Source organism: Capricornis sumatraensis, chromosome 16 (genome assembly GCF_032405125.1).
Source record: "Capricornis sumatraensis isolate serow.1 chromosome 16, serow.2, whole genome shotgun sequence".
In the NCBI taxonomy this organism is placed as follows: Eukaryota; Metazoa; Chordata; class Mammalia; order Artiodactyla; family Bovidae; genus Capricornis; species Capricornis sumatraensis.
Window position 1 is genome coordinate 34,972,655 of NC_091084.1, and position 144,179 is coordinate 35,116,833.

Below are 144,179 nucleotides of genomic sequence, written 5' to 3' on the forward strand. Positions count from 1 at the left end.
CATGGGGTTGCAAAACGTTGGACACAAATGAGCATGCATGCATGCCATGATGGTGGATTTCCATTTCTCTATCCGGAGAATACTCAATGAGAAAGCAGTGGCTGGGGCAGAAACAAGCCCTTGAGTTCTCTAGGGGGATCTTGATAACACAATGCCAAGGGTAATCCCAGGAGCTTCAGGGTCCAGATAATCCATCAGTGTAAACAGCCACGTTGGTGCTGTTCAGAAGGGCCAAGAAAAACAAATTCATGACAATTCTATGGCTTGCCTGTATGTGTGCGTTCCCTCATTTGTCTATACCTACCAGACCCATGGTCTGAGAATAACTCAAACTATCCACTCTTCCCTTCATAGAAGATTCCTCCCATGCTAGGAGCCTGCACTTGAAGGCCCTCAGAGATAACTAGTTGTTACCCAACAGCACTGGTCCTCTTAGACAATGACCTCCCTCCAGCCTGTCCCTGAACAGAGACCAAGGAGATCCCTGCTCTTATCTCAGTTATCTCCTTGGGCCATTCAGCACAGTTTGAGTTTTCAGTCAACATGCCTAGCTCATCTGATGATGCTAACTCACCATCACAACCATCCTGAAGATCTAGAAGTTGAGCTAAGAGCTGATTGAAAGCAAAAGTGTTAGTTGTTCAGTCCTATCTGACTCTTTGCAACCCCGTGGACTGTAGCCCACAAGACTCCTCTACCCGTGGAATTTCCCAAGTGAGAATACTGGAGTGGGTTGCCATTTCCTTCTCCTGGGGATCTTTCCAACCCAGGAATCGAACCCTGGTCTCCTGCACTGCAGGCTGATATTTTACCTTCTGAGCCACCAGGGATTGGGAATCCCAATCAGAAGAGCTGACATTTAGCTTGGGTAAAACAGAACACAGACAACAATGAGAGCATGCATCGTTCAAAACACTGGAAGGTTTACTCTGCATGAAGCATCATCTCATATAATTCTGATGGCCAACCCTGTGCTAGATACCCCCAATCTACATACAAGGAAACAGAGACACAAAGAAACTCAGAAAAGTCTGTGCACGCTAAGGCCATGTGACACAAACTCAGCCCATGTACCGCAACTTCTGAGCCCTAGAGTCTGTGCTCCACAAGGTGCCACCGCAACGAGAAGCCTGTGAACCGCAACTAGAGAAAGCCCCACACAGCAACAAAAACCCAGCACAGACAAAAATAAACAAATAGGATAATTTTGGAAGGCCATGTGCTTTGTCATTACTCCACACGGCATATACCTAGAGGTCCCACAGTCAGGATTCAAAGCTAGCTCCCCAATGTCCTGAGTGTGACTGTGGGTGATGTACATAACTTTTCCAGCCTGAATTTTCTCCTTCACCACGGGACTAACAATAAAGTTCCTGGCACTACCACTCATCTTGCATCCATGAATCATGGAACTCCTCCTATTGTATTATCCCTACACCTCAGGAAGCCTAGAGGGTCCCATCTATATTCAGGATGGTCTAGAACTTCAGATCCTGAGTTGGGCAACCTGAACTCCCATCCTCTTCCTGACCTCAGGTAGCAAGTCATTCAATCTTTTGATGTTCATCATTTGTTAAAGGAAAATGTCAACACTGGCCTGATCTCTTGTAATGAGTAGTGCTGAAGGTAAGATAAAAGGAAAGAGGCAAAAGATCCCTGAAAGATTTGCAAGCACTTCTCCAAGTTAAGAAACCATCCTAGTAAGGGATTCAGTTAGAGAAATTGTTGCACAAAATAACTACCATCATCTAAAATGTCAGAGAGTGAGTGGGGAAACTGACTCCAAGATACAGAAACTCAGCCCAGACTGCTCTTGATTATTGCATAGGTAGAGTTCTTAAACCGGAGCTTGAGAGCTCTGGCTGCTGGTTCTAACTCGGCCACTGCTCTGGATGAGCCACTAGGCTTCACTGTGAAATAAGGATATGATGCTTGCCTTCCCCAAGCCCAGAAGGTAGGGTGTGGGCAGGATACAGAAACACTCATAGCATTTGAGACAAGAAAACCTCTAGAAAGTCAATTATATGCATTTTTTTCAATGTGATGTCACACTTTTTCTTTTTTCCTCCCACTCACTCTCCCTTGTCACAGTCTAAATTTTATCCAGATGTGAACATGAAGAGGCCTGTCTTTGTTTGTTCTCTGCCTCTATGCATACCCTTTCATTTTCCTTTGTGCCTCAATAGGTTTCCATACTATTCTTTAGAACACAGGCCATGCTGAAAAGGAGAACAAAGTTGCAGAGGGATGCAGGGGAGTCAGGAAAAAAAAGAGGTATAGAATGCTCCAGAGCGTGTGTTTCCTCTCTCTTAACACAGACAGAGGCAAGACAGTGAGAGGGTCCTTGAGTCCAGACAAATGCCATCAGCCATGCAAAGCCTCACAGGTGGTGTGCACGCGTACACACACACACACTTTCATGGAAAACTGTGCTCTCCCATCCCAGAAAGGATTTGTTGTTTCAATTAAACCCATCAAGCGCTACACCACATGTTAGGAAAGAAAGGAAAAACCAAATCAAGCCTGAATTACTTTGGCCATCTCCTTGGGGATCGATCTATATCAAATAAACCACCATCTATGCGTTGGAGAGGCTTTTACTTATGAAAAACAGAGGCAGGTGCAGAATGGCAGCAATGGTACTAAATCAAAACCCCGAGAGCAGAAGAAAGTGGATTGAGATGCATCCACTTAGCTCCTCTACTTGTGTCGAAATCGCAGGATGGGGAGCGAGCAGATCACGGCCCTGGTGGGGTCTGGCTTCTTCGTCCTTGTCTCCCTGAGGTCCCTTCCCTCTGAGTTTGCTCACTGCCTTCAGCTGCCCAGTGTGAACAGATGGACAGAAGTTAAAAGAACAGGTCAGCCCACCAACTAAAGTCTTATTTCACATGCTGCCCCACCTCTATCATCCCTTCTTGGGACATAAAGATGGAGAATGAAGGGCAGAGGTGCGAATGCATTTGATTTCCTATGAAACTGTGCTCTTTTCATTTACATCCCCTGAATAGCTGGCTAGTCTGATTTACACATTGATAATATGTGATGCTTTGTATTCCAGCAAATATTTAATCCCTGACTGATCAATAATCCCTGTCTGGCTGTTCTTTTTTTGAAAAGAAATAAATCCCCTTTTTACTCTTAAAATTCTTGAATAAAATTAAGCTGCTTTAGCCCAGGATGCACTGTTCCTACGTGAAGCCATGTGGTTTCATAACCTCAGTCCTCGGATGTTTTAAAGGGGCTGCCTTTGCCAACTTGCTATTTTTGAGATCCCAGCAGCTCTCTAATCAGAGTTTTCTGTGTCATCCATTGATATTCAAGTCTGATCTGCCCTTTTTTAATTAAGAAAGTAAAATTATTAACCAAAATCAGTGAGTATATAGCAGGCAATATTTTTGCATTTGCTTCTTATTTTCACCGAGAAGGTCTTGATTTTAATTCCTTCATTACAAACCTGTTTCTGCCTTTCTAAATACTCTTTCCCTCCAAAACTACATTAAAAAAAAAAAAGTTCCACTCCTACACTAATTCTAAAATAAAATCTGTACTCCTTTCCCCTTTTCTCAGCGTTATAGTTGAACATTACAAAAAAATGCACATTAAACATAGAAAGAGGTGGCTCTCCTCTCTCTAAGGGGCTCCCAGTGCAGCCTCAAAGCCCACCAAAAGTTCCAAAAACAACAGCAACGGAAAACAAACTCTCTTTCATCTTTGGCAGCAACAAAAGCAATAACTTTCACCAAACCAACCCATGCCAAGAATTAATATAATACAGAACACATCCACACTCAAGACCATTATGGCTACATCAGCTTACCACAATATTTGTTTGAAAAACACCTAATTTGCGGTAGAGAGAGAGAACCTCTAATACAAAAAAGAGGTTCTTTCAAATGCAAATGAACCAAAAGATATATCTTCCCTGTGTTTGGAAAATCGCTCCAACATATGAAAAACATACTTTTTGTGTGGAAAAAAAATTTTTTTGATGTACACCCACTTAGTTGAAAAGGCAATTAAATTTGCTGTAGATTACCTTAACAGTTGAGAAAAGTTTAACTTCTGGCTCCAGAAGTCCTAAGGACTTTATTAGCAGACCTAAGTAGTCTTCTGTTCCCAGGTAGCAAAGTTTCTTTTCTTCTCCACTGAAATGCTCGTGTGAACACTGAAGGACATTGTATTACTGAACTGATCGGAAAAAGATATTGTTTCCAATCTTCTGGCAGGAAGAAAAGAGAGAGAGACAAGAAAGAGAAAGAAAGAAAGGGAAGAGAGAGAGAGAAAAGCAGGGCAAAATGCAGTCTAATCGAGCATTCTTCCTCGTGGAAAAAAAAAAAAAAAGTAAATCCAGGATTCTGGACCGGGTTCAAACATAGCTTGACAGCCTACAGGAGAATTTACACTGAGCATGCTTAGCCCCGCACGGCTTGCATGAGACACACTTAATGAATATTACTTCCTTCCCACTGGCTATTCCTGCTGGAAGTCCACACCCACTCCGCTTTCAGAAGTCAGGAATTTAGCTCCAGCCAAAGTCCAGAAAACACGCTTATGCAGAGACAAGGCCTCACCGATCCATAAACTTTCAGGTTATGACCTGCAGGTCAGTTTGACAAATAGAACATGAAGGTGAATTTTTTTTTCTGCCCTTGGTTGTGTTCCCAGCTCTGTGCCTGTCCTAAACTGCAGTTCCCCTGGAGAAAAGAGAAATTGCTTTTTTTCTAAAGAACACCACATCTTAAACGCCAGTGTAAAGGCCTTTCCAGATGAAGCTTCCAAACCCAGATTAGAATAAAGGTCATCTGTATATCAGAACACACTGTGACAATGCTTGGACTTTCAGGAATTGTTTTTTTTTTTTTAATTTCTACCCCAAATGTATTCTTTCTGATAACTTATACATCACGTCTTTCCAAAATGCTATACACCAGTAGACAGTGTTAAAATATGTTCAAAATTCAGATTTAATCTGTCCTGCTGCCCAGGTCATACTTAAAAAAAAAAAAAAAGGTTTTAATTTTCAAACAATGCTTTGTCTCTCTCTAAATCTCTTTGTCATGTTTAATGATGGGAGGCCTGAGATTCTGAAAAAATGTAAAAATGGACTATTTCTCTGACAGTCCAAGAAGGCAGGATTTTTACCCTGCAAATGAAAAAGGTTGAAGAGAGAAAACTTAATATAGACAGCATAGTAATGAAAGAGTATTTTATATTTAAAGTAATCATAATAATAAAATACCTTTTGTTTTTCTTCTGATATTTTCAGGGTACCATTCATGGGTTTCTGTGCTTTATCAAATTACAAATTATAAATATGATTAAATACTCATTTGGAATTAAAGTACTTATTTGCCCACACACACACACACACCAATTTGTGTTTGAAAAGAAATGACGTCACAGAGGATGAAAAGCAATAGAAATTTCCTAAGTGTACAGGGAAATATGATGCACTCAGCCTCTAATACAAAGCCTGCCTAACTAGTATTGATTTCATGGATTAACACAAGGGGGTTCTGTATACCTTACGAGTAAACCCATTGCTTCTTCATACCTGTAACATTTTTAGCAGCCACTGAACTGCTAGGACGTATTTCCTTACATAAGAGCCTTGCAGCATAAACTATCTCCTTGTCTGCTGTTGAATGAATAAAATTTCCTCAGACACATTTTCCTTCCTGTAATTATGAAGTCTGGAGTGAGTACAGACTCACTGTGAGAGATGATGGGGGTGTTTTATTTGTTTTAGGCTTTGCCTAAGGGAAAAATAAGATTTAGCCCCCTGTTCCAAGTGTGTTTATTTGTCCCCTGTTACAGAGCAAACTAAGTTTCCAGCATGGACTTCCCTGCTGGCTCGGTGGTAAAGAATCTGCTTGCAAGGCAGGAGACGTGGGTTCGATCGCTGCGTCAGGATGATCCCCCTGGAAAAAGAAACGGCAACCCACTCCAGTATTCTTGCCTGGGAAATCACATGGACAGAGGAGCCTGGCGGGCTACGGTCCATGTGGTTGCAAAGAGGCAGGCATGACTTAGCGACCGAACAGCAAAGTTCCCAGCAGTTAGATGAAGCCCAGGAGAAATGGAATTTCAAAATATGTAACAGGGCTTCCCTGCTGGCTCAGTGGTAAAGAATCTGCCTGCCAATGCAGGAGACATGGGTTTGATCCCTCATCCAGGAAGACTCCACACGCGGTGGAGCAACTAAGCCTGTGAGCCACAACTGTGGAGGCTTTGCCCAAGGGAAAAAATAAGGTTTATCCCCCTGCTCCAAGTGTGTTTATTTGTCCTGGTACAGAGAAAACGAAGTTTCCAGCACAGGCTGCCATGTTGAGCCTGCGCTCTAGAGCCTACGAGCCACAGTGTGCCACAATACTGAAGCCTGCATTCCCCAGAGTCTGCGCTCTGCAATAAGAGAAGCCACCGCAATGAGAAGCCCGCACGCTGCAACTAGACAGCAGCCCCTGCTCTTCTAACTAGAGAAGAGCTGGTGTAGCAACAAAGACTCAGCGCAGTTAAAACTAAATAATTTTTTTAATAGAAAAGATGAAATAATCTCATCGCCTGCCATACAGTAAAATAGGAAGGACGCTTGTTCATTTGACCGAAAGAGATGGACTAGTGATCAGAGCGGCCCCACAACACAGAGACGAGGGGCCCTCGATCAAGGTTGGGCTCTGACCTTAGACAGCCAGGCCTCCCTGCCATCATGGGATAGTGGATTTGTTTATTTGTTTGTCTTCTCCCATGAGAATGAGCACTCATCTTGAATTTAAGGGTGCTGTCGACGGAAACAGTCATGCCTTTTTCAGCTCGAATTTTAAAGACAATTTTATGCAAAGCTATGATGGTTTTTACAATGACAGCACACTCATCCGTTTAATTGAAAGAACATTCACTGAGCCCCTACTCTGACACTCATCTGGGCCCTAGAAATTGGGTAGTGGTTGAGATGGTCATGGTTCCTCCCCTGGGGGAGCTTATGATGAAAGTATAAATAAATAACCATGTAAACAAATATGAACGTAAGCAAAGGGAAAGAATCAAAGGGAAATGACGAGAAAGAATAAGCTATGAAAACCATGGTGGGTGGGTGGGTGGGTGTGGGTATGTCAGGGCTTGAAGCCACAAAACCAGGAAAATGTGAGGCATATTTGGAAAACTAATTATTTGCCAATCTAATGTGGGTTAAAAAAGAAGGGTGGTACCTTTAGCAGAAATCAGGAAATCTGGAGAAAGAAAATCATGTCTAATATATGGTTAGCTCAAATATTTACTGGATTGAGTATGTTGAGTTTAAGGGTTATAAGGATATCCAGCCTACACTATTATTTTATTCAGAAACTATGTGTAACTATTAGTAGGAACCTGATTACAGTTTCTTAAGTACCCATAGGTTTGTTTTTCTCTCATTTAAAATAAATTCAGAGGTTGACAGTCCAAAACTTGGCCATTCAAGCCTTTGTAATTTTTTGGTCTATCATCCTTAATGTACTCTGTTTCTGCTTTGGTTTGCTTTATACTCCAACATGGCTGCTGGAACTCCAACCATCACATCTGCATTCCAGAATTTAGAAAGAAGCACGGGTCAAGTAAACAGTAAAAATGACTGCTGTAACAAACTACCTCAAATTTAGTGACTTAAAAAATATAAACACATTGCCTCAAGTTTTATAAGCTAGAAATCTGACTTGGTCTCTTTCGGGTATCACTAAAGTGTGACGGGCAGCATTTCCTGCTAGCCTATAGGAGGGAACCTATTTCCTTGTCTTTCCCATCTTCTGGAGGCCATGGCATTCCTTGGTTTGGGACCCCCTTCCTCTACTGGGGTTGAGTCCTTCTTATGTTGCATTACTCTGAACTCTTCCCTCTTTTTTACTTTTTGGGATCCATGAAATTACATTAGGTGTACCTGGATAATCTAGGATGGAGCTGATAAGCAACACTGTATCTGCAACTTTAATCCTTCGTTTCCATGTAAGGTAATATATTCAAAGGCCCAGGGATTAGGACCTGGACATCTTTAGGGAACATAAGCCTGCTTTCTACACTTGCCTTCAGCTGATTTACCTATCTTCAGCTGATTTACCTATCCCAATATAGATTTCTCAAAAGCTTTATCCAGTGTCTCTCTCTTACATCAGTGGCCCCTTCTTTGATAATATTGCAGCCTTTCCTAATATCGGCAGCTTTGGACACAAATATCTAGCATTTGAAGCCAGAACCAAGCCTGGATTATTGCAAAAGCATCTTAATCAGTTGGCCTTGTTCTAGACTGTACGGTATGTGAGCCACTGCAAGTTAAATCTTTCTAAATCACATATGATTAAGACAATTCGTGTTTTTAAATCTCCATCACTTACCTATTTTCTATGAGACAAGCCAAATGCCTTAGCTAGATGCATAGGGCTTTTCATATGCTAACCCTTAAATTATCTTTTCATATTAATTACTACCACTTGCTCTAACTCCAACAACCCTTTAGCTCCTCAGGAACCTACAATCTGTTGGTCCTGCCACTTTTTAACTATCCTTACCCCAACTTTTCTCTTGACCAAGGCATGGGCAACCATCAGAGTTCCCCCTCTGTGCACACCCTCAGTTCTCCTGACCCTCTCTCAAGTCATCACGCTCACAGAACAGAGGGGATGCTGTGGTGGCCTGGAGGAGTCAGCTCTGAAGGCCCCCAGTACAATACCAATGCCAGGGGGTGTGGCGGGGATTTGCTGCTGAGGGCTCACAGATGAGTCTCTCCCTGAGCACTGTCCTCAGCCAATCGGAGCCACCTCACCAACGCTAGACCCCATCCCTTGAGACAGCCCACATCCTGATCAGTCCCTGAGCAGGTACAAAAGCCAGGGCCCCTGGGCTTCATTTGGAACAATACTGCCAGTTCTCTGACAACAGCACCGCGCTTCTAACCTCCCTCTGCCCCATCCTGCCACCCTCACTCCTCTACAGCTACTTCTCCCAGGAGCATCCCCAAAGCTCCCTACATGCAGATATCTACCTCCAAGTGTGTCTCAAGAAACTAAACCTAGAGCTACCAGATGATCCAGCAATCCCAGTCCTGGGCATATATCAGGAGAAAAACATGCTTCGGAAGGATACGTGTACCCCAATGTTTATTGCAGCACCGTTTATAATACCCCAGACATGGAAGCAACCTAAATGTCCATTGACAAAGCAATGAATAAAGAAGATGCTCTGTGTGTGTATGTACATATACATACATACACATATGGCATTCCTCGTGGCCCAGTCAGTAAAGAATCCGCCTGTAATACAAGAGACCCATGAAAGACATGGGTTCAGTCCCTGGGTCAGGAAGATCCCCTGGAGAAGGAAATGGCAACCCCACTCCAGCACTCTTGCCTGGAGAATCCCATGGACAGAGGAGCCTGGCAGGCTACAGTCCATGGGGTCGCAAAGAGTTGGACACAACTGAGTGACCAACACATACACATAAAACATTTATATTATACACATACACACACACACACACACACACACACACACACAATGGAATATTATTATTCAGCTATAAAAAAGAATGAAATAATGCCCTATGCAGCAAATGGATGGATTGGAGATTATGCTACTAAGTCAGACAGAGAAAGACAAATATCATGATATTGCTTATATACAGAATCTAAAAAAAGGTGATACAAATGAACTTATTTACAAAACAGAAACAGACTCACAGAGAATGAATATATGGTTATTGAAGGAAGGGTTGGGGGAGGGATAGATTGGGAGTGTGAGACTGACATACACACACTGCTATATTTAAAATAACCAGCAAGGACCTACTGCATAGCACAGGCAACTCTTCTCAGTATTCTGCGATAACTCAAATGGGAAAAGAATTTGAAGAATACATGTTTATGTGTAACTGTATTACTTTGCTGTACACCTGAACCTAACACAACACTGTTAATCAACTATATTCTAATAAAAAATTTTTTTAAAAATTTTAAGAAATTCTGACCCAAGACAATTGGTCCCATGAGTTCTTTGAAGCAGACTCTAAAATGAATTTTGGAGCCACATCACCCACCAGCTGGCTGGCAGTAAAGACCCCATCACTGGGGTGAGAGGTATGCGTGGCTCCTGGCACGCTCACATGGTACAACTGTTGTAACTTCCACCAGCGGTAAACTGGATAAGTTGCTGGTGTAATGAAATGCACTAGGAAGGATATCTCAGGAACATGAAAGACACAGACCATGAAGTTGAATAGCTGTTGTTGGGGGTTACTGATGCGAGGAATGACAGTGAAAGGCTGTGGGTGATTAATCATCAATTAAAGGTTAAGTGTGAAAGTCAGTAGGCCTCTTCAGATGTATTTAAAGAGAACTTCTCTTTTGCAGCTAGAGAAACAGAAAGCTGAGGACTAGGGCGACTAAATGATAGCTGTAGCAGAATTCCAGAAGAGGTTGAATTCTCAGCCCCTGGGGAACTGCTACTCCACAATTAGGAAGGAATGGAACCCTGAGTCTGGGGATAGGGACCTGTATGGTGATGAACTTGAAAATCTAGAATCTCCAGATACCCATGAACTTCCTAGACCTGTAACAGTGGCCCACTCTTCCTTGTTAAAAGCTGGCATTTATGCCTATATAAGGACATTTATGCCTTTTTTAGGTCTTGGTTTTACAAAAGAATAGTACCACCTCTTGAAGGACTGCCATGGAGATGATTGATAAAAGATGGTTCTTACTAATCCTTAGGGAAAGATGATGTGCAGCCAACAAGGAAGTTGCTTAATTCACAGAACCAAAAGAAATCAAGTGTGGATCCTAGGAAACTGAAGGTAGTCACTCTGATCAACAGTCAAAATCTTTTGGACAAATCCAGAACCCACTGCTTGAAATATAGGCTGATTTCCCATGAAGAAAATGTATGGAATAAAGCAAGTATTTGTTGTTTTTCAGTAGCTCAGTTATGTCCAACTCTTCGCAACCCCACAACTGCAACACACCAGGCTTTCCTGTCCTTTACCATCTTCCAGAGCTTGCTCAAGGTCATGTCCATTGAGTCAGTGATGACATCCAACCATCTAGTCCTCTGTCGTCCCCTTCTCCTCCTGCCTTCAATCTTTCCCAGCATCAGGGTCTCTTCCAATGAGTAGGCTCTTCAGGTGACCATTGGAGCTTCAGCATCAGTCCTTCCAATGAATATTCAGAGGTTGATTTCTTTTAGGAATGACTGACTTGATCTCCTTGCTGTCAGCAAGTATATGTGAAAATAATTTTCCTGATCCTTCCAGAAAAACCAAAGTGAAAGAAAGTCATTTACTAAGAAGATGGGAGTAATGAGGCATTTTGAGGACACTGAAATCTGATATCTCCAAGGCCACTCTATGAGAGTGGGGGGGTTTGAGGACCAGGTAATACATGGAGTCTTGTCCCAGGTCCAAATTACAATGGGTCCACTTATTCAAAGATCCATCCAGTGGTCATTTCTCTGCTACCTGAATGTGCAATCAGAATGGACATACTAGACAATTGACAGGCTCCACATATGGTTCCTTGGACTGTGGAATAAGATTTATCAACTGAGAAATCCAAGTGGAATCCTCTAAATCTTATCCTCTGGCTAAGATAATAAATCAAAATAGTATTTTATCCCAGGAGGCAATGTTAGAGATAACTTACCCCCAAAGACATGAAGAATGCAAAGGTGATGGTCCCCATCATATCACATTTCATGAACCATTCTGACTCTTACAAAAACCAGACAGATTATGATGTATGGCAATGATATGCAGCAAATCTGACCAAATAGTAACCCTGGTTGCAGCTACTTTTCCAGATGTTGGATCTTTGCTGGTTACACAGCCTTAAGCACATGGTATTTGGATACCCAGGCAAATGTGTTCTTTTCCTTCTCTATCAAAAGTAGGCTCAGAAAGAGTTTGCATATACGTGCAGTGGAGAAAAGAACACAGATACAAGTTTGCCCCAACGTGACCCTTCCCCTTAATACTGTGCAAAAGGACCTGAACACTTTGGACTCTTCACAGAACATCACATTATTCCACTATATTGATGACATCTCGTTAGTCCAACAGGGTGGATAAGAACTAGCAAGTACATTATTAAGACATGTATGACACAAATCCAACTTTCAAAGAATGAGGGGACCACCATTCTTACAAAGAATGTGGGCTGAAACACCCTGTCTATATTAAAGCTCATATTATTGTATCATGTACCTTCCACTACGAGGAAAGGAAAAATGCCTGGTAAACCTCTCCACATTCTAGAGGCAGCATATTCCACTCTTGGGATGCTTCTCTGACCCAATTACTGAGCAATATAAAAGTCTTTAAGCTCCAAGTAAGGCCTAGAACAGGAATCAAGACCACATTGCAGGTAGCCAACCAATTGGGCCATATGATCCAGCAGAGTCATGGACTGTCCATCATAGGAACTTTACACCAAACTTGGATAAAAGAATCAGAACAGAAACTCCTAGGCATCTAGAGCAAGGCTATGCTTTCTCTAACAGATAACTGCAATTTATTTGACACAATGTTCCTTGCATTGCTACTGGACCCTGGTTGAGATGAAGAATTTGACCACTGAACATTAAGAGGCCATGTGGCCAGAACGATCATTATGGGCTAGATCCTGCTAGCCATCTGGATAGATCTATGTTTTGTAAGGTCCATAGGACCCACTGGCAATTTGCTGTAAGATGGAAGTGGTCTACCAGGATCAGGCATGAGCAGGACTGCAGGCAGGTACAAGTTGAATAAGCAGAGAGCCCCGCCCCCTGTGTTATCCCCACAATTGCACCAACACCTGTCTCTAAGCTCATACCTATGAATACATGGGGTGGAGGATCACTCTGGCTGGGGATGAAAAAGTTGAAGTTTGGATCATGGCTGCATCAGTTCAGTATGATGTTACAAGATAAATGAGGGCCACTGATGTATTATAGCCTCACCCAAAGGTGACACCACAGACAGAGGTAAGAGAAAGTCCTCCCAATGTGTAGACTTCAGAGGGAGAAGTTGTTCATCTACTTTGTATGGAGAAAGAAGTGGCCTGAGATGAGAATACACATGACCCGTGGGCAGTGATAATGAATGTGGCTTGTTGGTCAGAACCTAGGAAGTTTGGAAGACTGTGGACGGGAGGCCAGGGGAAGTGGTGTGTGAGTGGAAGTATGCTCCACTGTGCTGATCAGTCATGTCCAACTCTTTGCTATCCCATTGACTATAGCCCACTAGGTTCCTCCGTCCATGGAATTTCCCAGGCAAGAATACTGGAGTGGGTTGCCATTTCCTACCCCAGGCGAATATTCCAGACCTGAGGATTGAACCTCCATCTCTTGTACTTCCTGCACTGGCAGGTGGATTCTTTACCACTGCGCCACCTGGGAAGCCCCAAATGGAAGTATGGAAGGATCACAAAGGAAGGAAGCCTTTATTGCTGGTTATGCCCACAAGAGGGCACTCACCATGGAATAAGCAATAAACAACTAAATGGACCGAATAATTCTCCCAGCCACTGTTAGTAGTCATCCCAGTGCCAGCATAACAGGCTTCTGAATAGAGTAGCTATGGTAATAGAGTTAGAGGCTATTCATGAACCCGCCAGCATGAAACACCAGTCAGCTATGCCAATCTAGCTACCGAGGCTCCCTACTGATGCTGCCAAATGCTCAACTTGCTAGCAACAGAGACTAATGTAACAGACAGCCGCTGATTGTGGCCCTATCACTAGAGGAGACCGATAAGACATTGGTGCTAAGTTTACTGCACTGAGTCTCTTCCATGCTAAAAGGAACAGCAATTCATTTTCACAGGAAATCCAAACCCAATGTGGGTTTGCTTTTCCTGCCCAAAAGACCTTGACCAGCACTACTAACCAAGAGCATTTGGAATGTTTGATCCACTAGCATGAAATGCCATATAACATTAACTGTACCAAGAAACTTTATTTAAAGCAGATGTGGCAGAGAGCACCTGAACTTAAGATCCCATTATATACTGCACCACTCCACCTATAAAACTGGTTAGGTAATAGAAAGACCTTTCAGAAGTGCAGAATTAGCACCAGCTTGGAGATGATACTCTGAAAGGATGAGGTGCTATCCCCTAAAACACACTGCACACCTTAACTCAATGAAGACTTTATGACCCCATGTCCTCCATATGTAAAATGCATGGGTCTGGGAACCAGGTAGCCTGCTTCCTAGCATCCCAGTGATCCACTTGGGAACATGAGCATCCTGTTGTCACATCAGTGCCCCCACAGGTTTAAAGTTCCTCATTCGCAAAATGGAAATCAATAAAGACACGTATTGCACGCATGCGTGCTTAGTTATTAGTCGTGTCCAACTCTTTCCAACCCACGGACTGTAGCCCGCCAGGTTCCTCTGTCCATAGGATTCTCCAGGCAAGAATACTGGAGTAGATAGCCATTCCCTTCTCCAGGGGATCTTCCCACCCCAGGGATTGAACCTGGGTCTCCAGGGTCTCCTGCATTGCAGGTGGATTCTATACAGACTAAGCCAAACTTTAAACTATGTCTGTCACTCTGAGTGCCCTGTATCACAGTACTAGCAGCTGAAGAAAGGTATCATCAGCCTGATAGAAGAACCTAACCCTGACCATCAGAAGAAGATAGGATGGCTCTTCCATAAGGGTGGAGAGGACCCTGGGTTTGGCAACTAGGTAATCCACTGTGGCCTCTCTTGGTACTTCTCTGCCCAATTTTAACGGTAAATGGACAAATGCAGCAGCCAAATCCTGAGACTGGGTTGGTCACCATGGGCTCAGACACCTCAGGTGTAAAAACTAGGTGAGCCATCCAGATACACAGAGGTGCCAGCCAAAGAGAGAGAGAATCCAGAATGGGTACAGAATACAGAGATGATGCATATCGGGCACAGCCTCCAAGCCAGTTATAGCGGTGGGATTAGTCCCACTAACCTTCTTCTTGGAAGCATGCCTGGGAAAAGGAGACCAATCAGAAACCCGGAGGAGCGCTTCCTAGAAGGGGTAACCTTCGTACACCAGCAAGCAGAGCACGGGGTGAACTGCAGTGGACTGTGTGGCCTCGCATGTGTCCCCGCCCCAGAGGACTGAGGCACTGTTGCCTCAGCTCCTAAAGAGTGGTGGCTTTCCTCTCACAGCCAAGTCCCTCTTGCAGAATTCCCTTCACCCGAAGGAAGTCTCCTTGCCCAAGACAGTACCTCTTCCCCAGGGGAATCCCATATCTAAGTATCTACAAAGGGGCGCAAACCACCCCCGTTACCTCAATCTGGGACAGCTCCGAAGGCATTCCAGCCCCGTAACCCCTCACGGAACTGCCTGAGACTCTGCTGCACGTGTGTTGGCCTGTCAACCTCTCCTTCCTCGCGTCAGCTCCTCCTTCCCTCTCTTCACAGATGTTGTCTCCGAGAGCACTCCTCCATAAACTTCCGGCACACAAATCTCCACCTCAGAGGCTGTTTTCTGGAAACCCAATCTCATCTGGCAAAATCAAAACCCAGGCTAAGTGCAACTCTTAACTTACTCCATGCCTGAACCCACGCAACCGAAAATAGCTGAAGGGAAAATACACAAGCAAGCCAATCAGGCTCATCTTACATTCAGGCTCGCTCAACCTCCTATGGGTCAGTCCTTAACTCTGCTCAGAAATCACTCTTCTCTTCCCTAATTCATGCTTTGTTTTACTCTCCAGGACAACTATTTCAGATTTTTTTTTCTCTTAGTTCCAGCACCTCCTTCCCTACCTTCACTCTCAGCTGGTCAATCTTGCTTTCTACTATAATTTTTCAAATGAAGCAATTAGAATAGAATTTTAAATTCCTCCAACTCCATATCTACCTAGCTACCAGAACCAGAGTGAATATACTCCACTTGCTGTTATTATTTTGTATGAGTTCCCCATACTTGCTTCACTGATGCACACTTTATTTTCTCTTACTCCACCAAATCTCTTTCCTGTGTCATCAAAGTTTTTCTTTCCATTAGATCAACTGCAATATCATAAGACATGCTGATAAATTTCTGTGATTTAAAAAAAAATTCCTTCCTTAATCCAGTTTCCCCCTCCAACTTATTTTTCTCCTTTCCTCACAGTACGAATTTTTGAGAGAATTTTACTAGGATATAATTCACATACCTGGAGAAGGAAATGGCAACTCACTCCAGTGTTCTTGCCTGGAAAAACCCAGGGACGGGGGAGCCTGGCGGACTGCCGTCTATGGGGTCTCACAGAGTCGGACACGACTGAAGCGACTTAGCAGCAGCAGCAGCAATTCACATACCATACAGTTCACTCATTTACAAGATACAATTCAATGGTTTTAGTATTCAGAGTTGCAGTTTTTAGCACAATCTAATTTTACAACATTTTTATCAGCCCCAAAGAAACCTTGTATCAATTAGCAGCTCATTCCCCTATCCATCCCTGTCTCCTACCCTCTAGACCCAGGCAACCATTAGTCTTTTTGTCTCTATAGATTTGACTATTCTGGACTTTTCATATACATGGAAATTAATATGTGGTCTGGTGGCTGGATTCTTTCACTTAGCTTAATGTTTTCAAGGTTCATCCATGTTATATCATGTATCAGTGATGCATTCCTTTAAATTGCCAAATAGGATTCTGTTTTATGTATTCATTCATTAGTTGATGGGCGTTTGGGTCATTTCTGCTTTTTTGGTTATTATGAATAAAGCTGCTATGAATATTCATGCATACATTTTTGTGTTGATGTATTATTTTTATTTCTCTTGAGTATACACTAGGAATGGAAGGCTCAGGAAGATCCTCTGGAGAAGGAAATGGCAGCCCACTCCAGTACTCTTGCCTAGAAAATCCCATGGAAGGAGGAGTGTAGTATGCTACAGTCCATGGGGTCGCAAAGAGTCGGACACGACTGAGTGACTTCACTTCACTTCATGGTAACTACGTTTAAATTTTTGAGGAACTGCCAGACTGTTTTCCCAAGTAGTGGCACCATTTCACAGTCCCACCAGCAATGTATGAAGCTTTCAATGTCTCCAAATCCTTTCCATGCCAATTCATGTTATTATTTGCCATGTTTATTACAGCCATCCTAGTGGGTGAAAAGCAGTAGCTCATGGCAGCTTTGATGCATTTTCCTGATGGCTAATGATATTAAGCATCTTTCTTAAACACACTCCAATCAAACTTTTGTCCCCATCACTCCACTGGAACAGAAAGCTACAAATGACCTACACATCGCTATATCCAAAGGCCATTTTTCAAGTCCTCATCTTTGTTTATCCATCAGCTGCTTTTGATGTACGTGAAAACTCTCCTTGAAACACTTCATATTCGTAGCTTTCAGGACAGCACATTATCTTTCTTTTCTTCATTTCTGGCTGCCCCTATTTATTTGTTTCCCTGGTTTGTCCTCATCTCTCTTACTCCTTAATGTATAACTTCTTAGAGCTATCCCTCCATTGCTCATTTCTAGAATGTCTTCTGTTTATACTTACTGACAAAAAATGTCATCTCCGATCTATATTACATAACCTCTTCAAGATTCATGACCTTAAATGCTATCTATATAATTAGGATGACTCTCTATCTGGTGATGATGACTCTCAACATTATTTCTGGAGAAAGCAATGGCAACCCACTCCAGTACTCTTGCCTGGAAAATCCCATGGACGGGGGAGCCTGGTAGGCTGCAGTCCATGGGGTCGCTAAGAGTCAGACACAACTGAGCGACTTCACTTTCACTTGTCACTTTCATGGACTGGAGAAGGAAATGGCAACCCACTCCAGTGTTCTTGCCTGGAGAATCCCAGGGACAGGGGAGCCTGGTGGGCTGCCATCTATGGGGTCGCACAGAGTCGGACATGACTGAAGTGACTTAGCAGCAGCAGCAGCAGCAGCAGCAATATTATCTCTTCAGCCTGGATCTTGGATCTCTCCCAACATACCCAAAACTACCTATTTAATATCACCTCTTGGATATTACAGTTTAACATGCCCTCAAAATGAGCTCCTGTTGTTTTTCCCCAAACCCATTCCTTTCCTTTCTCTGTTTATGGCAACTTACTCAGGCTTTAAAACCTGGAGCTATTCTTGATTCTTCCTTCTCTTGCACCTCATGCCAAAATGTCATGAATTTCTGTGGCTCACTGCCATCATAAATCTAAGATTTGACTCCTCACCATCTCCTCTACCTCTTCTGAAGTTCCAGTCAATATCAGCTCTCGCCTGGACTGTCACAATAGCCTCCTAATCATCCTCCTTGACTCCTTGCTGTCATTTCTTAAATAACAGCCAGAGCGGTGCTGTTAGGACCTAAGAATGCCTTTCTGCTCTGTCCAGACCCCTCTGATGGCCATCCATCTGCTCGCGGTAAAAGCCAAAGTCCTTACTGTGACCCACAAAGCTCCAAATTATTTGCCTCCTCCTTGCCTCTCTAACCTCACTTCCTCCTAGCCCCCACGCCATCTTTTCATTCTTGTCCCTCTCACCTCCTTTGTGACCCTCAAAGACTCCATGCCTTCCCCTAGCAGAGGCCTTTGCTCTTTCGGTTTCCTCTACTCAAAGCATTCCTACCTCTGATAATCTCATATGATTCGTTCCCTTTCTTCCTTCAGACCTTTACCCAGAGGCCACCTTCTCAGGTAGCCTTTCCTGGTCTCCCATCTAAAACGTTAATCTCATTTCCTTTAGTTTATGCTTTCCAATTTCTCCATCTTTTTTTTTGTTGTTGTTCTTTCTCAACCCTTTATCAAGCCTAATACAAAAACTTTTGTTTACACACATATATAAATAGCATGCATAATATATATTTGAAAACTTTTAAATTTTGGCCTAACTAAAAAATTTATGACATTTTGATTTCATTTGTTTGACTTAGTATGGAGAGAATGCTAGATTTCTAATTTACATTCACTCAAAACTTTGATATAGTTCCATAAATTTTGGCATCTGGTATGACTGCTTAAAGTCCAGAAAGTTTAGTATCTTAGTGATTCTTTTTAACTGAATGAGGCTTGAAAATTTTAATCCAATTCTGAGAATATAAATAAATACTATGCAGCAGCAAAAAAAAAAGGAAATTTACATGTGATACATTATTAACTAAAGTTATTGAAATTTCACAAAATTTTATGCCAGTGTTCATTTTTTGTTTTCATACCTAATTCAAGACTCCACACTGTATTCAATTGCATTGAGCAGCTTCAGCTGCATGCAACAAATTCTGGTAAATTCTCTTTTCATTTTTATTCTGTTATAACCACTTTCTAATTTTCCTCATTATGGCTTCTTAGATACAATCACCATTTAAAAGTGGACATTTAGTTTCCAAATACATGGGTTTTTAAAGTATCTTTGATACTAATTTCTCATTTTTATATTAATTTCTCATTTAAAAGCTTTCCTCTCTGCAGTCACTCTCTGTGGTTTGCCATTCTTCTAACTTTACTGAGGTTTTCAAAGACTAAGTCAAAGATCTCTCTTGGTAAATGTCACATTGCACTTGAAAATATGTGGATTATTTTCAAATATCTTTTGATATTGACATCTAACATAATTCCACAGTTATAAGACAACAGACTCTGTATGATTTCAACACTTTTAGACCATGAAGTTTCTGCACCTTGTTTTATGTCTTTGGATATGTTCCAGTGTCTCCAAGTTCATAGTCTATAGGAATTTGAACAGAATTTATATCTTACTACTGTGTGAAAATTGCATAAATCTTAATTATGTTGAATTGGTTCACAGTGCTTTCCAGGTCTACTATGTCCTTTTACTTTTCTGTATATTCATTTCTGAGAGTTTGCTATTGAAACTCCAACTAAAACTCTTAATTTATCAACTTAAAAAATAATTATAATAGACAGAGGTTGTTATTTAGTTGCTTAGTTGTATCCAACTCTTTACCACTCTATGGACTATAGCCCATCTCTGTCCATGGGATGTCCCAGGCAAGAATACTAGAGTAGGTTGCCTTCTCCTCCAGGGGACCTTCTTGACCCAGGGATCTAACCTGTGTCTCTTACATCTCCCATGCTGGCAGGCAGGTTTTTTCACCACTAAGCCACCAAGGAAGCCCTAAAAATATGGGGGAACTATATGTACTTTTCTTCCGTATTTTCCAAGTCTCTTGTAAATGTGTTATCTACTTTCATAATTTAAAAAGTAAAAAACAAAGAGAAAAAATTGTAAAGCAACTATACTCCAATAAATAAAAGGTTACTCTTCCTCCAAATGTTTCACGTCTCATGGCTGCTTTATTCTTGCTGTTTACCACTTATCATATATAACTGACTATATATTTTAATTATTCATCTTATTTGTCTCCCCAACTAGACTGTAAACTCTGTAAGCATGACGACTGTTTGTTCACTGATATACTCCATACAATCAGAAAAGCACCTGATCCATAGTAGGTGCCCAGTAGATATTTGTTCAATGAATACCTTCCCACATTTTCCCTCCCTAAAACATTCTTCCTCTTCTTCTCTACTCAGACAGTTACCCACTCAGATATCAAAGATTACCTTCTCTCTGTAGTTCCCCCAGCTTTGCTGACTTCTTTTCCCCATCAGAGTTCATTGCTCCCTCCTAGTGCTCATTTTAACGAGCATGTTATATTTAACCTCTGCCATAATAATCGAGACACTATTTTGCAACCTTCAGTATCTAATGTTCCCACATAATGAGTTTCTTCCATGCAGGAGTATCACTTTTTAATTTTTTTCCATCACCCTGGAGCCTAGCCCATAGTGAAATTAAATAAAAGTCCTGAATGAATCACCAAACATATCCTCTTTGCTTCTCAGTCCCTCATTCCCCTTTTCACCACTGCTCACCACTGTCCAAATGCCAGCCAGTTCCCCTGCTCTCAAATTACCCATGACCCACACTTTGGACCAGATCCTAGAGACACAGTTGATTCCCAGTTCCCATGTTCCCCCTTCCACCCTCCTACCCCTGGTCAGACCTTTATTCTCTCAGAGCTCTGCTAAATAAGATACCGGGTTGGCCAAAAAGTTCATTTGGGTTTTTCGGTAAGATATTCGGCCAATCCAATACTGTGACAAACTCACCAATGCCAAGATGTTAACAAGATTTAATGGATTGACAACTGAATATTATCAAAGTTGCCACACATGTTTTAATTCAGGAAATGAGGTAACAAGTGCTGAGGAAGGAAATTGGAGAGTGGGAGACATGCAGGTCTTTTGAAGGTGCTGGCTGGTGGTGGCCTGAGCACTATGATTTGACAGGTTTTGAGGCCAGGTGTCCTTTGAGTGCTATTAGTCATTCACCTGTGGGTGAATCAGCTTATCAGATTATTTCCTAAGAACAGAGAGGTTACTCTTGAGAAGAGAGGAGAAGAGTGGAAACACACTGGACATCTGAAGGGGAGAGAGGGCAGCTATACCCAAGCGATGACATAGGAAAGCTGGGTGATGTCACCATCAAAGACAGACCCAGGAGATCTCTGGTCCCCTTCAAGCCACTCCACTCTGCTTTCAATAGGACCAATCCCAGGGAGAAGCCATGACCCAAATGATCCAATGCAGTAACAGCCCCACACAACAGGAACCCCATGGAAATGCTCTGGAAATCAGAGAGCAGTATTAATTCAGAAACAAACATTCCCTGAGCCCAGAAAGGTAGAAGCATCTCATAGTCTAAGTACTGAGAGTTGAAAGTCAGAGTGTCAGTTGCTCAGTCGTGTCCAGCTCTTTGTAACCCCATGGACTGTAGCCCACCAGGCTCCTCTGTCCATGGGATTTCCCAGGCAAGAATACTGGAATGGGTAGCCATTCCCTTCTCCAGGGGATCTTCCCAACCCAAGGATCAGACCCGGGTTTTCTGCATTTCAGGCAGACTCTTTACCATCTGAGCCACCAGAGAAGCCCACTGAGAGTTAGCTCTGTGAAACAATTGGGAGCCAAAGTTACAAAGGCGAGTAAAGAAAATCCCTGTTCTTAACTGTAAGTCTAAGAAGTGAAAAATTACCACAACCTAGTCAGATGAATCAGAGAAGGCAATGGCACCCCACTCCAGTACTCTTGCCTGGAAAATCCCACGGACAGAGGAGCCTGGTAGGCTGTACTCCATGGGGTCGCTAAGAGTCGGGCACAACTGAGCGACTTCCCTTTCACTTTTCACTTTCATGCATTGGAGAAGGAAATGGCAACGCACTCCAGTATTCTTGCCTGGAGAATCCCAGGGACTGAGGAGCCTAGTGGGCTGCTGTCTATGGGGTCGCACAGAGTCGGACACGACTGAAGCAACTTAGCAGCAGCAGTAGTCAGATGAGTGCTGGAGAAAAGATGTATAAACACACAATAGCACAGAGGTAGCCTTCAGCTCTGGTTATATGAGAAAGAGTCTCTTAATAAGTAACACTGCAGACAGGTCTTCAGTGATGAGTAGGAGTTTTCTGGGCAAACAGAAAATGGTAGAAGGAACAGCCTATAGAAGGCATAGATTCATGAATTCATAGATTCATTGCCTGTCTTGGGGGAAAATATGAGTCATATGATACAACTGGATTAAAGGCGCTGAGAATGTGGTGGTAGATAAGATTCAGAGACAGTAAGGGATCAGGTTATAAAGGATCTTGAAGCCATACTAAAAAGTTCAGACTTTGTCTTTTAAATGAGGATAAGCTATTGAGGAATTTTATGCAATGGACTAACATGTTCAGAATTTCATTTCTGGAAGATCACTCTAGCTGTAGTGTGGAGAATGGATTGGAAAGTGAGGAAGATGGGACTTAAAAAGATCACTTTGTGGGAAACTGGAGTAGAGTCTGAGTTAGGTAACAATAGTAGAGATGGACAAGAATGAGAAGATGCAAGATATATAGGAGACGGTCAGAACAATCTCAATACCAAACTGGCTATGATGGGAAGGAGTCATGAATGATATGGTCATTTGTTTTGATTGATCTAATAGATTTGCTGATGTAGGTAAGAAAACACTGAGAAAGTTTTTTTTTTTTTTTTTTTTTGTGGGACAGTTATACACACGTGCTGGGGCATATTGAGTTTGACACTTCTGACGTAAAACATCAAGATAGAGGTCTGGAAGGCAAATGGGATGTGGACGATCAATCTAAAGACAGATCCAGTTTGAAGATGTAAACTTCAAAATCACATCAATACATGATTCTGATGGAAACCCAAGGTACAGTTCAATTGTCCCATGGAAGTTATGTTAAGAGACAACCACAGTATGCCCAAATGTAAAGACTGGTTGAAAAAAGGAGCATGCAGGAGATTAAGATTATCTGGAGATATGCAAACTATTAGATATAAAATTGACAAACAAGATCTTATTGTACAATGCGAGGAACTGTATTTACTATCCTATGATAAATCATAATGGAAAAGATTATAAAGACAAATGTGTGTGTGCGTGTGTATATATATAACTGAATCACCTTGTCGTACAGCACAAATCAACAAAACATTGCAAATCAACTATGTTTTAATAAAATTATTTTTTTAAGATTATCTTGAGATAGAAGAAAATACAGAGAATAGTTTTAATGAAGGAGTGTCAAACACATAGCAAGGTCAAAAAAAAGATCTTATAAGTCTAAAAATGTCCACTGGCTTATAACAACATAGAGGCCACTGGTGTCCTTGGTGGCCATGCTGAAGAGTAAACAAGAGGGAAGCAGGCAGAGTCAGCAAGCTTAAATGTACTGCCCTGACTCGAGTTTTCCATCTCTTTTTCCTCTGAATCACACTGAAAGGGTAGCTTTAAGCTACCATGTTTTGTCTTACATGAACCCCAAAACAGGCCACATTTGACAGACCAGGCATGAACATCTGATCCAAGGGCAGCTAATCCTAAACCCTCAGAACACTTGAGTCAATCCTATTTTCTCTTCTAAGACTTTGAGCAAGAATATATCATAAAAATTTATTAGTGGGCCAAAGAAGAAAAGCTGAAGAAAGGCTATCATTTAGAGGCCAGAAGAGCCACAATGGGTCACACATAGATCAAAGTTATAGAATACAGAAGGTGAGAGGGTTGGATGGCACAGACATGAGTTTGAGCAAACTCTAGGACATAATGAAGGACAAGGAAGTCTGGTGTGCTGCAGTCCATGGGGTTGCAAAGAGTAGGACACAACTTAGAGACTGAACAAACAATAGAATATTGAATGCTAAGCAAGCTAAGGAATTCATTGGTAGAGAGAAAAATGGACTCCAGTAGCAGAGAGAAGTGGGGTCACTCAAGAGAAAGAAGTCACTGGTCTCTACAACTCCTCAACTCCAGAGAGCTTCCTGTTTCCAGCACAGACACATGCGCATTGAGTTCCTTTATTCCTTGAGTAAGTCGAAGTTGAGTGTCTCTCTTCTTTGCACCCAGAAGAGCCTGACAAAAGTTATTTTAAAGGAGATTTGTCTGCGAAGTGAAATAAAACTGTAAGGCAACAGAACAGGAGTTGTATAAAACAAAGACCATTTGAGTTATTTAAAATGGAATGAAGAAAAATAATAATAAATAAAAATGGAATGAAGAGATGTCAGTAAACTACTTTCAGCAACTCAACCAGCGATTGGGCATACTGATTTGTTCCTAAAGTTCTCTGGATTGGGAAGGGGGCTGATGTTTGCCCAACTCATTCAGTTATTTAACAAGTCTCTTGGTTTGGGTCTTCATTTCCTTACCTATGATGCAGTGATGTAAACCTTGACCTACTTATCTCATACCATGGATAATCGTATTTAAAGATTAGGTATCATATTAAAAAGTGAAAATATAAGGTGCTAATAAAAATAATCATGAGTCGTATCAATTACAGGAACAATTGTTTGCATTCTCTTTTTAGTAACAGCAGCTAAAGATAGTATGAGCAGTCCTACATCTACCCCATCCCACCTACAACTTCTTTCTCTTATAGTACTTACTCTGCCATTCAGTTCAGTTCAGTTGCTCAGTCGTGTCCAGCTCTTTGCGACCCCATGAATTGCAGCACGCCAGGCCTCCCTGTCCATCACCAACTCCCAGAGTTCACCCAAACTCACGTCCATCAAGTTGGTGATGCCATCCAGCCATCTCATCCTCTATCATCCCCTTCTCCTCCTGCCCGCAATCCCTCCCAACATCAGGGTCTTTTCCAATGAGTCAACTTTTTGCAGGAGGTGGCCAAAGTAATGCAGTTTCAGCTTCAGCATCATTCCTTCCAATGAACACCCAGGACTGATCTCCTTTAGAATGGACTGGTTGGATCTCCTTGAAGCCCAAGGGATTCTCAAGAGTCTTCTCCAACACCACAGTTCAAAAGCATCAATCCTTCGGCACTCGGCTTTCTTCACAGTCCAACTCTCACATCCATACGTGACTACTGGAAAAACCACAGCCATGACTAGATGGACATTTGTTGGCCAAGTAATGTCTCTGCTTTTGAATATGCTGTCTATGTTGGTCATAACTTTCCTCCCAAGGAGTAAGTGTCTTTTAATTTCATGGCTGCAGTCACCATCTGCAGTGATTTTGGAGCCCAAAAACATAAAGTCTGACACTGTTTCCACTGTTTCCCCATCTATTTGCCATGAAGTCATGGGACCAGATGCCATGATCTTCGTTTTCTGAATGTTGAGCTTTATGCCAACTTTTTCACTCTCCTCTTTCACTTTCATCAAGAGGCTCTTTAGCTCCTCTTAGTTTTCTGCCATAAGGGTGGTGTCATCTGCATATCTGAGGTTATTGATATTTCTCCCAGCAATCTTGATTTCAGCTTGTGCTTCTTCCAGCCCAGCGTTTCTCATGATGTACTCTGCAAAGAAGTTAAATAAGCAGGGTGACAACATACAGCCTTGATGTACTCCTTTTCCTATTTGGAACCAGTTTGTTGTTCCATGTCCAGTTCTAACTGTTGCTTCCTGACCTGCATACAGGTTTCTCAAGAGGCAGGTCAGGTGGTCTGGTATTCCCATCTCTTTCAGAATTTTCCACAGTTTATTGTGATCCACACAGTCAAAGCCTTTGGCATAGCCAATAAAGCAGAAATAGATGTTTTTCTGGAACTCTTTTGCTTTTTCCATGATCCAGTGGATGTTGGCAATTTGATCTCTGGTTCTTCTGTCTTTTCTAAAACCAGCTTGAACATCTGGAAGTTCATGGTTCACATATTGCTGAAGCCTGGCTTGGAGACTTTTGAGCATTACTTTACTAGCATGTGAGATGAGTGCAATTGTGCAGTAGTTTGAGCATTCTTTGGCATTGCCTTTCTTTTACTGTCTTTTATTTCTGGCATAGTGTTACTAATATCCAGTAACTGAATAATCAACACATCTCACCTTGAAACACTCTAACATGTTTGTTTGACTGAAAAAAAAAAAAGTTATTCCAGCTATGATAGGCAAGAGAGTCCTTTAGAAATGGTAAACATTGGGTGGTAAATGGCCACGGTAGTGACAGCAGTAAGCACTGGTGGTAGTGGCTGTCATGTCTACACTATAGACAATTACATTTGGCAATGTGAAATTGAACTCAACTCTTACATCTTTATACCTCACACAGAACTCTAGGTTGACTCTTTTATTTTTTAAACCAGGGTTTTTTCATGCCGCAATACCATTTTTAATATAACTGGGGAGTATCATAAGCCTAATTCATTAGCAGACAGACAAGAACAACCTCGTTATAACACAGTCTCCTAGACTGCACTGTCCTCTACTCCCTGTCCATGAAGGTCAAAGGTTAGTTCAGAAGAAACACCAGTGTACTGCGAAAACCTCTGCAACAGTGCCAGCACTTGGGATTCTATTAGAACAGTGGATCCATCTTGTCACTTAACATGAAGATGAACGACGCTTTTCAAAGGTCGACAACATATTCTTGAACCTTTCTCTTGGTCAACACTGAGGGTCCGTCTGCTGCTTCAGATTACTTGATGATGCAGTATGTAAACAGGGCCTGTATAAACCAAAGAACAGTAGCATGGCTAACAGGGCAAAATGGCTGAGAGGCCAGCCACCTTTGGCCCCTGCTTGGCTGGATACCTGGGTGTTCTGGGCATCCCCGGGTCTTCTGACTGGCTGATGGAGGGGAGAATAAAGCAGAACATTTAACACATAACCCAGTCCTTTAAAGGTACCCTGACAGTGCCCAGTACTTCCTCTTCTTTGAGGGTCTTGAAGGAATCTTACCCTGGCTTGTTGAGTAACCCTCTCTTGCCAAGGAGGAGGTAAAAGAGATGGATATAAAGGCTTCTTTCTGCTCTGCATTGACCTGTCAATTGAGGAGAAGGTTGTAAAGAAGGCTCCTGGGACCACAGGTACCCAGAATCCCGTGACACTATTCTCCCCACTTCTGTCAGTGTTTAAAATCATCTATAATAAAAAATTACACTCGAAAGAAAAGGCAGTTTATATACTATTTAACTTTAGAGTTTGGGGAAAAGGGATCTTTCTCCCCCAAATGTTTTCCACCCCCTCCTAGTCAATGCTTTTCACTTCACAGTTGGAGATAAGATTGGAAACACAAATACGGATGAACAGTGACTAGAATTCACATTCAGATGGAAACTATTGAAAACAGATCCTTTCCCAGGAGGGAGCAGCAGGGTATGGGGTACCTGAAGGGAGAGTGAGGGGGAGAACAGGACACGGAGATGAGAAACTGGGCGTTTCACAGTCATATTTTATTGACTTCACAGTATGGCCATCTCTCAGCCTCAAAAGATTCTTTGCGGGGGCAGCCGGTACTGACTGAGAACCCCTCTTCTCCCATGAGCTTGCAATCCTGCCCCATCCCCGCCACAGTTGTCCTGGGCTTCAGAGACAAAGTCCTTCGCTGGCTTTTGACCCCTGCCCCCTTAATAATATTAGATCATAAAGTTGCTTAGCAGAGAGCAGTTGCCATGACGACGACATCCTCATCTCTGTAGCAGTGCCAGCTCCGAGACCCAGGGGCTCGGGCACATGGCAAAAGGACAGCTTGCGAGGAACAATGGAGGGAGCCGATGGCAGATCCTTTTCATGCCTAATTACCCATGAGCACATGGCACAATGGCTTATTTAACTCCGCCTTGGCTCGGAATGGAGACAGGTTCTTGTTCCAGTTGGAAAGGATTCCGGCCCTGGCCCTTGCCTCCATGTCAGGGAGGGGCAGGGAGACAAGATGAGTGAGTTATTGAAATGCACAGACCTTGTCTTCTTAATTATTTTGGATTTGGCTATCTTTCCTTGTCCCAGAAGCTAATTATTCCCAGTCAGGAAAATCGTTCCACCGAAGGTTAAGCTGCAAGCTGAACGGTGACGACTGGTGTCGGGAGCCACTGTTCCCTAGGCCTTGTGAGGCAGTAGACTACCATTCTTTCTCAGAACTGACCCAGACAGGCAGAGGGGAGAATGACTTATTAAACCCTCAGGATGTATAAGGTAACCTTCCCGGCTTCTACCTCACTGTTCCAGGAATCCTAGAATAGAATTCCGGCCTCGCCCCGTGGAATGTTGCAGACTGTGGAGAAGCAGGCCTGCCAGGACCAGGCTGTAAGGGGAGCCCAGGAAGAGGAGATGGGATGGAGTGAGGGGCAAAGCGTCTCCATGCTATGCAGGCTCAAGACTGCCGTTTCCTCTACATGGAAAGTTCACAACGAACTCCCCAGTGCATTAAAGATGATGGGTGAGCAAAGGAGGCCATTGTCACAGAAATTAGGAGGATGAATGGTTTTCAGAGATTCATGCCACTGGTTCTCTTCTGGGTTTTCTGCCATAAAACCCAAATACATGAGATAATCAATTACCAAAAGTACACCTGTCAACTCAGACAACTGCTTTAAACATCAGTTTGGATCTCTGCTCCAGCTCTGTTCCTTATCACTTTTCTTTCAACCTCAAAAGGTTCTTTGCAGAGGGTGAGGGTGGGGCAACCGGTGCTTACTGAGGTCCCTTCTTGTCCCATGAACTTGCATGTTATTCCTTACCTCAAATAATCACAGGTAGAGAGACAAAGGCTTTCCGGGTCTCCTACCTGGATCAGGGAAACCCAGTGGGCTCCGCTGTCCTCCTCCTGCGTATTTTCACCTCAGCACTGAACGCACTAGAATATAAGAGTTTAGAAACCATTATTTTGCGAAAACCCAGAGCACACTCTCCTCCTTCAGATTATAAGAAATGCACTGGTGATGGGGTCACCACCATCTGTGAGAAGCTCAGAGGTGGCTATCCCCCACAGAACAGAACTGACAGGAGATACGGTCATGAAATTGAACATCGTGATATTAAGTGAAGTTTCAAGTGAGGTTCAGGGTAAGATAAGGCTTCACTGCAGGTCCAGCCTCTAGTTCAAATTCTGGACTAGATTCAATTGCCACTCAGGAATAGACTCAACGGTATTGATACTAGAGATCCTAGACATGGGTAAAGATGTTGTGTAGAATTGTGGGCTACGCTAGAATACTGAGCATAGGCTGTGAATGTGGAGGGAAACCACGTCTCCTGCAGCCGAAGTGACGGCTGACTGCCGCTTGAAAAGAAGTGCACGAGTAAACGAAAGACAACAGGACACCAAGTAGCTGCCCATCAGAAGCTGGGTATTACCTGATCACTGACAGAGAAATTCCTGTGCAATGGAAATTGTGCACCAGGCCCAAGGGATTCAGAAGGCACCAATGAATGATATGAGTAAGTGGCCAGACTTCCATGCCCCTTCCCATTTCTCCTTCAATTCACACCCGTGAAGAAGGACATATAGCTCAAATATGACCCAGAAATGCCACCACTGGGCTTATATCCTGATAATTCAAGATGACACATGTAGTCTAATGTTCAGTGCAGCACTATTTTAACAACAGCCAGGACACGGAAGAAACCCAGCTATGCATGGACTGATGAGTAGATAAAGAAGCTGCGGTATGAATACTTATATGCAATAGAATATTATTCAGTCATAAAAAGGAATGTAATCGGGCCATTTGTACTGACATGGACAAACCTGGAGTCTGCTATACCGAGTGAAGTAAGTCAGAAAGAGAAAAACAAGTAACATTTATTAATGCATATATATGAAACCTAGAAAAATGGTACTGACGAACCTATCTACAAGGCAGGAAAGAGACAACAGATATAGGGAATGGACCTGCGGACACAGTAGGGGGAGGGGGGGAGTAAGACAAATTGAAAGGCTAGCACTGACACACATACACTGCCAGGTGTAAAATAGATAGCTAGTGGGAAGCTGCTGTCATAACGCAGGGAGCTCAACTCAGTGGTCTGTGATGACCCTACGTCGGGGATGTGGGCAGAGTGAGCATCAGGAGAGAAGGATATATGTACACTTATAGCTGATTCACACTGTTGAATAGCAGAAACTAACGCAACATTGTAAAACAATCATACTCCAATTAAAAATAAATAAATAAAAACCTAGTTTAAAAATGGGGCTATACCATAACGTGGACAGCTGACACTTTCCAGCCTCATTCAGGAGAAACACTAAGGACATTGGTAAAGGATAATTCCCCTAGAAATCAGAACTTCAAAGCAGCAGTCCGGCCCATACACTTCATGCGGAGGATGGTCTGAGGTCTGGATATGTACATGAACTCCTGAGAAGTGGCCAGCTGCTTGGCTGAAAGGGACACCACTAGAATACGTGTGTATTCGGTAACTGTGGCTGCTGTTACAGAGTGCCACAAACGACAGCTTAAAGCCACAGACATTTACTCTCTCACAGTTCTGGAGGCCTGAGGTCTGAGACCACTGTTACTGGATTGACAGAGACGTGTTGGAGGCTTGAAAGGAAAATCCATCCCTCCTCCGTCCAGCTTCTGATGACTACTGGCAGTCCTGGGCTTGTGGCCACATCACTGAAGCCCGGTCTCCATCTTCACACGCCTGCTCCTCAGCTTTTATCAAACTCCTCTGCCTCTTTCTCATAAAGATACATGCATTTTTAAGACCCACACAGATCATCTCTGGATCTCAGGATCCTTTATCTAGTCAGATCTGCAAAAACTGCTTTTCCAAATACGATCATATTTCTAGATTCCAGAAATAAAGGCCAGATCCCTTCAGCGGTTCCTATTAATCCACCACAATTTGGAACGAGCAGGTCCTAGAAAGAGATTTGTGAGTGGACCTATGTGAGTGGGCACAAAAATTACGAGAGAACAGGCTTTTGGACATGACTTGGGCGGGGTGGTTGGTGGAGGCAGGGAAGGGGAGGGTGGGAGGAATTGGGAGAGTAGCATGTATACACTACCGTGTGTAAAACAAAGCTAGTGTGAAGAGCACCAGGAGTTCCACTCAGTGCTCTGTGATAACCTGGAGCGGTAGGATGAGGTGGGTGGTGGGAGGGAGGCTCCAGAGGGAGGGGATACATGTATACATATATGGCTGATTTACATCATTATACAGCAAACATTACAGAATATTGTAAAGCAATTAGACTACAATTATAAAGTAAATTTTAAAATAAATGTGAGAATTCTTCTGTCTCATGTTACCATTAGCCAAACAGAAAAATGTTCTCAGTCCCCAGGAACACAGCATGCCCTGCAATGGATGTCAGTCAGCCTCTCAGTTTGGCTTAGCACCAATTCAGGGGCCCTGAGCCACCCCTGAGTGGCTGTGGTGGCAATGGTGGAGTATCACACAGTCCCAACAGTGTGGGCTCCCTCCCCCCAGCGTTCTTGATCCTGCACAGCCTGCCAGCTGCAGACACCAATTCTAACCACTTGATAGGGTACCATTCCTCTAGGATACTGCTTCTCAATCTATCTACGGTGAGCAACCGGGTCTGCTGATCTTAAACCTCTAAACAAATTATTTTTCTATGGCACAATAAAATTAATTATTAGAAAAATGATTAGATATTTGAATGTGGCACCAACAAATTATTTTTTAATTTCTAAGCCCTTCCTCTCAATTTCTACACTATTCCCAGATTGGTAAAAGACACATCACAGGTTTCATGGACTTCATTTTGAGTAGCATTGCCCTATAAACACCCACTCCAGTGTTCTTGCCTGGAGAATCCCAGGGACGGGGGAGCCAGGCGGGCTGCTGTCTATGGGGTCGCACAGAGTCGGACACGACTGAAGCGACTTAGCAGCAGCAGCAGCCCTATAAACAGGCCAGCACTGATTGTTAGATCAGTTCCATTAGGTCTTTCCCACTCTGAAAGGAGCAGTAGTTCTCTATTCAGGGTTATTTCTATTCAGGAAATGGGTTTTCATTCCCTGCTCCTGTGCATGTTGCTTTCACCAGTACCACAATCCAGATGTCTACTCCACTGATGTGGTACAACACTCAAGACTGCCTCAGACCAACAGAGACATGTCACAGTCAAGGAGGTGCAACCCTGGACATATAATCACGGGACCCACTGTACCGTGCACCCCATCACACACAGCCAGCCAGCCAATTAGCTTGATGGCCCGTGACTCTAAAAGCTGGAAAACATGAATCCGGGAATCCAAGGAGAGTAGTAAGATTGAACCCTCTCAGAATCCCTCCCAGTGGCTGCAAAATGTATGCTTCCCCATTTCTGCATCATCAGACTCTGCCAGGTTAAAGGTCTGGCTCTTTGGAGAGAATGCTTCCACCGGTTTTACTAAGATGAAAGCAAGAGTAGCCAGACAGCCACTTATCTCTTCTCACCTCAATGGAGTCGAGGTCAAAGGAAAGAATTGCGGGACTTCTGGTGGCAATTAAACCTGATTACTATGAGAAATGAGGATTGCTGCTCCAGAGTTGAGAGCAGGGAGTCTGTGGGATTGCCTGGAAGCTAGGGAACCTCTGAGGTTTCTCTCTGTTTTCATGGTCAGTGACTAGAGCACATCAGCAACTTCAGTGACCATAACTCAAATGGTCAAGGTAACTTAGTGCGCCAACCCCACAGGAGTGGAAATCCAGATGTCCCCACCAGACAGCTAAAGGAGTGGCTGATAGAAAGAAAGGAAAACCTAAACGGAGTGGAGGAGAGAAGAGATGATGATCAAAAATGGCCTGGGGACCAACTGCTGCTTATTTCCACGATCTTCCTGACGTAAGTCTTACACCAGATTGCTGCCACTGGCCACTATCCTGAGGAGCTCTTTGTGATTAGCTCGGCTTTTACCAGCTCTGTCTGAAGATAAGTGAAAATACTCTGTTCTCACAAAAATGAGGTGCCACACTGTAACTGAGAGCCAGAAGTGAGAGAAGGATCCAACGGGACACTTCAATGGTGCAAGCGTAATACTGTCACTGACTTACTTTGCACCACCCTCTCAACTGTATCAGTTTTGGGGAGCCCTTTACCACCTGTCCCACCCCAGTTGCCACTGTAACAACAGACTTTCTGTGAACATCAGTTTACTAAATTCCAAGCAGCAGACACCTGGCTAACATAGCCTCATATTGGCGCATCTTCTGCCTCACTCTTCCTTTTCTTCGCGCCTCCTTCCTGTGATTATATTCCTTAATGAAGTGGTAGCTCGTAAGCTTTTGTCTCACCCTATGTTTTCTGCAAAGACCCAGGCTAAGGTATTAGCCAGAGGTCCTGTGACTTGGGGAATCTGTGCTGTCACTACCTTTCTGCCTAGGGTGGGTCACCAATTATTGATACTATAAATAATAAGGTATATCCCTCCTGCTAAAATGGGACACCTTTCTTTACTTTATCTTATCCAACAGTTAAAAGAATTTCTAGACAGACTAAAATATGAAAGTCAGGTAAAAAGAGTTGAAGGAGGCAGAGAGCAGTCACAAAGATCAAGAGCTTGGTGTAGAAGAGAGGAAAAGGAAAAAGTTCTCTATCATCAGAATAATACAAAGACTATAAATCTCAATTTGGTGCCACTGAGCTGCTGAGCAGGCAGGCAATCTCTGTTTCATATGACTTTTCAATAGCGCTAATAAGCACGTGAGCGTGCTCATTGCTCAGACATGTCTGACTCTTTGTGACCTCATGGTCACAAAGCCTGTAGCCCACCAGGCTCCTCTGTCCATAGGTTTCTCCAGGCAAGAATAGTGGAGTAGGTTGTCATTTCCTATTCCAGGTGATCACCCACGTATCTTGCATCTCCTGCATTGACAGGTGGATTTATCTCCCACTGTGTCACCTGGGAAGCCTCTACTTTATTCATTTCTTCAGTGAGAACTGCCATTGTGTCACAATGAGAAAATTATTAATAAATGCTGATTAAGTGTTCTTTATGAGATTGTGAAAGTACACCATTTTTCAAGAAAACAAGCAAAAAAAGTGAAAATAAGCAAAAAGAAAAGAAAAAATCCTATAAAAACTTGAAACTGTATTGTGTATTAGTTGAAAGGACTGACTAAATGTCAGATGAATAAGTTACCTTAAAATTTTTTCTTAACTTATATAACCATGCCCTAGCAATTCTTTAAATTATAAAGAAAAATATTCTCTCCATGTGGGAAAAATAAAATCAATTTAAAAGTCAGTGAATTCTCTCAGATCTCTGCAGTTCTAAACACCAATACAGTATCTATAAAAACTGAAAATATTTTGTCATAAAAATAGTTTTCCATCCAAAATACTTTTCCCATGTAAAGCATAGAAGACAGGAGCTAAGATCTTAGTCCAATTCATATCTTCCATCCTGATCAAAGACCAAATCCGAAGCAAACCATAGTACTCTATCCTTCTGACTACAGTAACTGGACATATATTCAGAGATATATGATTTAAACTCTATCAGCTAGAATCTGCCCTTGGAATTATATTCACTAAAGTTGGAAGGAAGAAAAACAAACTCCTGCTTCTTCAGTCATGAAGCTAAAATGATAAAAACTTAAGAGTTGCTGGGACCAATGTTCCCACCAAATGGGAAAAAAAAAAAAAAGCATTCTTTCTAGATATAGACTGGGACTTCCCTGGTGGCTCAGATGGTAAAGCGTCTGCCTACAATGCAAGAGACCCAGGTTTGATCCCTGGGTTGGGAAGATCCTCTAGAGAAGGAAATGGCAACCTACTCCAGTACTTTTGCCTGGAAAATCCCATGGACAGAGGAGCACGGTAGGCTGCAGTCCATGGGTTCCCAAAGAGTTGGACATGACTGAGCGACTTCACTTTCACTTTTCATTAGAGATAGTTATGTATATACATTACATATATTTGTGTGTAATGTATATGTATATGTTACAGACAGAGATACAAAGAAACCAAGTAGAGAGAAACATAGAAGAGGCAAAAAAAAAATAAATAAATAAAACAGCATCTAGACAGTGGCTAGATCTCTGGTTCCAATTCCCACTTTAGTAAGATGTGCCTGCCCTGAAACCTCTACCTTCTATTATAGAGTTTCAACAATATTTTGTCAACAAATCTCTTCAATTTTTCCTTCTGTTTGTTTTTTCCTAAGTTAAATTGAGTTTTTTTCAATGGCAAGCTTTTTCATAGAGATTTGCTACCAGGTTTAGGGTATTACAAATGGCAAACACTAAAATATGGTATTGCCTATGTCAAAATCAGGCAATGGGCCTTGTTTAATACAAGATGACAAGCTCATTTTATTTTTTCACTTCCCAACTTTACTTCCAAATAATCATCTTGGTTGAAAAGCCATATTTTGCTATAAAATTGTTCATATTATTTATTCCACTGCTACTTTTCTTTCATATTTGCATTTAAGTTTTATAATAACAATCTTTGTTACATAGCAAAGTTGCAGATTTCATGTGTCCTTTCGGTGTCTTGAGGATTAAATAATGCTCCCTCTGAAGCTGCTGTTTTGGGAGCTTTGTCTCTGATGACTATGGAGTTAAAGAGATCAGCATTAGTTCAAGGGAGCTGGATTTGAAATGAGAAGGGAACAGTAAGACAGAGATGACAGCTTTATTAAGAGACCCTCTTTCTGCCTGTGGCCACTGATCCAAGATCATGGCAGGCCAGAGCGCCATGCAACCTGAAGAACTGCAAAAGCTGCCTGCTCCACACTTCAGAGCAAAGAAGAGAACAATATATGAAGCCCCTGAGAAGTAGGCTGAAGGCAGAGAAATATGGGACAGCAGGGAGGGGAGGTAATCGACTTGATTTCTCAGACATCTTTCAAAAATTTCCTCCTTAGACTCCGTAAACAAAATAATAATCCCCTCTCCACCCTCTTTGTAAAATGCAGCCAGATGTCTCTGGTGGTCCAATGGTTACGAATTGCCTGTCAATGCAGGACACACAGGTTCGATCTCTGGTCCAGGAAGATTCCACATGCCTCAGGGCAGCTATTAATAAGCCCGTGCACCACAACCACTGAAGTCCCCCCACCTGGAGCCCGTGCTCCACAACAAGAGAAGTCACCGCAATAAGAAACCTGCACACTTCAACGAAGAGTAGCCTCCGCTCGCAGCAACTGGAAAAAGCCTGTACGCAGCAACTGGAAAAAGCCTGTACAGAGCAACAAAGACCCAGTGCAGACAAAAATTAATTAATTAAATGCGACCAACCGAGGAGTCATGAGAGAACAGAGGTCAAATTTGCTTTGTCCACCAGGCCAGTTTATTATTAATATTTCATGGTGCAGAGGTCTATTACTAAGGAAGAGAAACCACAGAGAAGGGGTCTAAATTCAAAGATTATGATTTGAAAAAAATTTAGTGTTTGTTACTAGCTAACATAGGAACTTAAGAACAAAAATGTTCTTGTTTAAATTTTACGTGTTTTAACAAAGTAAATCCAAATCAGGCAACCAAAAGTTTATTTTCTACTTCTCATATTTCCTACAGGTAAAATCAGTTTTTTAAAAATAGTAATTTTTACTCTTTTTATATAAGATGATTGATTTATTTTGCTGTTAGTTACCCACCTCTCACCTCTACTTCCAAATAATGTCAATATAATCTAGGTTAAAAAGCCATATTCTTGAAAAAAATTGTTTTTACAATATATTTCATTTCTAAATTTTATACTTGATTTTTTATAATGGTATTTATAACAATTGCTGGCAAATCTGGTTTTGGTGTTTACTGTATAGATTTTTAATTCTTTAATGTTTTATTGAGATATAACTTAAAGCATACAAACATTGTGTTCAGTCTCTAAGAACTATCCACCCCGGCATGGCAACTACTACTCTGACTTTTTATCATGAGAGATTAGTTGGTCTGTTTTTTTAATTTCCATAAATATAACCATATAACATATACTCTTCCCCCTCCTCAGATTCTTTCACTTAATGTTATGTCTAAAAGAATCATTCTTATCATATGCAGTCTTAGTCATTTTCATTGCCATGCAATATTCTATTGTGTGACTACACTACAACTTATTTATCCATTCAACTACTGATAGATATCTGAATTGTTTGCAGGTTTTGACTATGGTAAACATTCTCATGAACGGCTATGGATAAGCATAAGCACTCATTTCTTTGGGGTATATATTCACTAGCGTATAACAGAATGGGTGTGTTGGCTTTATTAGATGCTGCCTAACATTTTTCCTGTGCACTTGTAACAATTCACTCACCTTCAAGGGGTTCAGTTCAATTCACTTCAGTTGCTCAGTCATGTCCAACTCTTTGCAACTCCATGAATTGCAGCACACCAGGCCTCCCTATCCATCACCAACTCCCGGAGTTCACTCAAACTCACGTCCATCAAGTCAGTGATGTCAGCCAGCCATCTTATCCTCTGTCGTCCCCTTCTCCTCCTGCCCCCAATCCCTCCCAGCATCAGGGTCTTTTCCAATGAGTCAGCTCTTCACATGAGGTGGCCAAAGTATTGCAGTTTCAGCTTTTACTAGAGTTTCTTCATCATTCCTTCCAAAGAACACCCAGGACTGATCTCCTTTAGAATGGACTGGTTGGATCTCCTTGCAGTCCAAGGGACTCTCAAGAGTCTTCTCCAACACCACAGTTCAAAAGCATCAATTCTTTGGCGCTCAACTTTCTTCACAGTCCAACTCTCACATTCATACATGACTACTGGAAAAACCACAGCCTTGACTAGACGGACAAGGGGTTAGACTTCCATTAACTTCACAGCTTCACCAACACTTCGTATTGTTATTTTTGTGAATTTCAGTATCCTTATTTTAATTAATTTTATGGAGGTTCAGCTCCCCTGTCCCATGTCTCCTCCCAGGTTATACTCCTACCCAGGCATGGTAACTACTATTTTGACCTTTTGTCATGAGAGATTAGTTGGTCTGGTTTGAAGTTCACATATATAGAACCATACAATATATACTCTTTTTCCCCCGCTCTGGATTTTTTCTGCACCTCCTTGTAATTTTTTTTTAAGAAATTAACATCCTGTTGATTCTTCTTTAAGTATTTTTTTTGACTGCATCCGGTCCTAGTTGCCGCACATGGGCTCTTCACTGCAGTATGCTGGCTCAGTTGCCCTGCAGCATGTGGGATCGTAGTTCAGTGATCGGGGATGGAACCCCCAACTCCTGCACTGGAAGCCAGGTTCTTAACCACTGGACCACCAGGAAATCCCTACCTCCTTGTGATTTTGTGTTTCTAAAATGCAGAGTACCTTTTCATATGCTTATAAACCACTTGGGTGTCTTTTCTGGTGAAAGGTTTGCTGGAGGCTTTTCCTAGGAGAGAAAGGTCATCCACGCTGAAGGGGCAGGGATGGCAAATCACTGAGCTGAGATGTATGGTTTTCTCTCTATTTGACTTGGGGTTCATTGACTTTCTTGGCACTTTACAATTTTTAAATCTAACTTGGACTTTTGGGGGCAATTATTACTTCAAATATTTTTTTCTGCCCCCAATTTTCTCTATTGTCAGGTACAGTTATAGGATATATATATATACAGGAGAAAAATTCAAGAAGTGGCAAATTGGCCATTGCAACTAAATGATAATCTATATGACAGCTTGAGGTCAGAGAAAAGGAAGGATATAGAAGTTTGGACCATATGACAGAAGACTCTGCATAGATCTCTCACCCCCATTTTCCTGTGCTAGTCCACTGTTGTTTTTTTTTTCAATACTATTTATTAAGTACTTTCTACATGTAATGCAATATACTAGGATATTTACAGAATCCAAAGAATAAGGAAGGACCTATATCTTTAGAAGGTGATAACCTAGATGAGATGTTAAGTGTATCAGTCAGTTCAGTCATTCAGTTGTGTCCAACTGTTTGCAACCCCACAGACTGCAGCACACCAGGTTTCCCTGTCCATCACCAACTCCTGGAGCTTACTCAAACTCATGTCCATCGACTCAGTGATGCCATCCAACCATCTCATCCTCTGTCATTCCCTTCTCCTCCCGGCTTCAATCTTTCCCAGTATCAGAGTCTTTTCAAATGAGTCAGCTCTTCCCATCAGGTGGCCAAAGTGTTGGAGTTTCAGCTTCAGCATCAGTCCTTCCAATGAATATTCAGGACTGATTTCCTTCAGAAATGATTGGTTGGATCTCCTTGCAGTCCATGGGACAATCAAGAGTCTTCTCCAACATCACAGTTCAAAAGCATCAATTCTTCGGTGCTCAGCCTTCTTTATAGTCCAACTCTCACATCCATACATGATTAATGGAAAAACCATAGCTTTGACTATATGGACAAAACAATGTTGGCAAAACAATGTCTCTGCTTTTTAATATGCTGTCTAAGTTGGTCATAGCTTTTCTTCCAAGGAGCAAGCGTCTTTTAATTTCATAGCTGCAGTCACCATCTGCAGTGATTTTGGAGCCCCCCAAAATAAAGTCTCTCATTGTTTCCATTGTTTCCCCATCTATTTGCTATCAAGTGATGGGACCAGATGCCATGATCTTAGTTTTCTGAATGTTGAGTTTTAAGCCAGCTTTTTCACTCTGCTCTTTCAGTTTCATCAAGAGGTTCTTTAGTTCCTCTTCACTTTCTGCCATAAGGGTGGTATTATCTGCCTATCTGAGGTTATTTTCAGAGGATATTTCACCTAGCAATCTTGATTCCACCTTGTGCTTCATCCAGCCTGGCATTTCACATGATGTACTCTGTGTATAAGTTAAATATATGCAGTGACAATATACAGCCTTGATGTACTCCTTTCCCGATTTGGAACCAGTCTGTTGTTCCATGTCCAGTTCTAACTGTTGCTTCTTGACCTGCATACAGATTTCTCAGGAGGCAGGTCAGGTGGTCTGGTATTCCCATCTCTTGAAGAATTTTCCACAATTTGATGTGATCCACACAGTCAAAGGCTTTGGCGTAGTCAATAAAACAGAAGTAGATGTTTTTCTGAAACTCTCTTGCTTTTTTGATGATCCAACAGATGCTGGCAACTAGATCTCTGATTCCTCTGCCTTTTCTAAATCCAGCTTGAATATCTGGAAGTTCACAGTTCACATACTGTTGAAGCCTGGCTTGAAGAATTTTGAGCATTACTCTGCTGGCATGTGAGATGAGTGCAATTGTGCAGTAGTTTGAGCATTCTTTGGCATTGCCTTTCTTTGGGATTGGAATGAAAACTGACCTTTTCTGGTCCTGTGCCACTGCTGAGTTTTCCAGATTTTCTGGCATATTGAGTCCAGCACTTTCATAGCATCATCTTTTAGGATTTGAAACACAGCAAATGAATGAACCCATAGATAAAGCCCTACTGTGGGACTAGAGTCCTCTGCAAATGAAACCCAATTCCTCATTAGTCCAAAGAGAACAGGCACAAAGGCAAGTAAACATTTCCAAAAATGAGAGAATTTTAAACAATGTTAGGATATTAAAAATCAGAGTCTGCACATAGAAAACACACTTAGGGTTATCAAAAGAGAGGAGGAAGAGGAATAAAATTAAGAGTTTGGGATTAAAATATACAAACTACTACATAGAAAATAGATAACCAACAAGGAACTATATGCAGTATCTTGTAATACCCTATAATGGCAGACAATGTAAAAAAAGAATATATATATGTATGTATACATAACTGAATCACTCTGCTGTACACTTGAAACTAACACACTGTAAATCAACTATATTTCAGTAAATATTTTTTTAAATTAGAGTCTTCATATCTCATGTTCTACTTATCCCTTCACTGCCTCACAATAAAACCCAACTAGTCAAAATTTGTGGAATTTCAAATCTGGCACAATATTTTGATCTAGCAAAGGATGGGGTTACTCCTACCTCAATCTCCAATCTGATGGAGAAATTGTTTACTTAAATCATGGACTCACATCCTCACCAGAATGCAGTGAGAATGAATTAGCAACAAAAAATTCTAAACTGCAGGCTCTCTTCTCTGAAAAGTTTACATAGACCTCTCCCTCATGACGTGACTATGCTGAAGTCTGCGTCATTTAGAGAGTCCCAGGGCACAAGCCATTCAAATGTGACGTCTGTATTTTAGAGGAGAAGGTCTTTCAGCGAAGTGTACCAATCACAGCCTCGGAAAAGTAAACTTGGCAAACCCAGCCCTCCTTGCCATTAAACAGATGTCAGCTTCCCCATGTAAACCGCCCCCATGACTCAGCCTCAAGCCGCTGAGATGAGGACGCGCTAAAGCCGTTAGCATTCACTCCATCCAGCCAGCAGTCCACCTACTCACACAGCTGGCTGGTCACTCTGCTTCTCAGATCAAGACCCACAACCTCCCCCAGCCAACTTCTCCAATCCTTTCTTGTTCCAGAATTATACCTGCTACAACTTTCTGCTTATTCTGTTCTCTGCATCTGGCATATATGTACTCAAGACATCACTGAGAAGGGTGGATTCTACAATTTGAAAGGATTTCCATTCTCTCTGTGTCTAAGAAAGTATCCAAGTTAGACCAGAGTTCTGGATCCATTCTCTCGCGCAGTCAGGCAGGAAGATCAGCCACACCTCTTCACCAGAGCTCTTGATCCTATTCTCCTTCTCTTTAAATCCTAGGTGATACCTAAGTATTTGCTATATATCGCATATATATATATATATGTGTGTGGGTGTGGGTGGGTGTGGGTGTGTGGGGGTGTGTGGGTGTGGGTGTGTGGGTGTGTGTGTGTGTGGGTGTGTGTATAGATTCTTGGCTAGTCCATCTCCAACCCCTTCCCACAAGCCCTCTGGCATGTATATGTCACCATGATCTTCTCCATGTCTAGAGGTTTAATGTAGAGCATAATGACTATAGTTATCATTAATAATAACTATTGAATACTGGGAATTTTCTGAGAGTAGATTTCAGGGGCTCTCAACACACACACATGCACACTAATAATTATGTGAGAAGGAGGGTTAATTCGAGTAATTGTAGCAGTCATTTATATGTATATGTTTGTGTATCAAAATATGTCATATACCATCAACATACACAATTTTAATAAATAAACAAAATTTCCAAATGATAACAATGTGAAGCCAAAGTTGAGAATCACTGCAATAATGGGTCACAATGTGAAGTTTGAAAATCACTACTCTGCTGAAATCCTACTGAAGTCTGTAGGTTACTACATAGTATTGTGTCCATGTTAATTTTTTTGTTTTATTTATCATGTTACGATTGTATAATATTGATATTTGAAGAATCTAGGTGACCATTATATGGGAGCTTTACACCATTTCTGTAAGTTCAAAATTATTTCAAAATAAAAATGTTTCCAAAAAAATCCTTAAATCAATAAAGGTGTAACTTAGATGCTCAATAGGAAGTGAACAAAAATCTAAACAGGTGTTTCTTAAAGAAGGATATCTGAATGGCCAGTGTATCTATGAAGACACACTTAACTTCATATGGCACCAGGAAAATAAACATTAAAACAACAATGAATGGCTACTGCACACCTCACAGGAAAGGTTAAATAAAGAAGATAGAAAATGCCAAATAATGGTGAGGAAGTGAAGTGACTGGGACTCTGAAACCCGCTTACTGGTGGGAATACAAGTTAGCACAACCAACTAGAGAAAACTTCCACATCAGTAAGAGTTACACACACACACAAACCCTAGACACAGAAATTCTAACCCCAGGTATTCACTAACAGAAATGGGCATCTATTCCATAAAAGACACATTCAAGAACATTCACTCACTTGGTATCTTTTGTAATAGCCAAAGCCTGAAAACAAGCCGAATATCCACCTACAGTACGATGGAAAAATCCACTGTTGTGTAATCATACTATGAAACACTCATTAGCAGAAAGTATGAATGAAATACAACATGTGAACAACACGGATGAGTCTCAGACAAATGACACTGAATGAAAGAAGCCAGGCACAAAAAGATGCATTCAGCAAAATTCAATTTACATAAAGTACAAAAACAGACAGAACTAATCTATAATGTGTGGCTTCCCTTATGGGGATACTGACTGGTCAGGACCAGAAGGGGGTCCTTGTAATATCCTGTTTCTTATTCTAGGCACTAGTTACATGATGAAAAGTCATTACATTTTGCATTTGTGTCTTTTTATATATAGATTACACTTTAGTAAAAAGCTTAAACAAAATAAAGCACATGACTGTCTATTATTCAATAATTTGCATTGCCTTTCTGTGATCTACCAAACCAAAGTTCCACTTTCTCATGCACACACAGCACATGCCTTCCTTTTAGCATCTTTACTCGAGCAGGTCACTCTTACTGAAATATCCTTCCATCCTCCACATGCCTGGCCTGATAAAGCATCTCCATTTTAAACAGAGAAAAAAAATGCAGCAATTTACACAGTGCAGTCCTAGGTGAAAGTTTTTGTCCTGGAGTAATTATTTTAAAAATATCTAAGAGCCTTCTAGATATTTAGGATATTTCCTACTTTTTTTTTTTACAATCATCTTAATCACACTTAATTCAAGAACAAGTTTCATATTGACTGTTTTCCCAAGTCTTTCCAAAGGATTCAACTTAGTTTTCATAGAAACATCTCATGTAACATATAATTATATTATATCTATAGGAGAGAACAAGATGGCAGAGGAGTAGGCGGATGTGGAGTATATCTCTCTCCACGGATACATCAGGAATACACCTTCAGACACAGAAGTGCATGCAGAACACCAGCTGAGTGGGGATAGGAATACCCAACCAGTGGAAAAGAAAATACAGAACCACACAAAACTCAGTAGGTCGAAGGAACTAGGGGGAAAAACAAGAGAGTTAGTAGGACTGGACCTGCCCTCCACAGGTGGGGGAACTGAAGCAGGGGTCTGATCCCCACATCAGGGCAACTGAGTCAGAAGAGAAACATTTTAGGCTGAGAATGAAACAGCTGAGCTGTGGCAGCCTAAATGGAATGAGAATCAAACAGTCCTTGCCACAGCCATACATACCCTAGACAGGGACACAGGTCCCTGGCAGGCACAGGAGCTGGAAGCTGGAGTTTAGAGATTGTGGAGCAATCCCAGGGTGAGGGCTGCTCTTGACTGCAGAGACAGATCAAGGGGATGTGAGGAAGGAGAATGTGGTAGGAATGCCTGTGGAAGAAAGTCAGGCAGCCATGGAAGCAAGGTGATACTGCTGAGTCACGCGTAGGCGGTGGAGCCATCACCATAGCCTCTTCCTCCCCACACGCCAGCATCGGCAGCTGAACAACAGAGAGGCTGACACATCAAACGCCTGATCCACTGAACTACAGAGCAGGACCCCACCCAGGGAGATCCTTTACGTGACTTATGCACTGATCTACAGCATAGGATCCTAGCCAGAGTGCCCCTTTAAGTGCCTGACGCACCGATCCACAGAGTAGGACCCCAGCCAGAAGAGCCGCTCTATGTGCCTGACACGCTGAACAACAGAGAAGGACCCCAGACAAGGCTCCCTGAAAGGGCAGAGTTATGAAAACACTGGCCAAAGAGGCCTTCTGACTGCCAGTTACAAGAGGTTCAAAAAAATACTCTGATAGGGCCATAACTTCTGGGGCAGAGGAAGTCTATACCCCTGCACATTTTGGGCTGCCAGGGTCCCCGCAAGCCAAGCAGCTCTGCCACCTTCATGTTCAGCTCTCATGGGGGCACTGCTGCCACAAGGCAAAAAAAAAAAAAAAATATATATATATATATATATATATATATTCCATCTATGTGCACAGGGTTGCTTCAGTCATGTCCAACTCTTTGTGGTCCTGTAGACTGTGGCCTGCCAGGCTTCTCTGTTAGGGGAGGTTATCCAGGCAAGAGTACTGAAGTATATTGGCCAACACTGGTTGCCATACCCTTCTAGAGCACTGTATTTCCTGCTGCCCTAGCCTCCAACTCCCCTGAGTACCTGGTGCAGCCAGAACCCTGAGACCCAAGCAGCTGCACCACCTCCACCCCTGGCCCTCACAGGGGTACACCCAAGTCCTCCAGGGCAGCCTCAGGATCAAACTCATTGGACGACCCACGTGCTGAGGTGGAAATAAAACCACAATCAAAGCCCAGAGGCAGTGTGGCTAAGGAAGAAAACCCAAAACCTTCCCATCAGCTGTACAAGCTGCAGATTGAATCCACATGATCAACTAGGCAGACTCTGTGTCTGTGGAATATATAAAAGGACATTGAGAGCTCCCACAAAAGAAAACACACTAGTTCTGATAGCTGTGGACACTGGAAGCAAGAACACACAGAAGTAGGACCAGACTAGAATCTGAGCTGACCCCACAGCATGTCCACAGATCAGCACCGCCTTGGAGGGCATCCTAGGGAGGTGAGGTGGACTGTGACTCCCAGTGAGGGAAAGCATTCTGACAGCAGTGACTCAAGAAAAGCATTTATTATTCTTATGTTTTCACTTGTTCTGTAGATTCTTTTGGATTGTTTTTTCTGTTTTTTCCCTTTTTTTTCTCCCTCTGTTGTAGTTGTTGATTTTATTGGCACTATGAAATCTAATTAAGCTTTTGAGTTTTTTTTCCTTTTCTCTTTTAATAATTTTAATTTTTTTAACCTATTATTATCTTTCTACATTTATTCCTTTGTTTGCTTTTCCTACTGTTCTTTCCCCCTTGCAGTTAATATTTAATGTATATAAAACTTCTGTACCTACTCCTATTTAACTTTGCATATCTATTCTTTCCATCTTTTCTTTCTTTCCTTTCCTCTCAACATATTTGTTAGTTTCATTCTCATTGCTTTATTCCCTAACTGACACCTTGTGTTAGTTTTGTCTTCCAGTTTGTGCTGTCGTTAAGTTTGGTTCTGGTAGATGTAATTTTTGGTTTCCTCTGTTCACGGGGTCAATCTATTGTACTGCATTTTTGTTGGAGTGTTTTGATTTTGCTTATGGGTGTATATGTACATATGTATATTCAGTCGCACTTTTTGTTATTGTTATAAACCTCTGCATCTATATTGGGCTTTCACAGTTCTGTGAAGTTTTCCATTTTTTCCCTTTTTCCTTTCTTCTTTCATATTTTCTCTCTTCTCTTTTTTCTCTTTTCTCTTTTTTATAATTTTCACTTTTAATTTTTTAAACCTATTATATTTTTTCTACATTTATTCCTTTGTGTGCCTTTCCTACTGATCTTTCTCCCTTGCAGTTAATCTTTACTGTATATAAATCTTCTTCACCTACCTCTATTTAACTTTGCATATCTAGTCTTCCTTTCCTTTCCTCTCAACATATATTAGTTTTGTTTTCGTTGCTTTATTCCCCACTTGGCACCTTGCTTTAGTTTTCTTTTCCAGTTTGTGCTTTAGTTAGTTTTGTTCTTAACTGGTAAATATAATTTTTTATTTCCTTTGTTCACCAGGTCAATCTATTGTACTTTATTTTTGTTGGACTGTTTTGACTTTGCTCATGAGTGTATATGTGTATATTCCATTATTTTAATTATTATTTCCCTGATTTTGTAACTGCCATTTGTCTGGGGTTCATCTTTGGTTTCTTGTTTTTGGATATTTGTTTTAATCTCACTTAATGCCACAACAAATCACTTGTGGAATCTTCGTTCCTGATCGGAGATCAAGCCCTGAGCCTTCAGAGTGGCAGCACTGACTCCAAGATCCTAGACTACCACAGATGAAAAGGCAGAGAAATATTACACAAATGAAGGAACAAATTAGAAAAACAGAAGTCTAAATAAATGAAGAGAAAATAAACTACCTGAAAAAGAATTCAGAATAATGATAGTAAAGATGATCAAAAGCCTTGAAAACAACATGGAGAAAATGCAAGAATCAATTAACAAAGACTTAGATGAGTTCAAGAATAAATATACAAAGACAACACAATTACTGAAATTAAAAATACTCTGGAAGGAATCAATAGCAGAATACCTGACCCAGAAGAATGAATCCATGATCTGGAAGATAAAATGGTAGAAATAACTTCTGAAGAGCAGAATAAAGTAAAAAGAATGAAAACAACTGAGGATATAGTCTCAGAGACCTCTGGAACAATATAAAATGCACCAACATTCAAATTATAGGAGTCCCAAAAGAAGAAGAGAAAAAGAGTATGAGAAAATTTTTGAAGTGATTGTAGTTGAAAATTTCTCCAATGTGGAAAAGAAAATAGTCAATCAACTCCCTGAGGCACAAAGAGTCCCATATAGGATAAACCCAAGGAGAAACAAGCCAAGACACATACTAATCAAAAGAACAAAGACTAAACACAAAGAAAGAATATTAAAAGCAGCAAGAGAGAAGCAACAAGTAACATATAAGGGAAACCCTATACATTTAACTCGTCATCTTTCAGCGAAATTCTTCAGGCCAGAAGGGAATGGCAGGACATATTTAAAGTACTGAAAGGGAAAAATCTATAAGCAAGATTACTGTACCCACCAAGGATCTCATTCAAAATTGATGGAGAAATAAAAAGCTTTTCAGACAGGCAAAAGTTAGGAGAATTCAGTACCACCAAACCAGCTTTACAACAAATGTTAAAGGGACTTATACAATCAAGAAATACAAGAGAAGGGAAAAGATCTAAAAAATCAACCCGAACAATTAAGAAAATGGCAATAGGAACATATATATCAATAATTACTTTAAATGTAAATAGATTAAATGTTCCAACCAAAAGACACAGACTGGCTGAATGGATACAAAAACAAGACCCATATATACGCTGTCTACAAGAAACCCACTTCAGACCTCAAGACACATATAGACTGAAAGTGAGAGGATGGAAAAATATATTCCATGTAAATGGTGAGCAAAAGAAAACTGGAGTAGCAATCCTCATATCAGACAAAATAGACCTTAAAATAAAGATTACAAGAGGTAAGAAAGGACACTACATAATGATCAAAGGATCAATCCAAGAGGAAGACATAGCAACTGTAAATATCTATGCACCCAACATAGGTGCACCTAATACATAAGACGCACACTAACAGACATAAAAGGAGACATTGACAGTAACACAATAATAGTAGGAGACTAACACCCCACTCACACCAATGGACAGATCATCAAAACAGAAAATTAATAAGGAAACACAAGTCTTAGATGATACATTAGATGAGATGGATCTCATTGATATCCTCAGGACATTCCATCCAAATGCAGAAGAATACACCTTCTTCTTAACTGTACATGGAACATTCTCCAGGATAGACCACATCTTGGGTCACAAATCAAACTTCAGTAAATTTAAGAAAGTTGAAATCATATCAAGCATCTTCTCTGACCACAAAGCTATGAGACTACATATCAATTACAAGAAAAAATTGTAAGAAACACAAACACGTGGAGATTAAACAATACATTTCTAAATAACCAGCAGGTTACCAAAGAAATCAAAAGGGAAATAAAAAATTTCTAGAAACAAATGACAATGAAAACACAACTCAAAACCTACGGGATGCAATAAAAGCAGTTCTAAGAGGGAAGTTTATAGCAATACAATCCTACCTCAAGAAACAAGAAAAACATCGAGTAGACAACCTAACTTTACACCCAAAACAACTGGAAAAAGAAGAACCCCCAAATTTAGTAGAAGGAAAGAAATCATAAAGATCTGAGCAGAAATAAATGAAAACAAAATGAAAGAAACCATAGTAAAGATTAATAAAACTAAAAGCTGGTTCTTTGAGAAGATAAATAAAATTGACAAACCTTTGGCCAGACTCATCAAGAAAAAAAGAGAGAAGAATCAAATCAACAAAATTAGCAATGAGAAAGGAGAGGTTACAACAGACAGTGCAGAAACACAAAAGATTATGAGACTATTATGAATCAACCATATGGCAATAAAGTGGATAACCTGGAAGAAACGGACAGATTCTTAGAAAAGTTCAATCTTCCAAGACTGAACCAGGAAGAAATAGAAATTATGAACAATCCAGTTACAAGCACTGAAATTGAAGCTGTGATCAAAAATCTCCCCAAAAAACAAAAGCCCAAGACCAGATGGGCTTCACAGGAGAATTCTATCAAACATTTAGAGAAGAGCTAATGCCTATCCTTCTAAAACTCTTTCAAGATACTGCAGAGGAAGGAACACTTCCAAACACATTCTACAAGGCCACCATCACCTGATACCAAAACCAGATAAAGACAACACAAAAAAAGAAAACTACAGGCCAATATCAGTGCTACTATGTTGATGAACACAGATGCAAAAATCCTCAACAAAAATTTTAGCATACCGAATTCAGCAACACATCAAAAAGCTCATACACCATGATCAAGTTGGGTTTATTCCAGGGATGCAAGGATTCTTCAATATATGCAAATCAATCAATGTGATATACCATATTAACAAAGTGAAAGATAAAAACCATATGATCATCTCAACAGATGCAGTAAAAGCCTTTGACAAAATTCAGCACCCATTTATGATTAAAGCTCTTCAAAAAGTAAGCAGAGAAGGAACCTAGCTCAACTTAGTAAAGGCCATATATGATAAGCCTACAGGAAACATTCTCAATGGTAAAAACCTGAAAGCATTCCCCTTAAGATTAGGAACATGACAAGGGTGCCCACTTTCCCCACTATTATTCAACATAGTTCTGGAAGTCCTAGCTACAACAGTCAGAGAAGAAAAAAAAATAAAAGGAATCCAGATTGGAAAAGAAGTAAAGCTCTCACCTTTTGCAGATAACATGATTTTGTACATAGAAAATCCTAAAGATAGTATCAGAAAATTGCTAGAGCTAATCACGGAATTTAGCAAAGTTACAGGATACAAAATCAATACACAGAAATCACTTGCATTTTTATATACTAACAATGAGAAATCAGATACAGAAATTAAAGAATCAATCCTAATCACATTGCAACAAAAAGAATTAAATATCTAGGAATAAACTTACCTAAGGAGACAAAAGAACTGTACACAGACAATTATAAGACACTGATGAAAGAAATCAAAGACGGCACCAGCAGATGGAGAGATATTCCACGTTCCTGGGTAGGAAGAACCAATATTTTGAAAATGACCACACTACCAAACACAATGTACAGATTCAATGCAATCCCTATCAAATTGCCAATGACATTTTTCAAAGAACTAGAACAAAAAATTTCACAATTTATATGGAAACACAAAAGACACCAAATAGCCAAAGCAGTCTTGAGAAAGAAGAATGGAGCTAGAGGAATCAATCTTCCTGACTTCAGATTATACTACAAAGCTACGGTCATCAAGAGAGTATGGTACTGGCACAAAAACAGATACATAGGCCAATGGAACAAGATGGAAAGCCCAGAAATAAACCCATGCACCTATGGGTACCTTGTTTTTGACAAAGGAGGCAAGAATGTATTATGGGGCAAAAACAGCCTCTTCAATAAATGGTGCTGGGAAAACTGGACAGCTACATGTAAAAGAATGAAATTAGAACATTTCCTAACACCATACACAAAAATAAACTCAAAATGGATTAAAGACCTAAAATGTAAGACCAGAAACTATAAAACTCTTGGAGGAAAACATAGGCAGAACACTCGATGACATAACACAAAGCAAGATCCTCTATGACCCACCTCCTAGAGTAATGGAAATAAAAACAAAAGTAAACAAGTGGGACCTGATTAAATTTAAAAGCTTTTGCACAGCAAAGGAAACTATAGGCAAGGGGAATAGACAACCTTCAGAATGGGAGAAAATAACAGCAAATGAAACAACTGACAAATGATTAATTTCCAAAATATACAAGCAGCTCATACAACTCAATACAAGAAAAACAAACAACCTGATCAAAATGTGGGGAAAAGACCTTAGGCGTTTCTCCAAAGAAGACATACAGATGGCTAACAAACACATGAAAAAATGCTCAACATCGCTCATTATTAGAGAAATGCAAATCAAAACTATAATGGGATATCACCTCACACTAGTCAGAATCAGTTCAGTTCAGCTCAGTCACTCAGTCATGTCTGACTTTTTGTGAGCCCCATGGACTGCAGCACGCCAGGCCTCCCTGTCCGTCACCAACTCCTGGAGTTTATTCAAACTCATGTCCATTGAGTCAGTGATGCCATCCAACCATCTCATCCTCTGTCATCCCCTTCTCCTCCTGCCTTCAATATTTCCCAGCATCAGGGTCTTTTCAAATGAGTCAGTTCTTCACATCAGGTGGCCAAAGTATTGGAGTTGCAGCTTCAGCATCAGTCCTTCCAATGAATATTCAGGACTGATTTCCTTTATGATGGACTGCTTGGATCTCCTTGCAGTCCAAGGGACTGGCCATCATCAAAAGGTTTACAGAAAATAAATGCTGGAGAGGGTGTGGAGAAAAGGGAACACTCTTGTACTGCTGGTGAGAAAGTAAATTGATACAGCCACTATGGAAAGTGGTATGGAGATTTCTTTAAAAACTAGGAATAAAACCACCATATGACCCAGCAATCCCACTCGTAGGCATATACCCCGAGGAAACCAAAATTGAAAAAGACACATGTATCACATCATTCACTGCAGCACTATTTACAATAGCTAGAACATGGAAGCAACCTAGATGTCCACTGATAGATGAATGGATAAAGAAGTTATGGTACACGTACACAACGGAATATTACTCAGCCATAAAAAGGAGTGCCTTTGAGTCAGTTCTGATGAGGTGGATGAACCTAGAACCTATTATACAGAGTGAAGTGAGTCAGAAAGAGAAAGATAAATATCGTGTTCTAACACATATATATGGAATCTAGATAAACAGTACTGAAGAATTTACTTACAGGGCAGCAATGGAGAAACAGACATAGAGAATAGACTTATGGACATGGGGAGAGGGGAGGAGAGGGTGAGATGTATGGAAAGAGTAACATGGAAACTTACATCACCATATGTAAAATAGATAGCCAATGGGAATTTGCTGTGTGGCTAAGAAACTCAAATAGGGGCTTCGTATCAACCTAGAGGGGTGGGATGGGGAGGGAGATGGGACGGAAGTTCAAAAGGGAGGGGATATATGTATACCTATGGCTGATTCAGGTTGAAGTTTGACAGAAAAGAGTAAAATTCTATAAATCAATTATCCTTCAATAAAAAAATAAATTTAAAAAAGTTACACTCAAAAAAACTTATATCTATAGAATAACAAGTAAAATGGGCAGAAGGAGACTTGGTAACAAACACCACTGGCTCTTGGATACTCAGCAAATGGAGAAGTGAGCTGGCTGCACTGTATCAAATGTGCACTGGTGTCATGCAGTATGGATTAGACAGAATGGGAGCCTTAGTTAATCTGTGGTCAGTTAATTGGAGGTTAGATAAGAGAATTTCTATCATGCATATATATATATTTCTATCATCTATACTTTATGTATACATGTGTATGTATATATACACAAATAGCTACCAAACACATCAGGTATAAAATGGTGGCTCAGTGGTAAAGAATCTGCCTGCCAATGAAGTTAACGCAAGAGATGCAAGTTCATTCCCTGGGTTGAGAAGATCCCCCAGAAAAGGAAATGGCAATCCACGGCTGTATTCTTGCCTGGAAAATTCCACGGGGTCGTAAATACTCAGACACAACTGAACATGCACGAACGAATGAACCAAAAACATCAAGTATAAAATTAAATATGCCGTTAACAATGGGAAGAAAAAGCCATTTCTATTGGTTTAGCTTATAGCAAGACTCTTGGCCTCCTTCACACTGAGCACGGATTTAGTCACGAGATGGAAAAGGTTTCAGGTTAAACTACATTGTCTCTTATGTAACCTAAAGTCAGCAATTAACTTCAGAGTCATTTTACTTCCTTACCCAGCCAGATTCTTGGTCCAAAACCAGCAAGTAAAGCCCATCACAAAACAGCACCCACAGTTTTCCGCTCACCCACCACCCTCCATAAGTTCAATGTTGGCACAACTGCAGAAATCTGCCGCTGGATGATCAGCCAGACCCTTGATGGAGATCGGGGGGGAAAGGAAGGAAACCTAATGGAATTAGCAGAGTAATAAAGCAGACTGAAGCCAAAGATGACATCAGGCTTCGTGGTAGGCTAGGAGGTAAAGGGAATGTACTGCAAGAAAGGATGTTCTTAATTCACATCGTCTTGGGAAGATTCATCTAGCTTGATGCTAAAATCCTTGGCAAGGGTTCCACATGAAATTTAGAGAAGCCCTTTCCATTAAATTGCCTCTCCACATGATGCATTTAGAAGGAAGAAGAAATCCCAGAGATGTAATTTTTACCATCTAACTGTCCAATTATCCAACAGAGGAGAGAGTTGCCCTGTTTTCTTGAATGTGGCAATACCCACTGTGGCCCAGTCAAGCCCATTAGGAACAAACTGACCCAAAATGTCTCAAAGAGGAAAATTAGATCAAAGTGATCTTCCATCCTAACTGCCTTTCAATAATGTTATGGAATTAAAAGTCTTACAAAGAATGGAATTCAATTAACTCGTCCTTCTTACTGTTTTCCTAAAGTGACACTGAATGGTTTCATAAGCCCTAGGACAGAGGCATATCACTTAACCCTGGTTGGAATGAAAATTCTTTACATATGATTATTTCACTATAGCAATATCCTTTTTAATTGCTTTTAACTGTTCCGGAAAGTCCCAAAGCCCAGTCAACCTCCTTGCCCATCATGAATGGAGGGAGTGTGGAAGCAACAGAGGGCAGATGTATGGTTGGAAGAGGCTGGAAAGGACAAAAGCAATGTGACAGGGAACAGGTCTCTTTCCTCAAACCTGTTTCTATCAGAATTCACAAAACTCCACCACCCACTACCCACACCCCCCAACACACAGACCCAGGTGAGCTGTAGCTCAGCTGCCTCACCCAGGACCTACCCATCTGCTGGGGACTCTCATTACATCCTTTGGTAAAGGCTTCGCCTACATGAAACATTCCTGTTCTGCATCTCATAACCTTGGAGCTGGGGGTTGTGAATTCCAAACTTATTTCATATCACAATAGTTTTCAAACTTAAAACACAGCCAAACTCCTTTTTCCCCAAATAAAGTTATAAAAAGATAATGGCAAGTTCTAGGTGCCAAGGTGAACTCTCTTTGTAGTAATTTCACTCCTCCTTCCTTTACTTTGCTCTTCTTGGCCCCTCTCCATCCCTACCCTCCACATAGGCCCCACCTAAAGCAGGTAACTGATCTCCTTAGACAATACTTTGTGGGGCTTGCGTAAAGATGAGGACTGACTCAAGAAAAGCATGATGACAACCATCTCTTTATGGGCTTGCTTTCTGGGGTGGCCTTTTTTTTCTTGCATACTTGGCTTACAGTTAGAGTAAGCAACTACAAGTCTCCTGCAATGTGTTACTTTGGTTTTATTGTTAACTTTTTCACACTCTCCCATTGTGATTAAAGACAAGCAGGTTATTTTCTCCCTCGTTCATCCTTTTTAAAAAATGACTATTTTGTTGAAAAATGGAGCAAAAACTAATTTTTATCCCTAATTACAAGAAAACTAGATTAACAACACTTTTAGCTAGGAGGAAATGTACACATTGAAACATACATACACACACTTGCTTACACTGATTCTCAGTTACAGCAAACTTTACTATGTTTCAACTTTTCCCCTTGCTTACACTGATTCTCAGTTACAGCAAACTTTATCCCCTAGTTTGCACAGTAATTCCAAGTGGATTTCTTAAATTTGAAATTGGACCTCCTCAATGGTCTGTTTCTGGAGTTTTTTACAATTTCAGAAGGTATGGAAACCATGGCAATATTTCTTCTGTTTACAGTTTCTTTCCTTAAAAGGAGTCATCTGATAATCAGAGGCTGGCTGGCTCTCCTGCACTCTCTCCTTTCTGTCTCTCTCTCTCTCTGCCAAGGTCCTATATACTACCCGGTTTATACCTTCTTTCTTTGAAAGCATAAAAATTGCTTGTCTTCATCATTTACTTGCAGAAAGAGAGGAAGCATAGACCCATAGTGTGCATCTGTATCAACAAGACAACACAAGCCTATCTTTTGTAACAAAAAGCTTAATTCCCCTTTACAACAGAGACTCCTCTCCTCCCACCTAATGGGTAAATGCTGATGGATCTAAAGGCAATGGCAAGCCTCTTTCACACAACACAGGAAAAAAAAAAAATCTTCCTTCTCTTAAAGCTGTATTATCCATTTGGAGTTTCAAATCCTAGTTCATGCAATCATCTAAAATACATTTAAACAGAACATGACAGAATTTTAGACTTCAACATGAAATAATTTTACCCCAAGTATGTCAAATAGGTCAAAGTCATCTGGGCCTCAGTTTAAAGTGTTCCTATAGTTTCCTGGAATTGACACATTGAATAGTGTAGTAACACTGTGTCAGTTGACCACAGACAGCATTACCTCATCTAAAAACATCCAGCCTTGAAAGAGCAGCCTCCATTAACCCTTTCAAAGCCCCTTCCGTGGAGCACTGCCAAAGTGGCCTATCGTCATTATGTTTGCTTAACTTGCTGGGCATGGGTTATCCTAATTCTGCTGATAAAATGTGTGATACCAAGCAGGCGTTCCTTTCCTTTCTTTGGGGTTCAGTTTTTTGTTTGTTTTTAATGTAAATTAAAGAAACTGAACAAAAGACCTAAAAGTCCTCTTCTGGAAGACAAGAACACAAGGTTTGAATCCTGACTCTGCCATTTGCGACCTCAGTGGCCTGGGCAAGTTACCTGAGCCACCATAATTCAGTTAACTCATCTGTAACATTCTTATCCAAGGTGGTTGCGAACACAGAGGGAGACATCTATAACATGTGTCAACTACAGACTGACCCTTGCCATTGGCATCTGCCATCTACCTCTATACGGATTAAATCATGTGCTGCTGCAGCTGCAGACCTTCAACACCTCCTGAAGGAGTTCAGGGTGGAGAGCAGAAAAGAGGTACTCTGTGCTCAGGGAAAAGCTGGCTGGACAGGTCTTCAGATAGGTATTTTCAGGAGTTGGTTTTATGAGCCCAATTCTTCTATCTCCTCATATCTAGAAACATACTAAAATCCTTCATAGTGACAACTGTTCCTCATGACTAGCAAAAGCTTCATAAGACTAGTAGAAATCTTCTTAAAAAAATATGTACTTGACTGCATGTATTCCCCTGCACCAAAATCACATACATCCTGACCTTCCCCTCTGCCCCTGTGAAGCAGTTTCTCAGAGCTATCTGAGGTGCTGTCTCCCAGGCTGCAGTCCTCATTTTGCCCCAGATAAAACTTGCAACTCTCACATTGTGCTTTTTAATTTTTTTTTTAACTCAACACATGTTAGATGCTGTGTCAGTTCTTTGTCACTACCATTGAAAGCTGGAGACTAATTCCTCCTTCCCTTGAACATGGTCTGGCTATAGTGACTTGTCTGAACAATAGACCAATAGGTCATAAGAAGTTTCTTAGCTTCAACCCAGGCCTCATGAAACAATAGCTTTGGGAATCATGAGCTACTGTATGAGAACTTAAACCACCTTGAGCCCACCATGCTAGAGAGGCCCAGTGGAAAGACCTTAGAGAACATAGAGAGAAAGGGCTTCCTGCTTTGCCTGAGCTGTTTCAGCCCCTTGGTATTTATGTCATACCGGTGGAGGCCCGCAGATGTCTGTATGGAGCAAGGAAGAGGCTCAAGTAACCCCATCCAGCTGCCCAAGTTGCAGAGCAAAGTAATGATCACCACTGTTCTAAGTCACTCAGTTTTGTTATATAGCAAGAGAACACAAAAGCACACACATAGGTTAAAAAAAATTAATTTAAAAATAGAAAAATAAATCTTTAAATTAAAAAATAAATATAAAGTTTTTAACATAAAAAAGAGCACACACAGAAGAGCCTTGAAGGATAGTACCTAACTCAACTTTTTCCCCATGACTGTCAAATACACTTTCATAGGTGCCTCTTCACTCTGGATTGCCAAACAAATACTGTGCTTATTGGGTGCAGCAGATGAAAAATAAAGTCAGTATTTTCCCAAGACAGCACTAAGTCACACGAAACCTCCCTGATGTTCTGATCTGTATCCCATTTGGAATAGCGACCTTGGAGTCTTTAGATGGAATTGTGAAAGCCATCTCTAGAGCTGCAGGGACATGAACAAACTCACTAGAGAAAACCTCATGGAGAACCTGATGAGGTTAAGATACTGGAGATGCCTATGGAGAACGGCCACCTTTATGGGATTTGCCTACATAAGGATGAAGCTTTTGGGCAGAAAAGTGGACCTCAACTTTAATTTCCATGAGAGTCGATGACTTTTGCAACATACATACTCAGTTCAGTTCCGTTGCTCAGTTGTGCCCGACTCTTTGTGACCCCATGAAATGCAGCACGCCAGGCCTCCCTGTCTATCACCAACTCCCGGAGTTTACTCAAACTCACATCCATTGAGTTGGTGATGCCATCCAGCCATCTCATCCTCTGTCGTCCCCTTCTCCTCCTGCCCCCAATCCCTCCCAGCATCAGAGTCTTTTCCAATGAGTCACCTCTTCACATGAGGTGGCCAAAGTATTGGAGTTTCAGCTTTAGCATCAGTCCTTCCAATGAACACCCAGGACTGATCTCCTTTAGGATGGACTGACTGGATCTCCTTGCAGTCCAAGGGACTCTCAAGAGTCTTCTCCAACACCACAGTTCAAAAACATCAATTCTTTGGCGCTCAGCTTTCTTCACAGTCCAACTCTCACATCCATATATGACCACTGGAAAAACCATAGCTTTGACTAGATGGACCTTTGTTGGCAAAGTAATGTCTCTGCTTTTTAATATGCTATCTAGGTTGATCATAACTTTCCTTCCAAGGAGTAAGTGTCTTTTAATTTCATGGCTGCAATCACCATCTGCAGTGATTTTGGAGCCCCCAAAAATAAAGTCTGCCACTGTTTCCCCATCTATTTCCCATGAAGTGATGGGACCAGATGCCATGATCTTAGTTTTCTGAATGTTGATATTTCTTGCTATATCACTAGTAGCCTGATGCATGCAAATTCCATTTAGTTAATAAAACAGATATGCTGGCAGCACCACTGACCTGGGGGCTGCAGGCGGAAGAGTACGGCAGTGAGTCACGTGGACTGGCGAGGAGTGTTTCCATCTCCCAGAAGTTCAGATGGGACACTAGGTACTAAGTAGACATACTCTCTGATTTCCCTTTCACTTGCCTTTTTTTTCTCCAGGGAGCTCAATGGAAATATACTCTGAGGAATGATGAAGGGAAAACTTCCAAAAGAAATGATGCCATCTTTCTCCAAAATGATATTTACCAAAGGAAATCACAGTGAGAGGCTATTTTCTTTGGGTGAACAGGATGTCTTCCATCCAGTATCGTTTCTCAGGCTAAACTGAGGATCCAGAAACATGAATTCACATGCCACCGCAGCCTCCCAGATTTTCACAATGACATGTCAACAGGCTCATCTTAAACTAGAAGAAAAAAATGAAACTCACACTCTTCTCTCCTTCCATGCAATATATGATGTTTTCGGTCCGAGTATAATTGATTTTTAAAATACTTCTGAGGGTAAGCAGTTTCAAACTTGTTTTTCTAGAATGCCTGAGCTAGAAGTAATCTTCAAGACCATTTTATTTTTAAGAACCAGGACCTTTCTTTAAGAAAACTCTGGGGAAGGAGCCCCTCTATGTAAAACAGCAGACGTAAAGAGATACTCTTGTAGGGTAGGAGTCCAGGTAGGGTGGGCTAGGGCACCACTGTTACTCCTGACATGCTTCAACAGAACTTATAGCAGAATGTGAGGTGATTTTCACAGATCTAGGCTGTCTCTGTCTTTTTTTTTTTACAGATTAGGAGACTAAGTCCTAGGGAATGCTAATGTGAGCCAAAGGTTCACAGAGCTAAAGGCATGGCACTACCAAGACCGGAGCCCAGGACTTCTCAAGCCTGTGTTAGGATCCACAGGCTCCCTCTTGTAAGTTCTGAACTGGCCACCTAAGCTTCAGACACTGAACAAGTGACATAATGTGAGGCAGAATATCACATACAGAGCAGAGGTAACCAGCCACCGGGACCTGGAAGTGGGCACCCCACATACACTGCCAGGCACATTTGGCCAGCACGGACTTACAGAATGGACACTCCCAGGCATCCCCAACAAGTCAGCATCAGTCAAAAACAGTGCTCTCCTAATACAAGGCAGAGACAACTGACACTTTTTAGCTTGAAAAGACCCGCTTCAGGGACTTCCCTGGTGATCCAGCGGCCAAGACTCCGCCCTCTTAGTGTAGAGGGTCTAGGTTCAATGCTGGTCAGGGAACTAGATCCCACATGCTGCAGCTACAGATCCCACATGCCACAATGAAGACTGAAGATCCTACATTCGGCAACTGAGACCCAGCACAGCCAAGTAAATAAATACAAATTAAATACTAAAAAAAAAGGACCCACTTCAATCTTCTTTTCAAAATCTAGGCTCTGTATTAGACACTTGATAAGAACACTTTGCTTACTTGATAAGAATACTTTTCCTACTAACTGTTCACTCTTTGGCCTTTTTTTTTTTAAAAAAAATAGCATTTCACTTCTCTTTAACACTACCCTATACAGTGCCACCCACATGCATATCGATATGAAACTATAGGCTGGCTGAACTGAAGCCAGCATTGAAAAGATACTCAGTGGGTTCCACTGGAGAAGATGACTATGCTCAAAATACATGCCTTTTCATTTCCTCACCATAATCTCAATTTTTTTCATTGAGTTATAATTGATTTATAGTATTACATTAGTTTCAGGTATACAACATAGTAATTCGATATTTGTATAGACTATACTCCATTTCAAGTCATATCAGCTATATTCCTTGTGTTACACAAGATATGCTTGTAGCTTATTTTATACATAGTAGTTTGAACTTCTTAATCTCCTAACCCCTGTCTTACCCCCACCCTTCTTTCCCCATTAGTAACCACTAGTTTCTGAATTTGTTATATTCATGTTTCACTATTTAGATTCCACATATAACTGATAAGATACACTATATTTTTTTTTCTTTTTCTGGCTTATCTCACTAAACATAATACCCTCCAGTTCCATCCATGTTACAGAAAACGGAAAATTTTCATTAATTTTTATGGCTGAGTAATATATTCCTGTGTGTGTGTGTGTGTGTGTGTGTGTGTGTGTGTGTAACATCTTTTTTTACTCATTCATCTGTTGATGGACACTTAGGATGCTTCCATATCTTGGCTATTGAAAATAATGTTGCTATGCATTGGGGTACATGTATCTGTTTGATCTCGTGTTTTAATTTTCTTTGGATATATTCCTAGGAATGGGATATCTGGATTATGTGGCAGTTCTATTTTTAGCTTTGAGCAGAATCTCTATACTGTTTTCCATAGTGACTGCACTAACTTGCATTGCAACAGTGTACCAGGATTTCCTTCTGTCCACATCCTTGTCAACATTTATTACTTGTAGTTTTTGATAATGGTCATTCTGACAAGGGTGAGGTGATATCCCACTGTGGTTTTGACTTGCATTTCTCTGGTGATTAACAATGTTAAGTATCATTTCATGTGCCTATTGGTCATTTGTATCTCTTCTTTGGAGAAATGTCCATTCGAGTCTTCTGCCCATTTTTTAATCAGGCTGTTTGGGGGTTTCTGATATTGAGTTGTATGAGCTATTTATATGTTTTGGGCATTACCAATAAGACACTTATTGGTCTGATCATTTGCAATATTCTCTATCCAGTAGATTGTGTTTTTAAAAACTTTCAAATTTACTTAGATCCCACTTGTTTATTTCTGCTTTAGTTCCCTTTGACTGAGGAGACAGATAAAAATACATATATTGCTACAATTTATGCCAAAGAATGTTCTGCCTCTCTTTTCTTTTGAGAAATTTAATGGCTTTTGGTCTTATATTTAGGTCTTTAACCCATTTTGAGTTTATTTCTCTATATGGTACAAGAAAGTGTTCTAACTTCATGATATTATGTGTAGCTGCCCAGTTTCACCAGCACCGTTTATTGAAGAGACTGTCTTACCCCCATTGTATATTCTCGTCTCCTTTGTCATAGAGTAATTGACCTTCATAGGTTGATTTCTGTGCTCTCTATTTTGCACCATCGATCCATGTGTCTGTTTTATGTCAGTACCACATAGTCTTAATTCCTGTAGCTTTGTAGTATAGCCTGGAGTCAGCGAGTGAAACCTCCAGCTTTGTTCTTTTTTCTCAAGATTTCTTTGACTCTTCAAAGTCTTTTATAGTTAAATACAAAAAGTTAACTTAGAAAATTGCCTCTAATCTCACTTTTTGCATAAAGATTTACAAAGTATCTACTCTTAGTCATAATAGGTATTCAGAAATTAAGATGAACTACACACACACACAATGGAATATTATTCAGCCATAAAAATGAGGAATATCCTACCATTTGTGACAACACAGATGGACCCTGAAGGCATTTTGTTAAGTGAGATAAATCAGACAAAGAGGAAAAGGAAAAAGAAAAAAGAAAATGAAGACTCACAGAGTTCTTGAGTCAGAGTCTAAAGAGACTAAACCAAAAATAAAACCGATGGACCCACAGCATCTGAACCTCATCTTCCTCATTCTCCATGGGTTTGATTCATGTCTTCCTGCTGCCAGTTGGCCAAAACACTGAGCCTCACCAGTCCAAACACTTGAGTAATTCTGGAGTTTTCAGCTAAATTTCTCCAAGCAAGCCAAACATCCACCCACCATACCCCAGACATGACTTCAGAAAATATTTCTCCATTTCCAATTTGTGAAACAGAACTAACGCCAATTATACTAACTTCTACCCACTGTTTAAATGACTGGTAGAATTTTAGAAGATATACCAAATCTGCAACACATTTAGTAATTTAAGGCTTGCTTGGAACTATACCTTGGGAAGAAATGTAGAGACTAATGTATTTGGGTACAAATAATTTTATAAATAAAAAGGAAGCTGGTAGCCACAAAGAAGCCACAAAGAAGCTCAGGTTTAACTGAACAGAATGAGCCAGTCTTGACCTTACAATGTCACTATTCAGTATTACAATGTGATTAAGCAGGTAAGCTCTGAAATTGGACCGTCTGAGTTCAAGTTGTAGCTTTATCCCTTACTACTTATGTGGCCTTGGACAAATTAAATTTCTCTGTACCTCATAGGGTGGAGATGAGGATTAAAATGAGTTAATAAGTGTCTGGCTCAGAGTGAGGTCAAAGTAACTATTAGCTATCCACTATTTTCCTTCTGGGTTTGTTGTATCACAGGGTGGTCATAAGAATTAAATGTTAGGATTATGTTAATCATAGTACATGACACAAAAAGTATTTGACAAATATTAATTATTAAATCATAGAAATTTAGAACTGAAAGGAATTTTAAAGATGAACCAGACCAAAATTCTCATTTTAAATATGAGGAAACTAACATTCAAAGAAGGGAAACAAACTGCCCATAATCTCTCAACCAATTCATCATACAACTAGGGCTTCATTCACTCATTATGTGTTCAACAAATATTACTGATATAAACTATGGTGGTCAGACAGTAAAGAATCTGCCTGCAATGCAGGAGACGTGGGTTTGATCCCTGGGTCAGGAAGATCCCCTGGAGAAGGAAATGGCAACCCATTCCAGTATTTTTGCCTGGAGAAATCCATGTACAGAGGAGTCTAGCAGACTACAGTCCATGGGGTCACAAAGAGTTGTAGACAATTGAGTGACTAACACTTTTTCAGATATAATGTCAGACAGAGGTTTCCGGTTTCAGGTATAGGATACAGTGGGGGGAAAATCAGACACAGTTTGTTGGATTTGAATCTTGGCCTTAGTCTCGTATACTTTCCACTATAATACTTATAGTATGTAGTTAAACAAAATCAACAACAGATCAGATATCAATCTAAAAATTCTCTGAACCAGCTTTATCTTCCTGGAAAAACAGCCTCAGTTCTTTGTGCCTCAACTTCTCCCCAGGTAAAATGAGAAGGTTTTTTTAAGGGTTATCCCAGATATATTATATAATTGTTCTTTCAATGCCTTGGTCTCTTAGTTACTTATCTAAATCTTGTTCCATCGTAGCACACCAAAGAGCTCCATCTCCAAGAGAGAATAAAGCAATACTTACTGATAATCTACTGGATACAGGCAAACCAAGTTTCTGTTTCTATCACTGGACAAGTTCAGATGGTAAGAAAATATAATAATCCCTTCTGCTTCTGAAGCAAACGCTACAATTTCCCATATTTTGAGACGTTTCACTGACTGTAAAATGCTTGGTTCATTTCATGAAGCTTTTCCACAGAGAAGTCTGCAAATCCAGTTAATCAACTGGGATGAGGCTGATGACAACACAAGCCTTGTAATTTTCAAGGGAAACAGGAAATACTTACAAAACACTCTAACTTTTCAGACACTCCTGTTTCAAGACTATCTGTCACTTCATCTGAGAAAAAGGCAAGAATACGTCTGGAATCTTAAAAACCAAAGGGTGTATTAACTATCTCCCCTCTTGTAGAACCTCAAGATAATAATTTGAGTTCACTTTTACTTGTGATATTGGGTTGGTCAAACAGTTCATTTGGGTTTTTCCATGGAAAAAAAGCCTGAACAAACTTTTTGGCCAACCTAATATTCTAGCTTTAAGTTTAAATCAAAGAAAACCAATTTCACTATAATTTTCAAGCTTCTATGGCTAATGAGACATATTGTTTAATTTGGGTATGATTATCATCTGTGGAAGCCAGTTTTCAAAGGTTATATTCAAATGACCCTTACCAGTATACATACCCTTGTGTAGTCCCTTCGCTTTGAAGGTGGGATGGACCAAGTGACTTGATTCTTACCAGTGTGAGTTTGATGTATGAAGAAAGGCACCCAAAGCTCATGCTATGGGACACCCTAGAAGGATGGGGGGGAAGGGAAGAGGGAGGGAGGTCAGGATGGTGGGGACACATGTATACCTATGGCAAATTCATGTTGATATATGGCAAAAACCATCATAATATTATAATTATCCTCCAATTAAAATAATTTTTTTAATACACCAAAAGGGATAGAATGTCACTTTCATGATCAGATTACAAGACACTGATTTCTCACTTGTTAGATTCTATCGACTTCTCAGTCCTCATCCTTTGATAAACCAAGCCTCCATGTTGGACAGATCCATGTGGGAAGAAAGAAAGTTGCCTCTAAACAACATCCACTGAGGAACTGAGGCCTTCAGTCAAACAGCTCAGGAGGAACTCTCTCAAGAGCTCAGAAGCAGAACTTTCCAACGTGAAACTCAAGATGACTGCAGCCCAGCCAATACCTTGATTTCAGCCTGTAAGAGATCCTGGAACAGAGGACCAGCTAAGATGTACTGCACACTTAATTCATAAAAACTGTAAGATACTCAAATGTGTATTGCTTTAAGCCACTAGTTTAGGGATAATTTTTTTTTATAAAGTAATAGACATTATTTCAGACACACACACACACCTCTAAAAAATCAATCCTAATTATCATCAAGCACCATGACACTTCACAGTTAGACTGGACACTACTTCTCGCGGGGTTCCCAGGTGGCGCAGAGATAAAGAAGCCAATGTGGGAGACATGGATTCTATCCCTGGGTCAGGAGCATCCTCTGGAGTAGGAAATGACAGCCCGCTCCAGTATTCTGGCCTGAAAAAGTCCACGGACAGGGAGCCTGAGAGGCTACAGTCCATGGGATAACGAAGAGTCTGACATGACTGAGCAAGTGAGCATGCATGCATTCACTATTTCTTGAGTCAAATCAGATCAAGGCATAAGTCCCCTGACATGTTTATACCCTTCCTTCCCAACAGACTTGGTCTAAGACTGGTTTCTCTATAAGCCTGGCCTCCCATATCCAGAGTTAAGCCTCAGACATTAGCTTTTCTGGGCTTTTCCCTTATCCCCTGATCCAGTCTGTCTTACGTCCAAAGACAAGTTTACTGAAACTACTGCAGTAAGAGAGACCAAAGTGTTTCAGCTGGAGAAATCAGGGGAATGTATTTATAAAGTTTAAGGGCCTGAGTTGCATTTTTAAGGCAGGTCTTAGAAGGCATGGAACAAGTTGAGACTCAGCAAAGCTTAGGACATTGGACCCTTGGAGCGGTGGGCACAGGAAGTCAAGGGTCTTGAAGAGGGCCTTCATGAACAATCTCATAGTTTTGCTTTTTAGGTGAAATTCACATGATGTAAAATTAATCATTTTAAAGAAAACAATTCAGTGGCAATAAGCACAGTCATCATGTTGTGCAGTCACCATCTCTATCAAATTCCAAAACGAAACAAAAAACCCCAAACCCACAACACTTGCTTCACATTCCCTAACCCTACCCCCAGGACTTTTAGACTTTATAGATATACCTTTTCTGGATATTTCATTTAAATGGAATCATATAAAACTCCACTCAAAATCCTATAATGGCCTATATGGGAAAAGAATCTAAAAAAGAGTGGATATATGTACAGGTATAATTAATTCACTTTGCTCTCCAACTGAAACTAACACAACATTATAAATCAACTATACTCCAATAAATTTTAAATTCCAGGAGAAATAAAAATGATGTAGACACTTAACTAAAATATAAAAAATAATAAGTTAAGTTTTTAAAAAATAAATGGAATCTTACAATAGATGACCTCTGGTGTCAGACTAAAGAACCAGATACAGGAGAATGAACTAATTAACCTAATGTCAAGATTTCTTTGATCCCTAGATCCTGTTAGTAATGTTAAAGATACTAAGAGGTCTATAGAGACACAGATTTAAAAATCTTCTTCTAGGACACAATTCCCTCTAGGCGGCCTGTGTTATTCAAGCTCATTTTTCTTTAGTGGCTCAGTCCCACCAGTGACTCTAGCCCACCAGGCTCCTCTGTCCATGGGATTTCCCTGGCAAGAATACTGGAGTGGGTTGCAATTTCCTTCTCCAGGGGAACTTCCGGACCCTGGGATCAAACCTGCATCTCCTGCATTGGCAGTTGGATTCTTTACCACTGAGCCACCAGTAATTCTGACTCTCCTGTTCCTTTCCAAACCACAACATGTAAGATCCTCTCATTTTGGAGAATTCTTGTAAAACATGAAATGAAGGGGCTTTCAGACAAAAAAGGAGTCCAGAGTACCCCGTTTGGTTGTTAAAGGCTTTGAACTCTAAATAAGACTTATAATTTTTTCCCCTTTCTTGAGTTAAATTATCCAAAGCTCTCTTCTTCTAAGAAGAAAAATTCACGGACCAAAATAATCATGGATGATACATCACAGACTATCCTGAAAAGCATCAGGTTAACAAGATAAAAGATTTGTGCCCTATTTGCGGGTAGTTGTCAAGAGACTTGTACACTGCAAACTGAATAGCAGATATTAAGGGCCATCCAATGATCTATTTTCCAGGGGAAAAAATACTCCAAGAGCGTTATCAAATAACACAAGAAAGTGTTGAACCACTCATCAAGAGTTATACTACACCAGGAGATGAAACTTGCAAAGTAGCCATCATCAGATATGGCTAAATCAAAATAACTTGGGCTTTATCTTAAGTAATGAGCTTTTCTTGTAAGGTCTGGGAAAAAAAAAAAAAGGAAGAGTCCAAAAACAGAGCATTGTTCCCTAAATTACTCCAAAGCTCTATTTCTTAAAATAAGTTTGATTACAAAGGCAAGCTCAAATGAAAGGTCCAAAATTTTTGTATTACTTTTTCTTTGATAAAGTGAAAGAGTTCAATTTTGTGCTACCTAATGGACATACCAAGAAACCCAAAAATTTTGTTGAAAAGATATCTTAACATTTTAATTCTTCTGATTTGGGGATTTTGCCTTGGAAAGCTAAAATCAAGAAGGGATGTCAAAGGAAACAAAATAGGAATATAAATCATCACATCCAAAGGCAAAAAACAGTTATAGACAATATTTTTAAACTCACAAAAAAAACAATGATTATTAGAAATTTAACCTTTGTCAATAAAAGGGGAAATCTGGGTCAAAATGATTCAAAATTTGCCAAAATTTTAGACATTTAGCAGAATGTTTGGGCAATGAAAAGGAATCTCTGTTATTTGGACACAGAATAATTTGGCCATTTTTTAAAAAAGAAAACCCAAATAATGGGAGGGGAGTTTCAGGGAGAATGGATACCTGTTTATGTAAGGCTGAATCCCTTCACTGCTCACCTGAAACTATCACAACATTGTTAATACCCCAATACAAGATTAAAAGGCTAAAAAAATAAATAAAATGTAAAAATCTAAAAAGAAAGCCCAAATATATTCTAATTTGACATGTCATAGACATGAGTCCTGAATGTTCATTGGAAGGACTGATGCTGAAGCTGAAACTCCAATATTTTGGCCACTGATGCAAAGAACTGACTCACTGGAAAAGACCCTGGTGCTGGGAAAGATGGAAGCCAGGAGAAGGGGATGACAGAGGATGAGATGGTTGGATGGCATCACCGACTCGATGGACATGAGTTTGAGCAAGCTCCGGGAGTTGGTAATGGACAGGGAAGCCTGGGGTGCTGCAGTCCATGGAGTCACAGAGTCGGACACGACTGAGCGACTGAACTGAACTGAGACATGAGATACGTGATCCATGTAACAATTTTCAGTAATAGATGCAAGGACTCTTTTTAAATAAATCCATTAACACTAGGCCAACCCTGTAAATAGCAAGTTTTTTTCCCACAATTCAGCATTTCCTTCAAACTCATGCTAGCATTACAAACCTAGCAAAGAAATTTTACCTTCCTCAGACCCTTAACATTTGACTTTAAAAAATGTAATAAATGATTAATGTTATCTCTAAACTTTTTAGATCTTAATATGCCTTTACATGTATGTATTTAGACATATACAAATATGTAATTATGGAAATAGATTTTATTAGCATAAAATGTGTGTGTATATAATTAAATTTATCATTCTAATAAACTAACAATTTCCTTAAAAGGCAAACCATATTTATTATTTTTATATGTACTTATATTTCTCCAAAATTATTGCTCTTAGTAATATTTCAACAATTTACATGAATTGCTCCCTTACTAAGGTAAGCAGCTTTTGCTTTTCCAGACAGAAAACTGGAAGATCAGAAACAAAAATAGTCTAGCTAATTTTTTCCACATACATATTTTACCACTGTGACAATTTCTAAGGTAGAAAAACAAGCATATTTATTATAACATTTAAAGATACTTGCATATTTTGCTAAGGTGCAGTTGTTGTTGCTCAGTAGCTAAGTCATGTCTGATTCTTTTACGACCCTATGGACGATAGCCCACCAGGCTCCTCTGTCCATGGGATTTCCTAGGCAAGAATACTATAGTAGGTTGCCATTTCTTTCTCCAAGGGATCTTTCTGACCCCAGGGATCAAACCCACATCTCCTGCACTGGCAGGCAAATTCTTTACGTGAGCCACTTGGGAAGCCCAAGGTACAGTAATTAATATATAAACTAAAGGTCAGTTAAAATCATATTTAATACCTAATATTTAAATCTTTTTCTTAAAATTGCCTACAAATCCAAACTTTATGGATAAATTAATATTAATTTAATGTTAGTCTAAAGTTGACTAAAGGTAGAGAAATTACAATTTAAACTAACACATTATGTATGTATGATTTTTAGCATTACAGGAATTCACAGGATCAACTGTTTTTAAAAGATATGTATTGTTACAAGTTCATATAATTAAATATGACTCTACATTCTTATAATTTTAAATAATTTGTAGGAACAATGATAACTTATTGAGTTCATAGAATTTATGTAGGAATTTTTATATTTTTAGAATATGCATGATAAACTAAATCCAAACCTTGTCTTAAAATATTTTGCTAACATTACTTTTAAATGTTGGTCAAAGCAGAAATATAGATCAATGGAACAAAATAGAAAGCCCAGAGATAAATCCACACACATATGGACACCTTATCTTTGACAAAGGAGGCAAGAATATACAATGGAGTAAAGACAATCTCTTTAACAAGTGGTGCTGGGAAAACTGGTCAACCACTTGTAAAAGAATGAAACTAGATCACTTTCTAACACCGCACACAAAAATAAACTCAAAATGGATTAAAGATCTAAATGTAAGACCAGAAACTATAAAACTCCTAGAGGAGAATATAGGCAAAACACTCTCCGACATAAATCACAGCAGGATCCTCTATAATCCACCTCCCAGAATTCTGGAAATAAAAGCAAAAATAAACAAATGGGATCTAATTAAAATTAAAAGCTTCTGCACAACAAAGGAAAATATAAGCAAGGTGAAAAGACAGCCTTCTGAATGGGAGAAAATAATAGCAAATGAAGCAACTGACAAACAACTAATCTCAAAAATATACAAGCAACTTATGCAGCTCAATTCCAGAAAAATAAATGACCCAATCAAAAAATGGGCCAAAGAACTAAATAGACATTTCTCCAAAGACATACGGATGGCTAACAAACACATGAAAAGATGCTCAACATCACTCATTATTAGAGAAATGCAAATCAAAACCTCAATGAGGTACCACTTCACACCAGTCAGAATGGCTGCAATCCAAAAATCTGCAAGCAATAAATGCTGGAGAGGGTGTGGAGAAAAGGGAACCCTCCTACACTGTTGGTGGGAATGCAAACTAGTACAGCCACTTTGGAGAACAGTGTGGAGATTCCTTAAAAAATTGCAAATAGAACTACCTTATGACCCAGCAATCCCACTGCTGGGCATACACACCGAGGAAACCAGAATTGAAAGAGACACATGTACCCCAATGTTCATCGCAGCACTGTTTATAATAGCCAGGACATGGAAACAACCTAGATGTCCATCAGCAGATGAATGGATCAGAAAGCTGTGGTACATATACACAATGGAGTATTACTCAGTCATTAAAAAGAATACATTTGAATCAGTTCTGATGAGATGGATGAAACTAGAGCCGATTATACAGAGTGAAGTAAGCCAGAAAGAAAAACACCAATACTGTATACTAACACATATATATGGAATTTAGAAAGATGGCAATGACGACCCTGTATGCAAGACAGCAAAAAAGACACAGATGTGTATAACGGACTTTTGAACTCAGAGGGAGAGGGAGAGGGTGGGATGATTTGGGAGAATGGCATTGTAACATGTATACTATCATGTAAGAATCGAATCGCCAGTCTATGTCCGAAGCAGGATACAGCATGCTTGGGGCTGGTGCACGGTGATGACCCAGAGAGATGTTATGGGGAGGGAGGTGGGAGGGGGGTTCATGTTTGGGAACGCATGTACACCCGTGGTAGATTCATGTCAATGTATGGCAAAACCAATACAGTATTGTAAAATAAAATAAAGTAAAAATAAAAAAATAAAAAATAAAATAAAAAAATTTAAAAAACAAACAAACAAAAAATATATATATAAAAGACGCTTACTCCTTGGAAGAAAAGTTATGACCAACCTAGATAGCATATCCAAAAAAAAAAAAATGTTGGTCAAAGGAGGGAGCAGAAATACAGTTGTTTTTAAGCTAAAGTTAAATCTCTCTTAATTTGAGGCATCAATTTCAGGAACATCACATAAGTTAATTTTAATACAAAATAATCTCTGTATTCATATATCAAAATATATATAACTAAGCTGTCTCAGAGATGAGAAAAAAAGAAATCTGTTTCCTTCAGTTCAGAACCTTTTATGATGTATGCAATCCATAGAACTGTCTGCCCTGTGTTTCCTGGTGGCTCAGACGGTAAAGAATATGCCTGTTATGCAGGAGACCTGGGTTCGATCCCTGGGTCAGGAACATACTCTGGAGAAGGGAATGGCAACCCACTCCAGTATTCTTGCTTGGAGAATTCCATGGACAGAGGAGACTGGCAGGCTACAGTCCATGGGGTCGCAAAGAGTCAGACACGACTAACCAACTAACACTTTCACTTTTCCTGTGTTTCCAAACTCCTAAGACACTTCTCTCCTGTTTTTATCTCAACCAGCAAGACTAACGTATATGAGCAGAAGAGTACGTCTCTCTCTCATGCACACAGGCATGCACACAGACCTACTTCCCTCAGTGATTCAGATCCTGACAGTGCAGAGTCTCTCAAAGAGCTCTGCTTCTCCATTCAAGAAGCCCCAGTTCACACAGGAATCAGGCAATGATGGCTCACTCTCCCTGAAGATGCTGTACCAGAAATGGCCCTGACATCTTGATCACGCCCTCAGACATCAATGTCATCTTGAGCTGAGTCTTAACCTGATGACAGAGCCTCTGATTCTACAAGCTCCAGTTCCACTTATGTCAAATGATCTATTTTTTCCTTTGCCAAAAATGTCCTAACTCTTTCTCACCAGCCCTCACATCTATCCCCGAAAAGATCAGAAGACTTCTTTTTTAAATTCCAGACATCCTACCCTCCTACTCTCATCTTTCACAACAGCCAAGACTGGCCCCTAGCTGCCCTCACTGGTGAAGGACAGAAGGAAACATAAGCTGAGTGCCTACTAATACTCATCAAACATTTAGAAAATATCCACCCTGTATTTGTCATTGTCCTCTTAATATATATTGTCACATAGAGCATCTATATCATTTAGTTGTATAGTAACATCAGAGTAAGCATGGTCACTTCCACTTTCACGGCTAGGAAAACTGCAGCTGAAACACTAAATCAGAACAGTAGTAAGGGCTGAGAGCCCAAATGTGGTTGAAGCCATGTCTGTCACGATGGCAGATGCTCTTCCCAGATGCTCTGTTTTCCTGAAAATGAAAACACTGAGCTGGCCAACCTGGGTCCCATTGCGCCAGCCATCCTTCCCACAGAGAACCAAGGGGGTAAACTGCCACTGTGTGTGGCCCACACAAGGCACTGCCCCCCTCAAAGATGTATTTTCTGTAAGTTCTTCTAGTGTCACAGTGATTGAAACATATTTAAGTGTAAATCAGGGGTCAGCAAAACAGGGGTCTACTGTCTGCTTTTTTAAAAATAGATTTTTCATTTTTTTTAACCGTTTGGTGTTTTTGGTTGTGCCATGGAGCATGTGGGATGTTAGTTCCCTTACCAAGGGTCGAACTTAATGCCCCCTGTATTGGAAGTGCAGAGCTTTTACCACTAGACTGCCAGGAAATCACACTGCTTGTTTTTAAAAAGCCCAGGAGCTAAGGGTGGTTTTTACATTTCTACATGGTTGAAAAAAATTTTTAGTTGTAATATTTTGTGACAGATGAACCTTTGTGAAATCCAAATTTCAAGTTTCATACATAGTTTTATCAGAACACCCACATTCTCATTTCAACATTGTCTAAGGCATGTGCTTCTGCACTATAAGCCACAGAGTTGAGCCATTACATCAGAGGTCCTATACCCTGCAGAGTGTAAAACTCTATCTGGCTTCTTATTTACAAAAAAAAAAAAAAAAAAGAAAGAAAACTTGCTGATTCCTGGTGTTGTCATACAACCATTTTAGAAGCAAGATATTTTGTGTTGCTTGAGAAGGCTAAGGGAGAAGGAAAGGAGGAGTCCAAGGATAAATGGATGTTTAAAACCAAGAGAAGTGGTGTCATGGTGAGAGGAAGACAAAGTTCAGAAAGAAAAAGATTTATCAGCCTGTAATGTGGCTTACATCCTAGGCCTGGGAAATACAATGCCAACTCTCCATTTAATCAATCAATTGTAATACAAATAAAAGTGATGGTGAAAATTAACATAATAATAGCTGCCATAATAAACAGCACTTCACACGGGCTTGGCACTGTGCACACGGCTGTGCAGGCTTATTCTCAGAGTTACCCTTACCATGATCTTACTTGATAATACTACTGTTACCCTACTTTTCAGATGAAACTAAGGAACAGAGAGTTTGAGTAACTGACAATCTATGCTACTAAGGAGGAAGTTCATAGACAAAGTCTTACAAATTACTATCATCCCTTTAAAAGCACTCATTTTGTCAAACATGCTAGCGCTGATAGCTCTTCTTTAGGAATGATCCTAGACCTTGAGGCTCAGTATTTGATTTTGATGGCAAAAGTTTCCAGCCTTTGAAGAGAGTTCTGGTTTTACAAGACATGTGAGGTCAAGTCTAGTGAGTGATGAAGCTGGATGGTAATGGCTTCAGTTAAAAACAAGGTGTCCCTGTCACGCTGAGCAGTGACTCTCCTGGCGATACTCTCTGCCTAAATCGAAAGATAATGTCAAGGAAGAGAGCTATTAGCAAAAAAATAAAAAAGACTCAATTCTTGTCTTTGTAGAGTTTCCTATCAAACTATTAGCACTTTAAGTCACTGAATTTTAATCCTACCATTCTATTCTTTTTTAATAGCCTAGAGGAGAATTAGAACCAATTCTTTTTAATAGTACAAGCAACTCAAGCCATCTTAAAAGACTGAATTTTGGAGTTGAAAAGGAAAAGTTGTCCTCCCTAGTTCCATCACTGCTGGCTATGTGATCTTGAACAACTTCTTTGAGCCTCAGTTTCCTCATCTGTTAACATGGATACCTTGCAACTTTCTCAAAAGGGACTCTGAGGGAGAATTAAGACTAATGCCTCAGATCATCTATTGCATAAAATTGAAGCAGCATGTAAGACACTGATCGGCTTAAACTGGTTTCACTTCCTTAAAATAGGTTGTTGATTAATCAAAACTAGTTATTTTACAGAGACAGCACTGAACATTTGCAAGACAGGAACCCAATCTGCAGGATGAACCCAGAATCAAGAATCTTCAGTCAACAAACATAAAGAACAGAAACACTGCCACGGAGCCCTTACAAGAAGCCCTTCAGTAAAGAAAATCTGGCTTCCAGCAGCAAAAATAGCCTATATGGACAGATGCAAGACTAGCCAATCAGCTTCCAAGTTTGGAAATTCCCCTAATCCCTTCAATTTGGCCCCAAATCCTGGGTTGGGGAGATAGATTTGAGCCCTGCCTCTTGTCTCCTTGCTCACTAATCACAAAATAATGCTCTCTCTTTTCTCAAAACCTGGTAACTCATCATATTGGCTTCTATGTTCCCCAGGCAGTGAATTCTCACTCTTTACACAACCAACCTATTTCTGTCTGCACATCTAGAATGGAACCAGTTATTTACAATCCTTATGATAATTGAGAAAATTATCAGCTCCAATCTTTTCCTTACTTGTATGGTTCAGTTGAAACCAGGTACCACATGAGGACACTACAGACCTGATAAAGAATCAGCATGATGTATGGCACATGGAAGGCACTCAGGGCTATGAGCTTCTTTCCTTCTCTACAGCAGGTTAGAAAGAAACTGGGCTGAGATTCTCACCCAAGATGATGGTTGTGCCCATCCACACTGGGATTCTCAAGGCCAGCTTCCTGGCATTTGTTCCAGACAGGGCAGTTCTTTTCCTACAAGGCACTTTTGAAGAAGGGCAAGAGAAGGATACTGATTGGCTGAGAGGAGAGGGGATGTATTTCATCAAGCGTTTCACAGGAGTCACTTCCTTTTAATGAAGGAAGTGGTGTGGATCACACCACTGGCTCTAATGGAACTGGCAGGACCACAGTTACTCTTCCCCTGAAATGGTAGCATCCTACAGTTACTTCTTCCCTGAATTTAATCTTGTTTACTTATTTCTACTTCTTGGTTGAAAGCTTCTGGAGGACAAGTGCTAAGACTAGTGGAGGGGGGGGGGGGGGAGGTTGGTAATCTTATAGCTATATTGCCTAGCACAGAGCGAACATTCAAGATGTCCATGATGAATGAATGAATTGATGGTTTCCAACAAAAGCCGGAAAGTATGAAACTAGAAGAGGACTGTGCAGCAATCCCCTTGCCGTTCAGGGAATTTTCGGCTTGTAAGGCATTCTCGGGAAGAGAAAGTCTTTCCAAACCAAGGAAGATGGTCCTCACCTCTCTGAGCATCTCATGTGTAAGTTCTCTTTGTTGGGAGAAGAGAGCGCGACAGGATGGCTGCATAACTATCCCCATCAGCTGTCTGCAACCTGCAGGGTGGCGACACGCCTTTAGACTATGTTCTAGCATTTCACAAGGCTTTGGACAGAGACATTCCCTACCCTCAGCATCCCACGTGACTTAAGTCCACGTTTCTCTTCTCACAGCTCATCTAATCAAGCTTGGCTAAAAATATCCCACCAACCACCTAAGGAAACCTTGTCTTTGTCTTTGCAAACAGTCTCGATGATACCCATGCACGGAAACCTCAAACGGACAGACGGAGTATCGCTAGCAGGGTCTCTTTAAAGAGGAGGTCTTTGGAAGGCAATGAGGACCTTCCGCAGTGCAAGGTTCAGAGCTGTTGCTGTGGCAACTGCTGCAACCTCAGCCAAGTACTACCCAAATAAATAGTCTGTTCTTCCCGCCCCTCCCCAAGTGAGAGAATGAGAGAAAGGATCGATGAGACTTGCCAGGGGCGTTTTTTGGAGTTCTGGAGTTAGTGGGGAAAAAAAAAAATTAAGTTTCCCGAAACAACAAAGAAACACGGCCTCCGGAACAAGCCCACGCCCCTCAAAGACAGCGGATGGGAAATAGGAGGAGCCGCGCGCCGGAACCTTAGCCGCCACCGTGGCTTTGGAGAAATGCTCCCAGCACCAAACACCCCGGCGGGAGAAAGAAAGGAAGCTGCGGGGCAGCCGACCCCGCATTCCAGCGGAGGGCTCGGGCCTCCACCGGGGTGCCCCATCTCCCTCCTCCTCCGCTTCCTCCCCGGCCTCATCCAAACAACCCAAGAGCTCGGGTTAAACAAAGAGAGTGGTATGCCTTAAAAAAAAAAAACCACACACACACACACACAAACTTCTTTGCGTGTAGTAGGCGATAGGTGGAAAATTAATTACAGGAAATGCATGGCCAAAAAAAAAAAAAAGGAGCAGCATTTGTCTTCAAATGGATGCGGTTCCCCCCTCCCCTGCTCCCCGCCGCAGTTCTGAGCAGCCAGCCAGCGCTGTCCCCACCCCGCCCCCAGCCCTTTTATTATCAGTTGAATCACGTCTCGTGCCAAGCAAAAGGTCATTTCAGGTCATCTTGGAGAGGAAAAGACGGAGTAATGCATGCGAAGGTACTGGAATTGGCAAGCAAAAAAGACAGAGTGAGAGATGCGGAGAGGGGCTCTGAAGCCCCGGCATTCCAAAGAGAACACAGTTGTGCCAGAAACACACAGGAAACGTTTCAAAGCGCGACAAGCGCTACTCAATCTGTAGCTAATTCCTTATAAAAATAGGAATGTGGCTTATAGATGCCTGGAGAGTAATTAAAGTTTCTGATTGTTCTCACCCTGAACCTCATTTCTGACCATCAGAGACAGAAGCACTGTCCGTCCACGGTCTGGAAACAAGAGTATGTAAACGTGGACTTGGAGGACCTGTTCACCTGGCACAGAGGCAGAACTTGGTGCCTGAACAGATGGGAAGGGCTGGGGTGGGGTGGAGTGCCATAGGGGTCTGCCTTCCTGAAAGAGGTACACAACCACCAGGGTATGTGGGCAGTGTATTTATTTGCCTTCTTTCAGGAGCGAGCACAAATCTCTTTGTTTGGAGACAGAAGAAAAAAAAAAAACAGGCAAGAAACATTGCACAGTTTTGGGGGGTTTTATCCCTGCAGTGTTTACTGGATAGTGATGGCCTAGCATTTTTTTTTAATCTCTGTATTAAAAAAGATGCCACCGCCTTCTTTGAGTTTTTAATTCAATGCCATTTCAATAAAGACAACTGGCTGTCCCTGAATTCTTGCCAACTGCACTTTCTCGCTTTTTTCCCTCCGCACTGCCACATTTTAAAGTCCTCTGTTTGCCTAATTTTTCAAGAAGCAACGACTTTTTTTCTTGCAGAAACACAAATGCCAACAACAATCTATCAAGGGAGTGGGAGGTTTGGGTTACAAATTGTTTGCTTGTAGATTCCCAGCGTCTCTTACATGAAAATGCCCATCCTTGCCCATCCCCTGTCTTCTTGCTTTGCTCCCTCTCTTCTTCCTTATCAAACTCCATCTACCAGTAAAGTAAGCTGATGAGTGACACAGTCTGTCATAGTCGAGGCAGAGACTAGGTGAGAGTCATGCATTTATCAACCCATCCTGGAAAACAGCTCACTGTAATGGTGTCATCTCAGTGTGTGACACCTGCCTCCATATGCCTGTTCCCCAGCTCAAATCATTATATAAACACACTGAATATGTATCAGTTCCTTCATTAGAGTTTATGTGTCCACAGAAATACAAGTAGCTCTTGCTACTGTTACTTTTGTTGTAGGTATTAGCTGCAGAAAGCTCTGGGTATTTGAAGAGAATGGACTACGGTCACTTTACTTGGGGTGGGCACTGTACACCGTGGAAGAAAGAATACACAGGAGTCCATTATGGTTGGGAAAAAATACCTTGATGTAATGGAAGTCACTCCTGGCCTAATAAATGAACTGCTAATAAGTGGATGAGGAATGGTGGATTCTTACACCAGTCAGAAAATATGGACACCCACAAGTAACCAATGAGAGCGCTCAGGGCATTATTTAGTTCCCATTGGTTAAATGCACCACAGTGAAAGACCCTCAAGGAAAATCTGATAAAGGTACACTGGTGTATACAGCTGGCACAGAGAGAAGATGGCAAGTTTCCTCTGAGACCCATTGCTATTGAGCAGCACTGAATCACAGAAAATAAGCAAAGCCGTAATACTCCTCCATGTCCAAATCTTCCTAGGTCTCCTAACAAGAGACTTAAGGTCAACTAGAAGCTCTAACAGACTCAAAACACATCAGTTAACAGGTATTTCCCAATGCCTTCCTGAGAAGGATGAAACCTGGGAAGGAAGAAAAGAAGTACTCTACTATTTCTTAAATAATCATGTACTTCATGTGACTGTAACTAATTTAGTCCTCATAACTGTGGGTAAGTATTATTTCATTCACTAATAAAGAAAGTGATAACCAAGGTTAGCAGCAGAGAACACCACTCATCTAACAAAAGAAGGGAAGGAATATGCATTTTTGGAGACCCCTGTTTCAGGAACCATGCATAGCTTCTTACACTAACTTTTCAATAACCCTATGTTATGCCTAATACTTTCTCCATTTTATGAAGAAATTGAGATTCAATGAACTTAAGGAACTTAAAATCACAAAGCTAGAAATAAATAAGGAGCCAGAATCCACGCTCACATCAGTCTGCCACCCAAATCTGTTGCTTTTTCATTACAATTGATGCCTCCAATAGAAGCTTGAGAAGGAAGAATGTAAAAATCTGTTCTAAGCCTCAATCCTAACATGATATTACACAAAATATCACCAATCTCTGAAAGGAAGAAAAACATACCTTGGCACATGTCTGTGAGAGGGCTTCACTACAAAGGCCCACAGGCCTAGAGGAAAACATTTCAGAGTTGCAAGGAGTATGACAAATCAATCAGCCTCCAGGTCTGATTTTAAATGGAGACCTCATGAGTGATATAGGTTGATGTTCCAAAGATCCCAAAAGTACAAGATGGGAAATTCCCAGAGCCCACTCTCATTCTAGCTTTTTACTACTGGATTTAACACTGTTTCTAAATGTAGCCATCAAATTTTCATATTCAGCTGATTTGGCCATCTCCATGAAGAGTATTTGTTTTTTCAAGAAATACTGATACCTACTAGATGTTCAGTGTTCAGTTCAGTTGCTCAGTCGTGTCCAACTCTTTGCAACCCCATGAATCGCAGCACGCCAGGCTTCCCTGTCCATCACCACCTCCCGGAGTTAGGTACCATACATCAAATTTGATCAATTGGCTAGATAATGCTGCCATTAACTGTTTACAGACCATCAGAGGAGGAAGAAGAGAAGGAGAGAAGGAGGTCGGCATGGAGTGAGTGGCGAAGTCCGTGAATAAAGATAAGGCAGAAGAAGACTAAAATGCCTGCAGAAACTCCCACTAGAGAAGCCTAGTAAACAGTTGGATTTAGGGGTTTGGCTCTCAGGAGACAGAGCTAGTCTACAAAAATATAGACTTGGGAGTGCCTGACATATGGCAGATGGTAACTGACATTCTAGTGGTAACCAAGAACCTCTAGAGAAACAGGGTAAAGTAGAAGGAGAAAGAGACTGAAATGAACACAGCCCTGAAAACAGGATGTTTTAAGAGACATTTGTGATCATCAGGCAATTTTCTCAATTTCACATACAGCAAAATACACACCCTTACATTCACTTACTCATTCATTCAACAAGCACTTACTGATTACCTACTATGGTTTAAGTGCTTATTATACAAAGTACTTATAATACAAATAAGATATGATCCCTTGTCTTAGGGAGATTTAATAGAGGAATATTATAATTACACACAAAGAGCTAACAACATTCTTTCTGAAAGAGAAGGAAAGAAACTGATGATACAGGAATTCATGGTATAAATTAGATTTAAACTGGATCCTGCATTATGAATATGGTGGAAAATATCATATGAAATGTGATTTCTGCACCTTTTATGCAATATGGATACTTAATAAATGCTAATATTGGGATAGACCAAAGCATGCTGAGAAGGAACAGAATATAATGGAAGAATAAACTCAGGAACAGCATAAAATGCGGTAGGTATGAGGAACGTCAGAGTAATTACACATCAAGGAAATGTGTGAACAAGAGCAAGAGAGTTTAAAAGGAGAAAATCTCTGCCTTCCTAGAGGAAATGATTTCGTTAACTAACGACAGACCTGCAAAGAGCAGTTTGGGGACGTTTCCCTCACCGACCAGGGATGATAAAACATCTAATTTGGGAAACTGAAGAGCACATGTTAGCCACGGTTCTCCAGGTAGCACTAGTGGTAAAGGATGCGTCTGCCAGTGCAGAAGACACGAGAGACGCGGGTTCGATCCCCGGGTGGGGAAGATCCCCTGGAGAAGAGGATGGCAACCCACCCCAGTATTCATGCCTGGAGAATTCCACTGGACAGAGGAGCCTGTTGGGCTACAGTCCATGGGGTCGCAAAAAGCTGGACATGACTGAAGCGACTAAGGATGCATGCAAGGCTCTCCAATCATGACTAACGGAAACAAACTGGAGGAACCTGCAGAAAAAAGGAGGATCAGGGGTTTGTTATACAAATGATATGGTATTAACAGAATTTTTTAAAAAGCTGGGTCTAAGGAAGGAACTGGAAGCATGAACTAGAAAGCTGCAGGAACATGGGTCTGACTCTGCCTTTCTCTCATCTCTGCCTGTTTTCTTCAAATTTTTTCCTTCACTAACCAACTCCTTCTCAGGACACACGCTAGAATGTGGGCGCAGAATCATTTATGTGTTGCAGTTCCTGGCCCACACAGCCTTTAATACATTGTTTTTGAAACCCGATGCCAAATTAGAAGGCAAAAAAAAAAAAGGCAGCAGGCTCAGTGTGAGTCAGCTGTCCGCCTGTGGCAGAATCACAGGCTGGGAGACTGGGCACATGGAAGATAAAAGGGAAACAAGAGAATGGTTTGTTAATTGGGCATATACCCTCCTCAAATGACCAAAATACCCTGAGTTTGGGACTTTGACCTGACAACCACTCATTTCCTTAAAAAAGACTAAGAAACAAGTGAACTACAGGATTAAATCAGGTGAAAGTAGGAAGAGAAAAGAAACACGCACTATGTTTAGTCACTAAGTCATATCCAACTTTTGCAGTCCCATGGACTATAGTCTGCCAGGCTCCTCTGTCCATGGGATATCCCAGGTAAGAGTATTGGAGAGGGATGCCATTTCCTTCTCCAGGGGATCTCGAAGCCATCATAGGTGCCTGGAACAGATCTCCCCTGATTGTTTACAATGGGGACGATGAGTGTACTGCCAGGTTGTCATTTCAGCAGTTCATAAGCATCTTCAGCAGGGGTATATTCCATCTTGAGAAACCACTGTGCTCATCTATAAGAAGCTAACTCCTCATCCTGAAAGTTTTGTCACGAGATGGCAGAAATTCGGTCACTGACTCCAGCTCCACGTCTAATTCTAGTTCTCTGGCTATTTCCACCACATCTGCAATTACTTCCACCACTGAAGTCTTGAAACCCTCAAACTAATTTAAGAGGGTAGGAATACACTTCTTACCTCCTGTTAATGTTGATGCTTTGATCTCACCCTATGAATCATAAATGTATTTCATGGCATCTAGAATGGTGAATCCTTTCCAGAAAGCTTTCAATTTAGTTTTCCCAGATCCAACAGAGAAATCACTATCTTTGGCAGCTATAGTCGTATGAGATGTATTTATTAAACAGTAATACTTGAAAGCCAAAATGACCCCTTATCCATGGACTGCAGAACGGGTATTGTGTTACCAGGCATGAAAATGACATGAATCTTGCAGTACATTTCCGTCAGAGCTCAGGGGTGACCATAGGCATTGTCAATAAGCAAAATATTTTGAAAGAAGTATTTTATTTCTGAGCAGTGTCAATAATGGGCTTAAAATATTAAGTAAACCACGTTGTAAACAGATGCGCTGCCATCCAGGTTTTGTTGTTCCCTGTGTAGAGCATCAGTTCAGTTGAGTCGCTCAGTCGTGTCCAACTCTTTGCAGCCCCATGGACTGCAGCACTCCAGGCCTCCCTGTCCATCACCAGCTCCCAGAGTTTACTCCAACTCATATCCATTGAGTCGGTGATGCAATCCAACCATCTCATCCTTGGTTGTCCTGTTCCCCTCCCGCCTTCAATCTTTCCCAGCATCAGCGTCTTTTCAAATGAGTCAGTTCTTCCCATCAGATGGCCAGAGTATTGGACTTTCAGCTTCAACATCAGTCCTTCCAATGAATATTTAGGACTGATTTCCTTTAGGATGGACTGGTTGGATCTCCTTGCCGTCCAAGGGATTCTCAAGAGTCTTCTCCAACACCACACTTCAAAAGCATCAATTCTTCAGCACTCAGCTTTCTTTATAGTCCAACTCTCATATCCATACATGACTACTGGAAAAACCATAGCTTTGACTAGAGGGACCTTTGTTGCCAAAGTAATGTCTCTGCTTTTGAATATGCTGTCTAGGTTGGTCATAATCCAAGGAGCAAGCATCTTTTAATTTCATGGCTGCAGTCACCATCTGCAGTGATTTTGGAGCCCAAGAAAATAAAGTCTCTCAGTGTTTACATTGTTTCCCCATCTATTTGCCATGAAGTGATGAGACCCGATGCCATGATCTTAGTTTTCTGAATGTTGAGTTTTAAGCCAACTTTTTCACTCTCCTGTCTCCTGTTTCACTTTCATCAATAGGCTCTTTAGTTCTTCTTTACTTTCTGCCATAAGGATGGTGTCATCTGCATATCTGAGGTTATTGATGTTTCTCCCAGCAATCTTGATTCCAATTTGTGCTTCATCCAGTCCAGCATTTCTCATGATGCACTCTGCATATACATTAAATAAGCAGGGTGACAACATACAGCCTTGACCTACTCCTTAGGCGATTTGGAACCAGTCCGTTGTTCCATGTCCAGTTCTAACTGTTGCTTCTTGACCTGCATACAGATTTCTCAGGAGGCAGGTCAGGTGGTCTGGTATTCCCATCTCTTGAAGAATTTTCTACAGTTTGTTGTGATCCACACAGTCAAAAGCTCTGGAATAGTCAATAAAGCAGAAGTAAATGTTTTTCTTGAACTCTCTTGCTTTTTCGATCATCCAGCACATGTTGGCAATTTGATCTCTGGTTCCTCTGCCTTTTCTAAATCCAGCTTGAACATCTGGAAGTTCACAGTTCACATACTATTGAAATCTGGCTTGGAGAATTTTGAGCATTACTTTGCTAGTATGTGAGATAAGTGCAATCGTGCAGTAGTTTGAACATTCTTTGGCATTGCCTTTCTTTGGGATTGGAATGAAAACTAACCTCTTCCAGTCCTGTGGCCACTGCTGACTTTTCCAAATCTGCTGGCATACTGAGTGCAGCACTTGTAAACATAGACAGAGTAAAACTTGCATAAATCTTAAGAGCCCTAAGATTTCAGAATGACAAAGGAGAATTGGCTTCAACTTAAAGTTACCAGCTGCTTTACCCCCTAATGAGTGACAGTGAAAGTGAAGTCATTCAGTCATGTCCGACTCTTTGCGACCCCATGGACTGTAGCCTTCCAGGCTCCTCCATCCATGGGATTTTCCAGGCAAGACTACTGGAGTGAGCTGCCACAAGAGAGTCAGCCAATCCTTTGAAACCAGGCATTGACTTCTCCTCACTAGCTATGAAAATCCTAGATGGCATCTTCTTCCAATAGAAAGCTCTTTTGTCCACACTGTTTCAACAGAGTTGAAAACTGTTTTTTAGTGTAGCCTCCTTCATTAATTATCTTAGCTTAGACCTTCTGCATAAATTGCTCCAGTTTCTATATCAGCACTTGTTTGTGCTTCATCTTGCACCTTTATCTTAAGAAGACAGCTTCTTTGCTTAAACCTCATAAACTAACCTCTGTTAGGTTCAAACATTTATCCTATAGCTTCCTCACCTCTCTCAACCTTCACAGAGTTGAAGAGAGTTAAGGGCCTTGTTCTAGATTAGGCTTTGGCTTAAGGGACTGTTGTGGCTGATTTAAGCTTCTATCCAGACCACTAAGATTTTCTCTTTATCAGCAATAAAGCTGTTTCACTTTCTTATCATTTGTGTGTATGCTGAAGAAGTACTTTTAATATCCTTCAAGAACATTTCCTTTGCATTCACAACTTGGCTGTTTGTGCACAGGCCTAGCTTTCAGCTTAGCTCAACTTTCAACATGCCTTCCTCACGAAGCTTAATCATTTCCAGCTTTTGCAATTCTTCCCTTTACTTGAACACTTAGGGCCCACTGTAGGATTATGAACTGGCCCAGTTTCAATGTAACTATGACTCAGGGAATAGGGAGGCTCAAGAAGAAGGAGATGAGGGAACATCCAGTCAATGGAGCAGTCAGAACACACACAACATTTATTAAGTTCACTGTCATATAGATGTGGTTCATGGAACTCGAAAACAATTATAGTAAGAACAAAGATCATGGATCACCAGAACAAATAATGAAACCTTTGAAATATTACGAAAAATTACCAAGATGTGACAAAGAGACACCAAGTGAGCAGATACTGTTGGAATATATAGCACCGATAGACTTGCTCAATATAGGGTTGCCACAAACTATCAATTTTTAGAAAGCACAATATCTGGGAAGGGCAGTCAAGTGAAGCTCAACAAAAAGAGCTAAGTCTGTATCCATGCAAAGACCTGCAGGCAAATGTTTATAACAAGTTTATTCTTAATTAGCAAATAGTGGAAACGACCCACTGGTCCACAACTTTCATTTAACAGAATACCACTCCGAAATAAAAAGGGAAAAAAACACTAATATATGAAACAGTATGGATATTGTCAAAAGCATTAGGTTAAGTGAAAGAAGCCAGATTTGATTTATGTAACATTCTGGAAAAGAGAAAACTGAAATCATCCTTAACTTAGGATAGAAATAGAAGAATGTGGTTTATTATAAAGGAGAATAAGGGAATTTTTAGGGGCTGTGGGAATGTTCTAGCTCTTGGCTATGACAGTGGTTACATGACTGTGAACATTTGTCAGAACTCATTGAACTGTGTACTTTAAAAGAGTGAATTTTACTTATGTAAACTATACTTCAATAAAACTGACTTGAAAATGAAGAAAACTGACTGAAGTAACCAACCAACGAACTGAATATATATTTGAGACAAACACAAAGTTAAATATTACTAAAGACCTATTTATTTTTACTCTACAGTCACAAAATAGGAGCAAGTATAACAGCAGGTTCAGACATTTTCATACATAGATTTGTTGCAGATTTTTCCTAGATCTGCAAACTGTGTGTATCTGTGCATTAATTAAAATCGTCTCATTTCCTCTCCTAAGCGCTCTGACCTCTTGCTTCTAGGCTATGGTATCCAAGAACACAAGATGCCTATTCACAGCTCACCCATGTGGAGCTATATCCACTCTCCTCTTCCCAGACCTGGGCACCATCCCAAGAATAGTACACAAAGAGTAAAATGTCGTGAAGAAGGCTTGATTCCACTTCCATCAGATCCACTCTCTGATTTCCCCTAGAGAATATGGATCTCACATTCACTGGGCACTTTCTCAACACCATCCACGAAACACTGGCTCATCTCTTGGCAGTCAGTCTCGTAGTTCAGAATAGGCCACCATTTTTCTTTAATGGATCACTGAACCAAATTAAAAATCAGTTCTAGACCAGACACCAAACAGATCTTTCAGTGGAGATGAACTTCAAGCTGGGTTCAGAAGGAAGACTGGAACATGAGTTGGCAGCGAGAAAAGGGAAAGAAATCAGCCAAAACAAGGGACCAAGAAGAGACTAGAGAACAGGGCTGCCTTACTAGTTCTACAGAACTTTCTCTTAGAAAATGCAGGGGTGTCCCACAGAGTCCACCCATCCACACAAAGCACAGACTTTCTATGCCTCCTGCCTCCTCTCTTTTCAAACGTTTCAACATGGAAAAGATGCTTTTCTCCCCAGACATCTGTGAATTTCCCTTCCCTACAAAAAATGAAGAAAGAAATACAGCATTCCCAAAATAAAGAAAACTTTTGAATATTTAAAAGTAGGATTACTTCACTGACTGTATATTTGGTTTATTCACTCAAAGGGAAAGATCTATGACACAGAAGGAAACCAAACAACTCTAGTATCTGTATTCTTTATTCACAGATATTTCAAATAAAATAACTCTTTTGGATTGAATTAAAAAGAAAAACCATTCCCCTGCAGGCTAGAGTTGAACCATTTATCCTGACATATAGTAATGTTTAAACCTGCTCCTGACCTGTCTCTCCACCAAAATCTTTCAATAACTACTACTTTTAACTCACTCTAGCCAAACTTCACAGATCATCATTTTAGGAAGGTGCCAAAAAAAAAAAAAAAAAACATTTCCATGCTTTCGCTTACACATACATTCCTTAGGGAGAAAGTTTCCTTTCTCAACTCTAGTTCTGAAGTCCTGATCTTTCTTGAAGAACTTAAGACTGTCCCCTAGGAAAGTCACTACTCTGGGTGCCCGACATGTGCTCTCTGAGCCAATCTTCACCCCTCGAAGATGTGTAAGAATACAACTAATCTCTGTTTAAGAAACTAAGGCACATAGTTGAATCACTTAAGGAGAAACAGATACAGAACAAGGATTCAATAGCAAATCTTAATTATATTAAATTTATGCTGCCGGCACAGAGTCGGACACAACTGAAGCAACTTAGCAGCAGCAGCAGCATATCTTATTCTGTGTCTCTTTATGGGATCTCAGCATATGTGTGTTACTTTGTGATGATATGTGTGTGTTTAATTTTTCAAATAAGATGGACAGTAACCTTATCTTTTGCAGATGACGCAGGTTTGATCCCTGGGTCAGGAAGATCCCCTGGAGAAGGAAATGGCAACCCACTCCAGTATTCTTGCCCAGGAAATTCCATGGACAGAAGAGACTGGTGGGCTAAAATCCATGGGGTCACAAAAGAGTGGACACAACTTAGTGACTAAACAACAACAAACCTTATCTTTACATTACCTCTGAGATTTAAGGATGGCATTACAGAAGTACACAATTTTTGGTATATTACATATGAATATAGTTGATGAGACGCTTTCCTTCACTCCCACCAGCAATTTATCCTTACATATAAAAAGACATGGGACAATAGATTCATTTCCAGTTCTTTATGAGAATAAAATCTGAACAACTTAGTGACAAGTTGGATTTTATATTTTCAAAGTGTTCGTGGTCCAGATTATTCAGAATCTTAGGTTCAAAAAAAAGAAAAAAGAATCTTAGGTTCACCGTTTCAATCTGTCAGACAAGGGCTTAGTTCCCAGACCAGGGATCATACCCATGTCCCTTGCATTAGCAGATGGATTCTTAACCACTTGACCACCAGGAAAGTTCCTTCAACTAATTGAAAGGGAAAGTTACTCAGTCGTGTCTGACTCTTTGCAACCCCATGGACTATACAGTCCATGCAATTCTTCAGGCCAGAATACTGGAGTGGGTAGCTTTTCCCTTCTCCAGGGGATCTTCCCAACCCAGGGATTGAACCCAGGCTTCCCTTATTGCAGGTGGATTCTTTACCAGCTGAGCCACCAGGGAAGCCCAAGAATGCTTGAGTGGGTAGTCTATCCCTTCTCCAGCGGATCTTCCCGACCCAAAAATCGAACCGGGGTTTCCTGGATTACAGGTGGATTCTTTACCAACTGAGCTACCAGGGAAGCCCCACTTATTCAGGGTACATATTTTTTGTCCACAAATCTGAAAGAAGCTCTTTGAGGATGAGAGCCATAGTTGAAATTTTGAGTGCTTATGAGATAAACAGGACAAAATTTTGCAAGAAAAATGGTGCCCACATGGCAAGTGAACTGTAAAATGGAAAAACGGTTGTGAAGTCATCAGGGCTGACTCAGAAAAGCTTGATTCACAATTGCATCTCCAAACCACATTTCTAAAACTGTTCTGTGTATGTAACTTTAATGCTAGGACATGAATCCGGCATTGTGTCATTATTCAGAAGTACTTGGAAACCAGCATATTTTGATCCAATTGAAAGTTGAGTTTTAAAAAAAGCCTGGGTTCCAGTCCTACTTCTTTCATGAGCTGGCTGTGTAGTTTTTTTAATTGAATATAATTGCTTTACAGAATTTTGTTGTTTTCTGTCAAACATCAATAAGAATCATATCTATGGCTGATTCTCATTGATGTTTGGCTGTGTAATCTTGCATCAGTCCCTCTCAATCTTATCTTCTACATCAGCAAAAAGGGAAACTCCAACGAGATGAGTTCTGTCATCCAACTCTAAAATTATAGTAGCATTTATCTCCTATTTATCTTTTAAAATTCATATTACCTTCACCACAGCAAGAGTTAGAGTTAAGTAAAGAAGTTTACATTTAGTGTTGCTCAGATGGTAAAGAATTCGCCTACAATGCAGAAGACCCAGGTTCAATCCCTGAATTGGAAAGGTCCCCTGGAGAAGGAAATGGCAACCCACTGCAGTATTCTTGCCTCGAGAATCCAATGGACACAGGAGCGTGGTGGGCTATAGTCCATGGGGTCACAAAGAGTCGGACATGACTAAGCATGCATGCACAGGTCATCTTGATTCATTCTTGCTACAGTCCTCTGGAGGAGTTACTGTTATACAGGCTCTGAGAGTATGAGTAATCTGTCCAAGTTCCCACAACTATCAAGAGACAGGCAAGAGCTGATCTTCAAATCTTCCAAATTGATCAACTCCAAGTCTTTTTCTACTACTCAAATGGCTCAACTAAGATCTGGTTTTTTTTTTAATTAATAAATGAATAGATCAGAAACATTGACTGAGGATAAATACTGACTTATTTGCATTGTATTTAAATACAAGTCCTGCTGTATAACGTTCTTTTTAGGATTCATGCCAATCTTTTATGATCTACCTACATTATTTCACGACTATTGTACCCTTCAAGTGAGAACAGCAGACATTATTATCACCATCACATAAGAGAGGAGACCCAGGCTCAGAGCAGTTAAGCAACTCTACCTTAAACACAAGGTGTCTGGGGTAGAGACAGAAGAGTATGTAAAGCTCTGGATTCTGAAGTTCTACAGACCTGAGCTCAAATGCCACCTCACTGGCTTACCTGTGTAACATCAAGTGAGCTACTTAACCTCTTCTTATCTAGGAAATGAAGCTGCAGAATTACCTACCCACAGATTTTTAAGACAAATAACAAAATGTAAGACATTTATTATGTCTAGCATACAGTAACAAAAATTATCAGTGGCAAAACTCTCACATCTAAATCAAAATTGTATGTTCTTTCTACTACATCTCTTGAACTTTTGATACTTTCAACAGTCTCTTCTGGATATGATTTAAGACACAGCTTTATACTCAATTCAGTGCTGCAGTAGGGTATATTAGCAAACAATTAATAACCTACCCTCAATAAAAGGTGTACTTATGAGTTATTTTACAAGATTGCTTGTAGCTGATTTGCTTGAACCATTCATAGACTCTTGCCCAGTACCCAAATGACCCATTACTGCACCTGCAAGATGGCTCTGCCAATTGGAATGTCTTCTTAACTGAGGATCAGACTTTTTCCTCCAGGTAAAGATAACCAGTCCATAAGAGGACAGAACCCAGCAGTCTACCCTCATTAGCACCAAATGCTAAACAACTCATTTAACAATTCCAGATTCATCACTATTCACTCACACATACCACACTGACTTTTCAATTTCTGAACGAAGACCCTCAGTCTCAATAAAGAATGAGTTAGGTTCTATTTTTGTTATGTTCCATAATAGCAGCTGGAAATAAATCTTAGAATGAAAATACTGTTTTTTTCTTTTTTCCCCCCACATCTATTCACTATTAAAATACCTGGAGTTTCCAAATAGGAGTGTTGATATAGTAACTCTCACTGGTTGTGGGCATGCTGGCAGTGGCTCAAAATCTCAGCCAAGTTTTACAGTTGTAATTTTATTTTGATTTTAATTAGTATCAATTAGGACAAAAAAAATAGACAGTTTGGATAAACAATGTGAGTTTGGATTTAACAAGTAAATTAGATATACTGCAGGGAAGGAAAGGGGGAAAAAAATTAAGGGAGATTCCATTTTCTTCCACCACCCTGCTTCTCCCCTGTGGCTGCTGTTGCAGGCAGCTCACACTTTCAGAGTAATATCTATGTAAATGTCTTTAAAGAGAACCCCTATCTGGTTTAGGGGTATCAGAGGTGGGAAATTTGCACATCTCAGATTGCCTCTCCACATACTTATGGGGTCGTATGTTGTCTAGGATTGGATCCCTGCCTATGTATAAATATCCTTCTGAGATTTTTTTCAGGGTTTATAATCTGTAAGCCACTGACAAATTTCCCCTCCTTATTTATTCTGCACCCTTTCCTTTGGACCCAGATTATCTTGTTAACAAGAACTCTATAATGGAAGGCATCCAGTGAGATTATGGTAACTGTTTAACAGCTCTCTTTAAAGAAAAAAATGGTGTATACATATACATGTGTGTATATTAAAATTTTATTAATATGAAGGAAGGATATGTATACCTGACAAATAATAAATATATAATACTCTGTATCATAAATCCAATTGCTTCTCAGTATGCTTTCATTCACTGACTCTTTCTAAACTCTTGTATCCACAGTTGTTCAGAAAGACAGTCTATCCCAGGCACCAAACATCCTGGCATGTCCTTGCGGGGTGTGCCAAACTGCATGACCTAACCATCTTCTGACCCTGAGCCATTTTTGTAGCTAGTTACATAGGCAATTAAGTAGGTGAAAATCACCCTAGTGTGACTATGGGAGAACTAGGTTGTGTAACCTTCATGGGGGCCTGTCATGTTGCCTTATGACCCAGAGTGGTCAATTTCAAGCTACCAAGATGATGTCACTAAATGTAGAGTTAGGAAGAGATGAGCATCATACCAGCATACAGTATTTCAATCATGCAGATACAAAAGACAAACAACCTCATGGGAATAGATAATAGCAAAATGTAGTAAAATAGTTAGGAAGTGACAGGTGATAGTATTTTTTGTTCTTAATGTAATTCTTAATGTGACTTAAGTTTATATATTTTAAGAATATCTATGTTTGCAGAAGAAATAAATTGGGAGATTGGAATTGACATATACACATTCAGTTCAGTTCAGTTCAGTCGCTCAGTCACGTTCAACTCTTTGCGACCCCATGAATCGCAGCCCGCCAGGCCTCCCTGTCCATCACCAACTCCCAGAGTTCACTCAGATTCACGTTCATCGAGTCAGTGATGCCATCCAGCCATCTCATCCTCTGTCGTCCCCTTCTCCTCCAGCCCATTACTATCTATAAAAGAGATAACCCATAAGGACACAGTAAAGAATCTGTGCAATGCAGGAGACCTGAGTTCAATCTCTGGGTTGGGAAGATCCCTTGGAGGAAGGTATGGCCATCCACTTCAGTATTCTTGCCTGGTGAGTCCCCATGGACAGAGAAGCCTGGCGGGCTACAGTCCATGGGGTCGCAAAGAGTCGGACACAACAGACTAAGCAAGGTACTCCATAATGACCTACGTGGGAAAAGAATCTTAAAAAAGAATAGATATATGTATATGCATAACTGACTCACTTTGCTGTACACCTGAAACTAACACAACACTGTAAACCAATTATACACCAATAAAAAAAATTTTTAAGAAAAGAAAATGTATGTTTAAATGAATAACATACTACAAAAAAAGAGAAAGGATATCCAAGTTTAACAACCAACAAGGAAAATTCTTGAAAATGTAATAGTGATCTCTTATGAGCCAGTATGAACCAGCCCAGCACATCACTGTTATATCTCAGTCTGGTGGTCACAGTGACCATCTACTTCTTAATTACACCATAGATCATTAAGGACTCTGAACAAGAGAAAGCAAGATGTCCCAGAAAGTTCAGGCACCAGCCTGCCCCCTTCATAGAGATCATGTGCTTTCTCCAAACAACACCTACTGCCCAAATTTTTGTGGTATGGACCTTATATAGATACGAGCTTCCAGTCTCAGGGACTTTTACATTGTTAAGATGGTTCAGTCTGAAACTGAACAGAGTCCGGATCAAAGCAGAAATACTGGGCAAAGTTTCCAAACTTGGAACGGGGGAAGAAATCTGCCATTGGTTTCTCAGCCTAAGCTGTTCTCTAGGTTTGAGCAAACGTGGGCCCAAACCCATGGTTTCTAGACTTTCTAAGACAAGATCAGTAACTTCCTGTCTCATGTACATCAATTCATAGTTGACCTGCCACTTGCGAAACACAATTCAAGTTTGTCTCTATACAGCCCCATGTCTATTTTGGGTTATTTGGCTTTGAGAAAAAGAAATCACAGGAAACCTGGCCTCCTAATTAGTAATGATTAAATAACATTCACATACATCCTCTTCACCAAAACTGCCTTTTAATCAGATATCTATACTCAGGCCTCCTCCCTCTGGTGTCAAACATAGGGACTGCACAAGGAAAGATCTCAGCCATTGATGTCATATTGGAAAAAAGAAAAGAAAAATAGAAACAAAAATACCTGTAATCTAAACTTACTGGTTTCTGAAATAATCATGTAATCTCTTCACAGGAATACAAAATCAAATAGCAAATATATATACCTATATACATATGGGTGTGTACAGGTATGTAATACAACATAGATGCTTGGTATTTACATATAATTTTTGTTCAAGTAGATCAATATTTATTTTATCTTGAAGTATAGCTGATTTACAATGTTAGCATAGTACACGTTCTTCCAAGGTACATTCATTATCATTCTTTTCTTCTGATTGTGCATTTTGTTTCATTTCATACTTTACTCATGGATAGAGAGTGTACATTTACTACTAGATGTATTGGGCTTTTTTCCTGGGTACATAGCGACACTTCTTTTTCCATTTTTTTTTTAATTGAAGGATAATTGCTTTACAATGTTGTGTTGGTTTCTGCTGTACATCAACGTGAATCAGCTTTATGTGTACATGTATCCCTTCCCTCTTGATATAGTATTTTTTAAGCCAAGCTGCCTTTTCTCTGCTCATGTGACTCAGCCGAGTCATATACATCTTTTGGGTGTGGAAGTGTGACTGAGTTGTGAGTATATGTTTTTCTATTCATAGAAATACTTCTGAGTCACTTCATCCAGGTTAATCCTCTAGAGCCATGGTTCTCAACCTGTTAGATTCACATAAGGAACTTTTTAAAATTCTGATGCCCATGCCAATGAAATTTCTATTTTTTTTAAGTTATCCAGATGACTCCAGTGTGAAGTCTCCATTAAAAGCCCCGCCTTAGATAATCAGTGAACTAGTGTTCTCGTTCAGTGCGTGACCCCTTCCACCCTTTTTCCTATGTTCATACAATCATAGATAAAGACATTCCAATAGACCCAATTTTAATTAAAAATAGTATATTTCTATCCACAGTGCTACGCACCATGCTGTTTTAATCTAAAAACTTACCATAAACATCCCTCCAGGTCATTATATATAGTTCTAACTCATAGAAAAGTCTTGTTAGAGGAGTAACATACTAAAAATACCATTTTGAGATGAATAATCTGATCATATTATACAGGAAGAACTGAAGAGCAAAAGGTCAAGTATCTATTAATGAAAGTCTAACAAAATAGTCCAGGAATGAGAATCAAGGTTTCCAACTAGAGACGTGGCAGTACGGATGGAAAGGGATGGGCCAATGTGAGAAATATCAGGAAGAAAAAGAACCACTGACCTTACTGACTGACTGACATGGGAGACAGGAAACGGGAAGAATCAAGAGCAGCTCCAGGGTTTACACTAGTTAACCTTATAGAAAAATTCAGAGAAGAAGTGATAATGATAGCAAACTAAATGAGGAAAGAATGATTAATTGAGATTTATATGATCCTCCCTGACTGCCCTATAGATTCCAGACTTACCTAACTAGCCCCTAATGTCAATCAATTCCCTGCACTAAATCTATTAATATATACCTCATATCCACCTGCCAACGCAGAAGATCCAAGAGACATGGGTTGGATCCCTGGGTTGGGAAGATCCCCTGAAGTAGGAAATGGCAACCCACTCCAGTGTCCTTGCCTCGGAGCATTCTACAGACAGAGGAGCCTGGCAGGCTACAGTCCATGGAGTCGCAAAGAGTCAGACACGAGTGAGCGGCTGAGCACGCTCATGTACCTCATACAGGTTCTGTCTTCCTGGTTGACGGACACGGTGGCCTCCATCTAGACTATAAAATAAAGGAGAAAGAAAGGAAAGGGAGGAAGGAGAAACAGACAAGAACGGAAGAGAAGGAAGGACTGAGGACTTAACGGGACTGGAATAATTTAGAACAACCACTGGGACAGTCCTCAATAAATAAGTAAGTAGTATGCTAATTCTGTCTCCCCAAATAAATGAATACATCATTAGGGGTTAAGCCAGCATATCCATGTTTTTTTTTAAATCTTTCATTATCCCTGGCACATTGTCCCTGGGCTGATACATATGCATTGCTTTATTGATTCTTCCTTTATAAACCCATGGCTGTATTTTCTTACTTCTGTTCTCCTGACGTATCTTTTGAGCTAGGTAGTAGATGAATGATTTAATGAACGGTTACCTGACTTCACTGTCACAGATCAGGGGGAGCCTACAATTTTCACCAACTGTTTCAGAACTCCGGCTTAAAAAAATGGGGACAGACTATTATTTACTGTGTTCCCCAACTGTCCAACAATAAGATTCATAGGGACCCTGTAAAAATGCCATCTAGACTCTTGACTACCTGGTGTCTACAATCAAGGTATTGCCTAGAACAGACCTATCCAGTTACAATTTCTATATGTCACTGTTTTACAGGAATAATGAGGGAATTCTTGTCTATAATTTAAAAATAATTAAAAGTTACAGTGGACAACTATATGTCTTATTTTCCCACGATCTCACTTATTCCTTCTAGTCATACCAGTTCTCAGGAGTGGACAGAAGACTTCAGCTAAACCAAAAAGTTAATACCTCCTTTCCTCGTCCAAGAGGGCCCAGGACCACAGCCAACCAATCAGAACTCCCTGGAATTGTTCGCTCTGGAGCTACAAGAGAGAAAACTCTCTTCTTTCTACACAGCGGTGAGGCTGTGAGCCCACAGCTACAGGCTGCATGCGACATTCATGCCAGGACATCTGCCAAAGAGGGAAAAGAACTGGCCAACTTATTGAGAAAACTCAGACCAGAGATGGAAGAGAAACACCAGCAGCATGGCATCCTTGTTTTAACTGCCCCCAGTGGACTCTCTTCCTTCCTAGTTATATTGTTCAGTAGAGGCCCGAAACAAAAGTCTAAGCTAGGTCAAGGTGGCCTTGTTTGACTCACACCCAAAAAAGTCCTAACAAACGCAAATCCTCATCAAGGAGAGAATCCCAAAGATCCGAGCAGCATAAATGGGACGAAATATCAAGTGCTAGCGGGGAGGCAGGAGAGTAAACAGGAAACAAATCTGGAAGTCAAGAGCCACGGAGATCAGAAAAAGGTCAGGGATCAGGGCACAAAGCATGTTGTGCTGGTTTTTCAGCTCTTGCCTCTCGGTTCCAAACACACCCTCCCAGACTCTGCTTCACCACACTGAGGCAGGGACTCGGAACACCTCACTTCTCCTCTGTCTGCTGCACTCTGTCCACAGACTGTGAGCCTAGACAAAGGGATTTCTCTTCCCGTTTACTGGCTGTGTCACCCAGCAAGTTCCCCATCTCAGCAGCAGCAGTAAGTTGCAGAAACAATTGGCCCGGGATCCAGGTTTTGCTCACTTATCACAGGGCCCTTCAGAGGCACCATCACCAGCTGAGCAGTACCCTTTCTTCTGATGCCCAAGTCCCAGCTACACGGGGTCCCCAAACCAAGCTCCTGTGGCACCTGCAAGGTCAAACCCCTTCTCTTCTCAGTGCCAGCTTCCTGGGGTTGTTGCTCTAAGCTTTGGGTTCTAATCTTCCCAGCTTGTCTCTTGTCTCTTTCCTCCCCAGGAAACAGCCTAGGAATGGCAGCTGCTTCCTGCAGGAACCATCCCCATGCTGCCTCCATTGTCTCTTTTTGGCCTTTTCATTCTTTCAATGCCTGTTTAACAAACTCCTAACATTAAATTCTCTTTTAAAAAATGCATTTGGTTTTTGTTTGCCAGAATGAAGCCCATTTAGGTTTGGGTCTGTGAATGAAGGCAATTATCAGAGAACATTAGCTCAGGCTCAGGCTCCTAGCTGTACAAGAATCTGGGAGGAAAGGGAGTGGCATGGACTTTCGAGAGTTAGATTTCTGTGAGTACACTCTCTCATTATTTGGAAATGGGGATGTTGTATTTCTCAGTTTCACTGTGTGCAAAGTGTGTTGCATACACTATCTTATCTAATCTCATAAAGCCCCTGTTTTCATCACTTCACAGATTAAGATATTGGAGGCTGAGAGAAGTTTGGTAATTTGCCCAGTATTATCTATCTAGGAATTGGCAGAACTGGGGTCAGAATCCAAATCAATCTTCTATCACCTGTAAGACCCATCTCTATGGCTTGGGCCCCAGGACAATTGAAGTCCACCCTGACGCCCACTTTGACACACCTGTCTTAGACTGTTGTGCTCTCAATGTACTGACTGTGTGTTTACTCAGATGTCCTTTCATGACCCACTCGGGACCTGCAGGAGCCCTCTGCAATAAAGGGATATTTCACACAGGGCGCAGGGATGGAAGGCAGCCAGAAAGGGTAGAGTCTGTCTCACTGAAGCACCCTAGTGGTGTGGGCAGGGATAGAAAGTGGGAATTAGGAACAGTTAGAACCATGTTGGCTGAATCAGTTACAGTGCAACCGAGGGCTCAGTAAGGAAGAAATCCACTTGTTCCCACCACTGGCATATGCGTCACCATTACACACAGTGTCTAGCCCCAACAAGCAAGTAGTCTGTGTTCAAATCCATGCATCCTTTCAGATCTAATTGTGACTTAGAAACTTTCATTTCCTATAACACATTCTGCATCAGCGTGGCCCTTTCTTGGGCCCTTTGACTCTCTGGTCTCCATGGCTCAACCATTTCTATGTGAGCTAGCCAAGGTCAGTGCTGACATAGAACAGATGCTTTGGAGTCAGAGTTCCCAGGAGAGAAACCAACTCTACTGCTTACTGTATGATACTGAACAAGTAACTTCCTTTCTCTGGGCTTCCCCAAAATGAGATGCAATAATAACCATCATGTATTTATTCTATATTATTTTCTAGGTACTTAGCTAATATCTGACGTGCACTGTTTCAATCTAATCCTCATAAAAAGTCTTCTATCCTTGTTCTACATATGACAAACAGATGTTTATGGAAGTTAATGACTAGCCTAAGGTACACATCTAGCGAATGCAGAATCAGAACCAGAAACAAGTCTGTCTGACTCAAATGCACATACTCTTGGCCCATAATATGGCACAAGACTTACTCTCCCACTGTAGACAACTAGAAAGTAAACAAAATACATGAAACAAGTATTTTCAGAGCCTGGAAGGCACAGGCAGCACAGCACTGCAGTCCAGAAACAGCCCTGTGAGCACTACAATGTGCCGTCCTTCTCCTTGGAGACAAGGCTCAAGCTGCTTTGTTAGTGGGTGGGGGGCAACCCAAGCATAGCCCCAGGGTTTTACTGAGCTGAAGAGTCAGAAATGAGATTCACAAAGAATATGAGGCTTCTGGGGAAAAAGATGGAAAAGGAAGGAAGCAGGCAAAGAAAGAAATCCAAAAATCAACATAACAGTTCCTTCAAGTGTTTGGTTAAATACTGATCTGCCCAAGTTTAGAATGAAACTCTATAAGGCAGGATAAAACTGACTCACTTCCAGGGAGTTATAAGCTGAACAATTCCGTAGGCCCATACACACATGGAAAATATTCCAGTAATTATCAACCAGAATGGAGAGACCTTGCTGAACACAGACGCCATTGACGAAAGACCAGAAAAGTCACACCCTGATGGTATGGCTGAATTAGTACCAAAATAAAGTTTCAAAAGGTATCAAGCTGATCCAAAAGTCATTTAACAGGCTGCTAAAATAAACCTCAAGTTTTTTAAAGACAGACAACATGATGCAAACATTCAACGACATTCATTATGCCTAACATCCAATAAAAAATTACCAGACTTGCAAAGAAGCAGCAGAGGAAAATGTTAGTCAATAGAAACAGACCTAGAAATTACAGAGATAACAGAATCAACAAACAAGTACCTTAAAATAGTTATAATTCAAATCAAGGATGTAAAGAAGAGGTCAGCAAAATTTTTCTGTAAAGAGCCAGATATCAAATACTTTAAGTATTATGGACCATACATGGTCTCTGGTGCATATTTTCAACTTTTTAAAATAATTTTACAACTTAAAAAGCCATTCCCAGCTCATAGGCCATATAAAAATAGATCATAAGTTCAATTCGGCCCAGAGGTCATAATTGACTAGACCTTGAATTAAAAGAAACATCAAATACGGGAAAATACTAAAGAAGTAAAAAAAAAAAAAAAAGAAAGAAACAAAATATACCTATGGGTCTTCTGAAGTGAAGTGAAGTGAAGTCGCTCAGTCGTGTCCGACTCTTTGCAACCCCATGGACTGCAGCATACTACACTCCTCCGTCCATGGGATTTTCCAGGCAAGAGTACTGGAGTGGGCTGCCATTTCCTTCTCCAGAGGATCTTCCTGACCCAGGGATCAAACCCAGGTCTCCCTCACTGTAGGCAGACGCTTAACCATCTGAGCCACCTAGGAAGTCTAGAAGACTACAGTATCTGAAGTAAGAAATGTACTGGATTATAGTATATCAGAAGAAATATCAGTAAACTTGAAAACATAGCCAAAAAAAAAAAAAAACTCTTCAGACTAAAGTTTAACAGGGAAAAAGAAATGAAATGAACAGAATCTTGGTGACTTATCAAACAATGTTAAGCAACTACTACACGCATAGTTAAGAGCCCCAGAAGGAGAGAAGGAGGACAGAAAATGTATTTAAAGCAATAATGGCTGAAGTTGTTCCAAATTTGATTCTCAAAAAATGTCAATTCACATCATAATCAAACTGCCAGAATCAGCAACAAAGAGGAATGTTTAGAAGAATGCAGTGAAAAAAAAAATCGCATTATATTACCTTGCGGGGGAAACATGCAATTCCATGAACTTCTTACCAGAAATAATGCAAGTCAGAGGACAATGGAACTATACCTTCAAAGTGAAGAAAATGCTTTTTCTTTACCTCTCTGTTACTCTCCCTCTCAATGAATATAGTAATAGTCCCATCACACCTTCTTACAGAAAGATTCAATGAAATAATGTATAAGAAAACTCTGACTATAAACTCTTATACTTTAATTTTAATAATACATTATCATTAGTATATTACTTTTATTATTATTACTACTTAAAACTCAAACAATCATGCTTTTATGTATATACTACAACAGCCCAAACTTCATGGTAACCTGCCCTCATCTTCCAATTTCGTCTCTACTTTCTCCACAATACTTCTGCCTATTGGATTATTCACTGTTCTTGAACCCACTGTTTTCTCACTTCTGAGTCACTGTGTGTATTTCTAGCTATTCATTTTTCAAAGCCCATCTCAGTGCCAACTTCTCTTGAATTCTCCAACGAGCATCCTTCCACAAGTCATCTCTACTTTTACGTTCCCAGAACACAGTACTTTACACCAGCAGTTCTCAGACTTTAACATGCATGTGGACCACCTGAAGTGGATTCTGAGCTCTGTAGTTTTAAAAGCTCCCGAACACTGTCCATGCTTCTGGTCTGAGAGGACTCCACTGTGTGAGCAGCAAACTCTCATATTTTTATCATCTCATCAACTAGAAAAATACCTATTTAAAGAAGAAAGTGAGTTATCCCCACCTTTGTAATTACCATAGCATGGAATAGAGGGCTATATAGCTCATTAATGCTAGCTAGATGAAGAGATAAGACAGATTCAGAGACCTAAACAGGGTTCACCTTAGTCTTCCACTTCCTGGTGAAACCTTGACTTCTTACTTGCCGACATCTATGGATATGTATCTGATTTTCAACTGTTCAGGGCAAGTAAGATCTAGTGTAGCCTTCAAGCCCTAGTACCAAGATTTAGCCCACTGCTCTAGGATAGATACATTACTCATGTATGATTATGAGAAATGCATTAAGGAGGATACTGATGATGATAATAATCATTTATTCTACTGAATTTTTAAACACAGATAAACTGAAACTTTCCACAAACACTCTAAGTACTGCCTGACTCTGGAGCAGAAAAGCAGCACATGCGTGCTCTGCCATGCTCCAAGGAGGCAAATCATTCTAACTGAAAACAGAAGAGCATTCCTTTCAGACTCTCATAAACTTAATGGAGCCTCTATATTTGAAAAGCTTCAGAGACCTTTTCTTCCCTTCCCCTCCCCCACATCCCATGCTCCAAAGGGTCCTGGGTAGCACTGCCTAACCCCCACTGTATCCTGTCACATGACTGACAGCTCGGCTATCAGCACCTCGGTATTGTTTTGCACTGCAGAACTCCACATGTGTTTCCCCTTTGCAAAAATTACATCATGTCTCAGGAAGTTTCTTTTCTCCAACTGAACCAGCAGATATTCTCCATCAAGGCTTTGCAAGTAAGAAAAAGAGGTAAATGAATCCTGGGGCAGTTGTTTATAGTGTACATGCTGGCTTGCAGCGTCCTCTTCCCACAATCCAGCCCCAGTCAGCTCATCCATGCACTGTGTCCCAAATGTCTTCCTCCCCACAGAGAAAAATAAGACCTGGACGAGGAGTAGGGTTTGTACATGTCTGCTGTGCATTTCTCTACAGAAAATGCAACTGTTTTCTACACTGGCCTTTGCCCAGAACAAGCCAGATGATAGACTGACTTCCCCAGTGACAAATGCTTTAACCTGTTGCCAAAAGAGCTGGGACCTGCACAATTCTGAGAATTTCATTTCTTTCATGATGCCTTTTCCGGTTTCTCAGAGGAAAGCTAACAAAATCCCTTGCATGCCTAGTTTGAGAGTAAAATTACCTGTGACTTTATTTTCTTTCCATCTGAACTATATTTGTGCTTGTTCTTCAATCTGAAATGCATTTCCCCTATCTATACATTATGTAAAAAATTTCCTTTCTAATCCCTTTCTAAAGGACCAGATTTTTGCTTAACCTTTTCTAAGCTCTGTATATTCTAATCATTGCTGTTTGTCAGAGGTGGTAAGCAACCAGATGCCAGGGACACAGATAATGTGGTTCCTTTTTGTCAACCCCTGGCAGAGCATCACAGATGGTTTCAAGCTTATTTGATTATCATGACCATCCTGGTGATCCCTTAAACTTTTAAAACACATGACTAAAAAATAGCTTCCTGCCTATGATATATCATTAGTCTTCATTTACTTAACAAATAGGCATTAATATCTGCTCATGACAGGTGCCACACAAGATGTCACTGGGGTTACAAAGGTAGAGAGGAGAAATACAGTCTCTGCCCTCATTTAATTTACATTCACTGAATACTTACTTAGTTCCCATACAGTTCTGGACACTGTGCTGGTAATATATTTAGTGAAAGTGTTAGTTTCTCAGTCTTGAGCAAAGAGTCTCTTTGTGACCCCATGACCTGCTGGCTCCTCTGTTCATGGAATTCTCCAGGCAATAATACCGGAGTGGGTAGCCATTCCCTTCTCCAGGAGATCTTCCTGACCAAGGGATCTAACCCAGGTCTCCTGCATTGCAGGCAGATTCTTTACTGTCTGAGCCACCAGGGAAGCCCAAATAGAGAAGGTTATAATTTTCTTCATTTTATAGATCAGAAACCTGGGACCCAGAAAGGTTAAGTGACTTTCCCCAGTCCAAAGTTAGCTGTGAGTGCAAGGGATGCAGGAATTATGTCAGAGATAGACCAATGCCCAGATAACCAGAGACAGCCCACATCAATTATAATTAGCTTCCAAACCATGGTCATAAATGAGTCATGATGCCTTACATACTAGAAAGAATATCAGTCAAGCAATCGTGATTTGGATTTGGGTTCCACCTGATTATTTCCTGAATGCACTGAATAAGGTTAGCATTTTTCAAGTGCTACTCAAGAGCCCTGGGGTTCTAAGGAAATGACACATGAGTTCTGAAGAAATGAGAGGAGTCGAGGGAGGGCAAGTTGGCTCCCAACTCTGTTCCAGATTTCAAAGCATCAAAGTTTCAAACTGTTTTATATAGTGAAGTTCTATGTGCAATTTTGCTTTAAAAAAAAAAAAGAATTTAAAAAACAAATTTGGAAACCAATTGACTGGATTATCTCTAAAAGTTCTTTTTCAGTTCTGACCATCTATAACTCAGTAATTTTTTCATCATAATGATGTAAGACTCTGCTTCTTCTCTATTCAAGATGGTTATCATGGGGCTCAATTCTCAATAGACTAATCAGCCCTGTAGATTCTAGTCTTACTACTTCAAATGTGGTTCATAGGTCAGCAGCACTGACATCACCTGGAAGCTTCTAGCAAATCTCAGACTCCACTCCAGAATTCCTGAATCAGAACCTGAATTTTAGCAAGATCTCCAGGTGACTTGATGAACATTAAAGTCTAAAAAAATAATGCCGTTTGCAGCCATGTGGACGGACTTAGAGATTGTCATACTGAGTGAAGTAAGTCAGACAGAGTAGGCCAAATATCATATGATATCGCTTATATGAGGAATCTTAAAAAAAAATGATACAAATGAACTTATTTATAAACAAAACAGAAACAGAGTCATAGGTGTAGAAAACAAACCTACGGTTACCAGGGGGGAAGGGGAGGTAAATTGGGACATTGCGACTGACATATATATACTACTATATATCAAATAACTATTAAAGACCTACTGTATAGCACGGGGAGCTCACTCAATACTCTCTAATGACCTATATGGAAAAGAATCTTGCAAAAGAGGGGATATATATATATACGTACAACTGACTCACTTTGCTGTACATGAAGAACTAACACATTATAAAGCAACTATAGTAATTAAAAATTAATTTTAAAAAGAACCACTGATCTCTAAGATAGTGGAATCTTTCTTCATTGAGTTACATCACTGCACCTCATTCACGCTCTCCTAGCTATGGTTTATAGCAGGAAATTCAGGACGGATGGTCGTTCCTATCCTTCCCCATCTCTCCATAGCTCCAAGGGAAAAGGTAGAGTTAGTGTTTGCCATTTTTGCCCATGTTCTATCTTACAACTTAACAGTCACCATCTGCCAACTTATCCTTATAAATGGTCCCCCAATATCCATAACTATTTAGAATGTCAGGATATTGAAAGCAGTTCTTCTCCAGTAGAGAGCTGGGGCCCCTTTGATGAGATCATCTTTCCAATCCAGTCCAATCCTGAAATTCACTAATTCTATAATACAGACATTCATAACAAAAAAACTCTCAGATCCTTTACAAATTGCCCCAGGCTTGTCCATGTGTTATTAAAGTTGGGCTGAGTAATAAACGCTATAAATGTCCTAGGAGACAGCACTCATGCCCAGTGAGCATGACATCCCATAATAGACCTATTTGGCTTGTTACCCTGGCGCCTCTCTCCACCCTGATCTCTGGAAACCAGAGAAAGGCAAACATCAGAATGTCAGTCCGAAGGCACAGACATCAGTATAAGATGCTTTGCTTGGAGAGTTTTCATAAGATCATATTTCTGGCCAGATTCCTATTACTTCTGAGTTGTAGTCGGGAGGTGATTTTTTTCATTAGCATTTTTCTTCCCAGAAGGAAAACATTATCCGTCAAATAAAATTCAAGTGAACTAAATCACTTCCAACCTCAGCATCATTTCAGGCTTGGTGTCATTTGTGGATTCAAGATCGAGTCCTATTTAATCTGCTCAAGTTCCATTCCTCACAGGAAAAATGCCAAGAAACAAAGAAAAAATGCATCCCATTTTCAGAAGCAATCACCTTCTATGTTTTAGACTGATCATAAAGCAGTTCAATTCATCAACTTCTTACAGAGTCAGCTCTTTCTGGCAAAATCGAATAGGACAACATTCATTCTCTCAACAAAGACTCAGGGAGTATCTCTACCATGTGCCAGGCACTGGCGCTGGCCACTAGGGGTGAAAAAAGACAGTTTGTTTGTTTTTTTAATCAAAAAACTCATACCCTAGCTCTGAAAACAGAAATATAAAGACCAATTAAATCATATAATTGATACGTCACAGGTGATTTGAACAAAATAATATGAGAATATAGATTAGTAAGCAATAAGCATCTAAATACAAGTAAGGAGGAGATGAAAGAGGGGAGATCTCAGAAGTAACTGTTATAAGCAGAGCCCTATGCTTACATTTAACAATTATGAATATGCAGTCCTTGTATGGGGAGGTGGTGTCCAAGAAAGGGAATCCAAGGTAAATGCCATAATTACTTCTGAGGAGTGTTCCTTATACACAGTGAGATTCAAATCCAGGATCCTCAACTAAAGACATCAACTTTAGGTCATTTTCTTCATCTAAGTGGCCCAATCAAACTGATCTCCTATACAATGTCATCCATAGTTCTTCAGGCACTCTATCAGATCTAATCCCTTGTATCTGTCACTTCCACTGTATAATCATAAGAGATTTGATTTAGATCCTACCTGAGTGGTCCAGTGGTTTTCCCTACTTTCATTAAGTTAAGTTTAAATTTTGCAATAAGGAGTTCATGATATCAGTGATCAGTGCAAAGAAATAGAGGAAAACAATAGAATACGAAAGACTAGAGATCTCTTCAAAAAAAATTAGAGATACCAAGGTAACTTTTCATGCAAAGATGGGCACAATAAAGGACAAAAATGGTATGGACTAACAGAAGAGAAGATCTTAAGAAGAGGTGGCAAGAATACACAGAAGAACTACACAAAAAAGATCTTCATGACCCAGATAATCACGATAGTGTGATCACTCACCTAGAGCCAGACATCCTGGAGTGCAAAGTCAAGTGGGCCTTAGAAAGCATCGCTATGAACAAAAAAGCTAGTGGAGGTGATGGAATTCCAGTTGAGCTGTTTCAAATCCTACAAGATGATGCAGTGAAAATGCTGCACTCAATATGCCAGCAAATTTGGAAAACTCAGCAGTGGCCACAGGACCGGAAAAGGTCAGTTTTCATTTCAATCCCAAAGAAAGGCAATGCCAAAGAATGCTCAAACTACCACACAATTGCACTCATCTCACACACTAGCAAAGTAATGCTCAAAATTCTCCAAGCCAGGCTTCAAGAGTACATGAACTATGAACTTCCAGATGTTCAAGCTAGTTTTAGAAAATGGAGAGGAACCAGAGATCAACTTGCCCACATCTGTTGGATCACTGAAAAAGCAAGAGAGTTTCAGAAAAACATCTACTTCTGCTTTATGGACTATGCCAAAGCACTGACTGTGAATCACAACAAACTGTGGAAAATTCTTCAAGAGATGGGAATACCAGACCACCTGACCTGCCTCTTGAGAAATCTGTACGCAGGTCAAGAGGCAACATTTAGAACTAGACATGGAACAACAGACTGATTCCAAATAGGGAAAGGGGTACATCAAGGCTGTATATTTTCACCCTGCTTATTTAATGTATATGCAGAGTGCAACATGAGAAATGCGGGGCTGGATAAAGCACAAGCTGAAATCCAGATTGCTGGAAGAAATACCAATAATCTCAGATATGCATATGACACCACCCTTATGGCAGAAAGCAAAGAAGAACTAAAGAGCCTCTTGATGAAAGTGAAAGAGGAGAGTGAAAAGTTGACTTAAAACTCAACATTCAGAAAACTAAGATCATGGCATCTGGTTCCATAACTTCATGGCAAATAGATGGGGAAACAGTGAGAGACTTGATTTTGGAGGGCTCCAAAGTCATTGCAAATGGTGACTGCAGCCATGAAATTAAAAGACGCTTGCTCCTTGGAAGAAAAGCTATGACCAACCTAGAGAGCATATTTTACTTTGCCAACAAAGGTCTGTCTAGTCAAAGCTATGGTTTCTCTAGTGATCATGTATGGATGTGAGAGTTGGACTGTGAAGAAAGCTGAGCGCCGAAGAATTGATGCTTTTGAACTGTGGTGTTGGAGAAAACTCTTGAGAGTTCCTTGGACTGCAAGGAGATCCAACCAGTCCATCCTAAAGGAGATCAGTCCTGGGTGTTCATTAGAAGGACTGATGCTAAAGCTGAGACTGCAACACTTTGACCACCTGATGCGAAGAATGGACTCATTTGAAAGACCCTGATGCTGGGAAAGATTGCAAGTGGAAAAAGAAGGGGACAACTGAGGATGAGACAGTTGGATGGCATCACCAAGTCGATGGACATGAGTTTGAGTAAGCTCTGGGAGTTGGTGATGGACAGGGAAGCCTGGCATGTTGCAGTCCATGGGGTCACAAAGAGTCAGACACGACCGAGTGACTGAACTGAACTGAATCCAACTGGCAAACCCTGTCACGGGCATTAGAGAAGTACCATCTGGAATCTCAGAACACAATATGAAAGTAGGGACATGTGGTAGTTCTGTTTTTACTGTAAGGAACCTCCACACTGTTCTCCACATTTGCAAAGCAGAAATAGAGACACAGACATAGAGAACAAACCTATGCATGGACACCAAGGGGGGACGGGGGTGGGACGAATTGGGAGATTGGGACTGATATACATACTGTTGATACTATGTATAAAATAGATAACTGATGAGAACCTAGCATGTAGCACAGAGAACTCAATGCTCTGAGGTGGGAAGGATATCAAGAAAAAGAGGGGATATATGCTGATTCACTTGGCTGTGCAGTAGAAACAACACTGTAAAGCAACTACATTCCAATAAAAATTTTTTTGAATAAAAAAGTAGCAGGGAGATTAGAGGCTATTTTGTCCAATGACCTCATTTTCTGGGTGTGGGCAGGGGCCCCAAACAACAATCAAAATTAACCACAGTTAAAATGCAGGTTGAAAGTAAAACTCTCTTAGTCCTGTCTGGCTGTTTGTGACCCCATGGACTGTAGCCCACCAGGCTCCTCTGTCCATGGAGTTCTCCAGGCAAGAATCCTGGAGTGGGTTGCCATTCCTTTCTCCAGGGGATCTTCCCAAACCAGGAATCAAACCTGGGTCTCCTCCAATGCAAGCAGACTCTTTACCATCTGAGCTACCAGGGAAGCCCAAAATGCAGAAACCTAATTCTCAAATCCAATGCACTTTCCATTACATCCACTCTTTCTTAAACAAGAAATAAGCCGCCCCTCAAAGAACTTACACCTGTTTAAAAAAAAAAAAAAAACACCCAAACATTTTTTTCCATGCAAGGAAAGATAAAAGTGCATGCTCATCCTATAGCAAGACAAATGGGCTAATCTTTCTTAATGATTAATAGAAAAACAAGCCTGTACATTATGAGAATAGAATTTTCTCGCCAGCTTCAAGGCCAGGTAGTCAAAAGTCATATTTCTCCTTGAGTTTCAGATTCCTCTGGAAGGCAAAGTTTGCCTGAGGAGATTAAAAGAAAAAGATCTCTTTATGAAAAGAAAGCTATTACTTCATTTGCCTAATGCTGTTGCCTTTTCTAAACACTGCCCCCAGAAAAGCTAACCCAAAGGATTTGCAATCCAGAGTCACAGTATTAAGGGTCCAAGTATTTTAAATAGGTATAGGAATCAATGCAATAGTTCAGATCCCTGAAAGGAATATTCATGAAATCTCAAATAATTAGTCATTATCTCTGTTAAACCCTTTGAGAAACTAAACACAGATATTTGGGGTGTAGAAGGTAACACAATGAAAAGGTAATTCCTCATTAAAGCATCTGGACCCCAGTCTTAAATCCCTTTTTGGACCCACCTTGTTATAGTATGCATAGACATCAGAAAAGAGTCATCAGCAATCATTTTAAAAGATCTCTATTTTTTCCAAAGCTCATTAGAATACATATTTTACTCAGACTGGGTTTTCTACCTGTAGATTTTTATGTCTGTTTCCTCTTTAAAACATTTTCCAAGACCACTGATTATGTCCCATACCCACTTCAGATGATTAAAACACATTTTTATAAAACCATCAAATATGAATCAAAATTAGGGAGTATTACTGTTTATTGGGATGTTACAGGATGTCAAGTCCACCTTCAACAGCGTCTTAAATCCCCACCATTGTACCCTATCAAGTGGCTCTTCCAGTCTCTGCTTGAATACAAGAGGAAACCTGTGGCTCTCCGAAGTCACCTATCAATTTCGTGCATTACCACCCAATGAAAGCCAACTGCTATGATCCTACAGTTTTTTGGTTTTGCCTTCTGAGATACAGAGGCCAAATCTGTCCCATCTCCCATGGGAGAATTCAAGTCAGACACTACCTGAGTGTGCACCAGACATGGTGCTAGGCACTAGACAGCGAATAGATGAATGAATGAGGCGTGGCCCATGCTTTAGGGACAGGTACATTGTAGTGGGCAGAGAGGTGCCTACTAGTATACTCAGAGTGTTCAGATGTATAGAAGAGAGTACTTAATTCAGATTTGAAGGGTTAGAGAAAGTCAAAGTTCCAAGGAAGTAATCCCCTAAAGGAAAAATAAGGAAACAAAGAAATGAGAAATACTATTATCTATTCAGGGAAACTACAAACAGATGATGAGGGGAGTGGTAGGCAATGGGATTAGAGATATAAACAAGAATCAGATAAACAGACTTATATATCAGATCTAAGGGCTTTCTTGGTGAGTCAGTGGTAAAGAGCCTGCCTGCCAATGCAGGAGATACAGGATTGATGCTTGTGTCGGGGAGATCCCCTTGAGAAGGAAATAGCAACCTACTCTAGTATTTTTGCCTGGGAAATCTCATGGACAGAGGAACCTGGTGGGCTATAGTCCACAGGGTCACAAAAGAGTTGGACATGCCTGAGCGACTAAACAAATATCAGATCAAGTCACTTAAAAGTGACCTGAAAAAGAGAATAAAATAAAAGTAGCTTTTTGTTAGGTTATTCTAGAGGCAGTGTAGAGAAACAAGGGTTGAAGAAGTGAAACTATTTGTTATCCAGGTTAAAAAAAATATCAAAAACCTGAGTTCACCCTGTACTAATACATATATACCTTTAAGGAATATTTATGAAATAAAATCAAAAGGCTTGGATAACTCATTTGATGCAAATGATAAAGGCAAGGTGGCAGTTCATAGATGTCTCTGGCTTCTAACATGAGGAATTAGGTGACTGCTGGTACTGCCAATTGTTGGTACACCAAGTACCAATGAGTTGAGACTGGATCTGTTTGATGTAACTTTAAAATGCCAGTGAAGATGAATGGTGAGTAACTGGATACAAGTTAGGAGCTCAGAGGCAAAAATGAGCTTGGAGAAATAAACCCAGCCTCTCAGTGAATAATAAGCTTAAGAATATGTGGGATCATCAGGGTACAGAAAACACAATCTGAGAAAGGAGAAGCATAAAATAGAACCCCAGAGAACTCTAACAGTTAAAAATGATTTCCAATAGCTAGAGATAGCCATCAAGTCCCTCAGGGCCTTCTCTTGTCCAGAATAAACATTCCCAGATTTTTCCATTGTCTCTTCTGTTCCATTGCTTCTGTGTGTGTGTGTGTGTGTGTGTGTGTGTGTGTGTGTGTGTGTGTGTGTGTGTGTGTGTGTGTGTGTGTGTGTGTGTGTGTGTGGAGATATAGATTTTTTGCTAATTTTTCCTCCTAAAATGGAATGCTCAAATACGAAAAGGAATACATCAAGGCTGTATATAGTCACCCTGCTTATTTAACTTATATGCAGAGTACACCATGAGAAATGCTGGGCTGGAAGAAGCACAAGCTGGAATCAAGATTGCCGCGAGAAGTATCAATAACCTCAGATGTGCAGATGACACCACCCTTATGGCAGAAAGTGAAGAGGAACTAAAAAGCCTCTTGATGAAAGTGAAAGTGGAGAGTGAAAAAGTTGGCTTAAAGCTCAACATTCAGAAAACTAAGATCATGGCATCTGGTCCCATCATTTCATGGGAAATAGATGGGGAAACAGTGGCAGACTTTATTTTTTGGGGCTCCAAAATCACTGCAGGTGGTGATTGCAGCCAAGAAATTAAAAGACACTTACTCCTTGGAAGGAAAGTTATGACCAACCTAGATAGCATATTAAAAAGCAGAGACATTACTTGGCCAACAAAGGTCCATCTAGTCAAGGCTATGGCTTTTCCAGTGGTCATGTATGGATGTGAGAGTTGGACTGTGAAGAAAGCCGAGCGCCAAAGAACTGTTGCTTTTGAACTGTGGTGTTGGAGAAGACTCTTGAGAGTCCCTTGGACTGCAAGGAGATCCAACCAGTCCATCCTAAAGGAGATCAGTCCTGGGTGTTCATTGGAAGGACTGATGCTAAAGCTGAAACTCCAGTACTTTGGCTACCTCATGCGAAGAGTTGACTCATTGGAAAAGACTCTGATGCTGGGAGGGATTGGGGGCAGGAGGAGAAGGGGATGACAGAGGATGAGATGGCTGGATGGCATCACCGACTCAATGGACATGTGTTTGAGTAAGCTCTGGGAGTTGGTGATGGACAGGGAGGCTTGGTGTGCTACGATTCATGGGGTTGCAAAGAGTCAGACATGACTGAGCGACTGAACTGAACTGAATTGATACTAACCCACCAACTGGGGATTGGCCGAAGCTGGGGCTATCATCTCCAGCCTGGATGGCCTAAGGGATGAATGGATGGTAAACAAGTCAGCAGCATGGGTCTTCTACTTTCATAACATAGATTTATTTGTTTCTGGAAAGAAGTTTGCCATCCAAGAGCTATTAATATATTTCCTAGCCTCCCTCGATAATGAAATGTGAGAGGACATGGCATGGAATATCTTTGAGCCAAGGTTTGTATGAAATAGAGGTCCTCTCTCCACTCTTTCTTCTCTCTTCCTCATGTTGGATGTAAATAACAGTGAGACCACAACTTAGAGAATTGCTGGGGCCCCACATAGAAGGAGCTCAGGACCTGGGTTTCCATGTAGAAGAAAACACGTAAGACATGTGACATCTGACTTGGGACAGTTAAGTGAGCAAGAATTTAATTTTAATTATGTTAAGCTACTGAGATTTAGGAAACTTTTTAATAGCAGCTATTACTCTATCACACACCTGCTAAAACAGCACACGAAACCATTTATTTTGAAAGAAAGGACCTCAAACCAACGTGTTATCACTGAAAACTCCCCATATAAGCAAACTAAGATTTTCCCCACTCTGTAACTCTGTATTGCTTTTTCGCATCCAATTGTAGAACAGAACTTTACATGCATCCTTACTAAATTTCATCATTTTAGATTTATCCAATCTCTGAATATTTTAGATATCCATTTGGAGTTTGATTCTTTTCAGTCTGTGCATTAACTATTTCTTTCAATTCCCTGGCATCTGCAAATTTAATCAAGGTTTCTATCTTTGAGCCATTAATAAAATGTATTGAAAAACTGGGCTTGGACTAACATTTTCACAAATATTTTCATGACTGCATTTTTGTGAGCTCTCTACAGACCTTTTCTAACTCTGGCATCTAATTGGAACCTCCTCTAGTTAGAGCACACTTGTACCATCCTTGTACTCCTCATTACATGAGGAGTTTTCAGTGACAACACATTGGTTTGAGGTTCCTTCTTTCAAAATAAATGGTTTCACATGCTGTTTTAGCAGGTGTATGATAGTAGGGTAATAGCTGCTGTAAAAAAGAGTTTCCTAAATCTCAGTGGCTTACCATAATTAAAATTTAATTCTTGCTCACTTAACTGTCCCAAGTCAGATGTCACAATAATCATGATGGTATGATCACTCACCTAGAGCCAGACCTCCTGGAATGTGAAGTCAAGTGGGCCTTAGGAAGCATCACTATGAACAAAGCTAGTGGGGTTATGGAATTCCAGCTGAGCTGTTTCAAGTCCTAAAAGGTGATGCTGTGCAAGTGCTGCACTCAATACGCCAGCAAATTTGGAAAACTCCAGCAGTGGCCACAGGACCAGAAAAGGTCAGTTTTCATTCCAATCCCAAAGAAAGGCAATGCCAAAGAATGCCCAAACTACAGCAAAACTGCACTCATCTCACACGCTAGCAAAGTAATGCTCAAAATTCTCCAAGCCAGGCTTCAATAGTACGTGAACCATGAACTTCCAGATATTCAAGCTGGATTTAGAAAAGGCAGAGGAACCAGAGATCAAACTGCCAACATCCACTGGATCATCGAAAAAGCAAGAGAATTCCAGAAAAACATGTATTTCTGCTTTATTGACTATGCCAAAGCCTTTGACTGTGTGAATCACAACAAACTGTGGGAAATTCTTCAAGAGATGGGAATACCAGACCACCTGACCTGCCTCTTAAGAAATTTGTATGCGGGTCAAGTAGCAACAGGGAAAGGGGTACATCAAGGCTGTATACTGTCACCCTACTTATTTAATGTCTATGCAGATTACATCATGAGAAAAGCTGTGCTGTATGAAGCACAAACTGGAATCAAGACTGCCAGGAGAAATATCAATAACCTCAGATATGCAGATGACACCACCCTTATGGCAGAAAGCAAAGAACTAAAGAGCCTCTTGATGAAAGTGAAGGAGGAGAGTCAAAAAGTTGGCTTAAAGCTCAACATTCAGAAAACGAAGATCATGGCATCTGGTCCCATCACTTCATGGCAAATAGATGGGGAAATAGTGGAAACAGTGAAAGACTTCATTTTGGGGGTTCCAAAGTCACTGGAAATGGTGACTGCAGCCATGAAATTAAAAGACGCTTGCTCCCTGGAAGAAAAGTTATGACCAACCTAGACATCATATTCAAAAGCAGAGACATTACTTTGCCAACAAAGGTCCATCTGTCAAAGCTATGGTTTTTCCAGTAGTCATGCATGGATGTGAGAGTTGGACTATAAAGAAAGCTGAGTGCTGAAGAATTGATGCTTTTGAACTGTGGTGTTGGAGAAGACTCTAGTGAGTCCTTGGACTGCAAGGAGATCCAACCAGTCCATCCTAAAGGAAATCAGTCCTGAATATTCATTGGAAGGACTGATGCTGAAGCTGAAACTCCAACAGTTTAGCTGCCTGATGCTAAGAACTGACTCAACTGAAAAGACCCTGATGCTGGGAAAGATTGGAGGCAGGAAGAGAAGGGGACAACAGAGGATGAGATGGTTGGATGGCATCACCGACTCAATGGACATGAGTTTGAGTAAACTCTGGGAGTTGGTGATGGACAGGGAGGCCTGGCATGCTGCAATCCATGGGGTCACAAAGAGTCGGACACGACTGAGTGACTGAACTGTACCATCCAACTTAATTACTATTGATACTTTGAGTTTTGTAGGACTTGCAGAAGAGAAAAAAAATAAAAAAGGAATACATAACATATATATTTTTGAGATCTAGAAAATGGTACTAATGAACCTATTAGCGGGGCAGAAATAGAGGTGCAGATGCAGAGAATGGACTTGTGCACAGAGAGGGAAGGGGAGGGCAGATGAACTGAGAGAATCGTACTGATATATGCACATTGTGCGAATGTGTTCAGTCGTGTCTGACCTGCGACCCCATGGACTGTAGCCCACCAGACTCCTCTGTCCAGGCATTTCCCAGGCAAGAACACTGAAACAGGTTGCCATTTCCTACTCCAGGGGATGGATCTTCCTGACATAGGGCTTGAACCTGTGTCTCTTTCATCTCCTGCATTGGCAGGCAGATTCTTTACCACTGTGCCACCTGGGAAGCCCATAGGTACACTACCATGTGTGAAATAGATAACTAGTGGGAAGCTGCTGTATAGCACAGGGAACTCAGCTTAGTGCTCTGTGATGACATAGAGGGTTGGTGAATGATGCTCAAGAGGGAGAGGATATATATACACACACACACACACACACATAGCTGATTCAAGCTGTTGTAGAGCAGAAACTAACACAACATTGTAAAGCAATTATATTCCAATAAAAAATCAAATTTTTAAAAGGAATACAACCAGAGGGAGTCTGGTCTTCTTTACCCCTCTTCCTCCCCCATCAAACTCAAGCTTTACATCAGACCCTTATCACCCTTTTAGATAACAGTGGCATCCTAAGTGGCCCCCTTTACTGAGTTCCCTCACCCCACCTTCATTTATCCTAGACTCCCCTCTCTCAGCTCCTCTCCTCTAAAACCTGCTTATGTCACTCTCCTGCTAAAGATTTCCAATGACTTCCCATTAAATCCAAATCCCTTTGTTTCATGCACAAAGACCTTTTTGTCATGAATCTCAACCATCTACCCAGTCTCTTCTTCCTTCCCTCCATCATAAGCTGGTCATTCACTAAATATGTTACATCCTTGCACAAGCGTCTGCCTTGTAAATACTGTTCTCTGGCTTGCACGGAGGTCTCTGCTCCTTTCTACCCCAGGAAGAATTAATGCCTGCTCCTCTGTGCTTTCACATCTCATCTGCTCAACTTCACTGTTTATAGGTCCTTCCCCTCCTCCAGCCTGGGAACACATTGAGGATAGCACTGTGGCTTTCGTCTGCTTCCCTAGCTCCTCGCACCAAGTGTGCTCATAGATGGTACCCAATAAGTATCTGTGGAAATAATGAGTGATGAGAGGGAAGCACAAAGTGTGAGTGAATGGAAAAGATGGTGAAAGGTGGAAGATTCTGATGCAGAAACAAAGAAATTAAACTTGCCAATGTTTATGCTGCATTAGGTGAAACATACACGCATTATTGTCCACCTTATCACCATGAGGCTTTAAAAACCAATAATTTTTCTCTTTCCAGGATGACAGTCACCATATAGGCACACAGCTTTATTATTACAAGTCCTAGACCCACAATGATACACAAAATAAATCAAAAAGTCTCTTTATAGTTAAATATAAATATATTTAAGAAGCACAAAACTCCCTTAATATTTTAGTCTTTAATATTAGCTCTAAAATCACTCTCACACCAGGTCAGGTCAGATCATTACTATTTATATATTATTCTTGAGTAAAATAAAGAATATTAATGAAAAGTATACAAATACCTAGCAATAAATTGAGTAAGAAGAATAAATCCAATAATTAGTCTGGGAGTACAAAGCAGGGTTGATTTCATTACATAAAACTTTCCAAAGGGAACTGGCTGTCTTCCTTTTGAATCTTGATTAAAGGTGTACATCGGAAGGGTATTCTAACCGATGCTCCTTGGGGATTTCTTTCCATGATTTGGTTTCCCTTGAGTAGTTGGTATGATTAACTGGGCTGGTTTCTTTCATAATTGTCCTGCAGCCCTTTGTATTTTCAAACTGCTTTGCAATTGTTTTTTCTAAGGATGCTCTTTAGCATGAACCCATTAGGCGATGTCATGGGGCAGGCCCGGCTCAAGGAGGCTGGGGTTAGCAAAGCCAGGACAAAGCCACAGAAAGTCACTCTAATTTTTTAGGGTGCTCTTTTCAAAGCATTTTTATTTCCAAAATTAAAAGAGATCCAAAGGAACAACAACGCGCTCATTGGACTCGGGACAGGGTTGCCAGATAAAACACAGGAGATCCAGTTAAATTTAAATTTCAGATAAACAGAGAATAATTTAGGATAAGTATGTCCCTGGTGGCTCAGATGGTAAAGAATCTGCCTGCAATGTGAGAAGACCCAGATTCAATCCTTGGGTCAGAAGATCCCCTGGAGAAGGGAATGGCTACCCACCCCAGTATTCTTACCTGGATGCCATACTAGGCATCCTCTATTTTTATTGACTAAATCTGGGAACCCGAACTTCGGAAGACAAGATTTTTCTCTCCAGAGCTTAACCTTTCTGGGTTGAAATTCCCTCATCTCTGAAAATATTATGCTGCATGACCTGTGACTTCTGTTGCTACCCAGGCTATCATGCAACATCTTTCCATCATCTGAGACCTCCCCAGGTATGTAACTCCAGTGTCATATAAGGAATACTGCAAAGGGGATTAAAAAAGACTGGAATGTGAACCCCACCTCACTAACGAACTACAGTTTCTCCAGCAGATCCTTAGATGCTCAGATTCTTCACTTTAAAAAAATAGGAATAATGTTATTCTAAGAATCAGATTAGTTCAGTGATTCTGTCTACATCGAGTTATAAACAAAGGATGGCTTATTAGAAAGTTCCTCAGCTTCTACCAGAAGTTACTCTCAAACAATGCTGAAGTGAGCTACTGCCAAACTCTACAGCCAGTCTCTGTTTTCCTGTAGGACACAACTAAATTTTCAAGCTTGGATAAATTTTTAGAAGATGCCTATGAATAATCATCTTACCAACGGTGCTCTTTGTTTGTCAAGAGACACAGGTTTGAATGTCGGCTCAAACCCCATGCTTCAAATAATAAATGGGCAGAATAATATCCGCTGCACACACTTCTGATGAGAACTGAGGAAACAGATACAAAGACCTGGCACAGAGTTTCTCACGAGAAATAGCAGTTCCTTCCCTTCTCTGTGGTTCTGTTGGATGCCTCAGTTGACACCTGGCCCTGAGGCCAGTGGGTATGTTTAAGGGGTGGGTCTCAGTGTCCACTTCCCCCTGTACCCGGCAGCTCTGTTGTCACAGCCAAGCAGGACAAGGAAGGACCTCCTTCAGTCCCCAGACGACCCCCAGGATGGAGTCTGAGATGCCAACTCACGTGGTGCCCCCTGACCTCTATGGATCCCCAGGACAATAACAACCTTCCCTAACTTCAACCAGATTCAAACCAGAAAGCGGCAGGAGAAAAGTCGCCTTGACCCAAAGGGGTATCCAGCCTCTCCCACACCAGACGCAGGATAATGAAGTCCAGACCGCACCAAATTCCCCGTCTCTGATGATTGCATGTGCCCTCCTCACACTAGGTCGTCCAGACTCTCTCTCCTTCTTGCCTCAGACACAGCTCTTCCTCACCCACATTTTTCAGGTCACCAGGCCAGTCACCAGTGGAGAGAGAAAGATGTCTGCCCTAGGGAATTTCCAACCTGCCCAGAGCATGTCGGATTCACCCTCTGCAGAAGCCAAAGGGCAGCTCGGCATCGTGCATGCACATCTGTGGTGCAACAGTGACCTCCAGCGGCAGGTGTGCCTCTGGAAAAGGACAAAATGCCTGCACTCGGCTCTCTCAGGGCAACCTGATCCCTGCCAGGTGACCAGCATGCAGGAAGACAGGACTGCTTTCCAGAAAACCTATGCATGGCATCTTTAAAAATATATCAAAAGAGACTTCCCTGGTGGTCCAGTGACTAAGACTCCATACTTTCAATGCAAGGGGGCCTGGGTTCAATTCCTGGCCAGAGAACTAGATCCCATATGCTGCAACCAAAGACCCTGCATACTGCAACTACGACCCAGCACAGCCAAATAAATAAATAGAAAATATATATCAAAAGAAGCATCAAAGTTATGGACCACTTGAATGCAACCACATCATTCCATCACTTACAGACCTTAAATGGCCAATGGTTTCCCCCTGACTACAGAGTAAGGTCTGAACTCCTTACTAAAGCAGACAGGGCTCTTTAGAAACCAGACATGACCACCTTCATGTCTTACAATCTCTCTGTTCTCCAATACACACTAAACTCCTCCCAAATCCCTAAATAGCCTGTGCTGTTTCCTCTAGTCTAAATGACCTCCTTCACTTCTCTGCCTGGTAAGCTATGACAGACAGTATATTAAAAAGCAGAGAATTCACTCTGCCAACAAAGGTCCATACAGTCAAAGCTATGCTTTTTCCAGCAGTCATGTACAGATGTGAGAGCTGGACCATACATAAAGAAGGCTGAATGCTGAAGAATTGATGTTTTCGAATTGTGGTGCTGGAGAGGACTCTTGAGTCCCTTGGACTGCAAGGAGATCAAACCAGTCAATCCTAAAGGAAATCAACCCTGAATATTCATTGGAAGTCTGATGCTGACGCTCCAATACTTTGGCCACCTGACACAAAGAGCTGACTCATTGGAAAAGACCCTGATGCTGGGAAAGACTGAAGGCAAAAGGAGAAGGGGGTGGCAGAGGATGAGATGATTGGATGGCATCACTGACTCTAATGAACATGACTCTGAGCAAACTCTGGGAGACAGTGGAGGACAGAAGAGACTGGCATGCTGTAGTCCTTGAGGTCACAGAGTCGAACATGACTTAGTGACTAAACAACAAGATCCTTTTTAAGAGCTGGTGGCTCAGGCAGTGAAGCATCTGCCTACAATGCGGGAGACCCAGGTTCGATCCCTGGGACAGGAAGATCCCCTGGAGAAGGAAATGGCAATCCACTCCAGTACTCTCGCCTGGAAAATTCCATGGACGGAGGATCCTGGTAGGCTACAGTCCATGGGGTCGCAAAGAGTCGGACACCACTGAGCAACTTCACTTTCACTTTCTTTCCACCAGAAAATGATGTCTTGGTGACACCTTCAGTGTTGTCTCACAGCCACTGTGGAATGCTTTCAAAACATACAGCAAGTAGAGCAAACAGTAATCTGTTTACCTATTCAAGAAACAATAATAGGACATCTATTATAATGCCAGTCATTGTGCTTAGGTGTTTGGAATAAACAGATGAAAGAGGCGAGATTTCTGACTTCACAACACTCACAAACCAGTGGTAAATATGTCAAGAAATAATTGCCATTCGGTGTTAGTAAGGTGCTACATGCAAGTTCCATACTTCTTACAAAAATGGGGGTTATTATTTCAGCCTCTGCAAAGGGCAAGGAACCCAAAAATGAAAGGTTTTGACTAGGTCTTAAAACATGAGTAGGAGCTAGCCAGGCAAATGAAAGAGTCTGAAAAAGAAAACTAAATGAAGCATATCTGGGGTGTAAAGTAGCTTACACAGAAACAAGAGCGCATTGAGGGCAGAGAGCAGTCCAGATTGGCCCGAACGCTGTATGATGGTGCTATACAAGAGAGAGGTTTAGGGATAAGATAAGGGCTTCCCTGGGTTGCTCAATGGTACAGAATCCGTCTGCTGATGCAGAAGAAGGAGATGAGAGCATGATACCTGGGTTGGGAAGATTCCCTGGAGGAGGAAATGGCAATCCACTCCAGTATTCTTAGCTGGAAAACCCCAAGTACAAATGAGCCTGGAGAGCTACAGTCCTTGGGGTTGCAAAGAGTGGGACACGACTGAGCACATATGCACATATGACAGGGCTAAGATGCAGGCTGGGATCAGAAGACAGGTCCAGGTGTTTAAAATACTTGCTATGGCACTGAGAAGAAAGTCAGCAACATTTAGGAAGAGCGAACTGACACAAGACCCAGCCACAGCAACGAAGGACAAGCAAAAGGAGATCAAAATCAAGTTATCTACCTATTACTGATCTACAGACACTGTGGGTGTCAATCAAATCCAGTCTGAGAGGCAACACTGAGGGTACACAGATGGGGGTGGGGTGCACAGAACACGGAAGGAGAAGACTTTACAACACCAGGGCCGTCAGTGTAGTTGTGCGTAGGAGCAAAGGTCAAGGTCTCAGGGAACAGGAAGTCCACGTGGAAACATGGAGAAGTCCAGCCTCATTCCGCTGAACAGCATCTTGCTGCCCTCTCGTTACTGCAAAGGGGAGGTAGGCCTTGATGGCAAAGAAGTCAGGCTGCCCTGAAAGGTGCTCAAGTCTTGAGCATCTGGGAAATGACAGAGCCTTAGACCCCTTCCTCAGCCTCTGGATAATAAATAGTGGTGGTTGTAGGGTCTGTGACCCTCATTTTTATTTTATCATGAATGTAGGAAGACAGACAGGGAAGGGAAATAATGGTGGCTAAGACGGGAAATCGTGTAGACCAGGAGACTGCACCTAGGCAGTTTTGCATTTGTGTTTTAAGACTGCATGCATGCAGCTGAAGGCCCCAGTCAATATAGAACAGGGAAAGACAGATGGCACAATCAAAAGAATATTACAGTTCTTCATCAAGTCCCCATAGCAAGCTGCTTTCTTGTGTCCTGAGAGAATATATCTCGTTCATTTATCCCATGAGAAAATGAGCTCCTTGAAGGTAACAGACACATCTTCCTCAAGTAGCACAGTGCCTGGCATGGTGAACACTCGATAATAAATGCTAGTTTGAAATAAAGAATACATATGCAATCCTAGGATGGCAGAATTAATGGTGAAGTTCCCACAGATACCACGGCTCAGGCTGAAGCTCCAGAAAGTCTTGTACAGTCCCAGCTTTGTCCTTCATTATCAACACAGCAAACGTGGACAAGAGAAACACTGTTAATTTTGGAAGCAGATGAAAATGATTTTTAAATTAGAGCTGTGCCATTTTATTTGCTTGGGCAATTTATTCAAATTGCCTAAGATTCCATTTCTTCAACTAATATGCTAAGTTGCTTCAGTCATGTCTGACTCTTTGCAACACTATGGACTGTAGATCTCCAGATTCTTCTGTCCATGGGATTTTCCAGACAAGAATACTAGAGTGGGTTGCCATATCCTCCTCAAGGGGCTCACCAGTCCCACCTGGGAAGCCCTAATATATTAAGAAAAAAGTATATGAAGATAAAAATAACAATACTCTTCCCACTAAACTGTGGTGAGTATAAGAAATCATACATGTAAAGCACCATAGCACAGGATGAAGCAAATGGCAGATCCCCAAGAAATGGTAGTGGTTGTGACTATAACATGGTGTGTCTTCTTATGACAAGTTCTGAACCACCAGAAAATCGTGAAGCCTTAGTGGATATTTTTATCCACCAAGTAGTTCTTTTGTAGGACTTAGGACATGGAGAAGGCCTAGGCCCAACTAGAGTGCTTGTGTCCAATTGAGCTTGGTTGGAACACACAGATTTGCACTTGTACACTGACCTGGCAGTAACAGGGCCTTTTTCTGAACTTGAAATAACGTCAGTGTGGAGGTCTGTGTTCCTGTGTCATTCTGTTATTGCTGGAGTTCGACACAGTAAGCTAGGAAATCCTCACAGCAGAATCAATTATGGCAGTTACACAAGTATTCTGACATCTAAGACACAGCACAATATTACAGATCCAGCTTGGAGGATTATAAGTAGTAACAGAAAGAAGCAGGGCAAAAATCAGTCTACCTCATGGCTGAGGTTGCTAGTAGTTGAAAGGCATGCTCGATCCCTTAAAAGTCAGGCAGAGCAATCACTTAGCATCAGTTCCCTTCCGTTTGTTGTTATTGTTCAGTCAGTAAGTTGTATCTGACTCTTCGTGACCCCATGGACTGCAGCATACCAGGCTCCTCTGTCCACTATCTCCCAGAGTTTGCTCAAATTCACGTCCATTGAGTTGGTGATACTATCTAACCATCTCATCCTCTGCCACTCCCTTCTCCTTTTGTCTTCAGTCTTTCCCAACATGAGGGTCTTTTCCAATGAGTGGTGGCCAAAGTATTGGAGCTTCAGCATTAATCCTTCCAATGAATATTCAGGGCTGATTTCCTTTAGGACTGACTGGTTTGATTTCCTTGCAGTCCAAGGGTCTCTCAAGAGTCTTCTCCAGCGCTACAGTTCAAAAGCATCAATATTTCGGCACTCAGCGTTCTTTATGGTCCAACTCTCACATCCATATGTGACTACTGGAAAAACTATAGCTTTGACTACATGGATCTTTGTCAGCAAAGTGATGTCTCTGCTTTTTAATACACTATCTAGGTTTGTCATAGCTTTCTTTCCAAGGAGCAAGCATCTTTTAATTTCATGGCTACTTTTCACATGTGAAATAATCCCTTAGAGTTGGATTCTGTTGCTTCAAGAAAGGGGAGTAACATTCAATTTCAATATTCCCCTGGGTTAACAGCCACATTTAAGACACTGATTTCAGCCCAAAAATGGTTGACCAAGACACAGATACGCCCTTGTGCCCCCGGGCAATCCTGAGTATAAGGCCCAAGAAGTCAATTTGAAGAACCAGGGACCTGCAAAGTCATCCTTTTTTCCCAGCTTTCCACTGAGTGTGATGGAGTGAAACAAGCTTGTTCTCTTTGTGATGATAACTCTAAAATATGTATCTGTAGCCCAGACCTAAGGTCCAGAGCCTATATCTTAACCACCGGGTAAACTTGTCCACGTGAATCTCTCAATTCCCCAAATTCAGCTTTTCCAAATTAAACCATCGCAATAGCATGAATTCCCAAGCACTTTTCTTTTGAAGTTACTTAGATTACTGGATTTTCCTAACTGGTCTCTCTTCCTCTGCTTTTATAATCTTTCTGTCCTTCTCCAGCAGCACTCTTTATATATAAAGAACACATCCAATAATGCCACCACCAATAACCCCCATTACTTTTGGGATAAAGCCCAGACTCTTAGACATGGGGTCTAAGGATCATAAGACAAAGCCTCTGTTTAACTGCATCTTCACCCATCATTCTCTGTGGCCCCCTCCCCCCACAATCCCAATGTTGAAAGCAACATAGCACAATTATACTATCAGTTTCCCAAAGTTCTCATACCTTCTCTTGGGTATGACCATCATATTATGTTTTGCACATACTAATCCTTCATAGGGTTGCTGGACAGATTAAGAAACAGATACAAAGTGCTTATAACTGTACCTTTTTTGTTGTTTTTAGTAGAAAGACAAATGTAATTCATCTGTTGAAAAACAACAAAAAAAGACAGTATATTTTATGTATACTTAAAACTATGCCTAGATGTATTCAAAGTGATACTCACATGGCTTTTTTTAAAAACCTCATTTTAATTAAAAAAAAAACTGTCTATCCAGATATGTGAGCATATACTCAGATCTATAAATGGATAAAGCTATATTCAAGTCTAGAACAATATATTCCAAACTCTCCCATATGCCCTAACCACCAATTCTTGACAGTTTGTGGAGTTTTCTCTTCCATATGTTTTCTACAGTATTTTTTAGCTAATTTTTATTGGAGTATGGTTACTTTACAATGCTGTGTTTCTACTGTAAAGAGTCAACTATACATGTATTTCATGTATATACATATATTTCATGTATTTATATATCCATTTCAAGATGTATACATATATTTCCTATTCTGGATTTTTCTCCCATTCAGGTCACCACAGAGCACGGAGTACAGTTCCTGGGCTACATCGTAGGTTCTCACTCGTTATTTCATACATGGTATCAATAGTGTGTGTATGTCAATCCCATTCTCCCAATTCATCCCACTTTTTCCACACCCACAAAGGGCTTATAATTGTACTCCGAACATAGTAAGTGCTTAAATAAAGGACTGACAGAACAGAAAGGCAATGCTTTGTATGACAGCAGGGGAAAAAAAAAAAGTGAGAGACCTTGCCAACACAGATCTAAACTAAATAGGAAGCTTAATGGAAATGATCAAATCTGCTTTAATTTTCTCAATTTGTTTTTCATGGGTCACCTGCAATGACTGGTTTGAGATAGGGTGAACAAAAGCATATTTCATAAATAACAGCTAAGCATTACTGAATAACTCATCCTCTCCATCCTGTTGTCTAAGGCTAAGCACAGAAATGGAACAAAAGTAACAGGAGTCCAGAGATGAAACCACAGCTCCCTCTGTAATAAATTACAGCAAATGCAGGAAACGGTCCAGCTAATGTGAAGGTATCTTTGTTCTTGAAGCATTCTATCACAGAGCAGACAAAGGTCCAGGTGGTTTAAGGAACAGGGTGAGTGATCTTTATAAACAATTTACATTTCTATGTCAAATAGAATTCTTCATAGTATGACTTAGGGAGAATAGTCAAGGCTAGGTCAGATGTTATCCCAGACCTACACACAGAGTAAGCTACACTGTTAATTCATGTGACAAAGGTTGACTGACTATCTACACGTATTGGGCGCTGAGAGACATAAATAACCAATTACCTGCTTTTAAGGAGCTCGGAGTTGGTGACCGAAATAAGCAAAGCACAAACGAGGACAATGCACTTTAGATACAGATACACAGATAACCCCATGGGGAGGGAGCCGAAGGAGTTCAGAGGGGATGAACCTCTGGTTTTGGATGGTCAAGACATCTTTACTAGAAGTGGTGATGCTTCAGCTGAATCCTGCAGAATACGCCAGGCAACAAGATTTAATATACCAGGCATCAAAGTGCAAGAGCAAGAGGCGTATGGAATGACACAGAGGTACAAAAGGAGAAGAGTGGAAAGCAGCCAGAGAGACTGAAAACGGAGGTAAGCACAAACTCATACAGCATCTCTTTTAATTTCTTCTTTTCCCTTGTTGTTTTGAACCTTTTATTGTCTGTTGGAGTATAGCCAATTAACACTGTTATGATAGTCTCAGGTGAACAGTGAAGGGACTCAGCCACACATATGCATGTGTCCCTTCTCCCCCAAAACTCCCCTCCCATCCAGGCTGGCACATAACATTGAGCAGAGTTTCATATGCTATCCAGTAGGTCCTTGTTGGTTATCCACGTTAAATATAGCAGTGTGTCGTACAAAGTCTGGATTGTGACGTGAAGGACTCTGAACTGCATCCAAGTTGAAGAGAGACCATGAATACTTTTAAGCGTAACAGTGAGATAGGCAAATGTGAACTTTTAAACTATTATTCAGGCTGCCATCTAGAGTCTGGATTGGAGGGCGATCGAGAGGTTTGTTTCCAAGCTGTTGTAGTAAACCAGAAAAGCACTTTTAATGACATCCTGGACATGGATCAGAGACGAAAATGGAAATGAGGGGACAAAAGTTAAAAGGGAATTTCTTTTCAAAAAGTACTGACCAATGGATGTGTTATTCTCTGGGGTAAGGAATTCAAGTTGAAAACCAGTTTGGGGAGAGAAAAGATTAAGCTGGATTTGGACATTTTTAGTTTAGGGTGTCTGTGAAACATCTAAGAAGAGATAGGCAACAAACTGTTGGACATCTGGACTTGGAATTCAAGAAAGGGGTCCACGATGGATATAAATTTGAGAGTCATCACCAAGCGGAGCTGGCTGAAGCCATCAGAGACAATGAAGGAAGGACCAGAAAAGCCCCTGGGAAAATATGACGCTTAGAATTTTAGGTGGATGAAGAGTGAGCAACTGGTGTGTAATTTCACCTGGAATGTTTGTCAGCCAGTGTGGAAGACACGGAGGTTTCCCACGTGGGAGAAAGGGCTGGGATTTCCATTATCTATCTATCTCCTACACTTAGGGGTCCCCAACCTCCAGGATCTAATGCCTGATGATCTGAGGTGGAGCTGATGCAATAATAATAGACATAAGTGCATAATAAATGTAATGCACTTGAATCATCCCAAACCATCCTCCCCAACCCATTTGTGGAAAAAATGTCTTTCATGAAACCAATCCCCGGTGCAAAAAGTTTGGGAACACTGCTAGGTCACTACAGGAAGAATGCTAGGGGCTGGGGAAGAAGGGCTTTAATTTCCCAACACTTCTAGATGTTTGGTAGAATTGCTCCAGCAGCCAGAGAGAGCCCTGGGGTAAAACACCACATACAACAAAGGAAAGCAGAAGTTAGGACAGAGGGTCTTAGAAATAGTAGGTTCAAGGGAACAGGAGCATCCACTATAACTCTTGACAGCATCCACTGTAACTCTCAGATCCCTGGAATGGAAAAGGGTGCCAGGTACATTGTGAGCTTGCAATAGATGTTTGAATGAAAACTGCAATCAGTAACGGAATGAAGGAGTGGCCTTCTCCATCTCTGCCACATTCCCCTTGACTTCTACATTCCATCCATACTGGGCTTTTGACCAAGTCCTCATCTCAAGGAGGGGCTTCCCAGGTGGCATTAGCAGTAAAGAACCTGCCTGCTAATTCAGGAGAGACAGGAGACTCGGGTCTGATCCCTGGGTTGGAAGATCCCCTGGAAGAGGAAATGGCAACCCACTCCAGCATTCTTGCCTAGACAATCCCACGGACAGAGGCGCCTACAGTAGACTACAGTCCACAGGATCGCAGAGAGTCAGACACGACTAAAGCGACAGTAGGTCACCATGGGGACTTCCCACGAGCTGCTCCTGCAGACTGATTCCTTTGCCATTAAATGTCACTTCCCTGTGAAGTCTTCTTAGCCTCCCTCCCAAAATTTTATGTCTCCAGGTTAGGTGCCACCTCGGCACCCTGTCACCACCTTACCTCTTGTAACACTCACCACACCTGAAATCACTGTCCACCTCACTCAGTGTGACTGTAATACCCAGCATGGTGACTACCACATGGCAAGTTCAATGTCTTTCCTAAACAATTAATAAGTTAGGGTTAAAGTTAGATGGTTATGTAGAGGTCTCGTGTAGGAAAGTGAAGAACTGAAACTGTAGCTAGAAGGAATACAGAAAATTGTTGACTAGAGACACAGAAAGATTCCAGGCAACAATGAAGAGCCAGTGGAGTCTGGAGATCGTTAATATACAGACTATACAGTGGTACTGATCTCCATGAGTCTGTGTTTTCCACAGTTGTGCTCTGAAAAGAAGGCATAGGAGCTGTAGATGTGGCTGGGAATGTTGACACAGCACTGAGGCTTCCCAAGGGCAGGGCAGAGAGAAACTAACATGGCAAAGGAACTTGGGTAATTGAAAGTGATGTCCGACATATCTAGGCTGGTCTTGAACAGAAACATAGCCAGGATAGTAACGGGTGTGTGATGAAGTGGCTAAAAGAGATAAAAGACTGCAGGTCAGGACTTCCCTGGTGGTCCAGAGGCTAAGACTCTGTGCTCCCAATGCAGGGAGCCCTGGGTTCAATCCCTGGTCAGAGAACTAGATCCTGCATGTTGCAACTAAGACCCAGTGCAGCCAAATATATTAAGAAATTTTTTGTAAAAACTGGAGGGTTTGATGGGGGGAGGGGTGGCAGTGCCAAGAGGAATAAGGATAAAAGACTGGTTAAACAACAGGATGTTAAAGTTGATGATTTCAGAGACAGAGGAAAACTTTGATAAGGAACACAGAACTTCAGATGTACCATGGTCAGGACTCAATTAATCTTCAGTTGGAGAAGCAGGCAGGAAATAGATAATGCAAGCTATGGCATTCATTCATCTTGTGATATCCCCTTAAAAACACTTTGTCTATCTGTCTACTACTCAAGGCTGTATCCCTAGCATCTCCATAAAACAACTGGAGAACTCGGTGATTACTCACTTCATGAATAAATGAAGTAACAAATGTGGTTTATTCTGGCTTAAACAAGCAAGGAAACATACTGGCCTATACACGCTAAAGTCACAGGATAAGGCAGTCTTCAGATATCACTGGGCTCAAGGATTAAATAATCAGGACTTGAGTTTTCTCCATATACAGGCTTTATCTTCCATCATTGTAGCCTCAGTCCTGGGCTTCATGTGATAGCAAGATCTGAGAAGACTACCTTTGCCAAAAATGCTACCCAAATTGATTAACATGTCCATTCCCAAACCAGTCACCAGGTACAAAAGGATGTTTCATTATAGTTGTCTTAGGCCTGAATCACATGTTTTACCCTGATGGCTAGAAGGAAGTCAACTTCACTCCAGTCCCAGAGTTTGAGATGGAGGAGAAATTAATTCTGATGAAAGTTGAGTTAATGCAAACTGTGTAGCAAAAACAACAGGGGCTCATAAGAAAGAGCATAGCCCATTTCTTCTTCCTAGCAGTGGGGAGCTGCTGAAAGATTTAAGGGAAGAAGCACGGTCCTATTTGTATTTGAGACGAATCATCCTGAAACAGATGGAGGGCACACTAGCTGAGGCTAAGAGAAGAACGTGTAAGAGGACATCATTCAAATTCAAAATCCTCCACTATCAACATATCATTTCTTCTCTTTCCATAGAGAAGAAACCTCCACCTAGAGGCATAGCAATGAAAAAGACAAAGTCCTTGCACTCAAAGAGCTTTCAGTCTAGCGAGGAAGACAGATGAGAAAACGGGCATTTATATTAGATGTAAATACAGGAAGGCTTCTTGATGTGCCAGGAAGTGTCATCTAAATCTTAAAGATAAACAGGCACTGACAGGGCTGCAACCAGTGCTGTGTGCTGTCCTTAGTCGCTCAGTCATGTCTGACACTTTGCGACCCCATGGACTGGAGCCCGCCAGGCTCTGCTGTCCATGGTGATCCTCCAGGGAAGAATACTGGAGTGGGTTGCCACACCCTCCTCCAGGGAATCTTCCCCACCCAGGGATCGAACCCAGGTCTCCTGCACTGCAGGCAGGTTCTTTACCATCTGAGCCACCAGGGCCCAAAGACAACCAGAGATGACTGGAAACACTGCATATTTGGAAAAGCAATAAGTTCCATACAGCAAGAACATGGAGTGCCAAGAGTGCAGACGACGACAAGACCAGCTCATTAGGAGGCCAAATCTTAAAAGAGTTTTGCAAACCCAAAGTAAGCTGTTAGACTTCACCCTCGGACTTTTGTAGAACTATGAACATTTTAAAATCAGAGCGTGGTATTATCCAATCAGCACTCAAAACAATCAGTCTGGCCATGTGGCATACAGACTGCAAAATGATACATATGCAAGATATTCATGAAAGACACTTTTATAGTAATTCAGGGCAGAGATGGCAGTGCCCTCTACTAAAATGGTAGCAATGGGGAAAAAAAAGTAGACAGATTGGAGTGTCTTAAACTCTAGATGCAACCGTACTTGGAAACAAGGATAACCATGTAAAGGAAATAAAAGACAATTAGGAGTCAACAATGACAGTTAGAATTCTAGCTTGTGTGACTGACTAGATAGGGATGCTGTGCCCAGTAGGAGAGCAGGTTTAGGGAGGAAAAGAATGAACTTGCTTAAGGACACACTGAGTTTGAGACACCTATGGGATATCCATGGGGACGTGCCCTGGCTTGTCACTGGTTATGTAGATCTGGAGCTCAGGAGAGAATCTGCAGTTGGAAACATACATTTGGGAGCTTTGAGTGGAAAAACAGCAGTCAAAACCTTGAAATGGGTGAAGTCACTCTGGCACAATATAATGTTCAAAGAGAAGAATCCTGGCAGCAAAAGTCTAGGAAAAACTGCCATTTAAGGGATGACTGAGGACTGAGAAACATCAAGGGAGACCAGAAGAATAAGCCTAGGTGCAGTGAGCAGGAACCTGGTCTGAACAAGGGTTGGAAAGAAGTATGTACAAAGATATGAATGGAGCTCCTCAATATCCTAGATGAGGGGAATGAGGGAGTGGAAGGGGGAGAGAGAATGAATCTCAGGTTTCCAGCTTGCATGAACAGCTGGCTGGCCAGGAGAAGGAAGAAGAAGTTAGGTTCTAGAAATAATTGTTTGACATACTAGTGAGACAGCCAGGAGAAGTGTGGGCAACTGGAATTCAGAAGAGCAACTGCATAGCAGTCTAGCCTTGGAGGGAGTCCACACAGTGGTGGTGTTTACCATTAGGGGAGAAGAGATGGTCCTGGGGGAGCCATTAGCTGAGACTGCAGCCCCAGGAATGCTCTAATTTAAGGAGCAGGCAATGGAAGAGGTACCAGCCAAGAAGCTTATAAAGAAACCAAGAACAGGGAAAACTGAGTCTGTCCTTCAGAAGAAAGCTTTCTCACCTGTAGCTCACACTGTGCTTTAGGACATTGGTCCTTGTTTATTTTTCTGCCAACCATGTCCTCATCTGCTTTGGGTCTTACAAAGTTTAATTACATAATGATTCCATATTTTCTAAGTTCATCTCAAAGCATATCAAAAGTCCTAGGACTCATAAGGAGTTCTTAATAGTTTCCTAACTCGCCTTTCAATAAGGGACTTCCATGGGTTAAAACAAGTGGACCACTTAATCCAGAAACGCCTTAAATCTACTTCCATATTTGGAACTACTTCAATCATTAGGGTTGAGCAGAAGCACACAGCATCCTTCAAACACTGTTCCTTTCTTCACATGGTACTGTGAATGGCTCAGCAAGTGGGCCCATCATTTTCTTGCTAATTAATTTAGGTCTAATTGGTTTCAGCCCACACAACAGTGCAGGTTGTAAGAGAGGGCAACAGCAGTCATATTCCACTAAAAGTACCTGTCAGCATCAAAGCACCCACCATTAAGCAATTCACTACCAGGGGAAAGAGTGCTTAAGAGCCAAAGAAAAAAAAAAAGTGAATTAAACCCCCACCCCTTCAATTAGCTTTAGAAAAATCTCAGAGTGCTCAGGACTCTGCAAAGCACTGGGAAGCTTCTTATCCTACTATCATCATTCTGGCATAACAGTCTTGCAAGGGGTTACTAAACATTCACCAGCCTGCATGCTGTGTATTGTTTAGAAGGATTTGAAGTTCTCCAAATGACTGGTACCTCTGTAGGAATAGTCTGGCTTGTTATTTTATCCCCAGAGACTAACACAGTGTGTATAAACGCTGTACATATACACAAGTGACTGAATAAAGAGAAAGAATGAGGGGGAAGAAAAGAGGGGGGATGAAATGACTGACTGGAGTTACTCCAATGTCAAAAGTCATAATAAAAGAGCATGATCTTTTATGTCAAAAGGTAAAGATTTCTAGTTATAAGTAAGTACTAAGGATGTAATACACAAAATAATAAATTATTTACACTGTTGTGTCCAGGTGGTACAATAGTAAAGAATCTGCCTGCCAATGCAGGAGACACAGGAGATGAGGGTTTGATCTTTGGGTCAAGAAGATTTCCTGGAGAAGAGCATGGCAACACACCCCAGTATTCTTGCCTGGAAAATCCCATGGACAGAGGAACCTGCCTGATAACAGTCCGTGGGTTTGCAAAGAGTTGAACACAACTGAGTACACACGTATGTCACATATGAAAGTAGTTAAAAGAGTAAATTCTAAGAATTCTCATCAAAAGGAAAAATATTTTCTTCCATTTAATTAATTTTGTGTCTATATGAGATGATGGACTTTCATTAAATCTGTGGTCATCATTTCATGATGTATGTAGGTAAAATCATTACACTGTACACCTTAAACATATACACTGCTGTGCCAACTGTATCAATAAAACTGGAAGAAAAATCTAAAAGCAACAAAAAAAGAACATGGCCTTTAAAGCTGGAGAGTCAGCCCCATCACCTACAAGCTGTGTGACGACAAACAGGTTCTTTAACCTCTCTGAATTGGTTTCTTTGTCCAATAAATGGGAATATGCCCGCATGACATACTTTAACGAGTTATAATGAAGTGGAATGGATGCATTTGAAAGTATTCTGTAAACAGTTAAAGAGCTGCTGCTATTAAAATCAGAACTCTTCCTGAAATCATTCTCTGCTGATAGTCAGGTCATGCTCGTGTCATATAATAATATTTCAGTCTCACCAGACTTCTGGTAAGACTCTTACCATGAGTGTAGGCCCCAAGTGTACAAAGAAGCATGCAGCCCAGGCCTTAAAGAGTTCCCCATTTACTGAGCGATCCCAACATGAAAACGGAAACTATAATTCAAGGAGTAGGAACATGCAATGGAAACCTTATAAATGAGCAGCTGGAAGTCATGAGGGAGGGGCAACCACCCTGCTGATCTGGAAACTGGGATGGGGGTAGTATTTGAACTGGGTTATAAGGAATAAAAGCAGCTCAAAAGGTGGAGACAGAACAGACTTCTGGTGCCTTCACAAAGAATATTTCACTATACAGACTTTTTTCAACTTTCTTTTGACAGTAGTACATATTTTACATTTGCCCATGTATTTACATGATGGAGACACAAGAGTCTGTGTTTTCTGGCTTTTTCCTAGCTTTGGAATGTTCCTTGATTCAAATTGATTTTTCAGGAAACAAAGAAAGGTACACAACTGGGGCAGAGAATAGGAGGTGGTTGAGAGGTGGGTTTTGGTAGATCTGGGCCAGATTGGGGAATATGTAGCATGTCGAAATGAGTGTCTCGTTGTTTCAACCAAAGAGAATCACATCAGATTATTAAGAGGGATTGAAATGATTTTTATTGTCACCAGACAGCTAAGTCAGGGGTGACCCCAACCAGCTGAGACCTGGCCCATCCCCCTTCACTGACTGTCTCCATGAACAATGCTGACCACATCCCAAGAACCAACCAGACAAGAAACGATGGTTAGAATCTGGGGGACAAAGGGTGCACTTGACGTGGATAAGCTGGCCAAGTGTAGGTCAAGGCAGGATGCTCACGTCAGAATCTAGGTAGCAGAAACACCTGTGTGTTCTCTCTTACCTCCCCCAGCTCCCCCCGTAAGTCATGCTTCCACCACCCTGTACCACACAAGGTCCCACCAGCCCCAGGATTGAAGGCCAATTGTGTGGTGCTGTGACAGCAAGTATTTAAGAGGAAAATAAAGAAGCGACAAGCTGCGACACGCTATCATTAAGTAATCATAATTTCCTCCCTATATTACGACAATAGATGTCACTCTCTCATCCGGAAGGCAGGCCACGTATAGAAACACCATGTCAAAAACCTTTTCAGACAGAGAGAGGGGGGCGAGTGAGCTGGGTGTGGAATAGAATATTTTGATGGGTCCCATCCACCCTGTTTTCCACCCCGCAACTCCCACATGCTCTGATAAAAGTCAGATCTGTAAAGAACTTCAAAGCCTCCTCAGTCTGACAAACAGTTATAAAACAAGAAATTGGTAAAAAAAAAAAAAAAAATCTGCCAAAGCACATGGAGGAAGCAGAGCTGACAAGTGTTATGATGGTTCTGTTTTTGTAATCAGCAGACCAACTGCGGGGCACTTCCTCCTCACGGGGAGCTGAGCCCGGGCTGTCAGCGATGGAGGAGGACAGAAAGGTCAGGCGGCAGAGGGGTGCGACGGGCCTGGAGTAAGCAATCGCACATTCTTCCTGGCTGGTTCTCATCCAGTCTGCATCCCAAACCAAGCCCACGGCCTGCTCCGGCCCAACTGTAACCTCGCCGGCTCCCTGACCTCCTCCGTCCAGAAAGAACTATGTGAAAAATGGGAGCAGTCTGGCCTCCCCTTCCCTTCCTCTGTTTCATGGAGGATTGGGGGTGAGGGAATACTGGACCACGAGGAAATAGCTCTGGAATCCAGGACATCTGGCTTCTATTCAGATCCAATCACTGACCTTGGGAGCATATTGAAAGCATTTGGCTGTCTCAACAGTCTAAAAGGAGCTATTTATTTCAGACTCAACAACCAGCCCAAACATATGCTTCCATTTGGAAACAATTGGAGGTAAAACAGAGTTCCTTTTTTTTTTTAATAATAAAAGGAGGAAGGTGGAAATAACACAGGACTTCGAGTCAGAAGACGGACCTCCATTCCAACCACTGATCTGCCACTTGCTGGAGACAGCTGTGCAACTTTCTTTGGCTCCCTTAATCTCTCCGCAATTTTAGCTTCCCAATTGTCAGACCATGATTAAATTCCTGTCTCATGGAATTATTGAGGAAGAAATAATGCAATGCATCCTCAGCGCCTGGTGCAGTGCCTGGCATAAAGTCATTATTTTCCTCAGGCAAATGCTTAGCTGTGGTTTACTCACTGGGTATAAAAACCGCCTGTCTCATCTATCTCACCTGGTACCACCATGATTGTGTGGATAATGCACACCTGAGTGTTCAGTAACTTTTAAGTGTTTTGCAGATATGAGGGATTATAGCTGGGGCCATTTTGATGCCAGTTAAATTCCTGAAACCAATCCAGGGGAAATTGGGAATGCAAAGTTCCCAGACCATCCACGGACATTATGCGGCCAGGGTGATGATCAACTCTACCTCAGCATTAGTCCATCCATACCAGGTGATTATCTAGTTCTCCATGCCTTCCACGTAACACCTGTTGTGGCTTCTGCTGTCTTGAACGTAAGTGAGAAGCAGCCGACTTCTTGGAGTCCCACTAGAAAAATCTGCTAAAATACAAAATATGTGCTTGTCCAAGGTATAGTGAGAAGTGCTGCCATCTTGAAACGTGTTTTAGTCCATTCCCAGCGTGTTTGTGAGCCCAGCTAGAAATTACCTGAGACTCCTCTACTTTGGCCAATTGGTAGAACTCTGTGTGTCCCCATAAGCTTGGAATCATTTTGTTTGGATGGCTTTCCAAACATTTCCAAGCCATCAAGCCTCACTTCTCTAATCTCTAAGACTACAACATGAGAAACACTGGGCTGGATGAAGCACAAGCTGGAATCAAGATTGCCAGGAAAAATGTCAATAACCTCAGATACGCAGATGACACCACCCTTATAGCAGAAAGCAAAGACTAAAGAGCCTCTTGATGAAAGAGAAAGAGGAGAGTGAAAAAGTTGGCTTAAAACTCAACATTCAGAAAACTAAGATCATAGCATCTGGTCCCATCACTTCATGACAAACAGATGTGGAAACAGTGGCAAACTTTATTTTTGGGGGCTCCAAAATCACTGCAGATGGTGACTGCAGCCATGAAATTAAAAGACACTTACTCATTGGAAAAAAGTTATGACCAATCTAGACAGCATATTAAAAAGCAGAGATATTACTTTGCCAACAAAGGTCCATCTAGTCAAAACTATGGTTTTTCCAGTAGTCATATATGGATGTGAGAGTTGGACTATAAAGAAAGCTGAGCGCCAAAGAATTGATGCTTTTGAATTGTGGTGCTGGAGAAGACTCTTGAGAGTCCCTTGGACTGTAAGGAGATCCAACCAGTCCATCCTAAAGGAAATCAGTCCTGAATACTCATTGGAAGGACTGATGTTGAAGCTGAAACTCCAATACTTTAGCCACTTGATGCAGAGAACTGACTTATTTGAAAAGACTCATTGAAAGATTGAAGGTGGGAAGAGAAGGGGATGACAGAGGATGAGATGGTTGAATGGCATCACCAACTCAATGGACATGAGTTTGAGTAAACTCTGGGAGTTGGTGTTGGACAGGAAGGCCTGTCGTTCGGCAGTCCATGGGGCCACAAAGAGTCAGACGTGACTGAGCGCCTGAACTGAAGACAAGAATCTCTAAACCCTCAGAACAGAGGCTACATGGCTCAGCGGTCAAGACTCCACCTGCCAATGCAGGAGAAGTGGGTTCCATCCCTGAGTTTGGAAGATCCCCTGGGGAAGGAAGTGGCAACCCACTCCAGCAAGAATACTCAAAAAGAATTATGCTTTTGAAATCTCACTGACAGAGGAGCCTTACAGTCCATGGGGTTGCAAAAGAGTGAACACAGGACTAAACAATAGCAACAGTAATACATTGTATAATGTATAAGACTTACACATTATATTAGCATACTGATACAATTTATAAGACTCTTTCACTAAAGTGTTCTCATTTTATCTTCACAATCACCCTGTAATCATGTGTAACACTGCATAAGAGTAAACAGACTTACCAAGTGGCATAGAGGGGGCTCCTGGCTCAGAATCCTCAGCTTCATATCACAGTTTCCAACCTCCCTGTGTGTCAGAGGTGGGTGTAAGGTATCCTAAGACAAGAAAGCAACCAAGAGGAGCCCTGGGAAACAAAGTATTCAGTGACGACGCTCAACAACATTTTAAAGGATTTGGCCAGGTAAAATTATTCCTCAGACCAACCGCTACTGAACCTTGTGTCTGAAACAAAATATCAGCCCTTAAAATTGTGGAGGAAGCAGCAGGCCTGTGGTGGAAATACCTGGCCTTCAGACCTGGCTGCAACATCCGCTGTGCTCCCCCGGGAAGCTGCACATTTCTGACTCTGCCTCAGAGGTTTGGTCCCCTGGGAAGTCAGCCTGACCAAGACACTGAGCAGACCGGTTGTCTGACCACCTACCCCTGAGCTCGGCTCACAGCCCAGCGAGACTTTCCTAGGTTTCCTATCAGCCAGCCAACCAACCAAGTCTTCTGGGAGGACTTTCCGTATCACTAAAGTGTCAGGGCTTCCTTGATGGCTCAGACAGTAAAGAATCTGCCTGCAATGCAGGAGACTCGGGTTGATCCCTGGGTCAGGAAGATGCCCTGGAGAAGGAAACGGCAACCTACCCCTGTATTCTTGCCTGGAAAATTCCATGGACAGAGGAGCCTCGCATGCTACAGTCCATGGGGTCACAGAGTGCGACTAACACACACACGCAGTGTCAGGGTCTACTATGACCTTTAGCTCAGAAAAAAAAGCAAAATAAGGAAGTACTTCTCCATCCCAATCTAACTTGGATGTTGGCCCCTCTGGGAAGCCTTCTCTGAAGGCTTCCTCGCCTCCAACTCCTCCCCCAGGCTGAGTAAGGCGCACACCGACATATCTCCATGGTACCTTCCACTCTCCTGTAAGAGCTCTTGGTCAGTTACCGAATCGGTTTCGTTTCGCCGTACGCACACTAAGCCAAAAGGCTGAGATGCCGATGTCTGCCCCAAAGACGGTTTATTTGCAAGACAGCCAAGCGAAGAAGCAGGAGAACAAATTTGAAATTCACCTCCTGAAGGCAAAGGACTGGGGTAGTTCTGAGACAAGGAATAAAGCAGCAGGGTGCAAGGCGGCAGGAGCTCGGGGGTAAAGTGATGGGGAGGAGACCGTGATTCTCATCCTGCGCAGGCACAGCTAAACCAGAGGCCTCTGCACGAACGTTCTATGAGTGGAGTTTTCCGCACTCCGCCGGCAAAAGGACGCCGCGCATGCCCAGTTGGAGGGTCCCTGGTCCTATCCAGTCTGAACCGGCTCAGTTTGAGTTGAGCACAGCTGACTTGATGGTCCTTGAAAACAACTGAAGTAGACGAGTGATTGTTGTGGATACGGGTTGCTTTGTGGACCTGCAGGTGTTAAAACAGGCTTAGTTAGTGAAGGTAAGATGGATATGGCTAATCCTTGAAGTTTTTCCACTATGTTTTAAATGTCTGCGTATTTTTCGGTCGTTGCCTCTGCCTTGGGAAGTAGGTATTCTCTTGGGACCCTTTAAGCCCATGGCCGCTAGTATAACGTCTCTTTTTTTTTTAATATATATTTATTTGGCTGCATGAGGTCCTAGTTGTAGCATGCAAACTCTTAGGTGCAGGCATGTGGAAATCTAGTTCCCTGACTAGGGATTGCCAAGCTCCTTGCATTAGGAGTGCAAAGTCTTAGCCACTGGACCATTAGGAAGTCCTAAAATCTCCTTGACAGGGTAAGCATTTATTTAACAGGTAATGGAAAAATGAATGAACTATTTTTAAAAATGCCTCTGTAAAGACAAGAACTATAATAGGATGTAAAAAAAATTGTTTTATACAGTGATGATATTAAGTGATATGTTTTATTTTTCTTATTTAAAAAATTTTTTATACTCCTACAGCCCAGAGAAAAATAAGACATGCTTCCAAAAATTTTTGTGAAGTAAGAATAACACTGACACCTGGCAACAGATAGAAAACAAAGCTGAGTTTAGTTCAGTTCAGTCGCTCACTCGGGTCCAACTCTTTGTGACCCCATGAATTGCCCCACACCAGACCTCCCTGTCCATCACCAACTCCCGGAGTTCACTCAAATTCATGTCTGTCAAGTCAGTGATGCCATCCAGCCATCTCATCCTCTGTCGTCCCCTTTTCCTCCTGCCCCCAATCCCTCCCAGCATCAGGGTCTTTTCCAGTGAGTCAACCCTTCGCGTGAGGTGGCCAAAGTACTGGAGTTTCAGCTTTAGCATCATTCCTTCCAGTGAACACCCAGGACTGATCTCCTTTAGAATGGACTGGTTGGATCTCCTTACAGTCCAAGGGCCTCTCAAGAGTCTTCTCCAACACCACAGTTCAAAGGCATCAATTCTTTGGCGCTCAGCTTTCTTCACAGTCCAACTCTCACATCCATACATGACCACTGGAAAAACCATAGCCTTGACTAGACGGACCTTTGTTGGCAAAGTAATGTCTCTGCTTTTGAATATGCTGTCTAGGTTGGTCATAACTTTCCTTCCAAGGAGTAAGTGTCTTTTAATTTCATGGCTGCAATCACCAGCTGCAATCACAGCTCCTCCCAAAGCCCTGGCTCCCACTTTATATTCATCCTCTCTGTTCTTTTTCTCAGCATGCATCCCAAACTGTGTAAGCTTCTGGTCCCTTAAAACTTATGTCCACTCCTACTGAAACCAAAATCTAGTAAAAACAGCACAAAAAGACCACAGTATGAGTTCACTTATAAGTACCAATGCAAATAACCTTAAATAAAATTTTATCAAACAGAACTCAGCTGCATACAATATTATGACCAAGAAGGTTGTATTTCAGGAATGCAAGAATAGGTTAGTATTACTAATACAGTTTATCATTACAATGTATCTACAGAGAAGAATCAGACATTTTCATAGTTGTTAAAAAGCCCTTGAAGTGAAGTGAAGTCGCTCAGTCTTGTCCGACTCTTTGCGACCCCATGGACTGTAGCCTACCAGGCTCCTCCGCCTGTGGGATTCTCCAGGCAAGAGTACTGGAGTGGGTTGCCATTTCCTTCTCCAGGAGATCTTCCCAACCCAGGGATCAAACCTGGGTCTCCCGCATTGCAGGCAGACGCTTTACCATCTGAGCCACCAGGGAAGACTCAAAAAGCCCTTAGTTAACGTAAAATATTTTTTTATTTTAAAAAACTCATTAGAAACAGATGCAGTTTTCCTTAACATAATAAAGGTATGTGTAACTTTACTGAAAAGCCAGTGTCATCTGTTGCTTCGTAGCAAGCCATGGGCCTCCCAGGTCGTGCTACTGGTAAAGAATCTACCTGCCAATGCAAGAGACACGGGAGATGCGGGTTGGATCCCTCCATGGGGAAGAGTCCCTGGAGCAAGAAATGGCAACCCACTCCAGTATTCTTGCCTGCATAATTCTACGGGCAGAGGAGCCTGGCAGTCTACAGTCTGTGGGGCCACAAAGTTAGACACGACTGAGCAACTGACCACACACACAAGCCATTCAGAATCAGTGGCTTTCACACAATAGCATTTATTTTGCTCACAAATCAGGGTCTGCTGGGCTCAGAGAGGCAGTTCCTGCCTGAGTTTGTTAGGAATACCCTCAAACTTGCCTGAGGCTGGGCCTTCAACAGAGCATCTCCACTCCCAAGCCTGGTGCTCAGCCTGCAGAGAATCAAACAGGTAGGACCCAGCAGGCATCTCTCTCAGTGTGAGACCTCACGTAGAGAACTCAGAGGAGCTAGATTTTTTTGAATTTTTTTTATTGGAGTATAGTTGCTTTACAATGTTGTGTTAGTTTCTACTGTACAGCAAGGTGAAATCAGCTATGTATGTGTATATAGCCCCTCTTTTTTGGATTTCCTTCTTGTTTAGGTCACCACAGAGCACTGAGTGGTGGTCCCTGTGCTGTACCGTAGGTTCTCATTAGTTATCTATTTTATGCATAGGATCAATAGTATAGGGCTTCGCTGGTGCCTCAGGTGGTAAAGAATCTATCTGCAATGCAGGGTTTGATCCCTGGGTGGGGAAGATCCCCTGGAGGGCATGGCAACCCACTCCAGTATTCTTGCCTGGAGAATCCCATGAACAGAGGAGCCTGGTGGGCTACAGTTCATACGGTTGCACAGAGTTGGACAGGACCAAAGCGACTTAGCACAGCACCAGGACACAGCACATCAACAGTGTCAATCACAATCTCTCAATTCATTCCACCACCCTCTTTTCCCCTTGGTGTGTCCATACGTTTGATCTGTACTTCTGTGTCTCTATTTCTTCTTTGCAAATAAGATCAGTGATACCATTTTTCTAGATTCCACATATATGCATTAATATACAATAGTTGTTGGAGATAGATTTTTTTAAATGGCAGCTGAACGTGCCCAAAGCAAGTGTCCCAGGAGACAGAAACAAGCATGGCCTTTTCTGGGAAACCTTGCTGGGAAAACCAATGGAGTCAATTTGTTTATGTTCCCTAAGTCAATTTGAATTATGTTCCTTGAGGCAGCCATAAAGGCCCATCCAAGTTCAAGGAGAGGAGACAAGACTCCACCTCTATGGGAGACTGTCAAAAATGTTCAGATACATTTTGGAAAACCACCGCAGCATCATGTTTAAATGAGGAGACATCAGAAGTATTCCCACTAAAGTGAGAAACAAAACAAGGATGTCCACTATTAACTATAATTTAGTATTTGACATTGTTCTGGCATAAAGATGGGTAAATTTTTTCTGAAGGGCTGGATAATAGATATTTAAGGCTTCTTAGGCCATATTGTCTCTGTGGAAACTACCTAGTTGTAGTGGAAAAGCCATAGATTATATGTAAATGAACACATGGGGTTGTGATCCTGGGGAGCTTTGCAAAAAGAAGGGGTGAGCTGGATTCAGCCAATAGGCTGTCATTTGCTGACCCATTTCCAGCAACACTAATTTATAAAAAGAAAGCAGGATAAATATTGGAAAGGAGGAGAGAAAATGAATTTTTGCAAATAGTATGATATGTATCTGCAAAGCTCAAAAGAATCAGCTGGAAAACCATAACAAAAATAAGAAAATTCAGAAAGATGAATGAATGTATAATCAGAATACAGGAATCAATAGCTGTAATATTGTGGTAAAATAAATAACTTATTTAGTCTCTACCTGGGTTCCTAACACAAGAACTTCTAAAACCCTTGGAGTCTCCTGAGTGATGGTGGGGAGCATCTATTATTATTCATAATAAACCCCTTTTAATCATACCTGTACATACATGTATGTGAATGCTCAGTCATGTATGACTCTTTGCAACCCCATGATCTGTAGCCTGCCAGGCTCGCCTGTCCATGGGATTACACAGGCAAGAATACTGGAGTGGGTTGCCATTTCCTCTTTCAGGCAATCTTCCTGACCCAGGGATTGAACCCACGGCTTCTGCTACCCCTGCATTGTTAGGCAGATTCTTTACCACTTGAGCCCCTGGGGAAGCCCCAATCATACCTGTTTATGCTAATGAGGTGACTCTTGGTGGTCCCCTAGATCTATTACCAGAGGGAACAACCACATGATTAGAGATGGAACTTCAGCCCCAACCTCAGGCAGTCGGGACAGAAAATGGAGTTTGAGTTACTCACCAATGGCCAGTGACTTCATCACTCATGCCTGTGTCAAGGAACCTCCATAAAAATCCCTAAATGATGGGGTTCAGGAATCTTTCAGATTGGTGAGTGCATAAAATGCTGGAGAGGTGGTGCTCCCATGGAAGTTCCAACACCCCCCTCCACCCCATATCTTGCCCTGTGCAGCTTTTTGCCTTCGTCTTGCCCTACGTGGCTGTCCTTTATAACACCCTTTATAATAAGCTGGTAATAGTAAACTCTTTCCCCTTACTTCTGTGAGCCATTCCAGCACATTATTGAATCTGAGGAGGGAGTCATGGGGATCCATCTAGTGAATAACTGGTTGATCAGAACACCAAGAGACCTGGGAAGTGCTGACCTTCTGGGAAGTACTGACTTCTGAGAAGTGCTCACCTTGCTGCTGACGTCTGAAGTGGGAGCAGGCTTGCAGGACTGAGCCTTTAACTTCTGGGGTCTGCATTAACTCTGGGCAGTTAGTATCAGGATTTATTTAAATCACTGGGCATTCTGTTGTGTCTGGAGAGTCAGAAAACTGATTGTTGGTATGGGGGGACCCATGTATTTGGTGTCAAAAGTGTTGTGAGTAGAAATATGTCACAATAGCATTCAAACATACAAATATTAGACATTACACTGAAAGAGTAGCAACAGAAATCTAGAATACTAAGGAGCATACTCTAATACCCAAGAAGCAAGAACTGTGTAATTGATGGCAGAATCCTAAAAACACTCCTGGAGAACACAACTTATTCTACATACTTATTTCTGAACGTGCAAAATGATGAGAATGCAAGATTATATGTGACCATGGGACTTGAAATAGCAAAATATTTCAACCAGTCCAGCGATATAGAACTGTTAAAGTATTGTCTGGTGACTCAGACGGTAAAGAATCTACCTGTAATGCAGGAGACCTGGATTTGAGTCCTGGGGTCAGGAATATCCCCTGGGGAAGGGAATGGCTACCCACTCCAATATTCTTGCCTGGAGAATTCTGTGGACAGAGGAGCCTTGTGGGCTATAGTCCATGGAATCACAAACAGTCGGATACAACTAAGCAACTAACACACACACACACAGTGTTGTAAGTGTATCCAAACAATACTAAGTACCTATCAGAGAAGAATGAGAAAGTCCTTTATATATTGATGTGGAATGTATTTTAAGATATATTGTTACTTAAACACACTAATGGTGAGAAACATATTTATGGTGTAAGAGAAAAGATATACAAACATACACATTTAGGCATTTGCTAAAATGTTTGTGGGATGATACACAAGAGCCTGATAACATTGTTTGCTTCCAGAAAGGGGAGCTAGCCAATTGGGAAGAGTCAAAGAAAGACTTTGCATCAAATCGCCCTTTTCTGTGTTTTGATCCTTGAACCGTGTGAAGTGTATTAACTAGTCAAAAATTAAATACCATTTTAAACTATTGTTTATACACTAAATAGGACTTCCCCAGTGACTCAGTAGCTAAAGAATCTGCATGCAATGCAGGAGACATAGGAGACACAAGTTCAGTCCCCGGGTGGGGAAAATCCCTGAGGGGGGAAGATGCCCTGGAGAAGGAAACGGCAACCCACTCCAGTATTCTTGCCTGAAAAATCCCATGGACGAAAGAGCCTTGCAGGCTGTAGTCCAAAGGGTCACAAAGAGTCAAGACTGAGCAACTAAGCACACACACACAAACACTAAATAAAAATCAAATGCCTTTAAGTCTTTAAATTTTTTTGTTATTTACTTTTCTTCACAAGTTATCACATGTCCCAAGTTTTGAGGTACACAGATCTGCACAGGCATATATTAGAATAATTGTTAAGACCACAGACTGCAACTCCAGACTCCCTGGATTTGAATCCCAGCCCAGCCAGTTACAATCTGTAAATCAGTTAATTCACATCTCTGTGTCTCAGTTTATATACCTGTAAAACAGAAGTATTGATTGTTCCTTTGTAAGATAAATGGGATCATCTCTGTTCAGTGTTTCACCCAGTGCATTGATGGAGTGATGAAATAATAAATTATGCTGCAGTGTCTCTCAGGACAGATAAAAGATGAAGACAGAATTAGAATTAGAAGTGTGGGCATGTTTCTGAGGATATTTATCTTTGTCAGAGAGCTACAGTCTTAGACCTGAAAATGACCTTAAATTTGAGCAACATTATTCCTTCTACTCTCTTGGATCAGAGCTATGCAATGTAAAGCCACCTGTTGGGACTTCCATGGTGGTACAGGGGATAGAAATCCACCTGCCAATGCAGGGGTCACAGGTTCTATCCCTGGTCGGGAAAGATCCCACATGCCCATGTGCCACAGCTGCTGCGCCCACATACTGCAACTACTAAAGCCAACACACCTGGAGCCCATACTCCACAGCAAGAGAAGCCACTGCAGCCGAAGTGCCACAGCTGAAGAGCAGCCCCAGCCCGTGCCACAGCTGAAGAGCAGCCCCAGCCCTCTCCACAACTAGAGACAGCCCAGGCACAGCAGCAAGGACTCAGCACAACCAAAAACAACATAATTGAATTATTAAAAAATATAAAGCCACCTGTTAAATGCAAGTGTTCTCAAGCTTACTTGACAATGGTACCCTTGACCTACAGAAAACATATCATTATCTTTCAGGAAACTACTCTTTTTTTTTTGCCATGCTGCAATGGCATGAAGGATCTTTGTTCCCTGATCAGGGACCAAACCCATACCTCCTGTGGTGGAAGCATGGAGTCTTAACCACTGGACCACCAGAGAAGTCCCAAAGGAACCCTTCAGAGCACAGCTTCTCAAACTGTAATTTGCCTGTGGATCACCTGGATTTATTCTTAAAATATGGATTCCAATTCAGTAGGTCTGGGATGAGCCCTGAGGTTCTGCATGTCTAAGTTTTTCCCGGTTGATTCCAAGGCAACTGGTCCACAGACCACAGTTTCCATAGCAAAGCTTTATAGAAGCAGCTTGGGAAATGCTGGTGTGTGTGGTGCATCTATAAGTGTATTCATGTACAAGCTTCCATTCATCTCTCCATTATTCTAGTGCACTGACTTGTCAATTTGTGTGTAATTGTATTTGCACCTTTCACAGGACAGGTTTTGTTAATTAAATGTGCCAGTCAGTTTATTATGCAGACAAGGGAAAAAACCCTCAGCCAACCCCAACAGTAGTGACAGACTTCAAAATGTGTAACAGTGCATACATTTTGCCTCAAATGAAAACAGCACCAACAACATACACACTCTTTAAATGACATTAGAATGACATTTGTTAACTGGACTTCTTCAGTTCAGTTCAGTCACTCAGTCGTGTCCAACTCTTTGCGACCCCATGAATCGCAGCACGCCAGGCCTCCCTGTCCATCACCATCTCCTGGAGTTCACTCAAACTCATGTCCATCGAGTCGGTGATGCCATCCAGCCATCTCATCCTCTGTCGTCCCCTTCTCCTCCTGCCCCCAATCCCTCCCAGCATCAGAGTCTTTTCCAATGAGTCAACTCTTCGCATGAGGTGGCCAGAGTATTGGAGTTTCAGCTTCAGCATCAGTCCTTGTAAAGAAATCCTAGGGCTGATCTCCTTCAGAATAGACGGGTTGGATTCTTCTCCAACACCACAGTTCAAAAGCATCAATTCTTCAGTGCTCGACTTTCTTCACAGTCCAACTCTCACATCCATACATGACTGCTGGAAAAACCATAGCCTTGACTAGATGGACCTTTGTCAACAAAGTAATGTCTCTGCTTTTTAATATGCTATCTAGGTTGGTCATAACTTTAGTTAATTAGTGCATTAATTTTT